This window comes from Vigna unguiculata, chromosome 4, assembly GCF_004118075.2.
Source record: "Vigna unguiculata cultivar IT97K-499-35 chromosome 4, ASM411807v1, whole genome shotgun sequence".
Taxonomy (NCBI): Eukaryota; Viridiplantae; Streptophyta; class Magnoliopsida; order Fabales; family Fabaceae; genus Vigna; species Vigna unguiculata.
Window position 1 is genome coordinate 1,697,470 of NC_040282.1, and position 122,956 is coordinate 1,820,425.

The 122,956-nt window shown below is 31.2% G+C and overlaps 15 protein-coding genes and 1 long non-coding RNA gene across 18 annotated transcripts; 7 read left to right on the forward strand and 9 right to left on the reverse strand.

Moving 5' to 3' along the window:
- Nucleotides 1-364: 364 nt before the first annotated feature.
- LOC114182529 lies at nt 365-3,559 on the reverse strand. 2 transcript variants are annotated; one of them, XM_028069415.1, is made up of 6 exons: nt 3,294-3,559; nt 2,772-3,208; nt 2,321-2,674; nt 1,715-2,092; nt 1,363-1,580; nt 365-1,152 (listed from the first exon to the last, which is right to left on the reverse strand). In XM_028069415.1, exons 1-6 carry the CDS (start codon nt 3,437-3,439, stop codon nt 907-909), a joined length of 1,779 nt encoding a protein of 592 aa, XP_027925216.1. In that variant the 5' UTR covers nt 3,440-3,559; the 3' UTR covers nt 365-906. The 2 variants fall into 2 exon arrangements, with proteins under 2 accessions (XP_027925216.1, XP_027925217.1); XM_028069416.1 differs by having other exon boundaries at nt 869-1,152; nt 2,321-2,671.
- Nucleotides 3,560-10,345: 6,786 nt separating this feature from the next.
- Nucleotides 10,346-12,360, forward strand: LOC114181473 (protein CUP-SHAPED COTYLEDON 1-like). Its single transcript, XM_028067941.1, has 3 exons — nt 10,346-10,738; nt 11,290-11,555; nt 11,663-12,360. Exons 1-3 carry the CDS (start codon nt 10,585-10,587, stop codon nt 12,215-12,217), a joined length of 975 nt encoding a protein of 324 aa, XP_027923742.1. The 5' UTR covers nt 10,346-10,584; the 3' UTR covers nt 12,218-12,360.
- Nucleotides 12,361-17,296: 4,936 nt separating this feature from the next.
- On the forward strand, nt 17,297-19,826 carry LOC114182519 (caffeoylshikimate esterase-like). Its single transcript, XM_028069401.1, has 8 exons — nt 17,297-17,580; nt 17,751-17,780; nt 18,067-18,193; nt 18,288-18,434; nt 18,730-18,860; nt 18,942-19,082; nt 19,188-19,286; nt 19,429-19,826. The coding sequence occupies exons 1-8, from the start codon at nt 17,320-17,322 to the stop codon at nt 19,663-19,665; spliced, it is 1,173 nt and encodes a 390-aa protein (XP_027925202.1). The 5' UTR covers nt 17,297-17,319; the 3' UTR covers nt 19,666-19,826.
- Nucleotides 19,827-20,288: 462 nt separating this feature from the next.
- On the reverse strand, nt 20,289-26,285 carry LOC114182117 (CRM-domain containing factor CFM3, chloroplastic/mitochondrial-like). 2 transcript variants are annotated; one of them, XM_028068892.1, is made up of 10 exons: nt 25,434-26,285; nt 24,237-24,702; nt 24,027-24,157; nt 23,121-23,465; nt 22,618-22,774; nt 22,248-22,540; nt 22,103-22,162; nt 21,464-21,553; nt 20,977-21,172; nt 20,289-20,728 (listed from the first exon to the last, which is right to left on the reverse strand). In XM_028068892.1, exons 1-9 carry the CDS (start codon nt 26,175-26,177, stop codon nt 21,059-21,061), a joined length of 2,400 nt encoding a protein of 799 aa, XP_027924693.1. In that variant the 5' UTR covers nt 26,178-26,285; the 3' UTR covers nt 20,289-20,728; nt 20,977-21,058. The 2 variants fall into 2 exon arrangements, with proteins under 2 accessions (XP_027924693.1, XP_027924694.1); XM_028068893.1 differs by having other exon boundaries at nt 20,289-20,760.
- Nucleotides 26,286-27,719: 1,434 nt separating this feature from the next.
- Nucleotides 27,720-34,839, reverse strand: LOC114182291 (synaptotagmin-5-like). Its single transcript, XM_028069132.1, has 14 exons — nt 34,308-34,839; nt 33,655-33,729; nt 33,460-33,567; nt 32,787-32,819; nt 32,592-32,681; nt 31,858-31,983; nt 31,450-31,593; nt 30,478-30,891; nt 30,183-30,317; nt 29,743-29,964; nt 29,355-29,624; nt 29,035-29,172; nt 28,433-28,735; nt 27,720-28,258 (listed from the first exon to the last, which is right to left on the reverse strand). The coding sequence occupies exons 1-14, from the start codon at nt 34,500-34,502 to the stop codon at nt 28,031-28,033; spliced, it is 2,481 nt and encodes an 826-aa protein (XP_027924933.1). The 5' UTR covers nt 34,503-34,839; the 3' UTR covers nt 27,720-28,030.
- An 8,388-nt stretch (nt 34,840-43,227) lies between these two features.
- On the forward strand, nt 43,228-44,552 carry LOC114182732 (VQ motif-containing protein 20-like). Its single transcript, XM_028069665.1, has one exon. The coding sequence runs from the start codon at nt 43,460-43,462 to the stop codon at nt 44,399-44,401; it is 942 nt and encodes a 313-aa protein (XP_027925466.1). The 5' UTR covers nt 43,228-43,459; the 3' UTR covers nt 44,402-44,552.
- A 688-nt stretch (nt 44,553-45,240) lies between these two features.
- Nucleotides 45,241-51,982, reverse strand: LOC114182374. Its single transcript, XM_028069243.1, has 10 exons — nt 51,669-51,982; nt 50,121-50,339; nt 49,720-49,954; nt 49,088-49,260; nt 47,884-48,026; nt 47,567-47,744; nt 46,915-47,494; nt 46,670-46,782; nt 45,839-46,082; nt 45,241-45,624 (listed from the first exon to the last, which is right to left on the reverse strand). Exons 2-10 carry the CDS (start codon nt 50,309-50,311, stop codon nt 45,397-45,399), a joined length of 2,085 nt encoding a protein of 694 aa, XP_027925044.1. The 5' UTR covers nt 50,312-50,339; nt 51,669-51,982; the 3' UTR covers nt 45,241-45,396.
- A 9,420-nt stretch (nt 51,983-61,402) lies between these two features.
- On the reverse strand, nt 61,403-63,510 carry LOC114182479 (transcription factor BEE 1-like). Its single transcript, XM_028069356.1, has 6 exons — nt 62,711-63,510; nt 62,483-62,602; nt 62,271-62,336; nt 62,110-62,178; nt 61,917-61,994; nt 61,403-61,699 (listed from the first exon to the last, which is right to left on the reverse strand). Exons 1-6 carry the CDS (start codon nt 63,104-63,106, stop codon nt 61,607-61,609), a joined length of 822 nt encoding a protein of 273 aa, XP_027925157.1. The 5' UTR covers nt 63,107-63,510; the 3' UTR covers nt 61,403-61,606.
- An 11,327-nt stretch (nt 63,511-74,837) lies between these two features.
- Nucleotides 74,838-77,252, reverse strand: LOC114181507. The gene is made up of 2 exons (XR_003603826.1): nt 77,116-77,252; nt 74,838-75,054 (listed from the first exon to the last, which is right to left on the reverse strand). It is a non-coding gene; the product is annotated as an uncharacterized LOC114181507 (long non-coding RNA).
- LOC114181506 (transcription factor MYB2-like) lies at nt 75,061-76,762 on the forward strand. Its single transcript, XM_028067980.1, has 3 exons — nt 75,061-75,625; nt 75,753-75,882; nt 76,044-76,762. Exons 1-3 carry the CDS (start codon nt 75,469-75,471, stop codon nt 76,681-76,683), a joined length of 927 nt encoding a protein of 308 aa, XP_027923781.1. The 5' UTR covers nt 75,061-75,468; the 3' UTR covers nt 76,684-76,762.
- Nucleotides 77,253-78,096: 844 nt separating the features above from the next.
- LOC114181122 (40S ribosomal protein S7-like) lies at nt 78,097-80,505 on the forward strand. Its single transcript, XM_028067477.1, has 6 exons — nt 78,097-78,327; nt 79,060-79,142; nt 79,248-79,321; nt 79,412-79,535; nt 79,879-80,061; nt 80,201-80,505. Exons 2-6 carry the CDS (start codon nt 79,068-79,070, stop codon nt 80,318-80,320), a joined length of 576 nt encoding a protein of 191 aa, XP_027923278.1. The 5' UTR covers nt 78,097-78,327; nt 79,060-79,067; the 3' UTR covers nt 80,321-80,505.
- A 681-nt stretch (nt 80,506-81,186) lies between these two features.
- Nucleotides 81,187-84,625, reverse strand: LOC114180971 (putative receptor-like protein kinase At4g00960). The gene is made up of 5 exons (XM_028067272.1): nt 84,295-84,625; nt 83,109-83,319; nt 82,773-83,010; nt 82,546-82,696; nt 81,187-81,646 (listed from the first exon to the last, which is right to left on the reverse strand). Exons 1-5 carry the CDS (start codon nt 84,499-84,501, stop codon nt 81,287-81,289), a joined length of 1,167 nt encoding a protein of 388 aa, XP_027923073.1. The 5' UTR covers nt 84,502-84,625; the 3' UTR covers nt 81,187-81,286.
- Nucleotides 84,626-88,950: 4,325 nt separating this feature from the next.
- On the forward strand, nt 88,951-95,400 carry LOC114182330 (AMSH-like ubiquitin thioesterase 1). Its single transcript, XM_028069188.1, has 14 exons — nt 88,951-89,345; nt 90,360-90,424; nt 90,570-90,645; nt 90,728-90,907; nt 91,051-91,148; nt 91,984-92,089; nt 92,170-92,216; nt 92,487-92,835; nt 93,018-93,107; nt 93,546-93,608; nt 93,699-93,773; nt 94,006-94,068; nt 94,455-94,507; nt 94,992-95,400. The coding sequence occupies exons 1-14, from the start codon at nt 89,229-89,231 to the stop codon at nt 95,164-95,166; spliced, it is 1,557 nt and encodes a 518-aa protein (XP_027924989.1). The 5' UTR covers nt 88,951-89,228; the 3' UTR covers nt 95,167-95,400.
- A 6,392-nt stretch (nt 95,401-101,792) lies between these two features.
- Nucleotides 101,793-103,213, forward strand: LOC114182487 (putative protein TPRXL). The gene has a single exon (XM_028069362.1). It carries the CDS (start codon nt 102,296-102,298, stop codon nt 103,079-103,081), a length of 786 nt encoding a protein of 261 aa, XP_027925163.1. The 5' UTR covers nt 101,793-102,295; the 3' UTR covers nt 103,082-103,213.
- Nucleotides 103,214-105,968: 2,755 nt separating this feature from the next.
- On the reverse strand, nt 105,969-107,969 carry LOC114181257. Its single transcript, XM_028067664.1, has 3 exons — nt 107,117-107,969; nt 106,299-106,371; nt 105,969-106,227 (listed from the first exon to the last, which is right to left on the reverse strand). The coding sequence occupies exons 1-2, from the start codon at nt 107,612-107,614 to the stop codon at nt 106,300-106,302; spliced, it is 570 nt and encodes a 189-aa protein (XP_027923465.1). The 5' UTR covers nt 107,615-107,969; the 3' UTR covers nt 105,969-106,227; nt 106,299.
- Nucleotides 107,970-111,757: 3,788 nt separating this feature from the next.
- LOC114181810 (zinc finger protein BRUTUS-like) lies at nt 111,758-121,829 on the reverse strand. The gene is made up of 14 exons (XM_028068378.1): nt 121,227-121,829; nt 120,099-120,308; nt 119,122-119,316; nt 118,642-118,997; nt 117,392-117,620; nt 116,860-117,028; nt 115,523-116,758; nt 115,268-115,439; nt 114,923-115,141; nt 114,713-114,850; nt 113,231-113,465; nt 113,010-113,069; nt 112,451-112,522; nt 111,758-112,321 (listed from the first exon to the last, which is right to left on the reverse strand). Exons 1-14 carry the CDS (start codon nt 121,530-121,532, stop codon nt 112,190-112,192), a joined length of 3,729 nt encoding a protein of 1,242 aa, XP_027924179.1. The 5' UTR covers nt 121,533-121,829; the 3' UTR covers nt 111,758-112,189.
- Between the last annotated feature and the right edge of the window lie 1,127 nt (nt 121,830-122,956).

Here is a 122,956-nt window from a genome sequence, read left to right on the forward strand (position 1 = left end):
AACATATTTTTTTATTTTTAAATTAGTCACTATTTGATAATTTTCTTGTAGTAAATATGGTGTGAGGTAAATTAAAAATAAATAAATGTTGCATGAAATAATAAAGTTTTAGATAACTATAATATTACATTTTCTAGTTTTTTTTTCTACCTTTTATGAGAAATCTGATTGATGATTTTTCAATGAATTTTTCTAATTACTATTAATATTTTTAACATTCACTAAACTTGAATGAAAGATTTTACTTAAAGATTTTAATCAGAAAGTAAAGTGACATGAAAAAAAAAAATTATATGGTATCAAACAACATGAATTTTTATGATTTTTATATAATTTTTTTTTGGATACCCTACATGCTACGTACTTTGATGCATGATTCATTGCTTTATTATCACCATTTTTTTTTCTCTTTAACAGAACTAAGTGGAACACTTTCTGTAATATTATTTTGAAGAAAATGAAAAAAGAATCACTAACCCTACCGTTCCTTAATCTTATGATATACTACTTTTTTTTTCCCCCAAGACTACTTTTTATTCTACTCATGCATGTGCTTGAGTCTTGTTCATTCTTCTTTTGATTCAGCTCAAGATAAACCCCAAGTAAAAAAGCTAAAGCACACTAAAGCTGTTCATTCTTGTCTCTATCTTCATTCCTTGCTTTGTCTCTGCTCTTTCACTTTCAACATTCATCAAAATGACATAAGCATTCATCTTTACCCTTCTTTTTCTCTCAGTTTCTGGCTCCAAAATCCATGCCACTTTGATTTGTAGGGTCCCTCATTCTCTTTAACCACACATATATTTTTTATTTACAAAACAAAGGGTGTGTTGTGGATATTCCTTTGGTGCAGCCATGCACATTCATGATCCAGTCACCAAGCAATTGCATAAACCTTTTTGTGGGTCAATGTGCAGGGAAAAAAAGTGGCGAGGAATCTCTTTCTAGTTTTCCTTCCACCACTCTTACTTTGCTCATCTTCTCTTCACACCAATGCAACTGCTCCTCACTTAACTCACTCATTCTCAAAACCCTTGACACCACTTTCAGGTCTATCAGTGCCATCAAAATCTCCATCTCTTCTTCTCCCTTCAACTTTCTCTTCCTCAAACATTTTCTTGAACGTCTAAGGTCCTTCACTTTCATCTTCTTCTGCACATAGACACAAAAATTTAGAATATATAAATGTCGTTAAGAAGTGAACTTTAAATCTAATTTAATCTTACTGATTTGTAAAATGTGAAACTTCGGTATAAGATATAAAGATATGCATATGAAGATGATATATATAAATATACAATATGAAATGAATAATGATGTGGAAGGCACTTAAGAAGATGATTAGTTTAGTTAATTAATTGCCTTTTGATTAACTTTCTTGATGAGGCGTAGAAGTGTTGGATCAACCAAGGGTCTTCGGTTTCTCCGAAAGTAAGCTGCGAATATCTGACATGGTTTCTCTTTATCAGCCTTCAGAAAACCCATGAACGTTCTGATCCCATCTTCCATTATCATAAGAAATGAAGCTGATGATATTTTTGACTGAACACCATTTTCTTCTCTCTCATCATCTTCTGATTCTATGTTACACCACACACACAAAAGGAAATCCATAATTAGTTAATCATGCATCACAATGCTATAGATAGTTATCTTGCATATGAACTTTTACTTTATTAATTCCCTACAACTCAAGAACCAGACAAAGATTTACCTCGATATTCTGGTACTAGGAGCAATTTTGGAGCCAAATGTCTCACTCTAGCATAGATCTCTGGTCTTCTACCATGCTCATAGGGCTCGTTCTCTATGTATCTCTGCAACAACACTTGAAATTGTTGTAATCTCTGTGCAACGGTGGCTGGACAACCCACATCAACATCATGGCCTCGTGAAGCTCGTTTGGATTGAAAATTCTTGTAGTTCCAATTGAGAGCTTCCCATGTTGAGCAAATTTGTGCAACATATGCAGCCTCAAGTTCATGATATGGGTTGTGACGTGTATCGTTTGGTTTCTTGTTCATACTTGAAAACTTGAACACAATGCGCTCTGAAATTGACCTCGGAGATACCTTGATAGACCTTAAAGATTCTGAAATTAATCAAGTTGTTAATCACATGCAATTGGTAAAATCAATCCTCCACCACAGTTGCAATCGCTAAACAAAAAATTCATATGACAATGAGAAAAAAGTAAGGTACTAAGATTACTTTCCACCAATATATAACCTTTGTTCACATATATATATAATTCATATTTCTATCAGTAATGATATTTTTGAAGAGTAAACAATGGACAGAAAAATGGGAAAAAATTTACCAATTTCTTGAAGTTTCTGTGCACTAATTCTATCTTGGAATGACATTTCTTCATCATACTTTTGGAAAACTGTGTATGATTCCCACTTGGGGCAACTTCTTCTGGATGAGGAAGAAAAAGGGTCATCAGTTCCAGAATCTCTGCAGTTAATGGAGCTTCTCCACTCAGAGGAACTCTTGGAAGTGGATCCAACAGTGCACGAGTCACCATATATTTCTTCATCATCCTTTTCCTGAACAATGAGCTTCTTGGCCTCCAATTGGGTAGGATCATAGACCAAGAATCTCTCATCTCGTGTGAGTCTTTCCTCTTGCAGCTTCTTGTTTTCAACAAGTCCAATTTCAGCAAGATCTTCTGCACAGAAAAATATAGAATCAGCAAAAGTTTCACTCTGTGTGTGTGATAATGTTGCATGTGAATAATGTAACAAACTTTGGTACGTAATAGATACCATCACAGTTTTTGTCACTGTCTGGTGAGTCACTTTTGTAGAGGTTCAGGGTGGGCCTGGTTTCATCAGGGACAGAATTTGGAACAGAATCAGCATCTTCAGCTGGAAATATTAATTCTTCTACCTCTTCTTCATTCTCCAAGTCTGAGAGCAAAGGTGACTTGTGAAAAGACAGGGTTTCTGTTGAATAGTTTTCTTCTAATAACTCTTCTTCAAGGCTATCACAAGGGCTTGTGAATTCATCAGAAGAAGAATGAGTGCTCCTGAGAGACCGGTTGTTGTGCACAAACAAAAGGGTTTCTCCACCACCAATGATGTCAGCTACAAGGTGATCTGACTCACCAGAATCATGCTCATAAGAGTATCTTTCTTGAATTTCTTCTTCTTCTTCTTCTTCTTCATCGTACTCAGAAGAGACATATTCATAGTGGTGATCTCTGCAACATGGAAAAAGAAAAGGTGTGAGTTAGGTGGTGGAGGGAAGAAAGATGAGGAAGAAGAGGAGCATATATATAAGAAGACCTTTGGAAGATGGTGAAGGTGGCAACGAAGTTCAAGAAGTTGATGAGCAAAAGGGAAGAAGAGAAGAGGAGGAGGAAGAGAAGGTGGAAGGAGGAAGAGACATTGTAGAAGAGTCTAACAAGAGCTTCTTCTTTGGAACATGGCATTTTCTTTGTGCTTCATCCAAAGGACTCCTCCACTAAGCAAAGCAACTCCTAAAAAAAAAGTGAACTTCTTTGCTTTCCTTAACATATTAACATATCTATCACTCTCTGTCAACATAGGTAAAAGAAAAAAAAAAACTACAGAAGTATCTAGTATATCCCCGCATGTGGTTTTTTATGTTCCAATTGTATGATGAAAGCACAGGGGCAAATGTGTCGTGTTGTTCTCAATGTTTAGAACATTGGACAATCATGCATTATTAAAAAAATTTATATTTTTTGTCAATTTTGTTTTGAAATTTTTTCGTAAAAAATATTTATAAATTTTGTTGTGAAAATTATTTTACAAGAAATTGATATCAATTTTTTTGTAAAATATTTTGTATAAAACATTTTTCGTAAAAATAATTGTAGAAAATACTTGCAAATTTTATAATTTTGTAGGAAATGATTATCCACAAAAGAATTACCTACCGATTAAGATTCATAGAAAAAATAGCAGAAAAAAATATTTTTTTTTTTGCAGTCATTTCAACAAATTAGTAAGAAAAATCTATGTAATATGAAAATTTCTAATAGTGACAGTTTATCTCTTACGTATGATTTGTTGGTCTTATGCAGCTGATATATTAGAACTTGGATGGGCTTTTTATATACAATTAAATTATGACAATTTCTTTATACATTTTAGGTGATATCTTTTAAATACTTTTTTATATTTTAAAATTATTTAAAAGATGTTATTTTATATATTAAAATAAAGTAGTCAAAATTTAATTATGAAAATATCATTATTATTTTTTTATATAAGGAAGGACGTTCACATGTACAATGGTAAATTTGAGAATTCCTTAGTGTGCTTTCGCTTGTAAGAAGTGTGGCTTGAATATTTCTCCTTTATAAAAGAAGTAAATTTTGCTAATGATATATGAAAAATGTTAGATGGGCACTCTTCGTTCTTTCTATACCTATACAACATCTAACAAACAAAAAAAAAGTAATAGTTTCCCTTTCTAAATTATTTTATATTTTAAAATAAAAATATTATACCAATGGGTAGGTGTATACTACAGACTCAAGTATATCATCACTTATAATATAAATAAGAAACAAAATAAGTAAATTAGTCTTTTTATTATAAATTGCAAGAGAATTATCTTGACGACATTATATGTTAGAATATTACAATTTATAATTTATTTTTCTATCTCAATTTTATTTTATTTTGGTAGAGTTGCAAAAACAAAATCTAATATTGCTATTTATATGAAATTTGTGTGTTTTTTTTGTTTGTTTTGCACTCAAATGAGAAAAGAGTAACATAAATATAAAGGTATCCAAATTCATATACAAAATGAATTTTCTTGCAAAACTTTTTACTGTCTCCACTCACAGTTATTCACTGCAAACAATTTTGTAATTCTGAATGGAAAAAAAATTATCAATAAAACATATTTTTATTAATGAATTTTACATACATATTTTAGATCCGTCAATAAAATTCGTTAACAAATTATGATTTTTTATTAGTGGTATCTATCATTAATAAATTCGTAATTAAATTCTGTATATAGAATTTGTTGTAATATTATTGATAGAATTAGTCAATAATAGAATGTTTTATTAATTTCTTCGTAAATTTCGTAGATAAAATGAGGGCTAAAATTCTTGTTTTGGCTTTTACCGTTTCATAGTAAAATTTATTAATAAAATGATTGTCATACCTGATAAGAATGATGAGACCTATATTTTTTTATTTTAAATTTAAGAATTAAATTATATCAAAGTTTAAAATTGTAATAAATTTTAATTTTACATTAACATTTAAAGACTAATAATATATAATGACTTGTGCAAGTCTTTTTCTTTTTTGTATTTTTAAACCATTTATTAGGAATTAGTTTGGAACACATTTTCCTTATTAGCAGGAAAAAAAAATTATTATTATTTTTTACTTATTTGTAATTTATCGTTTTAATCATTTTTAGATCATTATATTATATTAAAAAAAATAAAAAAATAAAAAAAATAAAAAAAATATTAAAATAAGAAATTAAAAGTAGATAAAAAAAATTAAAAACCAGAGGGAATCATTTGGACAACACTTTCCATAAAAAACGCGTAAATCTTGTTTTTAGTGCGTGTATATGCAACACACAAACCCAAGTTTGTAACAGTGCACTTTTATTTTTTCCTATATGAACATGTGCGAAGTCACGTACAGAAACAAATGCAGAAAGAAGAGACCAAAACCAAACCTTACACTAAGGTTGACAGGTATGAACTTCACTCTGTACAAAAGAATGATATGACCCCTTTTTTTTAATGAAAAAAGATGAGTATATGGCATTTTTTTTAATAAAATTATTGTATATTCGGCACGCTTGCATAAATATATTAAATGCTTTTTCAACAAATTAAAATATGTTAAAGTTTTTGTCTACCACATTAAAATGGATTAAAGGTTTTGTCTCTGTAGTTTTCTGTGGCCAATGGAGACTTTGAGTGTGTTCTGTACCTACCCAAGGAATAAAAGCCTTTTTAAAAAGATGATGTCAATGGCAAGTGCTTTTAGCATTATTTAAGAACCCCCTTAATTCATCTTTGTCTTATTTGTTGGAAGTCCTACGTTGATTAAAGATAAGGTCATTTTATACTATATAAGTGGAGTACAAATCTCACCTTACAAGAGTTTTGTAGGGTTGAGTTAAGCTTAAACTCATCTTTCTAACATGGTATCAAAGTCAAGTTAGAACTTATCCTAACGAGTTTTCTTGATGTATATACTTCAATGTGAAGAGGTGTGTTGGAAGTCTCACATCCACTAAAGAAGTGGAGTGCAAACTTCACCTTACAAATTAGCTTTACGAAATTAAATTAAGGTTAAACTCCGATTTCTAACATTCTTCAACTTAGTTACTAAGATTGTAGATACATGCTGCCCTCAAAATAATTTAATTTTATTAATTATTATTTTGAGATTTTATTGTATTTCATGAGGTTTTGCTGGCTTATTAGTTGTTCACACACACAACTTTTAAATGAAAAAGTTGGACAGAAAGCTAATCCACAATTTATCTGTTTTAAATGTTTATTATATGTATTCAACTGTTTTTTTTTATTATTCTAATTAAAAAAAAGTTTTTCATTAATCGCAATCCAATTCGTTTTGCTAGTAACTAATATTTGGAGTACGTGTATGCAATAAACAAAGCAATCGAACATCTAAAATAAGAATTACAGTGGAGTACCTATGATTGGGGTAGTTCATTGAATCATTGTTAGGTTTTTCTTTTTATTTTTTCAGTCCATTGTGTGATATTAATTTTAGGAGAAAGTGTGTAAACCGAAAGTTCAAATTTTTATAGACATATTCAATCAATTGGAAATTGCCTTTTACACTTCTATATTCAAAAATGACTTTTAACTATTTTAAAATTCACATTTTAAAACAACTATTACCATAGTCATCATCACAGTTCATAATTTATATGTTCATATATTATAACATCTCAAAATAGAGTAATCCATTGCATTATATTTATTCTTGCTTAAAATTCAAATCTTCTATCTTAAACTTGGTATAACATAAGAAATTGAAATATGCTTATAGAATTTTTTTTTCGCTAAAAAAGTATATAGTAAAAATATAGTATTTAAAGTGTTCCAAACCCATACACAAAAGTTATAAAAATATACAAAGAAATAAGCAAACAAACGATGTCATGCGTATCTCTATACAAACAGACACATTATAAAAATTTTCCTATAACAAGAACAAGCCTTCAATTAATTTTACATCATTCCTAATACTCTCACATAAAAGCTTAATAATCAAAATATCATCACAATCCTAAACTAGCATAACTTTTTTTTTTCTTTTTTCATAAAACTACATATTCAAACACATATTTGGACTATTTCCAACAGTCTCCCCTCAATTCAGAGGCCTCCTTTTTTATTATGGTTATGCGGTCAGTCACTCCGAACTATTACCTCTGATACCAGAGATGAGTTATGTTTCATATTTTTCATGAGGTTATAGTCATTGAAATATTACAAATATAAGGTATTTAACATAATTTTTAACCAAAAATCTAAAGATAATGATGTTATCAGTTTTTATTCTTATATAGTGTTTAACTTTGTCTATTATATCCAATATGAGACATTGACTCACAATTGCAATATTTCCAATACCTGAAAAAGAAAAAAATTCAAAGGATACAAAAAAAAACATATTTTTTGGAAAAATTATGCCTTTTACAAAATAGAATTTAAATAATTAATTTTTCTATTTATAATTCTTTTAACCTAATTAATACATTGTATTAAATTACCTATCTTACGTAAATTTATCTTGATTTTTATACTATGTCTATCTCTAACAGTGAACAAACCTAAAATGTGAAAAAAGACAAAGATAGATGAATGAAAATTATAAGATATTTTATTCAACAAAGAATATATATATATATATATATATATATATATATATATATATATATATAAGGTTTCATTTCAAATAATACAGTTATGTTCAAAGTAATTCATTATTTTAAACAATAATAGATGTTTGATATGACTACCCACTATCATATAGAGAAAAATAACAATGAAACTTATATTTAGTGGATGCTTACTTTGAAGCTTAAAATTATTTTGATTGGTGAATGTGCATAAATATTCAAACTTTGAACTTTGTAACATTTTTTGATATTATATATATCTGTACTGAAAACAAAAGGCGAATATAATATCACATATATGCATACATGTTTGTGAGCACTTAAACATGGGCCACAATCAAATTGAAATCAAAACATTAATATTATCCTCAATTTGGGAAATAAAATTATCTATAAAATAAAATGAAACACGTTTGACAAATTTTTCAGGTGAAAAAAAAGTACAACTATTAAGCTGATAGAAGGAAGATTTGTTGTAGTTTAATTTGATTTAAACTTCGAAAGAGATAGAGAGAGTGAAAGAGATCTTAGAGAGAGAAAGGGTGAATGTTTGAAAACTTGAATGAAGACAAAAAAAAAATAGAAGAATGTGACAAATTAGGAGGAAGAAATTAGAACTATGGCTCAATTTTAATTAGGTTTAAAATTTTGAAACATGATGATACTAAAGGACAGATGTATGATTAATTTCAGCTTGAACTACCAGCAAACATGTGCCAAATAGAACAATGCCTAATTTGATGTCTGGCTTTTTGACTTTGTGGTTTATACTTTTAGTTCCAATTGCGAAATTTATTAAATAAAGAGTAATGATATTTTGATTACTAAATTTTGACAATTTTTTCTTATAATATGAGGAGATATCTTTTAAGTGATTTTAGAATATTTACAATGAAAAAATGAAAAACAATTTAGAAGATGTCACCTAAGATCGTAAGAAAATTGTCAAAATTTAGTAGTCAAAAAATCATTTTACTTAAAAAAAAATAAAAGTATTATTGTTAGAGAGAGAAGAGTATGGATACATGTGTGTGCTTCTAGAAACCCTAATGTATGCATGATTACGTAGAACACTCCCAAATTTCTTGTTTAGGATTGACATTTTAGGATAGGTTGTATAGTTAAATATTAACACATGAAATCCTGGTCAAAGAGAAAGGGTTACCTTAAGAATATGAACACAGTGTCGCGGGTTGGTCACCGTTTTAACCACTCGGTAATATTAGTCACAACACGGACATAAACATTGGAAAAAAAAGCTTAGGTACATATGAACAGGAATTAAAATGAATATTCTCCTAGGTAATGCCGACATTTTTTCACATATTCTTTTTGCTTGATTTTACATTGTCTCCTTTTAATTACGATTTCTGTCTGTACATACTTCATATAATTACGATTTCTGTTTGTAGATGCTTGATATACACTTAGAAAATTAAAGTACAAATCTAAATTTTATATTGAATAAAAGTAAAAAAGTTGAACATCATATAAATACAAAAATTTATAAATTTATTATCTTAAAGTTTTTGGTTGAAATTAATGTCAATTTCTTATGTAATTGGATTCGATCTCATTAATATTGTATCTTTTCATGAACCTAGTCTCTCGAAAGACTCATATACATTAGCAGTTTTCCTTCACTAAATATATAAATTAAGAAAATTAAATAGCCTTTGGAAAAAATTACCGGTTAATTAAGGTGATATGTTGGAGAAGAAAAAATGATTTATTTTCTGAGAAAAATTTAGTAGTAGAAAATTGTTAAATATTGATAACTTTTGAAGTTTGTAGTAGCTTTTAATTAAAACTTTAAAAATGATTATGATCATATTACATATATTACTTCGATTTATCTCATCTTTCTAATTTATTTTTCTTCTATTTTTCAAACCAAACCACATATATTTCCCATTACTTATTTTTTCTTTTCTTTTCTTACACCATCGAACTAAATACAAGACTTGTAATTTGAATTTCCCTCATGACGGTGTGAGTGAGGACAACACAGAACATACAAAAATTCAATATTAAAAACACAATTAAAGAGAATATGGTTTAGATGAGTCGATGTTCCCATTGGGATTAGCGTGAAAGATTTTTGTGGTGGGTAGAAATGGGTGAAGGTGGTTGGACAGGATCATAGAAAATATATTTTTGTGGAAATTAATATAATCTCAAATATGGTGTAACAGAGACTCAACCCCCTCGTGCACAAACATTATCATATCCACTAGTCTTCCCAAAAATTTCTCAAAAATATAACATCTTTGAAAAGACACATAACACACGACATTGATAGAGTCAAGGTTGCACCTATGTTTAGGTTTGTTCAGTAAATACACCAAAATCTAAGCAACAATTTGGTAAATCTAAGCCCTTGTTGGACTATATTGTCAAAAAAGGAAAATAAATGTTTAAGAAGGATATGTGATACCATGTTTGTGATAGCTGTATATTTAACAAAGATATATGATGAAGAAGAGTGTGTGTGAAATGCTTCTGGTTGAAGGGTGAATATATAATAAAACCATAAAGTTGAAGAGGCCTTTAAAAACTCATCTTCATGGTGTTATTGAGCTTACTTTGAACTTTCTTTAAACCTTTAAACTAAGCTTCTTCAGTTGAAGGGTATCAGAATCTGCTACTGCTGCTGCTGCTGCTGGTTTCATCGATCTGATGGAGGAAAATCTGCCTCCTGGATTCAGGTTTCATCCTACGGACGAAGAACTCATCACATGTTATCTTACAAAGAAGGTTTCTGATTCTAGCTTCACATCCAGAGCTATAGCAGTCGTTGATCTCAACAAATCTGAACCATGGGACCTACCAGGTAATTCTTTTCTCAGCATATGCATGATTTCCTTGTTATCTAACTCTCCTTCAAATATACTAGCTTCTGTATTTTGTTGTATATATATATATGGCTACATGATTATCTATGTTGTTTCTTTTCAATTTAATTAATTAATCTGAGGATTTGGTTTTTCTGCACAAAATCTCTTTGTTTATTTATGATATATTGATGGAAAAATATCTATAAAGAGAAATTTGGAATTAATCAGAAGGAAAAAACAGAATGGATTGATTTCATAATAATTTTTCAGTTTCTTTCACCCCAGAAACTTGAATTTCTAACTGATACATATATACAAAACATTGTATTTCACTCTCTGCAACTGATAAATCTCACAAACTTTTCAGTTTCATCAACCAAATATTAATCAACACAGTCTTTGTTCTTTTACACAGAATAGAATGTTTGATCCATTCTATTTCTGCAGTGTGGCTTACAACTCATGCATACGATGATATAATGTGTAATATCCTTAACAATAATTTTTTTTCAAAAAAATACAAAAAATTGATGTTGTGATGGAACAGGTAAGGCTTCCATGGGGGAAAAGGAGTGGTACTTCTTTAGCTTAAGAGACAGAAAGTATCCAACTGGACTTCGGACAAACCGAGCCACAGAATCAGGTTACTGGAAAACAACAGGAAAAGACAAAGAAATTTTTCGTACTGGTGTTTTGGTCGGAATGAAGAAAACCCTAGTCTTCTATAGGGGTAGAGCTCCAAGGGGAGAGAAAAGTAATTGGGTCATGCACGAATATAGACTCGAAAACAAGCATCACCTGAGACCTTCCAAGGTTAGTAACTTCATGCATGCATCACATTAATTTCACCAACATTTCAACTCAATTAGGTTTTGTGGTTTGAGAAAATCAACTTTGTGTTACGATGTTTCCCTTTGTAGGATGAATGGGTGGTTTGCAGGGTTTTCCAGAAGAGCTTACTGGTGAAGAAACCACAGCAAGCAAACTCATCACAACCAGATTCTCCATGTGACACAGTCTCAATGGTGAATGAATTTGGTGATGTTGAGCTTCCTAATCTAAACAGCATTGCAAATTCTTCAGGGCACAGTTTTATGAATGCTGATCTGAGTAATAACAGTGTTAACACAAACATGAACTTGGCCATGAATTGGGCAGTTGCAAGTGAGGTTCAGGTTCAGGTTCCCTCTCTCACATCTCTGCCATGGCCTTCTGGGTTGCTGAGTCCAAGTATTTCTTCTGTAAATTCTTTGCTTCTCAAGGCATTGCAACTTAGAAATTATCAACAGAGAGAAGCAGCAGCAGTAGCTACAGATCATTTTGCACCATTTATGGGTGAAGGACTTTCCCAAGTTGGAACTGAACTAAGTTCAAATCTGACAGCATCATCTTCTTCAAAAGTTCAAGAGTGTTTGCCACAGCAGCAACTACAACAACAACAGGAGCAACCATTCAATTTGGACTCCATTTGGTGAATCTGTTCAAATCAGGAAACTAACATTGTGTAATTACATCAACCCTCCAACCCCCATAAATAAAACACCACCATTTCCAAACTCAACACAGTCACTGATGTTGTAAAACCTAGCTCTTTTATTGTGATTATTAGCGGCCAAAATAGATTGCTTTTTAAATCACTGTCAAACTCCTTCAGTGTTTTATCACGAAGAGGAACTATTTCAATTATCTTGAAATTTCATGTTTTAGTAATTTTAACATAAAAAATAGAGAAAAATAACCTTGTTCTTATTGTTTAAATAAGGGTTAAATATGTTTTGATCCCTTAACTTTCTCTAGATTTTAGAATTACTCCATTTCGAAACTTTAGACCAATTTAGTCATTTATCTTTCGAAATACGTGGATTTAGTCCTTTTAATGAAATTTTGTTAAGTTTATTTGATATTTCAAACGCGTTTCATAATAGTATTTGACTTAATATTAAAGTAAAAATATGTCAAATAGTATAAACAACTCAAATACAATCCTAAAATACATACGAAACATCAAATAAACCTAACAAAATTTGATTAAAATGACTAAATCCACGTATTTCAAAAGATAAAGGACTAAATTGGTCCAAAGTTTTTAAATAGACTAATTTCAAAATTCACTGAAAATTAAGGGAACAAAAACATATTTAACCCTTTAAAGTTTAAATAATGCATGAAAAGAAAAATGATGTTCTAACAATCATATAATCCATTTCTGTCTTGTAACCTCAGCATGGAGTTATGCATATGAAAATAAAGGATATGGATGAATAGACGTGTATGCAATTTAAAAACTAAAATAAATTTATATATATGTAAGTTAAAATCATTACATATAAATTAAAAAAAAGAAATTTAAAGAAGTTAAGATATAATCCTTATTTATAAATAGTTTTACTTTAATAAAAATTTATATTTTTTTAGAAAAAATTATTTAAAGTTATCTTAATTTAATGTGATGTAAATCAATATAAATCCTAAAGGGATGTTGAAAGAGAGAATAATTAGGTAAGTGAGATTTGGACTTAGAAATGTTTTGTTAATATTGTATACACTGGCAGATCTATCAACCCTTCAAAGTTTTGGACTGCTGGTTACAAGAGAATTAGTTTTAATCTATAATTAAGGAGGTTTAGGAGATGATACAACAAAAACAAAGATTACGACTTAAAAAGAAAAAATAAAAATAGTATAACTCTACTCTTTTTCATTAAATATTTTATAAAGTGTGGACTGCTTGTTATAGATATGAGTGAATTTGAGCGATGCCTTACCGTTTGGTCCAATTTATTAATTTTTTATATTAAATGCCATAAAATCATTAATGGAAACTTAAGACCGCAGCCAAATTATTTGATAAAGTCATGGCCCATAATCGTTAAATGTTTATAAAAATAAGCACAAGATCCTAAAAAAATTGTTTTAATTTTCTAAAAAAAAATGTCCAAGAGAAAAACTTTTACTTTCAAATAAAAAACATATGAAATCAATAAAAAAGAAAAGTTAAATAAATGTATAAGTCACAGTGTTCACAACTATTAAAAAATGACTAAAATAGTTATTAACTAGAAGTATGTGTACAATTGTGAACCAAATTAAAAGTTAAGTCAAATTTAATGAAGAGATATTTTTGTTTGCATAAATAAAGTGTGAAAAAACTCACAAATTAAACGATTAAGAATATGTTAAAATGACTCATTTTTAGAAACACATTGAAAGCTAGACAGATAAGGGCATTTTAAGAATGCCGGTGAGCTGAGTCAAATTGAAGAAAAGAAAAGGGTGTTGAAAAGAAGTTCAATTTTTTTTCTACTTAATTTTTTAATTTTTTTGTGCTGTTTATTATATTTTTAAAATATATGAAGTTAATATTTTAAAAATCGTTATAATATATTTTAAAATATAAGAGCAGAAAAATAATATAAGAAAAAATTGAGTAAAAGATTCAAATTTGTCAGTTGGAAAGAGTACAATAAATAGTAACCTTTGAAAATGGCATGAATGAGAAAAATTGATACATTGTCTTTTCTAAACACTGAATAAGGAAACTACAGTAATTGATTATGGATGGAAGCACATGCATGCTCAGACCAACTCAGAAAGTAGCAGACTTCAGACATCTTCATCTGAATGAAAGGGTCCATTGTCAAAGGATACCGGAAAATATTTGTTTAATTATTGTAATGGTATCCACTCTAATAGAGGTATATCGATCTGATATCCATTTTTAAAAAAGTGTTAATTATATCTCAATTTTTGAAAAAGTCTTTTAATTAGGTCTTTTTCAGACGGAGTTGATTAATGCCGTCAATGACGTGCCACATGTCAGTCTATGGTATGTCGTTAACGACGTTAGTCAACCTCGTCTGAAAAGAACCTAATTGAAGCATTTTTTCACAAGTAGAGATGCAACGTTTATTTTAGAAACAGATATCAGATTGACACACATCTATCAAAGTGGGTACTATACGAGTAATTAAATCGAAAATATTTTAATAATTTAAGTTAGTTATTAATTCTTTGATAATTTACAATTAGGGATGTCAAAAAAATCCGTACCCGCGGGTATCCGCGGATAAAACCCGCAATGGATAGGAAATGGATATTAAAAATGGATACCCGCTGCCCGTGGGTATGGGTATTTTTGATACCCGCATGTTAACGGGGCGGGTACGGATATCATAGTATCCGTACCCGTGGATACCCGTACCCGCTAAACTTTAATTCAGAAAAATTATTATCCCACAAATGAGTCAAAACATTATGAGTCTTCATTATATTAGTAAAAACTTTAATTCAGAATATATATATATATATATATATATATATTAGTAAAAACATTATGAGTCTTCATTCAATAATGGTGGTCAGATTCTTACCCCACAAATGAGTAAATTACTTCCATATACTGTGGAGGTATTGATGTGTCTGTGGAGGCATTGATGTGTCTCTAAGACTGGTTATGGACCAATATGGAAGGTAATGAAATTAACATTTTTACTTAGATATTTTAATTAAGTGATTGTTAGAAATTTTTACTGAACTCCTTATGTTTTAAGGCTCTTCTAGATTAAAATTGGACAACATGAAACTTTATACAATATTGCAAGAGGTGGATATTGATGAAGTTAGTAAATTCTTTAATATTTTATTCAAAAATAAACTACAATATAAATTGGTAGTGATTTTTTATTTGTTTGTTTTTTAAGAATCAATCGGAGAAAGGGAACTTGTTGATCCAAACAATAATTATGGTTAAATAATTATTTTTTTAAATATTTTTGTAAATACCCGTGGGTACCGTGGATACCCGCGGATATGAAAAAAATAGACGGGTACCCGCATAACGGATACCCGATGGATATGGGTACGGGTACGGGGCGGATATTTATTCAGCGGATAGGGTACGGGGGAACTACTACCCGTACCCTACCCGCCCCGTTGACATCCCTATTTACAATCGATATAAACATTTTTAGTTCTTAATTATGTTCTGATTTGAAGTTGAAAGTGTTTACTATTTTAAATTTTAATATACTTTAATTCTCGAATTTTAAAAATAAATAAAATATAATTTTCATAAATTAATTGTGTTAAATTTTTTTAGATGATAAACGATATTTTAGACGAATATTTAAAATAAACTCGATTCAAATGTTTAACGTGCATAAATAAAAGTTAATGAGTTCAGTGTTTGTGGTAATATTGTTTCGTTATTTACTTTTAATCATGAGTTAAGTGTAATGTAATTGTATGCCCAAAGTCTTATGAAATATTTGGGAAACAATAAAGAAAAGAGAAATAAAGTATGTGCTTGATTTGAAAAAAAAAATGAAAAATTTTCTAAAATCAAACTTTTAAATTAAATAAACGATTACAAAATAAAAAATTGTAAATACATATATTTGATGCAATGTATATGGTTAAATTAAAATGGATGGAGAGCTAGATGAACGAGAAGTGTCTATGATGCATTGTATATGGTTATTTATTATTAAATTCAGTCTTTATTCTAACACACTCACTCATACGTTAGATACTAAAATATTATAAAGTCAAACAAATAATACTTTATACTAGCTAAGTTTACTAAAAAAAGTATTACTCCAATATACTATTCTATTTCTTAAATCGCTAATGTTTTTAAATTTTAGCATTATATAAGGTTTTAGCATTAAAGTAAAGGGATTCTTGCATAAAATTTATTATACAGAAGTTACATTTAGCATTTTTTGTATAGTTAAATTCAAGAAAAAATTAATTACGTCAATAATATATTACTTATGCTTATTTAAATATTAAAGCATTTTCTTCTATTAGGATTTTCATTCCATCTTTTCATTCAAAATCTTCATCTCAAAAATAAAATTATTTATGTAATTATAATTATCTATTTTAGTAATTAATAATTTTTTTTTAAATTAGTATCTAAATTGATCACTAACTAACAACTTTTGATTATTTTTATTATCAGCAAAGAATGAAATTGAATTAAAGAGAACACTTAAGGAGTGTTCTAACCCTTATACAAAATAACCATAAATAAAAGAATGCTCTGGCTTAGTTTCACATTCTAGCAAACAAAAATTCTAACCAGAACTGAACTTACACGTAACAACTTTGTAATTGTCACTCCTAAACGGAAATAACAACTTTTGATTATTAAAATTGATTGTTAATGAAACATTTTCTTATATCGTTTAACTTTACTATTCCGATTCTATGTAACAAAATTTAAATTTCTAAAAGGTGGCTCAATTGTGATTCTCCTCCTTTTCATAAAATACTATCAACCACCACCTTGATACATGCACATCCAAATTTACATAAATAGTATGGTAATGATACATAGAGTGCATTTAACAAGTTTAGTGATTCGATAATTATACATATATAGTATATAGTACGTAAGGAACTAGGTAGCACATTAATTAAGCAAGAGTGGTGAAGAAAAGTGGATCCAATGTCATAAATGAATAAGGTGAGAAAATATTAACTCCCCAGCAGCTTGTAATTAAATTCTGAAACCAAACTCCTCTGATATATTGACCTAGCCTCTACCATCGAACCAAATGTAACTTAATGCATGTCACCCTTTTTCTCAGGAACCTCTCTTTCTCTCTCACTTTCTTCTAATAACTATTCTCACACTTCCCAGTTACTCATTCCTACTATAACTTTTCTTCTTCATCAAGCCATGGTTGGAAGAAAAAACGAAGAAATTAAATATATGAGTGATGAGTTGCAAACCATTTTTCTGGCCAACTTGGATGAGGCACCTGCTAGAAGACGTGCTCGTGAGGCTTTTAAGGATATTCAACTTGCCATTGATCATTGCTTGTTTAGGGTAAGTAATGTATCTTCTCTTTTATCACATTTCATTTCACTAAGATTCTCTAAAATCTGATCATGAAATGTTAGTTAACATATTCCATAGTAATATATAACTTCTTTTTTATCTTCATCATGAAAAACAATATTATTGTAGCTCATTTCTGTTTTTGAAATTTGCTGCAGTTACCATCAGATGGGGTGAACATGAAAGAGGTAAAGAACTCTCATTCTTATATTCTCTCATTCCATTTATGCTTAATCTTGATGGCTCTAGTTATAGTTGACTTTGATTTTAAACTTGGAGACTGAAGAATAAGTTAAGAAAGTGGGAGAAGGATGTGAAATTTTTCCAAAACAAAAAAGTGTGTTCATGTGTAATAAGCACTTATCCCAAGCATGATTAGTAATTAGTCATTAATTACATTTTATGAATTTCTAGGTATCACACAAGACTGATCATTGATTTGGTGAAATAATTTCAAATATTTTTTGTGTACAGGTTTATGAAGTGAACTCCAGAGGAATAAAAATATTCTCTAAAAGTTGGCTTCCAGAAAGTTCTCCTTTGAAAGCAATCATTTGTTACTGTCATGGATATGCAGACACTTGCACATTTTACTTTGAAGGCATGAAAAAGATCTATAATAAATGAGAGAATAGTTTAATATGTTTATGCAGAAAAGAGATAGATAATAGTATGTCATTTTGTCTTGGTTTTAGGAGTTGCAAGGAAGTTAGCATCATCTGGATATGGAGTATTTGCATTGGATTACCCTGGATTTGGCCTATCAGATGGTCTTCATGGTTATATTCCTAGCTTTGAAAATCTAGTGAATGATGTCATCGAACATTTCTCAAAAATTAAGGGTAAGAACTAATTTTCCATTATTTCTGATAATTCTTTATAGTGTCATTGTGGGTTTTCTCAAACGTTTGCATGAAGTTTTCTTCTTGAACAACTGCATGTGTGGTTTTACTAGTTATTCAGTTAGAACTTCCATTTGAAGAACAACACTGATAATATTTACAACACTTAGCACTATCACAACACTGGAAATTAAGAAATTGTACTTAAATTTTGTCCTTGCACAAATCCATGCAGTGGCTTGTCATTTTCATTTGAATAAAGTGTGAATAACTCTGTTGCATTTGGATGACACAGAACAAAAGAAGTATCAAGATGTGCCAAGCTTCTTGTTGGGTGAATCAATGGGAGGAGCCATTGCCTTGAATATTCACTTCAAACAACCTACTGCATGGAATGGTGCTGCACTTATTGCACCTTTGTGCAAGGTGTGTCTCCTTGAATTTAAATAACAACTGTAATTACTTCATTGCTCTTGTGTAAGTATACTAACCAGTTTTCTTGAGTAGTTTGCGGAGGATATGATTCCACATTGGTTAGTGAAGCAAATACTGATTGGTGTAGCCAAAGTTCTTCCCAAAACTAAGTTAGTTCCTCAAAAGGAAGAGGTGAAAGATAATATATTTAGAGATCTGAACAAGAGAAAACTGGTGGGTGCACCACATCATGTTTGAATTATGTGAAGTTAAATAGAGGAAATAACCCATGTTTGCTTTCTCTTCTGTTCATGATTTTTTATGTGTGATTTTCTCCAGGCACCCTATAATGTGTTACTCTACAAGGATAAACCAAGACTGGGAACTGCATTGGAGCTGTTGAAAGCCACACAGGAGCTGGAACAGCGTTTGGAAGAAGTATATGATATCTTTCCCCTTGACTTGCTTTTTAGTACTATTTCATAAGGAAAACAAACAACCAAATTCCTTAAAACAAAAGAAACAAGCAAACAACATATGAAGTTGGTCCTAATTTTCCTGATATTTTGGTAATTTCTAGGTTTCTCTGCCATTGTTAATCATGCATGGGGAGGCTGATATAATTACTGATCCATCAGCTAGCAAGGCTTTGTATGAGAAAGCTAAAGTGAAGGACAAGAAACTGTGCCTGTATAAGGATGCTTTTCATACTCTACTTGAAGGTGAACCTGATGAAACTATATTTCACGTGCTTGGTGATATTATATCTTGGCTTGACGAGCATAGCAGCAGAAAAAACACATATCAGACACCTTAGCTACTGGTTTGCCACAAAAGTAGCCGTTAAATTCAGTTTATGTAATGTTTTACTACGGGAATTAGAAGGTTAAATGGACTAGGATATAATCAATCAAATGTAGACCTTAATGTTCGAAGCTTGAATATCAATTTACACGTGTTTGGTTGCTTGAATGTCAATTTTCTCTCTTCTTTGGTTTCAATCCAATCAATTGACGTTGCATGATACCATGATAATGAGTACGTGCGTTTGGCTAACGTGCCTATGTTGTAACCAGTAGCTTTTACATTTAGCAAACACATGCTATACTACTTCTTTGAGGTTGATCACTTTCAATCAACCCTTTTTGCTTTTCACGTAATTAGAGCATGGAAATTCCTTTTTTGGTATGTGTAAGTGAAAGGAAAAATAGATAAAAAGAAGAAAAATAAAGAAAAGGATTGATAAGATATATTTTTGGTTCGTTTAAAATAAGTTCAGCTTTTGTTTTTCAAAAAATATTGTCTCTATTCTAAGATTATTGCATGAACCTATTTGCCAAATTCCTTTGTGCCTTCTTTCACATTCAAAATTTATCATTAAATTTCTCTTAAATACTTTTCACATAATACCACTATCAACAAAAAGTCAAGCAAAAATTGTAACAAAAAATGGACAGTAGAGCATGTTTAATAGCTATAACCAAAATTGTGCCTATTATCCCATTACATCAGCCTAGTACATTTATTGTCAACTTCACTGAATTGAAAGAACAAATAAAAAACTCAGGAAGGCATAATAATATCAATATAGTAAGTACAGGAGAAGAATTATCCTTTACCAAATAGCCTATTACAATGTGAAGATTTACAATAATCAGCTCAGCTACAATGTGGAGGCACAGACTCATGCCGCTCAAAAGATGGTAGTAGAAAAACCAGAGAGAAGTAGATAATGGATGATGAACTTTTGCTGCTGCAAGACCACGAATCTAGGCACATCTTTGTACAAGTTTGAATAAATGAACACCATCTCATCTCAAAAGAATGTGGTAATAGAGGAAGAACCATACAAGTTGCTTTTAGCCTGCCTCTTGATTATCCTACATGTGGAGAAAATTACTGCATTTAATCCCTATAAAGGGATAAAAAAAATGCCTCAACCGTTGAGCAAAATTGAGAATTACAACCAGCGCATGAGGTCAACTACTTCTAGTATTGGCGATGAAAGAATCACAGAGCTAAGGCATGGCATCCAAATTGCATAACTCGGGTTTATTATGCTTTCCTAAAATGAAGTATGTTGCAAATGCAAACTTATGAGCTACATGATCAGTATCAAAGGTAATACCTTTAAGCCACATGTAACGGAAGATGTGATCCAGGAAAATTCAATACAAATATGTCAACCGGTCTTCAAAAATGCTCATCACTTATGAATTTGGAAAACTTGGGTCTTCATCATCTTCCCAATCACTATCTTCCCCATCATCTAACCAGTCACCTTCTTCCTCATCATCAAAACCATCAGAATCTTCATTCTCACTCTGCATTCCAAATAACTGGACAAATTAATTGTCATTGTAGTTAAAAATTAATTTTGCTCTTATTTCTTTCTTTCAATCTTTCTCCCACTTACCCTCTTTCAGCTGATAATAAGTAAATATTATTATAAGCAGTACCGAATTCCATATTAATCATTTAATAAATTCCAAAACTTACCATTGAGTTATAAAGGAAATTATAAATGCCCGAGCTACCATTTAGAAATAGTATTAAATTGGCAAAAGCTATTTGATAGCCTTACCAAAATCAGGCAGACAAGAGAATAAACTTACTAGGGTCAATTCTGAGATGTTGTCTATTTGGTTATGATCCTCTTCCTCTGTGCTGGCCCCATCTTCATCATCCAAATCTTGAGGCTTATCCTGATTAAATTTAAAAGACTTAGCTAATATAGCCCTGGTTTATTTTAAAATTAGAAAATCAATTCTCAAATTTTCCAATGAAAAACATTCTAATCTGCATATTTGGTTCGGATTAATTTAGACACACGTCTAATCACATTCAACTATTCAAAGTTAATTCCATCAAAAATCAATTCTACCTAACTTAATATCAAAAGGGCGTTTATAAACCACAATTCTGATCTATTAATAGGCTGTCAAGTTCACATTTAATTAAGCAGAGTGAAATTCTAGAAAGATATAAATGCTACGATTGGACAAAGAAGAAGTAGGGGCTAAGAACAGAAGATTTTCAGATATAGACCATTCCAAACTAATTCTGGAGCCACTTGACGACTTCATAACATGACCAAGGGAGGGGGTAGTTGCTGTCTTGTCAAGTGGTGATAATGAAGAAACCCTTTTTAAGGACTGTGACCAATCAAGTCATTTCTGTCTAACTGTTAGCAGAAACCTCTCCACTACATCAAAATAATACTAAATAATTTCTGATAAGTCAACAGTACTTACAAGTTCTTTTTTCAATTGTTCTATAGTGTTTTCCAGTTCCGTAATATGCTGACTCAGAGCCTGCACAATTCACACAAGACCAAATGTAACATCATAGATACGAAGTCAGAAATAGATCAGTAATTGTCATATAGAAAACAGGAACCTCGTGTCGTTGCATGGCTACGTGTCTCTTTAGTGCCTTTCCCTTCGTTAGAAGGTTTCTTGGCCTCAGATTAATTGGCCGCTTGTAATTCTTTCCACGATAGTAAATAAGAGCAAATTCTTTGGAAACTTTTTCTATTGCAACCAGTATTCCGCCACTCTCATATTCAAGTAACCTAGCTGTGTCTTCCACAAAAGCAAGAGTCTTTTGTTTTGTCATCAATTTTACAAGTTCTCGGTGTTTCCAATGCAAATGCATATTCTCGACAACACCATCAAAAACACCACGTATACCTGGAGATTATCAAAGAAAGATGTCAGCTTTGCATTGCTAGAATAGAGCAACTTTTGTATAGTTCAAAATTACTCACCAAGTGGTAAGTATGGTTTCATTCTTAAACCAACTTTACGGAACATAACACGTTCTTCATCTGTAATTGTTTCCTGGTCATAATCAGGACCAGCTGGAACCATCGACGATTCTATTTTAGCTAAGAGCTTTTCTGCTCTATGCTTTTTGGTCTGGGCCTGTTCAGACAATAGAATGGTAAATATGATGAACAAAGAAAGTCCAGTTTTGTAAAGACAACCAGAAAAATAACTGTTATCATATTATGCTGCACTCCTATACACAAATATTGTAGAAATAAATTACAACCTACTGCAACCACACAATCACACTGAAGCCAAAATTAAAGGTGAAAAAAGCTGGCAGGATTTATATTCTAATCAATCAAAGAATTCCAATCTGAGGACTACTAAAATAAATAACGTGAATAAGTTATATCCACCAATGCACTATAAACCCAGTCTGACTTTCAGGTGAAATGAACCAAGTGCTATCACTGCCATATAGAAATATATAGATACTTACTAAAAATAGTTTATGTTCAATTTTTCTGACAAGCTTAGCAGTCTTGGCTTTGGCAGCTTCTTCCACCATCTTCTCCCGTTCTCCGGGAGATATTTCCCTTCCCCATCGAGCCTGGGCCTCGTAGAACTCTGCTAGAGTCCCAGCCTGTGCTGTAGCTTCACCTTGCCCTGTTGGAATTGCATCAACTGCTCTGCACCGGAACTTGTCTTCAACATCCTGTACTTGCTTTGTCATTTCCTCTCTTTCAGCTAAAACAGTAGCCACACTTGTCGGAACGAAGTCTTTCCCACGGTATATAACAATGAAATATTTATTCCTTAGCAGCAAGGTACCTCCTGTTAACATCTGTAGCAAAACAAGAAAAAAAATCACTCTTTTCAAACTGAAATTGACAGAGCTAGAAGCGCATCATTTCTAAGCAATAAAATGAACATGGAGAAAAAAAAATATCTAGCCACATTACACAGATTAAGCCCAGAGAATGTATTATATCTTTAATATAACATAATTGTTTTGCGATAACATTAAAACATAAAATAACTCTAGTGGTGAATGATGTTTTGGCAAAAAAATGTGAAGGCATATTAATTGTGAGCGTATAGTAACCTTTTAATTATTCCTAACTAGCTACATTTATTTCTGATAAAATTATAGGAAAAGGAAACCAATGGTTTCCTCAAATATACATGCAAAAACAAATTATAATTCTGATTAGTGACTCTAACTGAATTAAAGCAAAGCCAGCAGCTTCAAGGAATAATTAGATTAGATCCAAAAACTTAACATAAGTTTTACATCCAAGTGTGTATTAATTGAAAGGTCAAGACATCGATGGAATGAGATGTATTAGATATGACAAGAGCATGATTGCACAAGTCAAAATTTCCAAATTACAAATAACCAAACCTTCAGCTCATCAGACATCAGTTCATTGTTTGTGTTCTGGATGCCAGGTTTCACAGCAATCTTTGCAACTAAACTTTTCTCCCAAAGTTTAAGAATAGCACATGCTAGACCTTGGTGATTTCTATTTCTCCCTTCATAAAATTAAGAAAAGGATTTATACAAGCACAAAGGAAAAGAAATTCAATAAATATTGCAGTGGATGAATCTTACCTAAGGCAAAATGACAAGGAAGTGATTTTGCAAGTTTCCTTAAATTGGTCATCTCTGCATTTGTCAGTCGAGACCGCATTCCTGTAGGAAGAAGCCTAAACGGTGTTTTGTAACCTGGAACGGTTCTTGGAAGTAAATCAGCATCAACAGGAAGTATCCCCGTACCCCACCATCCAACAAAACGGGGACCTAAATCATCAAGAAGTGCATTGTACTCTGCTTCTGCCTCTGTCAAATTCTTAGACTGTTCTTGCTCCCTCTCTACCACCTCACTCTTTTCTAGAGATGACACTGCATTACTGACTTCACTTTTCGACAAACTTCCTGATGAGACATCAGGCACAAAAAATTCATTACCTTTCTTGTCATTAACTTCCTTCCTCGAGTCAGGTCCTTGGTAATCAATACCACGATACACCATCATAACACTCCCTGCCCTCCATGTAACCAATCCTCCAGTTCGACGCTGCACACTACAACTAATCAGTCCATTGTTCCTCAAACAAAACCCAAACGAAACATCAGCATTCAACATACACAGAATCACACAGCAAGTAGCAACTTTCTAAATTGACAGAAAAGGAAGAAAACAAATGCACACTTACAATGCAACTCAAAACTCAACACGACCCAAAATGGAGAAAAATCTCCATAAGCACATATAAGAGAGGTAAATGCTCAACTTATGCCTTTAAACTTTATAAAGGTAATCTCTTCTCTGACTTAAGTACAATAGCAATGTACATGAGCTCATTTAAACTTCTAGAAGAAGTTCAATTCATTGGTTTTTTAATTTTCTTCTCCAATGCATTATATCGTTTACTGAGAAATTTCTCCAAACAGAGCCTAAGACAAGAACAACGATGAAGTACTCGTAAATAATACTTTTGGACATCCCAACAATGCAAACACTCAATTGGCATCTCTATCTCATTTCCTGTCAAATTATACATGCATTTGGAAACCATTGAGAATGTGAAAGCTATAACTACTAGCCTTTTAGTAAACATGAAAAACCATATCTAGGAACCAAACACATTATACATCACTTTTTTCACATCTACACTTCACTCTCGTTCTCTCTCTCTCTCGGTAAAGATTGGCACTCGATGTCCATGAATCTTTTTGAAACAGTAATTGGTGTCTATGACATGCTATGTGTTTATGTTAAGTGTTGAGAAAGGGTAGGAATTGAACCTCAACAATCTCATGAGCCTTCCTCATATCCTTCGCAAGTTCCTCGTGAAACTTGAGCCTCACCAATTCCTCCTTCATCCACCTCTTATGAATCTTCTCCATCACCTCCTGAGTGAGTCCAGCCTTGGGAACACTCACCCTCTCCCTCACACGCATCCCCTCTCTCCTCAACCTCCTCAGCAACTCATCCTCAAGGGTCAAATCAGCCAAACTAGGAGCCGTAACCCTCCTCTTCTTCAACCCTTCTTCATCCCTTCCACCCCCAACCACCACCACCTTCTCCTCCTCCCTCTCCCACGGCAGCATCATCTCCTCCTCCCCATCCTCGCCCACCAGCCCGGCGTCCGGCCGCACCCACTCCCGCCGGAGCAACTCGCTCAGCCTCTCATCTCCGGTCGCCGGCGCCGGAGTACTTGCCGGAACTTCTTGCTGTCGTTCTTCTTGCTCTTCTTCTTCTGAAGGCAGACCCAAGTTGCGCAACCGAAGGACGATCCTCTCGACGGCGTTCTGCGGTTGTTTTGGGGTTGTCCGGTGAATTGGGTCGTCGGCAGTGAGGGGTTCGGTGACCCTTTTGGGAGAGGGCGATTTGGTGAGCCAGGGTGCAGACACGTTGGGTTTAGGGGTTGGGAGAGAAGCGAAGGTGAGTGTGCGAAATGGGAATTTGTGGAAAGAGCGATGAGGAGGAGGAGGGTTGAGTGTTGAGAAAGAAAATTCGGAGAGTTTACAAGTGTTAGAGAACGCCATTGCTGAGGTACTATGTTAGTGTTAGTTTTTGTGAAGCATTGTTTGAGTTTGGATGAAGAGAAAGTTGCAGAGGATGAGAGTGACGAGGAGGATCACAAGGTAACATGATAAGATGTTTTTGTTTGAGAAGTTTTTTTAACTTACATAAAATTAATTAATTTTAAACTATTACATAAAACATGTTTTTATTAATTAATTTTAAATGTTAATCTATATATTTTTTAGATTAAATATTAATCTCTAATTTTATTAATTAATTTTAATATTTATTTAAGATTTGTTTAAATTTAAAATATTATTTTAAATATTTAAATTTCTATTAAAGAATTTTAATTTATCAATTAAATATTTAAATGTAAAAAACAAAAAGAGAAATGGAAAGTTTTAAAATAAGAGTTAAGAAAACTTAAGAAATTTATTTTAAAGATTTTAATTATAATTGAAAGAATTCATTAAATATTAAAAAAATTCTAAAATAAGAAAGCAAAAATATAAGTGTGTAATTTTAATAATTACAAGAGATAACAAGGTAAAAGAATAAGATGAAGTAAAATAGATACAAAACAAATAATTTATTTTATATATTTATGTTTGTAAAAAATATTAAAAATTATCTTATTCCCTCTTATACTTCCTTACTTAGTTTATAAGGTTTAAATACTATTTTGGTCTACTTTGTTCAATTTTATTTTTTTTATGCATTTGATCTCTAATTTGTTAAATTATGTTCAATTTCATTTGTTTAAATTGAAAACGATAGAGTGTAAAAGTTGACATTATTCACATTATGAGTTGATTATGTTTTGTTCAAATAAATTCCTATTTTAGTTAAATTTATTTAATTTAACCTGTCGGCTCGCCAGTCCGTCCTAAGACGGAACGAGTTACAATATCCAACCCGTTTATTGGTGACGGGCCAGCCAGTCCGACCCGTTTTGCCAAACCTACTTTTATTAACACCTTTTACTATTTTTCAATTTTAAAACAATTTTTTTTATATCATTTTGACAACACCTTTCACTTCTTTTTTGTAAATAATAAAATTTGTTTTATGACTACTTTATCTCTAGATAAATGCTAAATGGTTCTTCAATAGTGTCACATATTTTTTTTTTTCAATTTGACACCATCTTTCACTGCTTCTCACAATTTCTTTTTCTTTAAAAATATAAAAATTTACTTTTTTATGACTATTTTGCGTTTACAATGTCAAATGGTGTCAGTATAACATCTTTCAAATTTGGGCAACGATATTGACCCCTTAAATAATTTTCCATCCATTTCACACGATCTTTTACTACTTTTCACTTTTTTTTTTTTTACAAATACAAAAATTTACTTTTTTTTATAACTTTACCCTTACATAATTGTCAAATGGAGTTGGATAACATTTTTCCATTCGGAATAATGGTATTTTGAAACTCAATTTATTTTACAACCATTTGAAAGTTAAAAGTAACATTTGATGAGTCCTAGTAGTTTAGATATTGAGTATTAGATGTAAAAACTGAAAACTAGAGACAACAGAGTAACAGATTCATCTTTGCAAAACATCATTCCTTTCAACCACGATAAAATAGTAATTAATTACAAAAATCCATAGCAGAACCTAGTTTCCTATGCAAGTGTGAAATAGGGTATCTCCTTCCATTTATTGTGCATCCCTGTACCCAGAAATGATCTTGAGAAACAAAAAAAGAAAATGATCAAATAACCATGTACAAGCTCTATATGTGTGGTATAAGAAGGCTATCTAGTTTAGGAAAACATGTACAAAATCTGTCCTTGATGATTCCCACAAACAATATTGTGCATGGGAAAAGTATAAACAATAAATACTATGCAGATGCAGATCAATTTCCAGCTGAAGAAGATCTTCTGCTGAGGGAAGGAGAAGAATTAATGATCTCTTTGCCAAGTTCCTTTATTTTGCTGAGAAGAAGCATTTGTTCAGTCTCCAGCTGAGCTATATAACCTTCCTGTGTATCCTCTAGAGTTTCTAGCTCACTCAATGTTGTAGAGAGTCCTTCAAGATTTCCATCCTCTATGAAGGACCTGAACTTGATCATCATCTGTTTTATCTGGTAAACCCCAATTCACACAATGTGTTAGAATAACAGCATGAAATGAAAATCATAATAAAGGTATGAGCTTTTTCGTTGAAAATAATCAAACACTTTATCCTTTGAGCTGAATTAGTTTATGTTACAAAAGGGTTCCTTTCACTTTTCAGTCATGGCGTATGAAGATCTCACCTGGTTAGGAATTTCGTGTAGTTTACTCAAGGAAGGTTCAGAGTCTAGACTTTGCCTCATCTGCAACTCTGGAACTTTTCTAGTGATTTGGACGTGAATTTCACCCCTTTTCACCCCTTGGAGAGGTATCCACTTGTCAGCCATCTGGTTTGGAGGCAACCTTTGATATTCTACAACACATTCACCTATACTTGATGTGGGTAATAATGCATTATGATCTTTGACATAAAGCATTAGGGGACTTCCATCATCAGGGAACTCTAAGGTCTGGTTCCACTGAGGATTAAGAGTTTTGTATATGACCTACACACAATGCCACTGCTGGTAAGTATTTTTAGTTTTGTAATTTACCAAGATGAAGTAAAAGAAAGATATGGAAATGAAAAGGAAACGTGTAATACTGTGAAAAATCAAGGGTATAACATCTGAACAAAAAGGCAAGAGATTTCTCTTCAGAACATGTAAAATATATCAAGGTTGAAAACATTGAGAAATTCTAAAGGAAAAAGAGAGGAATGAATTGGACTAAGTTAGATACCAAATTCTCTTACATCTTGACATTCAATTTCATGAAAAAGAAACCAAGGATGAAGTATTCCAACCTTTGTTCTTTTCTTAAAGCTTCCGTAGTGTACTCTCACATATGGATCACTTGTGCCTCTGAGATCGGCAGCAACAAGATCCCTTCCCTCTATCAGAACAAGTTCAATCCAACCATTGCCTGAGCCAAAACTCGAACCCTGTCCATTGCAAAATGTTAGCATGAATATCCAAGCAGTGAAAAAAAACCGTGAGTGAAATGACTGAAATAATCACTATTTACAGTGATGATAAGCAAATAATATGTTTAGGCTTTTGCATTCTATATTCATCTTGTAACTGAATGGTTGAAAGAATTACTAATTTCCATGTATAAGCACACCTTTGATCCTTCTTGGTCATCCACTCTAACCGATATTTGAAGTCTTAATTCTCCAGAACGCACTCTTTCAAGAGGGATCCATACATCCCTCACTGAGCCATCAACCAGTCCTTCCAAATTCACATGAGCACTACCAATGTTTTCATCTCCAAAAATTTCTTCAGAGAAGCCTTTTATTTTTAAGTATTCCCCACCACCAATCTCATCGAATTCAAATGTCTGATTCCAGACAGGATTTGGAGTATGACCAGTTCTTGATTTCTGGACAACCTAGAAAATTTGTTAAAAACAAAACTAGTTAAACCAACAACCTTAACTTACAACTTCAGTTAATCAAGTAATGAAAGAACTGGTACTGTCTCACAGACATGCAGTGCCTGCCACTCACCTTTCCATATTGCAATTTGATATAAGGGTCAAATTTTCCATTTTTGTCTTTTGCAGCAAGATCCCTTCCTTCTGCAACAGTTACACTAATTTTCCTTCCAGTTTTTAACTGAAAATTTGGTGATCCATTAATTGACTGCTGAGAGTTGCTACTCCGGATACTGTTCAAGCTATGCGAACCATCAGAAAATTGCCACTCTTTGACTACAATGCTCACCTTCAACTGAAAAAATTATGAGGTGAAATGAATAAAATCTTTGATTCAATCACAATTTCTTTTCCATTTAGAAAGGAAAATCAATTATCTACTTTTAAGTACATGTGACAAAAGGGCATTCTGAACTGAGCTCTAAGATTAGAAACCAGTAAGAGAAGAATAAAGAAAAGAGATATGATGCATACACACAGCTATTGGTTATAACAAGAAAGAAAATATTGTACCTCGGCAGAGTTGGGGCCCTCAAACGGTACAACCATTTCAATTTCTTCTCCACAGAACTGTGCCTGCTTTGCTATGACTCCAGAATCAGGTCCTATGGCCCACATTATTGTTGAATCATCTTCAACATGCCTCAACTGCAAAAAGGCATAAATATTAATTTATCACAATATTAGTATAGAAGACAAAGAAGCACTTCTTGAAAAGAAATAATGACTGAACAAATATAATACTTATAGGTAAATGTTATTCTCCTGTTGCTAGCTCAAAAAAGAGAACATTGACCAAAGGAAGTACCTTGATTTCACAACTTGCTAGATAGTCACACCTCACATTGTTGGGATGGCTCTGATAAAGATTGAAACGAAGAGTTCCTGTATTATCATGTAAAACCATATTAAATGGTGCATCCCATCTTGGGGTTGAACCAAATCTAACATCTGTTCTCCTGGTTAATTCCTCAACTTCTACTTCTACAAATGTCTCCAGATCCTTGTCATCAAAATTCTCCTCTGAATAACCATTGGTTGAACCATTTGGTTGCCTCCTAGATGTCTTAAAGCAACTACCAGAAAGTTTATTCGCTGAAATCACTCTAATATATATAATGCCTCCAACTGCTTTTTTCCTTAAATCAACTGCAGGCAAAGTGAAACAACGTCGCCGAGGTTCCACCATGGTTTTTACCAAGGTGTCAGCAAAAAGTTTTTCCTGCAAAAAGTGCAAACTTCCAATCAGTATGAAACATAACAAGCTGCTCTGGAGAAACAGAAAGTAATAAAAAAACATTGAGAGAATTTACGATATTGAGCATGTGATATCAAACATCTACTTGACATGTTGTTAACTGATGAAGCTATTTCAATATGATCAGTTATCAACTATTTCTCATGTTGGCTTAAATTTCTAATTAATTAACAGAGACTCAACCTGATTTATATTACAATTTCTCCAAAATAAATTTTGTGAAAATACTTCTTCATCTCCTCTTCTTTGATAGAGGTATCTGGGACTAGCAGTCCTTATATTAAGCCTATAACCATCTGGAAACAAATATCCATCAACTTAAGCATCAGATTGAAATCCATTATAGGATAAGGTTCGATATCTGCAGGGAAAATGAATTCCTAAACTCGCAGTTGAACCAAAGAGTGTGTATATCTTTCTACAATAGCACCATGAAATATAAGAGAGTTTAGGGAATTTAACTCAGAAAGACAACTTTGTAACTTTTCTACTAGCATGATATTAAACTTGATGGTAACGCACCAGCCAAGAAGAAACAACAGGCCATTCAGTGGCAGGAAGTGATTGGCTCCCACCGCTTCCAAAGGCAACTCCTATTCTCACCTCAGGAGTTGATACAAATGAGTACAGAAGTGCTTTTCCATCAAGAATTGGCGTAGCAAGAAGCTGCAAAATAAATATAACGAAAAAGAAAAATGATTAAACCAGTTTCTTAGCAATGCAGGAAAATCTGTGACCAGGACCAATAACTAAAGAAAGAAAATTTAACAGTAACTGCAATAAGCTGGTAATATAGGTTGACAATTCTTAAAGTATCAAGGGTTAACTACTTGCTTCAAATTCAAATCAAATTTGTCATATGTCTCTTACTTCAGTATACATATTTTCACATATTAAAGAAGAAAAAATGCAAAGGATAGCTTTACATACATCACCCTTGATATGAAGACTGTTAATCACAATTCTAGCAGTTCCAATCAACGGCTTTGCAAGCTTAGCAAGCAACAAAATGCTCATTTCACTTGTATCCCAATCAAAACCCAGTTGCAGAAATCGCTGCAAAAGGCCAACAAGAATGCTTGATCAAAAACTCGGATATCTAGTAATATATTGATACTTAAAGACAGAGCACAGAGTCATACACCTCAAGAAAAATAATGCTGAACAGGTAAACTAGCTTACAAGCAAATTAAGCAATGGTAATAGACGTAGGACAGTCAAATACAGTCATTTAGGTGGCATTCATAGATTCATTATTTACTATCTTCAATGTTTAATTTGCATGTAAAGCTTTAGTTTTTCCAAACTATGCATATTAGAAAATTTGCCAACCACTTGCTCATATAGATCACAAAAAGCAGTGGCAATAGAAGAAAAGAGGGCAACAAAAACAGTGAAAATACCAAAAAACCTGGTGATTGCATTATAGTGGTGGTGCAAAACACATCAAGGACAAATGAAAAATACAGATTCGGACAAGAATATGTTTCTCACGTTGCTCACAAAAACAGATGATGATATAAATGCTACTCCTATTCCCCCCTCCCCTATTTTTCCTTTTTTCTCTAACTACCAAAATCACTATAAAAGTACGATTTAAGGGAAGATTAAATATATAAGAATTATATTTACTAGTGACATTTGAAATAGAAGGAAACCAAAACCTGATCACCAATAGTTGACCAACGCATCCCTCTCAGAGCCAAGCTAGGAGGGCATGATCCTAGTGAAAACTCCTGTAGCTCAACTCTTTCCTGTATTTAGTACACATCACACAAATATCCAATCTCCATAAAGTGTTCAAGCTATTTTGATATACTAATTAAATTTCTATCATAGAACGAAACATGATTACTTACAAGAAGTCTCGGTTTCCGGAGCTTTATACGTTTCTAGAGACACAAAAATTAGAAATTAGATTAGTTCATATATCATCATACAAAATACATGTCTAAAGAGAGAATTGAACAGAACGAAGGATTGTGACCATAAAATGTAACATTAACAAATCATTAACTAGAAGTTTATCTGACAAAATCATGTAACATTATATGACCACTTTTAATTTATTATATGACGAAAGGTAAACAAGTAATTATTGGTCCTATCGGCCAAGACATAATCAGCATAGCATTCTGTTTCTTCATTCAATATATGAATTGAGAGCTAAAGTCTGAAGCAGGTAGCTTCTGTAGTTCAGAGTCTAACGTTTTCTGCTATGCACACTTAACAGAAGTTACATTCTTTTACTGTAATATAAGTTTGATAGTTCAATACTTCTACACACTTCCTCTGTATTTTGAAAGCATAAGTACAGTCTAGACAATCCATTTAAATCATAGATGAAAAAAGAATGTGTATGTAATATGTTGTACGTACATACATACTGTACATTCATACATACACGTATATATGTGTAGTGCAACCAAATAAGAAGAACCTATTTAACAACAATTTCTGTATTGTCTCTTGAATAAGGATGAAAAACTAATCGATGTATATAGCAAGTGAGAAAAGGTAGTGAAATTTCACCTCAACAATTGCAGATAGCCTTATTGAAAACTTGGCATTAAAATAGTTGGACCAGACTTCTGTCAACAACTTATTCAACCACTCACAATGCTCCAATGGTGTGATGGGCTATATGAACAGGAACTTGAGGTCAACTTCAAAAGTCACACTACAAGGTGAAAAGGTGGAAAGGTGGATAGGTAGGGAAAAAAGTACCGAGACATTCAGTATGATCCTCTTCCATTTCTTATCCAAGTCCTCCACGAGTAATTTGCGTTGGTATTTCCCATACTGAAAATGAAAAAGCAGCACCTCATATTAACTACTAGTATAGTACACCACTGAAAAAGCAGTCAATAACTCAACTCAGATGATAAATCAGGGAGATTTGCTTGCACAGAATTTGAAGTTACACAACATATTTTTTGGTAAGTTACAAAAAAAGAAGCTCACACCTCACAGGTAAGGATGCATCATGAAACTACCCCAATTCAACAAAGAACAAGAAATAACAAATGCTTAACATGATCCATAACAAAGAAACTATTTTGTGGAAACATAATTGGGAAAAAAAGCTTGGTAGGATTGGTTAACAATCTAAACGTGTCATTGACGCATTTGACACATGACCTGTGGTAAGGAATGACGCTCAGTTCTATCACTTTTATTCAAAAAAGAACTTAAATCTAACAAGTAAGCATGACTTGTGAAATTGCCCCGATTCAACAAAATCAAGAAATACTAAATGCATTTTAATATGCAATCAAATTGATTAATCAGGCAAGATGATCCATAACAAAATAACTTTTTTTCTGGAAACATATTTGCGCCAGAAGCATAAAGAGATGATAAAAGTGAGGATTGAGAACCTGTATGGTAGTCCACACAGCAAGAGCAAGAGGAACCCAAGAGGAGGCAGAGAAGAGCCATCTCTCAACAGCCCAAGCAATCAGAATCAGAGGAATGAAAACTGGAATTCTGGGCTTCTCCTGCAAGAGATGGTTGAAAAAGTCCACAGCAGCCTCTTCAATGTTAATTGAAAAGGCCTTTTTCTTCAAGCTCATTGTTTTGCTCTTGGTAAGCACCAAAACCAGAAAAGGGAAGTTTTTGGGTTCAAATTTTGGTGATTGACTCTTTTAATTCCCTGAAGTGTCAACTTTTCCTATCCATGTCAGTTCAAAGACCAAGGCCAAAGACTCATGGGGATGAAAAATAAACCATGAACGGAGGAATGTTTGGGAGTTGACAAATCTTGAAGGGTTGTTAGAATTCAGAAGATATTAGAAAGCGAGAAGATGAAAAGTCAGCTGAGAGAATGAAAAAAAAACAAACTTTGATGCAGCATAAGAGGACGTTTGCCTTGGACAGAAATGAAGTGCTCACAAGTTGGAAACTTTGAATCAAATCTAAAGTGTAACATTTTGTGTCCCTCAGCCACCTTTGCAAAGGTTCCTGTTCCAAATGGTGGGTCCCATTTTTCAACTTTTTTACATTGAACTTATTATTTTTAGTCACATCATTTGTTCTGCATACTAATCTAAGGATAATAATAGCCTGTTTAATTTGGATCTGTGTATCAATTCGGATACAGAATCAAACAAAAATGTTTCCACAAGGGAAATATCCTTGAAGATACCTTCTGTTTTCATCTTCTTCAATAGATTCTGTTAGAAATTAAACTTTATAGAAATTACAACATTTGACTTTTATTTTATATTTAACAGTTATTTTTCTAATTTATATTTTTAATCAATATTAATAAAGTGTGTTAAAAAAAAGTGTATTGTTAGTTCTCCTCTTGGCTTAAACATGTGAACAAAATACATTCTTTTTTAATTAAAATAGGGTTACATAATGAAAGTTTAAACATTATAAACAAAGGGTGTGATATATCTGTCTTATTAAAAGTCATTGACAAAATGTCTCATCTCGTATCTAGTGAGAAGAATAAATACAAAAAAAGTTAACATGAAAATGAGAAAATGCCAAAATATGTGAAAATCAATGTTTTTTAGTTTTATTTAAACATAGATCCTTTACACAAAATATAAAATTTTGTGAAATCATATTTTTTGTAGTTTTAAACAGATTATATATGTATGTGTAGTGCTCACGGCCTAATTTCTTTTTTTAGATTTCAGAGTCATCTATTAATTTAAATATTTTTTTAATTTTTATTTCAATATAATTGTTTAAAGAAACTTTTTTAAATATTTATTAATTAAAGAGATAGTTAAAAGAATTATTTTTCAATTTTTATAATTAAAATTTTTTTGTTTTATCAACAACTAAATATTTTTAAAACTAAGATGTAAGTGATTGTGTTTTTAAAACTTAGCATCGATTTGTTTTTACTTATTAAAATGAATGTTAGAAAAGGTTATTTATTTTTAATTTTTATATGAGAAAGTATATGTATATATCTTCATTTATCATCAAAATAGTTTATAGAAAAATGTTGATAAAATAGAAGAGGATAAAAACATAACCATTTTGAGAATAACTTATTATGAGATTTTATGAGATATTTTTGTCCAGAAAAAAGACATAAACAATGTTTTATACTTTTAACTCTCTTTTTTGTCTTTTTCTTATAAGCTACTAAATTACTTTAAAAAATTGATATTTTTATGTCTTATTATGGTACTTTTTAAATAAATTTGAGCAAACATATAAAATTAGTTAATAAATAAATTTTTATTACAAAATATTTTTCCTTACACTACTAAAAAACTTATATTACCTGTCAATTTTGTTTTAAAATTTATTTATGAAAGATACTTATAAATTTTGTTATAAAAAAAATTTGCAGAAAAATATTACCAATTTTTTTGCAAAATATTTTGTATAAAACACTTTTTACAATAAATTTTGTACAAAATATTTGTAAATTTTATAATTTTGTAAAAACTAATTACTCAATAAAATTACATATCAATTAAGACTTTTAAGAAAAATGATAGAAAAAAGTCTTTCATTTTTTATAAATTTACGAAAAAATGTTATGTAATATAAACTTTTTGTAGTAATGTTAATAAAATTAATCCAACATACATTCATCTGTTTGAAATAAATAGTCTCTAAATTTGTCTGTGGGGAAAAATAATTTGTTATCAAAAGTAAGTTATGCATTTATAGAAATCATGGTATTTGAAATAGACACTTACTAATTTTGTTTTTTTGGATAAGTTTAGAGAAAAACAAAAAGAAACAGAAAAAGAAAATTCAGGTAACACAGAAGATCAGATTATATAAGACAGTCACTAAGTGGGAAATGAAGCCAAGTCTGTCCACAAAAAGAGACACGGTTAGATGAATATCCAAAATAAAAAGTTACATTAAAATTAGTTTTATGTGTGTTAATTATAAAAATATTTGTATGAAAACGTTTATTTTTGTTTACAAAAGTTATTTAGACAGGCTTAGATTCTCATCACATGAAAAAAACTATCATATTTTTAAACCATGAAGATATATTAATGTAATGTATAAAATAAAAGGTTAATACTTAAATAAACAAATATAGGATAAACTTATGTAATTTGATAAGATTTTTAAGAAACATCTAATGCAACTTATTTAGTAAAAAATGATATTAACTCAATTGTAAAATAATAAATTTTAAAATTAATAAATCCTTTACAAATTTAGTCATCTTTTTTCTTAATTTACTCGCCATTTTTACAATTCCTTCATTTCTTACCTTTTCAGAATTTTTTAAATTTATATATTTTCTAATGTAAATAACATTATCTTTTTTCATCCATAAAATATATATATATATAAAGATTTCAATAATTCAAACCCACTATTCAATTTAACTGACCTAAGTATTTGATAACATAATTAATATTTTTTCGATTTCTATTAATATACGGAGATGTTAAAAAATATATCTTAAGAAACTAAAAGAATTATTATTTTCAAATGGAAATAAAAAGGTAATATTTTATAACAAAGGAGTGGGACCCAGCCACAATTTTATAGTGGTACTAGATCTTGGCCGGCTGAATCAAATTCAGTTGGAGCATCAACGGCTGCAATTAATTGGACCTGTTATGGGACCCACATGCATGTGGTGTAGCCGCATGCAAGTTGGTCAAAACTAATGGCCTCCATGAATATATATATATATATATATATATATATAAATAAGTACTACTTTTCAAACTATGTTGGAAAATAAAATAGTATTTTAAAAATTCACCCACTTATATTGACTCATTAATTGTACTTATTCTAGATTATAAGAAAAATATCAACAACCGTTTTCAAAATAATTTTAATATTTAAACATAATAATCTTTTTCTGAAAATGTATTTTTAATTTTTTTATCTCTGTGAAATATATGCTTTTAATGAAAAAAAACATTACTTTTAGACCTTTTATAAAACAACAATGAAGAGAGATCTTAATCTAATTGAAGTAACGCACTGGTTTAGCATTTAGGTAATGTATAAATATTGTATTTGTTTTATAGAAAAAGAAAATATTTTTTTACGATTTCTTTTTTAATTTCCCCCTCATAACTTTCACTTTCTTTCACTTATATAACTAGTATAATTTTATTCTAGTCAAAAAATTGAATAAGCAACGTTAAAATTAACTAATTAATTGAGTATTTTACAATAACTTAGTTTAAAGGGTCAAATTAACGTCTGAAATTAAATGTATCTCGTAACATGTCATATATATATATATATATATATATATATATATATATATATATATATATATATATTAAGAAGTTAAATAAATCCTCAAATTTTGAAGACTTCAATTAAATTTCTAAAATGATCATTTTGTCCAAAATTTTAAATGATAATGATGATGGTGGTCTGTTTTTGGTTTTATTCTTCAAACAAATAATAATTTGAAGTGAACCCAAAAAAAGTGATAAAAAATTATAGATAGAGACATTGTTAAAAGCCCACAGAATTCCTGAAAATGGAGAATTGTATAACAGAAGACATAGTCTCCCAACAGTACAAATGTGACAGAAAAGTATAACAGACAATGGGAAAAAGACAATTATTCATCGTTGAGAAAATTCATTTTCAACTATAAAAACTCCACTACAGATGTTAATGAATTAAAATGGGGTTAGAATGGCTTATAAAAGGTATTTAAAAAAGATAAAATTGAACTGTAAGTTATATTTTAAAAATATAATTTACAATAGTTATTTATTTTTTAATCATTTTTTGTTTTCTAAAAATGATATTCTAAATTTATTTATGTATTATTTAAATTTTTTAAGCAATATTTCATCATTTTTTTATCAGTAATTAGAAGTAATTGCATATAGAACATTTTCAACTAATTAAAATTTGGTTCTTATTTTGTTCCCTAATGTAAGTGTTAAGATTTAAAGTTTGAAAGAAAATTGTTATCTCAATTCATACGAATCTTGAAAAATTGATTTGGGTAATCAAATTAGATGTGTTTAGGTGTGTAGTGTAGGTCGAAATTTCAACTTTCTTTTTCTTCTCCTTTCATTTTAGAGTTGTTAACAAGCAACTACCTACTTAAGTTAAACTAAGATTCTTAAAATGTTTTGAAATAATATTTTTATTTGAAATGAGTTGTAAACACTAAAATGACTAAATTTAAGATTTGATGTAAATATCACCATTCAGGTCAATTACCATATTTGAATATTGTCCATTTGGAACTTAAAACTTTTTTAAGATTTTGTCCTTAAAAAGTCTCAATGGTTAGAGAAGAAAGGTATTTAAATTATCTTTAGTTCTTGATTTTTAGTTTTTATAAATAGTTTCTGATCCCGAGTTCATTGAAATATATTATATGCTTTAAAACTTGAAGCTCATGTCACGATTTTATTCTTAAAAGACATATTAGAAATTTGGAAGAGCAATATATATTTAAGTTGTCATTGACATCGAATCCTAAACGATGTACAATTATTAGATAGTCAAAACTCTAATCATGGTTTGAGAGTGTCAACACCCAATTTCGTCCGGATAAGAAATAAGATTTTGACTTTGATAACAATTAAGAGAAGAGAAAATAAAAGAAAAAAAGTGAACATAAAGTATAAACATTTTTTTATTTTTACTTTCTATCTTATTTTAGCTTTAGTTTTACTTTTATTTTTATTTATTTATTTATTTTACTTTTTTTATTTTTTCTATTGTTATACGTACACATATTTTTATTTTATTGTTTTTATTATATTTTATATATATTTTGTAATATTTTACAAAAATTAAGATGAATTGAAAAGGTGAAAATTGGAAGTCAAACGTAAATACTCTGCTGACGGTTCCCTCTTCATGCAAGGGAAACGTTGAAACCTTCAGATTTTACTCCATCTCTGTGTCTTTGCACAAAAATAGAAATGTTGGATATCTGTGTGTGTATTACTGTGGCACCATGGCAGTCGTAGAGCATAGGTATAGGGTGGCTGGTAACAGAGCCATAGAAAAGGAGACGCAACGTCCAAGCAGGGGTTTTTCTTTTTGAATACAGAGTATGAAAGAAAAGGGAGGTTTTGGTTGGGGGTATGAGGAGATCATAAGAAAATAACAAAGAGACATCACACACGGGGGGAGAACATAAGAGATAACGGAGGAGAGTTGGAAAAGGGGACGGAGGTGGAAGAAAAAAGCACTGGGACCGGTTGGAGGAGTAACACCTTTGAGAAGTAACGGCAAGAGGCATAAAAGAGATCTACAAGAGGTAAGCACCGATAGCTCTGATGAACATAAAATCATCTGACTTTTAAATGCTTGAATGTATATGGTGTTGTGTTGTGCTACATTTTCTATTGGTTGTTGATTCTTGATCCCATGGGAGTTGTCGTCACCTCCATTTGCATACGATTGTATCTTGCATCTAAATAAAATAAATCTATCAGAACCCCCGCAACCAGAATACACACGTTACCATTACCCTCTCCGCTTCACTATTGTTCACGAACAATCCACCGATAGTGCATATTCACACACAGTATGAACTTCGTTCTCGATCTCACCAACCTGTAACCCACACCCCCTTCGTATCCTATACACTCCTGGACACAAAAATCATCATCACTATCCCGCACTCTTCCATCAATCTCTAACCTTCACAAAAATAACCAAAATTGGGGAACCTCTATTCATCATCCTAGACCCACCGATACAATGAGACACCCAAATCCATTCATCCAACCTAGCACAAATCAGAAACAGAGAACAGTGAGGTGAGTGGGATAACGCCGCCGGCGAGTCAGAGTTTCGCCGATGCAGATTGCGTGCAAACTAGGGTTCAGCCACGCTGATGTGAGGAAAGGAAGAACTGAACTAGAATCTGCTCCCATTTCACGACGACGACGTTGTGATGGCGGTCTTGGTAGCGGTGGTGCGAAGAGTGAGCTAAGTTCGAGCATCCCTGGGTTCTCGACGCCGACGCCGCTAGTGTAGGCTTGTGTCTCCGGTGGTGCCTGTGGCCAGCTATGACGGAGGCGGCAAATCTTGGTTGGCCACGGAAGTGCGACGAAGGAGCCTCGCACGCGGAAGACGAGAACCAAGGAGCACTCGCGAAAAGAAAAGAATGAAGTCGAAACGGCGGCACGAGCCCCGGCAGCTCCGTCGACGGTGGCCGCGTCGCCGGCGTTTAAGGTCGTGCAGACGCGCGTCCCAGGGCCTGCGTCTGTGTTGGTGGTGTCGAGAAGAAGAGGCTGCGGGGAGAGCTTCGACCTTAGTTAGGTTTTTTTTGTTTTTTAGAGAATAAAGGAAAGTGACCTGGCTTTTCTTTTTCTTCCTACACCCCCACTGTTGTTTACCCACGCTCTATGTCTCATGTTAGTTTTGGGCCTGTTTTACGCTGCGTGTATTCCCATCATTAGGATCCCGTACCCCATGTTTCACTACTCACGCCATTAGTGACTACTTCCTGCACCACCAGTTTTCCTGATCATACAATCCATTGGGTTTGTTTGTTATCTTACTCATTGCAGCCCCTGTTTTACTATACATACACCTCCCAATATTTGCTGATGGCACCACCGCTTTTGCTGACTGCAGAACCCATTTGTGCTTTACATGTTTTGGGCTTGTTTTCCTTATTTTACTTGCTGCACTCCCATCTTTAATGCACACACCCTCACTAATTACTCACGTACCCCATGTTTTGTTTTCCACTTTCATCCTTCTTAAATAATTTGTTTATTTATTTATTTATTTACTTTTTCATTATTATTATTGATTTTCGTTTTTTTTATTATTTCTAAACAAAAACAAATATTTGAAAATTATTACAAAAATTACAAAAAATAGAATAAATCCAAAAAAATGAAAAATATTCTCTTCCACTTTATTGTGTCTGTCCGGTCGCTCGCACCGCGTGACACTCATTTTCAAAAATACCAAAAATAGTTCTTTCCCTTTTAGTGTCTGTCCGACCGCCCGCGTCGTGTGACACGTATTTTCAAGTAATTCAAAAAATACAAAAAAATATAAAATTTCCAAAATATAAAAACATCAACATTTTCAAAACAAAAGTCTTTTTAAGAACTACGTGATCCTTGATTCTCCACCGTGAGATACGTAGGAGCAAGGCCAGTCCTTGTCAGGTTCACATTCAAAAAATCAAATCATTTTCTCAATTGTTTTCCAAATCGTTTCTCTAAAGAACTACGTAACCCTGATTTCTCACTTTAAATGAGAATACGTAGGACCAAGGTCAATCCTTGTCGGGCCCAAAAAAATTAAAAAAATATTTTGTTTCTTTTAGCATTTTCGTCTTATTATTTTTGGGGAAAATTAACATTTTGAAAATCACAGCAACTTTGCATTCTTAATTAATGGTACCGCCCTTGGGCGGGCGCTGTAGGGTGCTAACACCTTCCCTACGCGTAACCGACTCCCGGATCCAAAATCTGGTTTTTCGCAGACTTGTCTTATTTTTATGGTTTTCCATAGTTTTCCAGAATAACTATGGTGGCGACTCCCAAATCTCTTTTCAAACCCGTTTTCTTTTTCGGTTCGCCTTCCCGTCGCGATTCCGGTTGCGACAGAGAGAAATAACAATTTATCTTTTAAAATCACTTCTCCTTTTCCAAATAAAAATTAAGGAAACTAATGTTCATATTTAAAACTACTTTTTCATTTTATCTTTAAAATCTCATTACAGTATCTTAAATGTATTTATTGACGTTATCTCAATAAATTTGAGGTCAAAAATATTTTTTTTTTTAAAATATTATATTTTCCATAAATTTGATGTATATATTATTTTCCGATTGGTTAGTGTTACAAAACACTAAGTTACAAATTACCGATCATAAAAATTAAAACTATAGTTTTAGTTTACAGGATGAAAAAGGCTATAAATCCTTTTTATTTAATTTTATAAAATATAACTTGACATGTTAAATATCTTATCAAAATTGTATATATATATATTAATGTTTAAAAAATATAATTAATTTAAAAAATATTAATAATCTAAGAAACTATCTCTTTGGTTAAGATATTCAACACAATTATATATATATATATATATATATATATATATATATATATATATATATATATATATATATATTCCTATATAATTTTTTACTAGCAATGCAAATTTTCTGTGGTTACTATTATTTTGACATTTAATAAATTTTTACACACTTTATATTCACTATTTTATCTTTCAAATTTTTTTTTATAAATACAAAAAAATTAACTCTTTTAAATACCAAAATGAGTTATAACTGGTGCATCTAATTTAATGTAAAAAAAAAAAAACATTTTCCATCTTCTTACTATTAAACATTATTCTCGGAATTTTTCATGTTTTGTGGAGGAACAACCTTAACTTTTTCCTTCGAATGCGCCGCCACACCACGACATGGAAAACACCGCTCGCAGAGTGACGCGTGGAGCCCACCCATCGACTCATTCGCGCCATTTCGCTTCTCCCGCCACCTCAGCACTTCTTCCATCTTAAGGAAAACCTCAAACTACCCTTCCCGAATTCTCACACTGCGTACGTGTCACGTTCCCACTGGCTAGCACTTGCATGGCTCATGCAAAACATAAATTCTATATATACAAACACACTCATCTCTCCAAATCTTTGCCTCCATCGTCTCCACACAGAACCATAACCTTCATTTTATTCGCTGTTTCAGATCCAATTAAAGCAAACTCAATCATCGATTCCATAACCATAACTGTTTCTCGTGTGAGCGATTGTCACCTTTCTTCAAAACCAAAAGCCATGAGCCCTTCACACTTCCATTCAAAGAGAGAAATCACCTCCACCAATAACAAAAACACCACCAATGGATTGCTACCACCACCTTTGAAAATCAGCAAGGAATCTCATTTCATAAAAAAATCGTCACCACAATCCTCATCTTCATCGTCATCATCAATATCATCCTCCCTGGTTAACACTGCAATGCCAGCATCATCGTACAGACCGCAGCAACAACGTCACCCTGTCATCATTTACACACATTCTCCAAAAGTTATCCACACTCAACCTAAGGATTTCATGTCATTGGTGCAAAAACTCACCGGCCTCTCTCGTTCGGATTCAGAGGACGAGGAGGAGGACGATGACAACCCACCGCCGCCGCAACAACAGTTGAAGCAGGAGTCCGGAGGTAGCCTTGCGGCGGTGATGGGAGACAAGGAAAGTGATAGAGAAAGTATGATTATTGTGAGAAACGAGGAAAATGAGGCATCGTCGGTGCTGACCGAAGAAAATAATTGTAGCAGCAGCATGGGAGAAAACCAAGTTAACTCGTGTTTCATGGCAGGGGAGGGACCGATTATAGAGCCTCCGATGACCCCTTACGTGACAATGATGGCGGCGCCGAGCTCCACAAAGTTCGTGTGTTCGAGTCCGCCATTGATGAATTACTCAGATTCTTTGTTTTTCTCACATAACTTGAGGACCTCTATTCCATCACCGGCCACGTTGGAAGGGACGAAAGACTTCCGTGACCACTGATTATAGTTTAACCTTTTTTTTGTTTGGGTCAATAAAGGTTCTAGTTTTTCAGGATAGAACTTCGTTTTTTTAAGAATTATAAAATGGTTTTTGTCTTTTGTAGAAAAGTTGTATCTACAGGTGTTTTTACAGTTGTTACTTTAATACCCAGTTTCATAGGTTTGTAATTCAGAATAATAAAGAAAGATATATAGCTTTCTATGTGAATCATGAAGCTGAAAAAGTTCTGTTCTCAAGTATTTAGGTGATAGTTTTATGCGGTTTCGACAAGTTATAAATATTTCAGAATCTCACCAAATAATTTTCTGTGAGGATGATCAAATATAAGAAAATTAGTTTTTTCTTTGTTTAATTTTGAAGTATTAAACATAAAAATTGACAGGCCACAGTTAAACTAAGTTGTCATTTTGTTTTTGGAAAATTGTAAAGATGATTTTGAGGTGAGAATTTTCCCGGAATGTTCTACTATTATGCTATCAACAAATCATTATTAAAATCAAACATAGTTTCAAATACTGGAAAAACATATATCTTAAAAATTATTTACTTTTTACAAATTATTCATGTCTACGAGAATGAATTCTGTCAAATGCTTTGGATACACACTACACTGTATAGATATCTCCTCCGAATATAGTTTATTCCATGACATCACCAAGATCTTAACTCTAGATTGCTTATTTAATAGACACTATACAAACCAAGATCTTGACCCTAAATTACTTTATCACTAGCCATACGTCAGCTAATATTGTTATTTGAGTTATTTAATTATGCATTTACGTGTGTGTGTGTGTGTGTTTTTTTATGTATTGACCAATTGGATGTTATGTTACGAGTTTTACGTAGGAAAGTGTAATTGCATTTTCTAATTAATTAATTTGCTTCCACTGTTGAGTTTACATCTTTAACATCTCTATATACAAGAGAAAAAGCAATATTAAACAAAAACATATACACAGAACACTTAACCATGCATGCATGCATGCATCAATCTATTTTTTCTTCTTTTCCTCTTTATCTCTTTCAATTGTAACAGGAGCTGCAGGTACGCTGCACCACCATTCCTTTAATCTCCTCGTCAATCTCTCAGTGCTAGTTTTCCTCAGAGGCGAATATCTTGTGAATGTCTCCAAGAAGAGTAGCATAACTATGTATTTATAGGGCACGAAAGCCAAAATCAAGCCTGCTGATAGAAGGCAAAAGGCCAACTTCTCTGTGGCCTGATAATCATATAAATGGAACCAGGTATCATTTCATGAAATACTCAAAAGTAACATTTTAACAAGTTTTTCACTCTCAACCAATCAGAGATATGACTTTTAAGACAGTTTTTTATGAAATTAAGGAACTTATCATAGAGGGAAATTATGGTTGGAATGTGTATTATTCAATAAGAATTAAATATTAGCAAAAAGGGAAAGAATGAGACAGCACCTGAGGAAAAATGGACAGCAACAAGCCGCGAAGCTTGAGCAAAATTACGTTGCCATCTTGGATGAGTTGTTCAGCTTGAGAGACAGCATTCTGAACGGCCAAAAGTTGTTCCATTGTATTCATTGGGGGAGGAGCAATTACTTTAACTTCTGGAACTGACCTACCTTGGCTAAACAATCGGGTAATTATCATAAAAACACCTAATAACATAAGCACCACTGATACTGCATAGCCAAGCCAATTCCTGCAATAATCCCATTATCTAAGTTAATGAAACAAGGCAAACCTGTCATCACAACAAGCACCAAAAAGCTGAAAAGGGCTTATTTTGTTTGAACACTTTCTGATTTCACCATTTCTTGAACAATGTTTTGAAAATATGAAACTAAAAGAAAAAAAAAGTGACATTGCGAAATTGTAAATGATAACAGAGAGAAGTAGTTTTTTTTAAAACCAAACAAGTTCTGAAGTATTCAGTACTTCTTTGTTTTTCCCTCACAAATTATTTGGTGTTTCTTATATGTTAAATTATCAAAACAATGAAACAGCAAATACAATTTTACATGGGTAAAATTATTCAATCTCTTGTATGTTAAATTGCATCAATCCAGATCAACAACAATTTCAAATTATTCAAACTCTATTACTCTTTCCCCCTCTACATTAAAGGCCTACAATTTTCAACAAACCAAACCTATAACTTCTGAATCTATGAATTTTACCAAGCTACATAAATGCTTATAACAATTTCATAAAAAATATATTTTCTATCTCCTGCCTCTTGACAAAAAACAGATCAACAGAATATTACTTGATTTAAAGAAGTTTTACCTGTAAATGATGTAACTGAAAAACAAACAAAACCCTGAGGACTTCCTCAGATCATCCCAATATGCCAAAGCTTGAAGAGACTTCCAAAGTTCATTTATAGGAAAAAGTAACTCCTGAAAGTAGATGAAATGATAGGTATCAGAATAGGATTATACTTAAGGTAGGTTAACTATTCTAAAGTTTATCATTCTACAATGTATAACAGTTTGACTAAAAGGGTTATAAAGAGCATACTAAAATAGTACCTTCATGACAGCTAAATTAGTGTCAATACCATCAACTTTAACACCATCAACTGTAGCTTGTGCAGATATAACCTTTTTATGATTGTTCTTAGATTCTTTAATAGCTATTTCCAATTCAGTCATTTCTCCAACAGATATTTCACCCACAGCAATCTTGCTCTCATTTGAGTTGTTTGAACTTGCTCCAAATACAAATCCTAAGTTAGAAACCATGTCCAAGGCTGAGATAGAACGCATTCCACCACCATCCTTGAAATCATTCTCACGATCTGACTCTCTTCTGTTTGGCATATTTGCAAGGGTTTCTAATATCAAGTCTCCACCTGGAAGCTGATCACATAAATTAAACATGAGAAGTGCATCATTCTGTATAGGAATCGTAGAACTAATATCCTGAATAGCTTGTAAACGCAAAATTCCTAAAACAGCCTTCCAAAGCACTTCATCCCGTGCAACCCCTTTAATTCCATATTTGCTTACGAATCTGTGAACATACAGAATCTCTTGGATGATAGCTAACCAATAATCACGACGTGCATGACCTTTAAGTTCTGGAAACTCTAGTACAACGGGTTCTGATCTACAAGAGAAGTACTTTTGAAAGTTAATAACAAGATAAATTTTCAGCAGTTATAATCGTTAAGTTACTTACAGGGACGATGAACTATAGAAGACTGCCTTGTCAAAAAGTCGAGTACCCCATGGTCCAGTCAACTCAGGTTTAACAACTTGTTTAAGATCTTCTGACAAGTCATATCTTTTTGGTTTATCATATGATACAACACGAAGTGCTTCGAAATGAAGTGCATGATCTGTCAGGATTAACCTTCCTGCATCATGCCACAAAGAGAAAAGTTAAGAATAATAAACAATGCATACTGCTACTTTATCACTAAGTATATATAATAAATTGGAGGGGCATGTGTTTAAGAAACATTGCTGATAAATGTATCTTTTTCCCACACTTACCAGGCCAGGTGGATATTCCTACATGCTCAAGGACTGGCTGTGTTGTGACTGTTCCATCAACCTCGAGAATCTTCTCTTCTCTAGAGGATCTTACAGCAGCCAAGAGAGACGACTCTGAATTGCTCTTCATTTTTCTTATAGCTCTGTTGAAATAAAAATAAAAATTAAATAACTTATGCAAAAAAAAAAAAAAATTGTGCATACCACTGATCACATACTAAATAATGCAAGAAAACAACTGACTGTTGCATCAGAGACGACGCAGATAAATACAGCAGCTGGTTCTTTGAAATTAAAAACTATTAAAATAAAAAATTAAACAGAAAATTTTATTAAATCATTTTGGCTTGTGATTAGAAGCAATGAACCTAGACGTCAGTCCAAAAGCCTGTATCAGAATAACCATCACATTTATGTGCATACACTAGCCTAAATTTTCACTACAAACTTAATAAGGTGTTCATGTGCTGATAGGGCAGAAAGGCTTTCTCAAATAATAAGCATGACTGTCTTGAGTCTTTAAACAACACCATCACCTTTTCCCGATGTTAAAGGATGCAATAAAACTGCACTAACCCTTTTCCTGTTGTTAAAGGAACCCAGAAGTGGCTTCTCAGTTTTCAGAAAGAGAAACATAAAGATGGGAAAAAAAACTGAGAATTTTCCCTTTCAAAAATAGAGCTAAAGCCCAGTTCTCAAATGACGACAAAACAGAATGCCCCCTACTCTATCCTCTCCTTCTATTTATGCATTTAACCTAATTCCCTGCCTCTACAACTTTAACCAACAACTATTTCTAACTACCAACTACTCTAACCTATCATCTTCCGAGTGTTGTTGGCACAAACATTAAATCTAAGGGTCCATAAATTTCTCCAAAACTACTTCTGAAAAACTGCACTTAATTTTAAGTGAAACTAAACAGTTTTAATGATTTTTTTTTTCAATGCTATCTATGCTATTAAAGTCGATAAGAACCAAGAAATAAGAATGGGAAAGAAATGTTAGATTTTATTAAATAGGATGAAAAAACCAAGAAATGGAAGGAGTAATTGCAAAGCAAAGATGCCTTACTAAAAAAAAATGCCCATACACCAAAAGCAGGAAAACTGGCTTAGTATAAATGAATCTTGGAAATCAAAGGAATACCAGACAAAAGAAAAAGATACATTATAATTTTAACTTTCAAGGTATAATTTCAAACCTTTCTAAGCCACTGAGGTACTTGTCATAGATGGGGAACTGAAGGCGACCATCAGTTGATGAACTCAGCGCCTCAAAAAGATTTTCACTAATGATGACATCGGCAATGATAGGAATTGAAGGGGCTATTCGACAGAAAGCTTCTAAACCAACAGATACCTCCTCGTCAACTTTCTAGAATGTTTGACACCCGTCAATATTCAGAAAGACCAAATTACTAAAGATAGCACAAACTAGCCTATAATATGCATATAAGACACAGATATAGATCAATAAGAGGACATAAACTTAATAATTATATCTATTTGTATGCATATAACAATTGAAACTCACAAACTATCAAGTTCAGAGAATACCAAAGAAGATATTTTGAGTATAATTTCTGTTCATCCACAGAAATGAACAGACATAACTAACAAAGAAAGAAATATATTAAGAATATTCTAGTTATTCATTTCTTTGAGACATAACTAACAAAGAAAGAAATATATTAAGAATATTCTAGTTATTCATTTCTTTGATCCATATTCCGCATTTTATTGTATAAGGCCCACCAGTATTAACAGCAAAAAGGGCATTACACAAGTTTCCTGATAAAATCATTCTCAGTATATTGAACTCTGAAAAACATACATTGGTTAAAGGTGGACTGTCAGCAGCAGGGACTTCCCAAGCCAGCATCATGTCGAATGTCAAACGCCGGAATGTTTTATCAAAGAGATGACCAGTCATTTGTGTAGTCAGGAAAAGTGCCTTGAAACAGCAATATTCCAATAAATTCCTCGCATATCGTGATGGATGCTTTACAGAATCAGAAGCCTCCTGATTGAAGCTCTCCTGAAGATCAATTGAAGAGGTCTTAAGGATTCTGCATTACAGTTGAATTTCCAATCAATTTGTGTCAAACAAAATACAGGGGAAGGTCCAATGCTACCTAATACTCATATAAAATCCAACATAACTGAATTTTGAAAAGTGACTATGAAGCAATAATTCCCGAGTAAACAAGCTAATTTGTACAGAACCGCACTTACTTTGAGCATCTACGAACAACTAGGTTGGCAACAGGAGACAGCTCTCGTATAAAATTCCTCCCAGCAGAAGGAGAATTTTCCATCTCTTCCAATTCTTCATCAAAGTAACTTTTCTTGCCAAGCAACCATTTAAATGACCCTTCTTTTACCAAACCTTCGAACATATTTCTGGTTTTGCTGCCTACAGCCATCTGTTTTCACCTCACGATCTTATCGGGACTGGAAAACAAGATATCCCATATCAATCGATCTTAAAGTTATTGTCTTTACTGAAACATAAAGGTTCCCAATAAAAAAGTCCCACCAAATTGAATCCTCAAAACTAAGAAACCAAACTACCAAGTACCAACCCAAAAACGCTCAACCTATCCAACCCCATCTGCATGACTTAAAGATATTTCAGTTGGAACAAAGTGGTCACACTTTCACACTACAAACAATTCTTACAACGGAGAACAAAATTCTAATAAACACTTATAGAAGAACAAAAAACGAACTGGACTACTTCCCTTAAAAAACTTAATTCCTCTCATCTCATCTTTTCGAGAAGTCGAATTAGAAAGTTGCCATAGAATTGAAGTTCATAAGTTAATCTGTGAAACATAACATTTCAAAGGTGCTATAAACTCTAAGATCAAGGTATCACTAACTAACATAATCAGATATGCAAACAGAGAATAAATAAAACACGAGGGCTGCATCACAAACATAGTGCTTAACTATTTCAATCTTGTGAGAAACTGTCAAGTTTATAAAGAGGGGGTTTCACTGGGGAGAACAACACCAATGAGATCTGAGCCTAACCACATAAGACACTGACACCACTCTCAACCCAAAACCTTAAGGCAATGGGTTTATGGGTCTTTATTCTTATATAGTGCTCTACTTTCTCATTTATGGTCAATGTGGGACTTAGACTCACACTTGGATTCCTAACAATCTCCCCCTCAAGGGTGAGTCCCTTCAACCACATTGGTACACTCCCCCTCCAGCGGAAGCATTCCCAACCACGAGTACTCCTTTTCTGCCCTTTTCTGTACCGCCGTTATTCTTAACGGGACACGCTTACCTGCAACCCTTACCTGGGACTCTTGCCAGGAAGACTTTCGATACTAGGACCATAATGATACTGCACTCGTCTGAGCCGGTATTAACCATCGGCTCTGATACCACTTGTCAAGTTTATAAAGAGGGGGTTTCACTGGGGAGAACAACACCAATGAGATCTGAGCCTAACCACATAAGACACTGACACCACTCTCAACCCAAAACCTTAAGGCAATGGGTTTATGGGTCTTTATTCTTATATAGTGCTCTACTTTCTCATTTATGGTCAATGTGGGACTTAGACTCACACTTGGATTCCTAACAGAAACCAAACACGCACAATTTCCATTTCACTTGAACAATCTCCTCTATTATCATCGCGCTCTAAATTCATACACTAAATTCATACAAACAAAAGAATTAGACAGACATTCAATCAGACCGACATTGAATCAGAGGCGACCCCAACAAGCTGCACCGAACAAAAACCAAGTGACCTACCTCTAACCGCATAAAAATCTCAACTTTGGCAGATGGGCTAGCTTGAAATCGTGAGATTTATTACGATCTCAGATAGCTAAGGGATTGAGAACCACCCCATTGCCACAAAACAATCATCGAAAAAGTGGATAACTTGGATCATTAGAAAGAAAAGAATCTTAAGTTGGATTGATTGAGACTGATGAAAGAAACAATGTTCAGTGATGGATAAGCAGAGAGAGAGAGAAAGAGAAAGGTTTTATCTTTCTGGAAGGGGAAGTATTGGAGCCCGTACCCTGTGTTGGGACATAATCAAGAGCTGCCAGATACAGGAAAAGAAAAAATTAGATATTCCATTTAAATTTATGTTAATTTAGATATTAACATTTTAATTTAATATATATACTAAAAAAACAGTTACCTCTTCGTTTCAAGATCGGAGATCGGAAGCTATTTTATTCTGAAAATAACTTAAAAGAAGATGATATTGTTATCTTTTAAGTAGACAATAATTTTATGAAATTAAATATTAAAATATTTGTTAATGGTTGTTATTATAATTAGATTAAATCTAATTTTGTAATGTTGTTATTGAAAATGATGTATTTCATCGGTTATAATCATTGAACTTGATTATATGACGTATTTCTTTTTACCCTTCATGGCTTCAATTGTGAACAAAAATTATGTGTGGTTCAAAATATAAACAATATAATTTCTGCAGTATGTTGAATATAAAACAATATAATAATAACTTTATAAAAAACTTTTATGTTCAATTGAACCATTCATGTAGCATTCTCATTCTTTTCTGGCTTGGTAACTCTAATTATATTTATCTAAGTTTAACATTGTATATATTCATTCACACTTCATTAAATATTTAAAATTAATAAATTAATAATAAAAGATTAATCTAAACTCTTTCTTACACATTTATAATTTATAATCAATAATAAAAATAAAAAAACTAGTTTCATATAATTAGAACTTGTTATGTATGTATTTTATTTTATTAATATTTTCACTAATTAATTTAAAAATCATACTATATAATTTGAGGTTAAATGGTAATAACTCTTTTTACATAATTATGATTGAGCTTTATTATTCTGTTTTAGAGTTTAGTTTTTCTATTTTCAAACTAATATGTTGTAAATAGAGTAGTCATAGTTATAAAAAAGTAGTTAATGTCAATAGTTATAAAAATGTATCCTTAAAATGTGATGTAAATATTAAGTTATAAGATTGATTAAGATATTTAAACTCTAATGAATATTATAAGCCTTAAGCTATTTATATTATTCAAATAATATAACTTTATTTAATATATTTTAAAAATTATTCAACAATATATATTAATCAAATAATTGAATAATGTGATATTGTTTATCTTTATATTATTGTTATAACAGTGAAACACACTTTTTATACTTTCCATGAGTAACTAATACTGTAACCGTAATTATTTTGCTTTATTTTCATATTAAAAATGCACTCCACTATCTTTTCCATCATTTAAATATTTTATATACATGATATAGCACAATTGTTTTAGGTATTAAATTTACAACGAGACTAAAAGTTATAAATCACCGATTTTTAGATTTTCTTAAAGATATAATAAAAGGAGTAACAAGAAAAAGGTACTTAGAAAAATAAAATAAGATAAGAAAAGAAAGTGGATATCTCTCGAATAAACAAATAATCCATACAAGATAAATAACAAGAAAAAGAAAATGTGAAAATGACAAAAGAAAGATTGATAACTTATAACACTTTAAGAGATTGAAAAAGAATTAAAGAGATGGAAAAAGAAGATGAGAATAGAACAACACGTGGATATGAAGTAGTTAAATAATTAGGTTTTATAGTTCTCTACCACCTCACATGAATGAGTTAGGTATACCTTTATCTCATCAAGTTCTAAAGTTAGGTAATGAAAAAAAATGGAGTTTTGGATAATTTTAAAGAATAATTTGGTGTTGGAAACTTTTTATTTCTAAGTATAAAAGTATCACCAATTTTGTTTCTCAAATTTCTAAGTACATTATAATTATACCAACTTAACCAAAAAAGAAAAATTGATAAAGAAAAACCTTATTCTTCCCCATTATTTATTGTCAATAAATGTACCTTCACCTTGTTATATGAGATTTTCTTTTCAAAAAACGGTGTTTGATTTTTAAGAAAAGGACAATGATACTTTAACCCATTTTTTTTTTACCCACTTTTAACCCATCACTTCAATCACCATTAGATCATCACATCACATCACTAAAAAAAATAAAAAAAGATGATCTAATGGTGATTAAAGCAATGGGTTAAAAGTGGGTCAAAAAAAGTGGGTTAAAATATCATTTTCCTTAAGAAAATTAGGAATGAGAATAACATTCAAATCAGATATAATTACTGTAAGTGATAAAATTTGTCTTTAAATATTCAATAGTTATATACTTAGGACTTAAATACCATACCATTAATTAAATAGTTAATAATATTTAATAAAGTACCCTCTTTTTTTGCAAACAAAAACTTAAATATTTGGTCAACAAAAAAGGAAATACCAAGAGCATTAATAATAGGCTTTTACTTTCTGCAACCCTACATTTTTTTTGACTATTTTATCTTCCTAAAATTGACTTTTGATTATGGAGGTGCAGGAAACAATAACATTAATAATTCAGGGGAGAATTGAGTGTGAAAGGAACAAATCATATGGGCTTTAATTGGTACATTGGGCTTTAACAAATTTTAGTTCATATTCCGTTGATTGTGTTTTTCTTCCTGCATTATAATAATCTATTTTTTCATCTTATAATATAAAAAAATATGTTCAACATGTATCTGTCTTTATATTTGATAATTAATTCAAAATCGTATTTTAAAATACATAATGTAGAACATTTCTGGATTATAATTCAACACTGTTCAAAATAATCATATTTTTTATTACGTAATTCGTAATTATATAGATGACTATGTAATATTAAGTGACTTGTTCAATTGAAATATAGGTTTAATTAGTCGGATAATACTTAGTTTTATTCGAATGTGTTGGTATTCATTTTTAAAAGGGTGTCAATTGAGTCTCAATTTTTGAAAAGATGAGTTAATTAGGTCTCTTTCAGAGCAAAATTATTAACAATGTTAACTATATTGATATTTAAAATAACTTATTGACATTTATATTAAAATTTAGTGGTAAAAGTCATAAATAAAGTTAACCGTGTTAATAATTTTTTGCTAAAAAAGATTTAATTGAGACACTTTTTTAAAAGTTGAGACTCGATTGACACATTTTTTAGAAAGATACCAAATTGACATGTATAAACGAAAATGGATATCATCGAACTCATTAAACCTAAAATATATTATAATAATGATAAATTAGTCTTCTTTTTATAATAAAGAAGAAAATATAAAAATGGAGGATGTAATAGTTCAGAATGGACTTTCTCGTTATGGGCCTTTTTGCTATGGTGTTAAAATTGTTGAAAATTTCGTTCCCCAAAACCTTTGTATGAAAACATGTTGGGGGCTTCTCCCTGCATCCCAAAGCATTTCTCCTGTACCCCCAAAACTTTTTTTGTTTCCAATTTTACCCTTAAATGAAGAAAGAGAAAACACAGTAAAAAAAATTAACTGCACTCTTACACCCAGTCAACACGAATCTGCTTTTGTTGTAGGCCTCTGCACCCCCAAAAAATGCCAAAACGGATGACAGAATCCGCTTCAAGATTTTAAATATATTTTTTAATTTTTGTTTTGTTTATTTATTATGTTTTCATATATTTTAATATATATCTAAAAATAAAGTAATATATATATATATATATATATATAATTTGATTTGTAAATAACTTTTTCAAAAATAAATGTAATTATAAAAATAAATAAAACTAAATGATAATTAAACTTTAAATTAGATAAAAGAACGAAATTCCAAATCCGTTTCTGTTTTTTTTTTAATGAAACGGAACGTGGAATCCGTTTCGTACAGAGCTGAAACGGAATTCCAAATCCGTTTTTATTTTTTTTTTAACGAAACGGATTGTGGAATCCGTTTCGTGTTTATGTTTTTCGTGCTGAAACGGAATATGTATTCCGTTTGGTGTTTTTTTTTTGTTTTTCTGAAACCCGTTTTAGCGTGTTTTAAACTGGTTGGAGAGGTGGAGCGTGTTTTAAAGTGGTTGGACAGGTGGAGAGAAGAGTATTAATGATTGAATTTGAATTGGTAAAGGAACATAGCCTAAGGGAAGAGTGGGGTGTGTGCATGATTGATGGGCCATGGGAGAGAGAGATTTGGGAGACGGAAGACACATTCCGTTTCATTTTTTTAATTTTTAGCAAAACAGATTGTGTAATCCGTGTCGGAGGAAGGTGAAATGGAATCCGTTTTGGGTGCGAAAATCATAATTTATAGGAAACGGAATACAGAAACCGTTTCAAAACGTTACGAAACGGATTCTGTATTCCGTTTCAGAAAAAAATTTGCAATTTTTTTTATGAAACGGAATACAGAATCTGTTTCATAACGTTTTGAAACGGATTCTGTATTCCGTTTCAAAAAAATTTGCAATTTTTTTTATAAAACAGAATACAGAATCCGTTTCAAAACGTTATGAAACGGATTCTGTATTCCGTTTCATAAAAAAAATTGCAAATTTTTTTGAAACGGAATACAGAATCCGTTTCAAAACAATTTTTTTTATGAAACGGAATACAGAATCGGTTTCATAACGTTTTGAAACGGATTCTGTATTCCGTTTCATAAAAAAAATTGCAAATTTTTTTGAAATGGAATACAGAATCCGTTTCAAAACAATTTTTTTTATGAAACGGAATACATAATCCGTTTCATAACGTTTTGAAACGGATTCTGTATTCCGTTTCATAAAAAAAATTGCAAATTTTTTTGAAACGGAATACAGAATCTGTTTCAAAACGTTATGAAACGAATTCTGTATTCCGTTTCCCATACAGCTCTCACGACCACGAACCACACAAACCACAATGAAACTGAGCAAAAATTTTAATGAAAGCTGGATGATGGAGAAGAAACGGAGTAGAAGAATACTAAATAGTAACGTATAATAACGTTTTGGGGGGTGCAGGGACGTTGACGCAGTAAATGAAATTTACTGCGTCCGTACCCACTTTCACCCATTCTCACAGTATATTAAATAAGGGCATAAACGTAAATTTTGGGGGTACAGGAGATTTCTTGGAGGTGCAGGGAGAAGGCGCCAAACATGTTTCTTATGTATTTTCACAAATTTCTCCCTGCATCTCTTATAAATTAATAATTTCGTTTTTCTCCTTTTTTTAATTGTATAACTAAAAGTAATTTACAAAAGTAAAAAATGACTTATAAATTGTGCAATTCAAAAGTCAAAAATAATTTTTAAATTATACAATTCATGTAAAATTGTAGAGTCATGATTCTGTAATTATGTAATTCGAAAACTAAATAACTTTAAAATTATGTAATTCGAAAACTTTTTTTTAACTATCTTCAAAAGTCAGTCTTGATTTTCAGTAATCCAAAACTCAAAATGACTCCTTAATTTTATAATCTAAAAAAAGAAGGCAAAAACAGATTTTTTTTTTTAGCAAGAGGAAATTTATGGAGGTGGAGGAAGAAGCTACCAACATCAAATCATAATCTTTGAGACCACTTCCTTTCAACACAAAACTTTCGTACAAGTACCATTAACAAGATTTCAACTTCTGACTTCTAAAAGCATTATTCAGTTACTATTGCAACCAATCTCTTCTTGTAGTATATAGAATTATGAATAACAGAGAAAGGTGTATTGAGTTATGAACAACAAAAAATGTTGAAAGGATAAACAGAATGGTGATGTTAAAGCCAAGAAAAAAATAGTAAACAATAACCAGTAATTGATGAGTTGGTAACAGGAATTGAAGAATTGTGTTCTAACTTATTGTTTTGGCTATATATGTGACTAGGAATAATGTATTATGTGAATAGCAGATAGAGAAAGTGTAGGTGCAAAAAGCTGTGGAAATGGGGGCTGATGTGAAGTGAATAATTAGCAGGAACTGAATGGCAGATTAGAAATTCAGAATCTCTGAGCAGTGTTGTGAAGAGACAGAAGTCTTGATTTTGGTCCAAACCCTATCTTGCCAAGTCAACACCACTTGACTTTAACAGAGGGAGATGAAGATGTTGGTTTTAAGAAGATAACAACAAAGTTGTGGTGAAAGTGTTTGTTGCAATTGTAGAGTCATGAACTTTGTTTTCAATGTTTAAATCAAGACCATACAAACAGATACTGATGCTTTTGCTTCCATTTTGCCAAAATTGGTGGGGTTATGGTATACCTCACCACCTAGCAACTTCCACTTTCATTTCAGAGCCTTGCTAGTGACTTCTGAGCCCACTGTACTTCTGCTTGGATCCTTGAACTTGCCCAACTTTTTTTGGTAGAATACTACTTTATTCTCTATAAAAGAAACAATTTTGTTTGAGCCAGATAAAGTAAAATCAGTGTAAACAGTGACATAAGCAAAACTTGTGATCATTGTAAGCCTAACTCAACTACATCGACTAGAGATAAGACAATCTCATATGTATATGAGTGAGGTGTAAATCTCACTTTACAAACCAGTTTTGTAGGATTGAGTTAGACTTAAAACTCACTTCTAACATGGTAACAAAGTCATTGTTTAAACAAAAACTAAAGTCTATCCTAACGGCGTGAAGGGTGTGTTGGAAGTCCTACATCGACTAAAGATAAGGCAATCTCATAATATATGAGGTTTACACCATCTATATACTATGAACTAACCTTATTTTTCTAGTTGATGTAGGACTTCTAACACACTGTTGATTAATTAAAAGAATTATATAGCAGATGGTGTATTCAACTTGTGATCATTGTTTTAAGTTTGCAAATGAGTTTATATTTAACTTAATTCTACAAAACTAATCTGTAAGGTGAGATTTACACCATCTCTATACCGTGAATTTACCTTATTTCTCTAGTTGATTTGATTAAGTTAAAAGAATTATATAAGAGATGGTGTATTCAACTTGTGATCATTGTGATAAGTTAACAAATAAGTTGAAGTTTAACTCAATTCTACAAAACCGACTTGTAAGATGAAGTTTGCATTACCTGTATATTATGAATTGGTTTTATCTGTAGTCGATATGAGACTTCTAACACAGTATTAATGGTTGATTCTTGAAGCATGCATAGAGTGATGAGGAAGTTAATTTGATGATTAATTAGTGTTCTCCCCCCAACTACTACCTCCAAACATGTGTCCCCAGATCTGAATCCATATAGGGAATATATGAAATAGATATATCTTTGAAGCATGAAGTTAGCTTTAAGACCCTTTAAGTCCATATTCCTCCTCCTTATTCATGCATGGTAGCTCTAAGAGACAAGGAAACAGCATGGTCAAAAGTGGGTCAAATAAGGAGATTGAGTTGGAGTGAAGAAGCAAAAGTGGGTTTAAAAGGTTCACAAGCTCTTATCATTTTGCTGAAGTTGGAGAACCCACATTGCCCATCCTCTTTTCAGCATGCTATGGCCCATTCAAGCTGTCCTCTTCTTCTACCAATTCCATGGATGCAATGCATCTAACCCCTCCTTCACCTTTCATTAAACAATAACAACAAATGTGCTACAACCTCATTAATGCTTTCTCTCCTCAATCATTCACTTAATGAATTGGCAACATCCACAAGATTTCATCAATTCATTGCTTCAAGTGGGTTCCATGCACACTGTTCCTCTTGGATTTGCCTTCTGCTTTCTCATCTTACTACATTTCTTGCACTTCCACTCCCCAAATGGATAAGCAATTTCCTTGTTTTACCGACAAACCAGATTTTTAAACTGCTTCTTGACAAAGCATCACCTCTGCCTCAATTCACACCACTGTTGTTATGTGAGCATAAAACATCAACTGAAAATTACTGCTCTCTTTTTTTCCCTCACACTCCCCCCTCTTAATTTACCTGCTCCATTCCCAAGAGACCAAAAGAGTTATGGAAGGAAATTCTTAGACAAATCACATAACACATACCACTAATGTTCCTTTCTTTTAAATAAGATTTATGTTTAATCGGTCATTTGGTCACTGTTTTCGTTTAAAAATGTCAAATTGGTTCTTTAGTTTTCTTGTTCTCAATTTAATCTGGATTTGTAAAAATTGATACAATTTAGTTCTGATTTGTAAAAAATTGATGCAATTTGGTATTTGGGTTAACTTTCTTTAAAAGGATAATGAATTTTTCATCAAAATTAAAGCTGTTAAGAAGGATGATTTGTTTTATTGGTATAATTAACATAATCATAATGTCAATGTCGATAAAAAAACATTGATCCATCTCAAAAGATTCAACAGAAAAGACCAAATTACATCAATTTTTTACAAATCAAAATCAAATTGCATCAATCTTCAGAAATCGTGACCAAATTGAAACTGAGAAAATTTGGAGGATCAACTTGATATCTTCTGACGAAAACAGACAAATGACTAATTAAACCTAAGATTTAAGTTTAAGTCTTACAAATGAAACAAAAAGAAAAGAAAAGAAAAACAATATAAAAAATGATCAACCAGATTTATGAACTGGTATGATGGAGTTAAATACTGCTGCATAATTTATGTAATGAACTTGTGAGATAATATAATATTATGATTGTGATAAGGGTTGACCACTAAGTTTGATGGTTCTAATTTCATTAACAACACCTTTATTAAGGTTCATCTTATTATAAAAAGGCTAAGTAGGGATGAGTCGACATAGCCAAGTGAAATAGCGACACCTCCTGAGAGAATTGGAAAGAAACACACTGTTGAATTTGCAACAAAAAAGAAACACTTGTTAATATTATTGTTGTTGCCGTAGGTCCTACAAGACATGGACCTCCTAGTTGATTCATTGTCACAACAATTCAATCTGGGTCCATGTGTGGAACTTGGTAGAACAAATGGAATCACGTGAATAGTTTTTCACAGTAGTTTTCGCAGGTAAAATATTTCCCAAGAATTTCAGCAAGATATGTGCCATTTATTTATGTACGATTAATATTCTCAACCACCAAAAAGAGACATATACGAATAACTTCAACTTAGAATCTCAACCAACTAATACACATCTTTGGCAACTCACACCAAACTGATACTGAAATTTTTAAGTCTTGGTTTGTTACATTTGAGGTTACCAAACTAATTACTTTTGCTACCATGATGATAAAATTTATTTCTTAAAGGAAATGGAGAAAGGGAATTCATAATAACATGATCCGAGAACAATTATATTCTCAAAATCATGAAAAGATATGCGCCTTTTCTACTCAGAACATGGAAGAATCCTTGTACTGTCATGAACTTTTAAACTTTGAGATGTAAATGTATCTAGCGAGATTATTGATCATGCATGAATGAATAACTATACTGTGTTATTCTTGCTGAATAATGATGCCCTTTTGTTACACAACACTTACTAAACATATCAAACAAAAAAAGTTTAGGTTCAAGATTTTGCATGCACAAGGGCTATTAATTCAAATTATTGTTGGATTAATTAATAACTAGCCTAGAATGCACATGCTTCGGTCGAAGGCAGAAATATATATTTTTTTTTTCCTTTTTGATTGTTGTTATTTGAGTTATGTATGATTATTGGTGTCTGTGTATTTGGCCATATATTGTCAAATCTGCAAGTACTGCAACCCACCACACCATTCCACAGATAAAAAATATATATGAAATGTGAGTTTTTTTTCTTCTTTTTATTAACTTCCATTTGATTTCTACACATGTCTGAAGGATTGTACAAGCAAGAATGTCCACAGAGTGGAAACAAATTGATCTTTGTAGAAAGTAAAAGTAAAATAGCAGATGAAGTGTGATCTCATGTCTTGTATGGCTGCTGAGTTAAAACATTAAAACTTCCAAAACTGAAGTCAAAGTGGCCAACTTGGTTGAAAGCAAGAAACTCCTCCATACCCTTCTCTCTTATACCTCCCTAACTCTTTTGCCTCTGATGCTCTTGCTCTCTGCCACAGATTCAAAAAATCAACATCAATATTATATAATATACTTTGAATTTCATCATTCACTCACACACACAACTACTCATCATACCCTTTTCCACTATCTAACAAATTCATGTTTAGATTCATTCTTATCCATCAAAAACAGTTTCCACATACATGAACTGAGAAAACATTATTTTACATTAAATAAGACCTTGAAAACTTCAGAAGTAGGTACCTGCATTGTTTCTAAAGCATCTGTCTCGGAATTGAAGTCATAAAAGGTACTTGCTGCAGTGAGTTTCAGAGAAAGGAACTGCAGAAAAGCCAAACGTGGATTGTTATTAATATCAGTAAGGCTATGTTGAAACATAGAATTGTCTTTTCTAACAACAAATGATTTTTTTTTTTGTTTAATTTTGATGACTTACCTCTACTTGATGCTGCAAGGACTGCACATAGTTTATGATTTCATCCAACATTACTGCCATGCCCATGGTCTGCAAACATTAATTTAAAAGTTGAAATATGAGAGCTTGGTTCATGAAGTTACACAAAAATCTGAGCTTTTGAAGGAAACATATGTCTCTACCTTGTAACATCCTGGAACAATGTTCTGTAAGCACCTTAATTTCTCATTGATTTTCCCTCTTCTAACCTGAACAACAAATATGCATCAGTCCATGTTCATCACAATCAAACAGACAAGAAAAATAGCCAAAGGGAGATTGAATTGAATATATTCATCTGTTTGATTGTTTCATTTTTTTCTAACTTTTAACAATTCGAAGAAAGTATACACACCCTTTCTGCTAAACTGTGGCTATCAGTAGCTTGACCTCTTCTGGCTCTTACATGAACCACTTCCTTTGCTTTCTCCTCTTCTGTCACATTGCTTTTTGCTCTCTTTCCTTTTCCAGAACCCTGAAATTATTCACCAAAAGACTCATTCTTGCTCTTGCATATACATTTTCAAACAAATATGCATGGGGAAGAGAAGTGAAAAAAGAGAAAAACAGAAGAAAAATTTACTTGTTTTATCTTGCTTCCACTCTCAGAAACTGCAGGAGTTGAGTTAGCTGAACTAGTCTCTGGAAGATCCAGTGATTTCCTCTTTTTACCTTCATGGATCTCATTTTCTGCTTGGAAAATGGGGAGAGAAACAGGAAGTGCATTGTGGTTGACATGATGAACAAGGGCAGGGAAATTTTCGTCCAAGTTTCCCGGAAACTCAGGTTCTTGAGGGCCCAAGAAGGTGTCACAGGAAAATGGCATCAAGTTGTGCATAGTCAAGTTTGAGTTGTCTATGACATGTTGGTTGATCCCAATGAATTGGTTTATGAGTTCCATGCTTGGATCAATGTCTAAGAATGGAAAAGAGGAGGGTCTAATGCTTTGAAGTTGCAAATTTTCTGTGAATTCAGCCATGTGATTATTATAAATCACAGAATGAGAGAGCGAGTGTGAGTGTTTATGAGGTGTTTAAGTGGTATTTGGATAATGTGGGTTACACTTGTTGTATTTATACTGTGGAATTGTGGCTACATTGGTGAATAGAAGCTATTCTTAGGTGGCCACGTGGCACCTCAAGCTTCTGTAGTTTTTGTTCCCTTAGTTGGCCCCTTGCACAGGGAAAAATGTCCAATATCAATAAGGACCCATGTTTTGTGAGAAAAGCACGCCTAGTTTTGGAGCTTTTAGACTTTTTAATTTCAATTTTTAGCTCTAGTGGGAATTAGAAAAGTGCACTTGTTTAGTGGGGAAGCATGGCCTTGGTGCAAAATCTTCCAAAATATATCACCTTTCTTCTTCCTTATTCTATGTCACCACCATAACTTCCATTTTCCTTTTTCTTCTTCCTCATCTTTTCTCATATTCACACTTTATTATAACATATTACAAACTCTCTTCAACCATTTCCTCTACTCTATCGATATTCATTCACTGCTTTCTTGGTTTTAACATTTAATTTTGTTCAAGTCAAATGGCAGATCTCTCTTTCAAATGTTTAACAAAGTAGTGTACTCAACATTCAAACTTAAGATCATTAAGAAGAGTTTGGTGCATTTAATGATTTTTTTTGAATGATTTTTTGTTGAAAATCCAAGTATGAATCTAAATCTCACCTTAAGTAAAAATGAGAAAATCATTGAATAAAAATGAGAAAGTTAAGTCTCATATGAAGATAAAAATTCATGAACTCATCGACTCAAGATTTTAGAATTAGAAGTGATATCAATCCTTTATACGTGAGTGTTTGATCATATCTTGTTAGTGTTATATCTCCGTATTAGCCCTCTTTACTCAACAATTTTTTATGTTAAAAGTTCAACGTAAATAATATTAAATTTATAATATATAAATAAATAAAAATTTTATTTTATAAATTAATTTTATTCATGAATTTAAATCTTTAGTTTTAATAATGTATTATTACTTTTTTTTAAAAATATATGTAATGAGAATAAATAAACGAATAATTATATTTGTTATCTAGTTGGTTGGACAAAAGTTATATAAATAAAGAAAAAAATTATACAAATGTGATTATTTCACTATATAGTACTGTCCCATTCCAAGAAAAATTGTACCAATCAAATCGATTGTACCTACGTCACTATTCACTACCTAGTATTTGTATGCGTACGAGAATTTCTTCCATCAAACTATTAATATAATTTGCTTATGATATTTTTTTCAAAATAACTACGTAATAACTTTTTTTTAATAATAAAGCATTATATTGAGATGATAATAATAAAATATAAATAAAATAATAATATATTTAGCTGAATAATAATTATATAAAATAGTAAATATGTCAAAACATCATTAATATGTAAATGAAGATTTATAGTACGTAAGAGGTGTTTGCCTCAGATAATAAGAGGAATAAATCCAAATCAAAGAAGTTGAGTTGCGTTTTCAATTGAGTAAAATTTAATAAAATCTTCTGGTTGCTGAGTTACCAGTTCTATATATTAAACCTGAGATCTAACTTAACTTAACTAAACTTATTAAATAATATTAACATTAATAATAATATCAATATAATTATTATTAATTATTTCATTATTATAATTATATTAACTAAACGTATTTTTTAAAATATTAAAATATTTAATTATTTAAATATAACCAATTCAATTAAATTCAGCTTGATTAAATATGAGTTAATTAAGATGAATTGAGTCATGTAAAATCTTATCCCATTAATACCACTTATATACTTTTTTATACTCTATTATCTTTCTCTATACAGGTGCTTTATAAAATAAAATAAAAATTATAACTCACATTCTAAAATAATGTCGAAGTCGATCTCAAATTCATTAAATGGTACATGTCATATTATTATAGTTATAAAAATAAAATAGAATATTAATAGAATTTGAAAGAAAATGAGTATTATTTCACTTTATTTTATGTGATTAACCATAACTATATTCATATTGTAACAATTTTATTGAATTCAACATCACCACACTAGATTACTTTTTTGGATTTTATTATTAGCTTCCTAATTTATTTCCAAAGAGTAAAATCAAAAGTTAATTTTACATATATAGTTAGAGTATAAATTAGATAAAATTAACAAAAGAAGGAAAAAAAAGATTGTCACTTAGTTTTGCACCCCATTAAAAGCATTAAAACTTTTCAAATGGTGTATGTTGTGATGCATACTGTGCACAGAAACTGTCATTGTTAGAGTGCGATCTTTTCTGCAACTTGTTCTTCTGCTTTGTCCATACTTGAGGCCACATAAGCATGGTGCTTTATATTCAGTACCATGAACCTTTGCTCCACCCCATTAAAAGTGTTCTTGTTACGTAATGGACCAGAGGGTATACACCCATTAACTCACCAACATCAATGTGTGAGAAAAGGACCAAACAATAGCTTTCTTAGTGAGCAAGTCACATTAACACACTGTGTTTGGTCAATATATCAACCAACCTAACCAAGACCCTAAAACATCAACTTCAAAATCAAAAACATGGCAAAATTTCTTAGTACCATGCAAACTGATACCACGCCTCCTAAACAGACATAGGTTCACAAAACTAACTGGTTTAACAAAAAGTTACAGAATGGTGCTGTTACATAAACATAAACAATCATCGTACATATAAAATATTGTTCGTTTTGAAACATGAATTCCGTCACAATTTTACCTTTAAAACATCAGATAAAAAGAGGAAGATTGTTTATTTATCTGAACATGGTTACAAGGAGGCTGCATAATCAATCATTTTTTTGTTCCAGACAAGAACTGTTCATATATAAACTTAACCTTAAATCTTGTGAATAGGTTAAAAAAATATGTAAACCATGTTTATGAATTTGGAAGAGTCTGTCCAAGTTGTGTTAAACCTTTCAATTTCTACTGTTTGGCCACAGAATTTGTTGTCCTATGTTTGCTCACACTGCCTCTGATTTGAACTGATATTTGAGAAATGAATGAACCAAACTTTGAAACAGGTTTCTGACATGTGGGGTGTGTGTTTGGCCTGTGGCAGTTCATTTAATTCTCATTAAGGGTTACATTCCTTGGTCTCACTCACACTCTAAAGGAACCATATGGGCATTGAAAACTTTGAGTTGCCCCTGTATATATATATATATGTATATATTTATATATATGTACACACACCCAATTGTAGCCTTGCCAAAAATGGACATCATTTTCATCATTTGCTTGTAGCCATTGACGGCTCACACAGAAAGACACAATAGAGTCACTTAGCTTTGGAAACAAACCTTTCCTACAGTAGAAACCCTTCATCATTCATCATCACCCTTTTGCAAACCTACAAGGTTAGAGTTTTGAAAACTGAATGCAAAGATCTTAGGACTATAAAGGATTTGGTTGTGATGTCACAGTCCCCTATGGGAGAATATCTTCCATATTCTAAACGTGCAATGGTGAACTTGCCCATGCATTTTCCTTTAAGTCTTAGTATGAATGCAAGGTGTGCATCAAAACTAGTTGCTTTGGAAGAGAATGCCATATCAAGATTGCCTAGTCTATTGCTACAGTAGGTGGTGTAGGCCGGATTTACCTAACATAACTGTAATTGTCTTGACTTTTGACGTTTGGGAGCTGAAAATATGTACTATGTTGCACTTGTTTTCAAATACCTCTCTTTATCTTGTCTTCAATTTTTTAAGGTAACATTTTCTCATGACCACTAATATTTTCTTTTAAAAATGTCAGATATGCATGTCAGTTTAGATGCTGAGAAAATGTGAGAGAAAGATAAGAATTTCCTATTTTGAGAAATTAATTTGGTGAAAGAATTACTTGCACTTAATGGATTGTACTACTCAGCAAGTTATCTTAATTAGCTGTGTTTTTCAAAATTACAAGTTAAATACCTTTTATATATATCTCTCATTTCAAACTTCTTTTCGTCACAAAAGATGAAAGTTATCAGTATCTTATTTGGTTTCGGTATCAGTTAAATACTGAAAAAATGTAACAGAAAGAGAGTGATGATTATGCAGATAAGTTTGAGAAGTTAATTTTTGTGAAAATATGACTTAATTTATATATTTTTTAGCAAGTTCTTCAATTCAAAAACGCAGATTTATAACCCCTTTAAAACTCTTGTTCAAGAAAAACTATCAATACAAAATAAATAGAACAACCAATACTTGAGAATGACATGATCTGGTTCAGAACTGACACAAAATTAACATACCCTCTTAATATTTTTTTCTGTTTTAGACACAAAAACTTGATAGTTATCCTTTTCCTTTTTCGTTGAAAGTATATTCTAAAATAACTTGAAACAGTTGAAAGAGATTATTGTTTATCCGAGGAATTTAAAACACCATGAAGAGGAATATTTTGGATCCTAAAACACTGTATCAGAAAGTTGTGTCATTTCCTGCAATGAGAAAGTGGGTTTTCTTTCAAAAGAAAAATAAAAAAAAATTGTAACCCCACTACACCATAACTACAACAGTATCACCACATATATATTAGGGTACATATATATTACGTGGTTCAATTTAAATCACCTCAAATCCCAATGTAGTCCAAATATAAATATAATATACTTAATAACCATATATTACCTTAAAATATTTATCTGAAAACTATGGTGCAATCATATAGTTGAACAACCTAGGAAAGATGGCAGATTTAAGTGACAAAATATGGTCTACTTTTTTTGACCTAAAAGATGATTTGATGATTGATAAGATGTCCACTTACTTATACTATGTCTAAATGCATTTGAAAGAAACATTTTCAAGCAGAAAAATTGTAAGTGGGTGCGAATGATGAAATCAACTATAAATGGAAAAGAAAGAAAGTTGCAATCTCTCAACAGTTCATTACTACATTAATTTTATTGTGGCTGAAGGATATCATTATTCTGATACTATTACCATATATTTGTAAAGAGGGTTCATTGAATCCTTGGGATTTATTATAGTGGCTTTACGAAGTGATTGATTTACAATATCCTTTGTAATACTATGTACACATCAAACAAATTGTTTTTCTATTATATAATCATCATTTAAATTTTTTTTAGGTTTAATTAGTCAGATGATACTCACTTTTGTTTGAATATATCAGTTTGATATCCGTTTTTAAAAAGAAGTCAATTGAGTTCCAACCTTTGAAAAGAGGCCAATTAGGTCCCAACTTTTATTAATATTTTTTTCTAAAAGGATCTAATCGAGATACTTTTTAAAAAATTGAGACTCAATTAACACAATTTTAAAAACGGATACCAAACTAATATAACTGAACAAAAATAGGTACCAACCGACTAATTAAACCTTTTTTTTTTTACATAAACTTCTACATTTTTATTACAATTCGAATCCACAAGCTATCCTACAAAATGTACAAATAATAATTTTTAATGTCGTGGTTATCTAAAAAAATGTCATGGTTATAAATATAATGATAAAAAAAATGACAAAACCACCTTTAAAATCAATAATAATAATATAATATATAGTTTATAAAGAAAATATGATTTGGAAATCTAAAGAGTATGCAATAGTATAAAACATAGTTTCTCCTAAATTTGATTTTTTTAATAAATTATAGCAACCTCTCTCATGGTTTGGTCTAATTATATATACATTCTCAATTTAATTAATTGATAATATTACATTAACACACAACTTGATTTTCAATCAAAATTTAAAGATGAATTGGTCTAATTACATATAAATTCTTTAAAGATGAATTTGTCTCATCATCTCCTTTATTAAGTAACATATTTCACATTTTTCGTTCATAATCTTATAGAAACGAGTTTTTCTTTTCGTTGGAATCACGAGTTGTTTTCTTCTCAAATTTAAGTATTTTTTTTATCGAACTTTTCCATATTTATTTTATAAACTAGCTCGAAAAATATTGAAATCAGATTTTATATTAAATAGGTCATATTTAATATTTTTTTCATATTTTAACATATTAATATGATATTATTATAATTTTTTATATTATATGAGATTTTCTTTGTATTGTTAAAAAAATTTACAAGAAAAGACTATTGTTTTATTTTTTCTAAGAATTTCAATTGATAAGTAATTCTTTCTTGAACAATTCTTTTTTACAAAATTATAAAATTTACAAGTATTTTTTACAAAATTTCTTGCACAAAATATTTTAAATAAAATATTTTACAACAAAATTTATAACAATTTTTTAATAAAAGAATTTGTAAGTATTTCATGTAAAAAAAATAAAAAAAATTGACTGAAAATATAAATTTTTATGTATTGATTATATTTCTTTTATATAAACTATTATGGAGGCATTGATTATATTTCTTTCTCTTTTTATAGGTTTTTTTATCACAATAATGTTGTGTTTTTATTATATTTTGAAAAAAAAAATTTCATGTTATTTAAAGAAAAAGGTAAATATAAGCATATACAATTCAGTAGATTGTGTGTTTGAAATTTGATGATTTCAATAGTTCACAAATCCTCTTCTAATTTGTCTTTTTCCTTCTCATGAAAAATGAGTTTTTCTGCTTAATCATCATTCTCCAATGCTTCTTACAACCATGTCAAATCACACAACCTCAACCACCATAACCCTACTACAACTTACAACTTTCACCTTAACTATGGAAGAGTAGTGTCTTGCACAAATTATAATTGTCACCAAATTAAATTGATAATGAGATTTTAATTCAATAAAGGAGATATATAAATATAATATAAACGATACAATTATCGAGGTCTCGAGGCATTGAAAGATGGCCAAATAATTATAAATTGACTTTGCAATATAAATATATATATATATATATATATATATATATATATATTTAAGTATAAATTATAGATACATAAAATATTAAGAGAGAGATATAATCCATAAGTCAACAAATCCAAAAAAGATTAGGTAGAGTGAAACTTCAAAAGATTAAGAGGTTCTTAACTTTTGTCCAAATAATGCTACCATATGCTTAGTTCCATAATGATAACAACATGTTTAATTAATTAATATAAAATATAACTCTTTTTATTTATGGTGGCATCATATATTAGTGTGATACTTATGTTAATCATGTTGAGCTGATAATTTTGCAAGTATATCATGTCAAAAAATAAAATAAGGATAGAAACACCTTTATATTGCTTGGAACTAAAGAGTTATGTACTTCTAAAATCAATTGGTAATGATAAATGTTTTAACATATATATTTAAAATGAATTATTTATGCTATAGGACTAACTTTAGTTATTAATATTTTTCTATAAAATATTAAAATGTAATAGTAGTGAGAGAAAGAAAAAATGAATGAAAAAGATAGTTAAAATAAAGTATATGTTTATATATATAAAAAAGTATTTTGAAATGGTTAAATGGATTTCTTTATTAGTCAAATGAACTAAAGTTCTTGTAAATTTTATGAATAAGCACCGTGTAAATTTTATGAATAACCACTTGTAAACTTATAATTTGTTTAAATTAAATTATTCAAAAATAATAATTTTAATTGATACCTTGTTAATCGTCACGAACGATTACATGTTCAAACGTCATGAGAATGTCCGTTAGAAAATTCAACAAAATTTTAGCAAATACAAACATTTTTTGAGGGAGGAAATTAATTTGGTTCAAAATTTTGAAGAATAATTATTTTTAATTTTTTATATAAGTTGAGAAACTAAAAATATATTTAATCTTTACAAAATAAACTGTTATTTTTATTTGGATTTTTTACCGTGTAATAATCATGACTAATTACATTATATTAGTGTTGTTATTTTTTTTCTATTTTTTTGTATTTTCACTAGTAATTAATAATGGTTATTCTTTTTCTAACTTCTATCATTATATCTTTTTAAAAAAATTGTTTTATTTTCATATTGGTTTTATTGTTCTGTAAATAAATAAGTAAACATAAAGTTGGATTATAGGTTTGAAATTTTCTTTAATCATTCGTCACGTAGCAACCACTACTAAAATCAATTACTTTCGTATTATTAACAATAAGAAATAATTTATTATTAGTTATATTATTAGCATAAAATATAATTTGATAAATAGCATAGTTTATTCTAATTTAAAAATATTATCTTTCTATATAAATTATCAAAATACTGATCTTTATTATGAACTCATGAACTTCTTGATAACGTATTAAATTGATGATTCATATCTTCTATATCTTTTAAAAGAGTATTATATCCGTCTGCCATTAAAAAACATTTTTATTATATTTTAAAGTTGGTTTAAGACATCTAATTGTGGAAAATTATTATAAAATTTGACATTTGTATATTCTTTAATCAACTTTAAATATTTAAAATACTCCCAAAGTATAATTTTTAAGGTAATTGTCGTAAAAAGGAAATATGTGATATATAATATTTTTAAATGAATAACAGAGTAAAAATTTATTCAATGATTTTCTTGACTTTAATTCATTAACAGTATAAAAACTTTTTACACCAGTGTGCATGATACTAAACTCAAATTTGATTGGCTTAACATATTAGTGGGAACCATTTTTGTTATTTTTGTTAAACTAAAGAACAATGGACGACGATGAGTTAATTTTCCCTAAATTGGTTGCTTAAACAACACAGAAACAAAGGCTAAAATCTAGAACAAATCTTCAGAAAAATAAAATCTGAATTTTGAACATATTTTTCGTAAAAAAAATATTTTAATCACGATAGTTTTTTTATAATCTGAATTGACTATTCGTCTTTTTAAAAAGAATTTTAAAATATTAAAAAATAAAGAAAATAAAAAACCACTAAAAAAATTAAGGTATAATTATTGATTTGGTCTCCCAATTTTTTAAGTTGGTTCAATTTGGTCCCTGAGTTTTTAAAAGGTTCAATTTAATCCCGAATTGTTGGAAAGTTCAATTTGGTAGCCTTATTTTTTAAAGTGGTTTAGTTTAGTACCTCCCGTTATATGTTAGTTAACGTCGTTTGTATATTGGTGGGTTGCCACCGTGTAATAGAAATTTGAGTGAAGTTGTTAATTGAATTTGTTTGTTTGTTTGTTGGATATAATTAACATCATTTTAGTATTTCTATTGATATTTCCTTGATCAAATATATTCGGTATGATATTAAAATTAGTTATTTGATTTGTTGCACAATGACAACTTATCACTATACAAACGACACGCATGAACTAGAAGATAAAAGAAGATACTAAATTGATTAACTTTAAAAAACCCTAAAAATTCGGGATCGAATCGAATAAACTAAAAAATAAATTAGAAGAACAAATAAATAATTATACCAAAAATTAAAATCGTAAAAAAAGAGTTATTAAATATATGTTCCTTTGTCAAAGCCTATCTGTTATCACGAAAGATGTCATATCAGTGAGTGTTTGCAATTATTATGAGCACAGTTGATAAATGATCAGCATTTAATCATATCATAATAATAGTAATCATCATTTTTATTATTATATTTGTGACCACAATTCAAACTCTGAATCACTCTCATCTATTATGTGCCCTTTCTTCTTGCTCCGACTTTTGCAAACAACCTTCTACTCCAATGGATCATGCCTGCTTACATGGCATTTTCATTTTCACTGTGCTAATTACATGCTTCCCTCATGTCACACTCACCAACACTTCAATTGCATTATTGCAACACAAATTCAACACTATTAAGGTTAATTAATCAATAATTAGCAGATTAACTTGAGCCTAAATGGACAATGGCCTGGGCTTTCAATTTTACATGTTTTAGAACAAACAGGAAATGGTTACTAACTGTAGAGAAGACCCAACAATTGCAATTAATTGTAGAGAAGATTTAGTTTCCTTCCCATGCATGCAAGCAAAATCCAATTTAATATTGAGTTATTTCACTTTTGTCCTGTTGATTCTTCAACCAAGTTGATTGAGACACGGTGATGAAGCAGCCACCATTTTGTTAGGTTTACAGGAGGTTTTTATCGGGAAAAATATAACATCAACAAGACCTGAATCCAATCATATAAGACATTGACAGCACTCTCAATCCAAAACCTTAAACAATAAGTTTATGGGTATTTATTCTTATATGGTACTCTATTTTCTCATTTTTAGTCAACATAGGACTTAGGCTCACACTTGAATTTTTAATACATTTATCGCCCTCTTGATTGTTTAAGTTTAATAGCATCAGCCAATGTTGAAGAAAGTTATAAACATGTGTGTTTGAAGACAGTTGTAGGAATAGTATGTAAAACATTATAGATGACTGTTCTCAGTGTTTGTGTCTTCTTCTCGTTGAATTTTCCGCCAGAAGAGAACCCAATAGAAGATTTGTAATTTGGACAAAGGAGAACCACATTGAATCTATTCTTATACCAGAGCAGACATCATGGGACTATTATCAACCAAGAAAAAAAATGTTAGTTGTAAGATTCGTAGCAGTGTTTCAATGTCGGCCAACACACTACAGCAGCAACAACATTAACATCAAAATTTTTATTAGGTAGTATTTGTGCTATAAGTTTAATTAATAATTTGTTGTTTAATTAGTTTAGTTTAGGTCATTATATTTGCTTTTAATTTATTTTTGTAAAAGGACTTTCATATGATATTTTTCATTAAGTTGTTATTAAGTTGGTGTTAATCATTTTCTATCTTATAAAACCCTTCTGAATTGATATGTGACAAATTTAAATTTTGATACGTGACAATTTCAAACAACATTATTACGGATTTAATGAAAATGATTATATTGAATAATCTTTTAAAAAATAGAAACTTAATTATTTTTTTTTAAATATAAAAACTTGATTCAATAATATATAAGAAATAAAATGAATTATAAGCTTAAACATAAATAATAAATTACTGATTAAGCTCGTGCTAGCTTCTGTTACTGTCCATTTTATGGAGGTAGCCATGGAAACTATATTACCTAAATTCATGGATTTAATACATAGTTGATAAAATAATAAAATGTATGCACTAAAGAAAACTATTCCTAAAATTCGTAAGTGGAGTAGAAATTTGAGTAGTCTCAATAAATATTAGGTTTTAACTTTATTGTTGCTATTCTATAACAAAAAGAAAATGAATGAGCTTAGTTACATCTTTGGTTTTCCATATATTATAAATAAATGTAAAATTTGTTTTCCAACTTCTAATTGGTGAATTAAATGGTATTGTTACTATCCTAATTTCTTCATTTTAAAAAAATCAAGTTATTCCATTAAAAATAGAACTAAAGCCACACTATTATAGTGCCAACAAAAATAAAATTACAACTAGGTCTTTAGAATATGGTATAAAGTAACAATTTCTTACACTTTAGAAACTGTTGGTTTTTATAATGCAATTTTTTCATTAAAAATTTATAATGGTCAAAATCACATTATTGTGGTTAGTGATACAAATACCCTAATTTATTTGGTTTAATACACCTGTGTTAACTTGATGCACAACCCTTAAAACAAACAAACAAACACTTGATCCTATACCAGAATACTTACAAATGCATAAAATAACTTAAAAATAAACTATTAACGATTAGTTTAATACTTACAAACAAATACATAAAACCAGTGCAGCAACACAGCAATGTACAGGGGAAAAGAACACTGCAATTCAAAGAACTAAAAAGATATTTCATTCATATAACTTTTATTTTCTACCATTGAAGAGAAAAAGGGAGATCTTTCTTGATGCTAGTATACATTTTTTTTTTTTGGTCCAAGATCCCTTCAGCATCTGTATTTGGAACTCACTTTTTAACTGCAGTTGTGATTGCAAAGAAAAAAAATTCTCTTTGACACCTATTATTTTCATTAGCAAGACTCGAATAAGTACCTTAACTAAGGGATGAAACTCCTTGTCCCTTGTGCAAAATGTTTAGTTATGGAGTGCGATTCAAGTGAATTTGTTCTTTGGCTGCAATAACATAGCCAAGTTCCAGTTATCAACTAATAACCTTTGTCTCTTACCATGGAAGAATAATTAATGTGAGTATGTGACTAATAACTTTGTAGAAATAAGCAGTAATTTTTTTTTATTCTTCTAGAAACGAGGTAAGATGCTGAACAATGAACCTGTCCAACTTTTAACGTTTCATGGGGAAGAGACCACGAAAAGTATATGGAATTTGCAACAGCAGTAGTAGTTTTTTTCCTGTCTTTAGAAAAAGCAACAAAGTTCATATTGTTCACGTTGACAAAATCCCCAAAATATATGTTACACTGTATAATAGATTCAAGCCATGTGTATTTATATATCTGGCGTAGGCTAATTTGCATACTTATAATGACTCTCCTCTGCATATATATCTGGTGTTTTTGGTTTTGATTAATGAGACTTGCCATGTCTACTACTCCTTCAAAGAGCATCAGTGAAGAAGATAATGAACTTAGAAGAGGACCATGGAGTGTTGAAGAGGATGATCTTCTTGGCAATTACATTGCCAATCATGGAGAAGGGAGATGGAATTTGCTTGCTACACGTTCAGGTAATCCAAGATAAGAATGAAAAGAAACCTTGTTGGTGGAACTCTATTTGGTATTTTTTATATGAATAATTTGCATGCTAATTCTGATTACTTTCTTTATCTTCTGTGATGACTAAATTTTCTCAAGGATTAAGGAGAACAGGAAAGAGTAGCAGATTAAGGTGGCTAAATTATCTAAAGCCAGATGTTAAACGAGGCAATTTAACCTCAGAGGAGCAGCTATTGATTTTTGAACTCCACTCAAAGTGGGGTAACAGGTGCATATCTCATATTTACTTGTCTTTGTGAAACTGTGCTTATTCAAACGCTTTTTATTGTTGAGAAAGAAGCAAAAGGGCCACCACTATCCATGTGCTAGTCAATTTCAGAATAATATCCTTTCTTTGGATTCTTATTCCCACTTATGTGATTGTTGTAGGTGGTCAAAAATTGCACAACAGCTGCCAGGCAGAACAGACAATGAAATAAAGAACTATTGGAGAACAAGGATTCAGAAACAAGCAAGATATATGAAATATGAGACACAGAGAACAACAGGATTTGTAGAATTTTTCAAGGGTCTACAGATGACAAGATGTGTTCTTAAAGCACAAGAATCATCTCCTTCAGCCATGTCACTCCAAGACCAAGAAATTCCTATGCCTTTTGATGGTGGTTCTCATTATTCATCATTTCGGATTGAGACAACACCAGAAACACAAATCACTTGCCAGCGAGGTCTCAATCATTTGAATCAGCATGAGCAGAACTCAGACTCTGAACACAACAATGGTTCAAGCATTTCCAATTCAGAATCAGTAAATATCCAATATATGACTCAGCCTTTGGGGTGGTGCACTACAAATCAATTCCAGGCCCTAGACACCTATGATTTTGGCACCTGTTCATATGATGGCTACAACATAGATAACAGTGCCTATGACATGGATTCATTCAACCTGGGAGCCACAATGGATGCTGAGAATCTGGAACTCCCAGTGATAACAGAAACCAACTCGCTAAATATGGAATCTGAATGCAGTACAAATGATGAATTATGGCAATTTATGAACATATAAAGAAGAAAATTTTAGATTTTAGAGCACTCTTTCAAAACCCCTCACAAACTTTCTTTCATATTTAGTGCTTGCTATTAGATAGATAATCAATTGTTGAATAACTTAGCTACCAATATAAATGTAAAGAGTAATTGCTTCATAATTTAAAGTACATCTGGATATATTTCTGTTTTGCAGATTTAACTTCTCTGAAGTGAATAGTGTAATGAGTGCATTTTCCTAATGAGTTGGAAAGTTGAAAGGGGTTGATATTCACAAACCCATAGTATAAAAAATGAAAAATTTGAGTGCAAAACCATAACACTATCAAAGATTTCATAAATTTCATAAATGTGCTTCAAGAGTCAAGACTTGAATTTGAATCTAGGGCTACAGCTGGAAGGGAATATATGCAAATTTTATGGACATTTCAAAGTAACCATTTTTTCAAACCTTGATCGGAAGATTCCTTTTTCAGTACAAGTCAGAGTGCAGCCACCGCCGACTTTGATGGAACAGATGATTCATCGAGAAGAAAGCGAAAAATTGCAAACAACTATGAATCATAAACTTTTGAGATCTAATTTCTAAAAAAAAAAATAAAAGGTTAAAATACTTCCTTGGTCCATGTTTTTCGTCTATGTTTTTATTGAAAAATTTCAAATAAATCTTAAGATTTTTTTTAATCTCAATTAGGTCCATATTTTATAAAATATGTAATAATTAGGTTCATTTCGTTAATATAAAGTTAACGATATTAAAAATATACTACGTGTTAACTTCTATTTTTTTTAATTTTTTATTTTTATTTTTTAAATTTTAACCAAATGAGTATTTTAACCAAAATAAAAACAACTGAAAGGTGTTTTCTCATATTCTTCTTTCTGTCCGGTCTTCTTAGGTTTCCTTGATCTCATATGGTGGTTGATGAATTTATTTTATTTAAATGTTTTTTACTTTTAGAAACAAGTCAATAATGAAATATTGATATAATTTTATTATTCAATACAAAGTTTCCTTGAAGTTTTTTCAATTTAAAATCTAGACACTCAATTAATACCATAATGTACAACCAAATATACTAATTTTTCAAAACTCTTCTAGATAAATCATCAAAAGTGTGTGGATTAATCGCTACGAAAATTTCCAGTTTAACCAATATTATTGAATTTAAATATTAAATATATAATTATATTAGATATTTTTAAAATATAATTATCTCTCTTAAAGAAATTTGTAATATACAAAGAAATACTTTACTAAAATTCAAACACTGCATATATTACAAAGAAAAAAAAAATCATATGATATCACTTTTGCCCTGGTTACCGTAGTTTTATAAAAGTGAATTTAAAACTCACACTAAATCCGCAAATATATTACTGGATTTACAGTGTTCCTGAAAAAACTAATTTTTTTTTTTACTTACATTAAAAAAATAGTAAAAAAAGAAAAATTAATTAATCGAACGGCTAGGATCCACTGTTTCTTTCACGGAATCGGAACCGTCCATGTGTGCTAAACACTCGATCTGAGTCGCTCATTAAATCTTTATATACTAAATTTAATCACTCACTTTAGGGTTTCACTGCAGCGAAAACAGAGCAGAAACTCACTCTTCTGCAGCGGCACTCGCACTCGGTGGCTTTCATCTTCTTGGCTGAGGTACGATTCTTACACCCTTTTAGAATTTGAGTCACTCTGCAAATTCTTCACCAAAATCGGCCGGAATAGAATACAAGTTCTCATTTTTACAATTTGTGTAATTTTTGTTCATTTGCGTAATTGCTGCTATGGAAATTCTATCGATGATTCTGTTTTGTATTGTTTGGATAATGGGGAACTGACTTTAAGAAAAAAAGGTCTTTTTTATATATTTTTTTATTTGTATTTCTTTTAGTAAGATTCTGCATGTTGCGCCTTCAGCATTACCTGGTGGTGATGATAATCGTTATATTTCTTTTATTTTGTATTTATCCAGTTGTTCATTGGTAGAGTTTTTCTCATCTTCATGATATATATTGTTTCAATGAGAGAAGTATACCACTGAACTTTCTGGCCAATGTTGAGTTTTAAAATCGGTTAATCGATGCGGAAAAGTGGACGATTGTTGTATCGCTGAGGTTGTTGTTATCTTCACAATGCCGAGAATATTTGGCTTATTCGTGCTGAATATGTTCTGTAATCTGGGCAGTGTGTTGATGAAAACTGATGAGATGTGAATGGGATTAATAACTTGTTCTTCATTATTTTAGACCAGTGTAGCATCTGATACAGTTTTAATTAATCTATTCGTTGATGATTAGACTGTGCTTGTTGTGAGATGTTTAAGTGTTAAACTTTCATTTTATGAAGCTTAATATACAACATTTATCTTATTCTGTTGTTTGTTTACAGTTGTCAAGATGTACACATCAAGGAAGAAAATCCACAAAGATAAGGATGCTGAGCCAACTGAATTTGAGGAATCAGTCGGACAGGTTTATTTTTGTTCTTTACACTGTGTTTGATGCTGTATGCTGGAGCTGATAATCAGTTTCAAGTGCAATGCTTAAATCTTCTTTGTTCAAAATTTGTGTTTGCAGGCCTTCTTTGACCTTGAGAATACTAACAATGAGCTGAAAAGTGACCTGAAAGATTTATACATAAATTCAGCTGTGTAAGAATGTGTTTTAATGGTTGTTCGTTGGCAGATAATGTATTTCTTGCTTGTCTATTATTATTGACTATAATTTTTCATATTCTACAGCCAAATAGATGTTTCTGGGAACCGCAAGGCTGTGGTTATTCATGTCCCCTACAGATTAAGGAAGGGATTCAGGAAGATCCATGTCAGGCTTGTGAGAGAACTTGAGAAAAAGTTTAGCGGGAAGGTAGGCAGATCCTTTTCCATTTATCATACATATGACTATGAATTCAATAGATTAAAAATTATTCTTGTTATCCATAATATCTGTTGTCAATTGTCTTCATTTTTTTGCAATATCTCTTAATTCTCCTGGTCCTCAGTTGCTTTTCTCTTTGTATTGAACTGTTTTAGTGACCTATATAGCTTAAATTAAGTTGCTGTGCAGTTAATGAGATAACATGATAAAATTAGCTATGAGAATCATCTACCCTTTAAAGGCATATCCTTTTAATAGGCATCTGTAGTTCGTGTTATTTGAAATGTGTGATACTTCATTTATTATATGTTAATGACTTTTAATCTTGTAGGATGTAGTCCTGATTGCCACCAGGAGGATATTGAGGCCACCAAAGAAAGGTTCTGCTGTTCAGCGTCCTCGCAGCCGCACACTCACTGCTGTGCATGAGGCAATGCTGGAGGATATTGTGTTACCTGCTGAGATTGTTGGAAAGCGTGTTAGGTATAGAATTGATGGTTCCAAGATTATGAAGGTAAAGTTTATACACAAAGAACTCTGAAGTTATTCTTTTTGTGTTTAATCATATATGTAGTTAACCATGTTATTGTGAGCATATGAATGTAATATCAGAAAATAAATACTAAATGCTTAAATTCTTCTCGTCTGGATAGGTGTTTTTGGACCCCAAGGAGAGAAACAACACTGAGTACAAGTTGGAGACTTTTGCTGCAGTATACAGGAAGTTTTCAGGCAAAGATGTTGTATTTGAATATCCTACAACCGAGGCTTAGGTTCTATTTGTAGGCTTTGAATTTGTTCCTCCTGAATTACATTACCCATGGTGGATGCTGGTTTTGTTGAGTTGGTTTTATTTCCGAATTTCCATTAGGGATTTTAGAAAATACTGTTTCCTGGTTTATCAATGTAGAATTTGATATATTTTCTAATTACATCCAAATGATTCCCTTATTTCTAAGATTTTGTCAATCGGTTTTCGTTTTGCTTGAAGCTTACTTATGATAAACAAGAAAAAAAAAAGTTTAATTTATTCCATTTATATACATTAATTAATAATAAGTTTTATATAATTAATTCCAATTGGCAGGTGTAGGATTTGAGTATATAGATCTCCGGCGTAAAAATTAATTTCTGTATGATTTTCAATTATACAATGTCTGTGCATGTTCTCTTATTTTCTCTTTAGTATGAGTTGTCTCTCGATTTAGTTAGCACTTCTATTTTCCCGTGACTTTAAAGGACTGAAACTCTAAGACCAAAAATGTTTCTAAAAAAAAAGGAGATTAATATTACGCTGCAATTACATTCTAAATTAGTTCAACAATCACATAAACCCTTTAATATTCCACAACTGAAGATACTCATGTTTGTTATCAAATTATTTTCTAGCCAGATAGAAACTCCGTACAAGAGTATCGTTGATGCAGCAAAGCATAAACGCCTCAATCCTTATATGTTCTCAAGTACCCCAAACTATTTCTCGTTTTTTTACACCACCAAGCATATCTCCTCCGAATAATAGTGTTCTAATCCTTTCGATATGTAATGATTATTGCTGATAATAAAAATATATGTAAAGATTATTGAAGTGATATTTATCTTTCTAAATAAAATACGGTGAAGAATCAACTATGTCGAATTTTGTTTGTCATCAAAGCATTCCTCTATTAAGATAACTACAGTAATACAAAAAGAATACCCTACATAGAGCTTGCACCCTATACATTATGGATGGAATGTCATCTGCCTTCATCAAAAGAAGAGGTAGATATAGAATTTCTAGAATAATCGTCTACAAAACTACCACTACCACCTGAGGCCCTAGTAGTGTTACTAGCATTGGTATTGGTCAAAGCAGATGTAGTTGTAGTCCAACGTCCTGTACGACCTTGAATTCCCGGTTTACCTGGTCTTGGCAAAGTGAAGGAATCACTTGAGAGCATGAGATGAACAGCATTCATGTCAGGTCTTTCAATTATGCTTGCTTGGCAGCACAACAAACCTAGCTGGATGCACATTGCTGCCTCATCACCATTGTATTTGCCGAGGGTTGGATCAATCAATTCCATTAGTCTCCCTCCTTGATAAAGCGACCATGCCTACAAAATTCAATGAAGAAAACGAACAAGTGTGAATGAAATCGTCACATTATTTTTCTTAATGATTGGTTTAAGTTTATGTTTTGAAATTCATGTTAATTCCCTTTGACCAGAAAGAGTTTCATGTTAGATGCTCTGATGCCATTTCAATACAAAAAATTTACAGTTTACCAGCAAAGACATAAACCATATCATACGATTGCAGATATCAACAACGTCTTTTTTGTGTGTACAGTAGTCACACTGAGGTTAGAACCCATAACAAGTGGTTCCCAATGACATGGGATTATAATACATGATCAAAAAATAGCAAAGCTGGCAAACAAATCAACGTCAAATGAAATATGATCATAATCACAATCACTTCCCCGACAAAAGTTGGTAAAAGGAAATATTGGCTTATCAAGAAAAAAAAGTCGGGATTACCGGCATTTGAAATGTGTACCTTGATCATTGAACAAGTTTTTGTGAAATAAATTTTAACACAAGAGTGTTCTAGTGCACATGACTAAACTTTCTGGATTCAAGGTAGAAAGGGTTAAATCTATGCTATCTCAATCCATGTTGGGGGAGAGCTTAATTTGTGACTAGAGTTGTGACCAACCCAGCTTACATTATCCCAAGTTTCACCCTTAAACAGCCATACATGGTAGCCGAGAAAGACATGTTATGGAAGCAGTTGTGTCACAGAATTAATTCAGAATATAAGTGAATATCAAGAACAAGCATCATTACTAATGTAATGACGCAGCAGTTTTCATTTTCTTAAAATCCTCAGCACAAGCTTAGAAAATATGCATTTTTCAATGTAAAAATATACTTAAGTTAATTTATAACAAGAATCTAAGTCCATGAGCATAAGTTGTCCATACTAAATTTGCATTAATGTCTCAACTTACATAGCTCAAGAGATCTGCTTTTTCTTGTCCAAGTCGCATATCTTGGTTTTTTCTCCCACTAACTATTTCCAACACCAGGACTCCATAACTGAAAACATCCGTCTTCACTGACAGATATCCTCGCAATGCATATTCAGGAGCCATGTAACCACTGCATTCATCAAATATAAAGTGTAAGGATACCAACTTCTGAATAACAAGCACCAAGCAGGGAAGAGTCTACTCACTGTGTACCGGAAATCTTAAATGTGTGCACGTGAGTGTCCTCCCCAGGAAACAGCCTTGCCAAACCGAAGTCTGAAATTTTCGGAATTAACTTGTCATCCAACAATATGTTACTAGCTTTAATGTCCCTGTGTATGATTCTTTCTGGTGCCTCTTCATGCAGGTAGAGAAGTCCTCTTGCCACACCAGTAACTATTCTGAATCGTTTTGCCCAGTCCAAAGATGAAGACTTCCTCTTATCTGAAAAAAATTGTCTTGCAACTTTTGTCAATCATTTTCCACAAACAACCACCAAACAAATGTAAATAAATAGATGAAGAAACATCTCTTTTCAATACCAAAGAGAAAGTGATCAAGACTTTTGTTAGGTAGATACTCATAGACAAGCATCTTTTCAGGCCCTTCTGCACAACAACCAAGTAATGTAACCAAGTTCTTGTGCTGAATTCTGAGTAATAGCATGACTTCGTTGGTGAATTCTTTAACTCCTTGTCTTGATTCCAGTGACAGCTTCTTAACCGCCACTTCTTGACCATTTGGCATCATTCCCTGCACACAGCATGCAAAATATAATTAATTACGTAAATCTTCCTTCTCCAAAAAAAATTGGAAAAAGGGTATAGTTAGAAATTGACTTGAAATAATACTTCAGTAATCTTACAGGTTAATTTGCTTCCTAATCAAGAAAAAAACGTCCTTTTAGTCTATAAACTTATCAAATGACCAGAGTCGTTTTAGCCCTGAAATTTCAACAATAAGGACTACTGTCTCATAACTGATATTTGGTCATTCAGTAACTACAATCTAAAACGACTATTTTATAGGAATTCATAATTTTTAAGAATTTCACCAGAACTAGAATGCAACCAAACTGAAAACATTCTTTATAATCATAAATTACCATAATAAAATCATTGCCTTGTGCAACTATTTTAAAATTATATATGTAGTTATATTTGATTGAAAACATGATTTATTCAGTACATTTTTCTTATATTTTAGTAGTACAGTGAGATTTTAATCGGTTTTTCATCCCACTATATGATTTGTGCATTGACTTTTTTTCTCCGAGGGACATAACCTGGTGAGAAAAATAATTAATGAATATTTTTAGAATTTATTTGAAGGTGAAATTTGGTAAATCACTTGTATTTTGGTTTGTGAATTGTATTTATATATTATTGAGATTTTACAAATTAGTAACTATTCTAGTTCCTTGGTCCCACGTGTGCCAACAAGATCTTCCTCCACAGTTAATAGAGATTTTAACATTGTAAGATCGCAATTATGTGAATTTAATTTTACACAGGTTGGAATTTGCTGATCAGCCACTGGCTTGTGATTGAGCTAACAAAATCCTAATTTGAGAATTGGAATCAGAGAACTAAAATCACAAATCTACTATACCAGCACGTATAATTGTTATTAAAATGTCAAGAATCTAGGACTCAATGGGCAAATTTTATTTTGGTGAAGCAACAAATTGAAGTTTTGAAATTTGTGGAGGAGAAAGTAGTTTGGTACCTTGAAGACAGGGCCAAAGCCTCCATGACCTAGCTGGTTGAGGTTGCTGAAGAAATTGGTAGCGAGTTGGAGAGTGTGGAGATCGAAAATCAGGTCCAAGGAGTCCCCCGGCCCGCTAGGATCGTCGGGGTGGTCGTCGCCGTCGCCGTCGCCGGAGGTTGCGCCACCCTTGCACAAACAGGGGCACAACCTGGAGAAAAAGGACATGAGAACAACGTTGTTAATCGCGATTTCCGAGGTGGCAGCACTGACTATACAGTTGACTATGCTCTTCGGTCATGAGTCCAACGTTTCATGCTCCTTCCGCAACCCATCTATCTCCCTCTGTTTTATTATTACATTATTTATATAACGAAAAATATTCTATATATACTTAAAGTAAAATAAATGTAAATGTAGACAATAATGGAATTTTCATTTATTTAATATAAAATGATAAGAAAAATATATATGGTAATTTCTTTGTACGTAAAAACAACTAGTCTGCGATGTTATGAATGCAGTTGTCCTAACTTGAATAAATAATATATTTTTAATGATGATAATGTTGAGTCAGTCAAACACGGCAATTTGCCTCAATTGTCTTCAAAGCCATTATTATATTATCGTTCATCTGTTCAACACTTTTATATAAATAGACAAAAAAAACCTCAAAAGCAAAATGAGTAAAATTTTTTCTTTTACTTTTTTTTTTAAATTAGTTTATTTTAAAATTTTACACCAATTTAATTTTTTATTTTTTAAAATACGTGTTATTGTAATCAAATTTTATTAAATTTATTTAATATTTTGTACGTATTTCAAGATTGTATTTAAATTAGGTATATTATTTAACATATTTTTATTTTAATGTTAAGTCAAATATTATTATAAAACATGTTTGAAATGTCAAATAAACTTAACACAATTTGATTAAAAAGATTAAATTTATATATTTTGAGATATGAAAGACTAAATTAATCCAAATTTCAAAATTAACTAATTCTAAAATTGACGAAAAAAAAATTAAAGGACTAAAAATATATTTAACTTTTCTTTTTCTTCTCACAATATCATGAGTATTTGAGGAGAAATTACTAAATTTTCTTTACAACTTTTCATGTAGATGGGAACATATTGGAAAAATACTAAATGTATTTAAAAAGTTAAGGAAATGGTACCGTATGTCAATTTGATATAAGAAAAACGTAAGTCAATGTGTTATGATATAATCAAGTTTTGTTTTTTTTTTTTTTTAAATTTGTCTATTTTGATAAAATTTGCATTATTTTATTGTATTGTCGAAAATATTAGGATGATAAGTATATAATATAATACTGAGATTTTTTTTTAACGGTGTGATTTTCTCATATTTTTTTAGAAAAAGACATCATTTGGTGGATAATATGGTTTAAAAATATGCAAATATAAATATAATTTAAGAAAACATTAAAGATTCCTGAAGGAAATATCAAATCAAATGAAATTGCTTGACTTTCACGATGTTGACCATGGAAGCTTCAACTTCCAAAGCTATGATTCTTGGTGCGATGGTTAAGATTATTGGTGGATGAAATAATGAAATAATGTTATTTTGGTTATGTTTCGACACTTAATCATATTTTGATTATTAATTTTTGGTATTTTTTTTATAATATGATATGTTATTTTTTAAGTAATTTTTGAATATTAAAAATAAAAAAAATATGAAAAATTATTTAAAAAATATATATATAAAATTATAAGAAAAAGTTGTCAAATAGTCAAAAAAATATTTTTCATTATTGTAATTTGAAAATATAATTAAATGATGATTACACTCGTTTGGTCAACAAGTTCGTGGGTACTTTTTTCTTATAAAGATATTATTGACACCAAGTTGTCATTCTTCTTCTTTCCCTCACGTCTTTGGTATTTCTTTATTGCTATACTCCATGGACCACATGATGAATAATAAAAACAAAGAATAAGAATTTTTCAGAGTCAATTATTGTTTTTTTTATGTTAAAAAGTGCTGGTTTTAGGATTAAAATAAGAATATTATACACCAAATCATGTAATGTTCAAAATACCCAAATCATCTAAACATTTTAATTAGGCTTTAAGACTTGTTCTCGTGTAACCAGAAAATGTCGCATACATCTTAGGAGAGCATCTTCGACTAACTATTGACAAGTTTTTTAGGACAAAATCATTCCTAAGTCAAGTCTAAGTCTAGACTTTAAAACAAAGTATATCTTAAATACCGTAACACTAATAATAATGTCTATTCAACTTATAGTTATTGGAACAAAATTATATTTAATGTAAATAGTTTTAAACTGTAAAATGTAGTAATTTGTTGGATTAATTATGTTTTTGGTCCATTAACTTTTAACGAATTTTAAAATTAGTCTATTCTAAAATTTTGGATCAATTAAGTCATTCATTTTTCGAAATATATGGATTTAACAATTTTTTAATTAAATTTTTTGTAAGTTTATTTGACATTTCAAGCACGTTTCATAATAGTATTTGAATTAACATTAAAGCAAAAATATGTCAAAAAAAAAACAATTCAAATACAATTTTGAAATGCGTATCAAACATCAAATAAACATAACAAAATTTAATTAAATTGACTAAATTTATGTATTTTGAAAAATGGAGTACTAAATTAGTCTAAATTTTGAAATAGACTAATTTCAAAATTCACTGAAAATTAAGGGATCAAAATCATATCTAACTCTAATTTGTTTTATATAAAACTCTTTAAAAAAATAAGAAAATATTGGGATGATGACGTAAAAAAAGGAAGAAAGAAAAGTGAGAGAATATATATATATATATATTATGTCTTAGTCATATTTTTTTTCAAATTAGTAGGATTTATGAATAACAATTAAAATAATGACATTCATTATGAATTTTATGCATGTAATTACCGAAAGTGGACTTTCAATCTTACTCCTCGTTATCAATTACTCTTCTCTCATTATTAATGAAAAGTAAAGATTACTTGTTTGAACAACTCATTTTTTCAACTAATATGAGCTTTGGTAATTTGACATAATAAAGTGAAAGAACAATTCATTTTAAGACTTCCCTTCTAATGAAGATAGGGATAAGTAGGTGAGGTTTATTAATTGCAAATACCACAAGATTTGAATTAACTTAACACAATGTTGAATTCGGTGATAAGATAGTTGTTTTGAATATTTGAATTTAAATTTGAATAATTAGTATAGTTTGTTAGTGATTATTAGTTAAGCACCCCCTTCGTAATACATTTTTAACGTAAGTAGATTATTTTTGTTAAACCCTGGTTTTCTTAACCAAAGATATTTGTATACAATATTTGTACTATTTTTAACATGAATTGTCTCCACTATTTGCTTCATTAAAACTAAAAAGAGATAATAACGACACATTCAATATTGAACTTGAATAATATGGAGGGATTAATAATTTTTAAATAGTTTACAAGTTCATACTTTTAATCTATATTTGATATATTTCATAACGTTTTACATCAATCATTTATAACAACATAATAATATATAAAGAGAATTTTTTTTGTCCATATTTCATAATATCAATTATACCATTTTATAATATAATTATTTATTAAATTTTTTAAAATTAATAGTTATTTTTATCTATTTCCTATAAAAATGTTTATCTTTTCTTCTTCTTCTTTCTTATTCATCAACAATTAATTTATCTATTCATTTCACTTTATTTTTAATAAATATAATTTATTTTATATATTAACTTAATAACATTAGATTATTATTTTCTACTAACATACTATCATTCATATTTAAAAATGCGTACACACAAGCACTATCACATCTGTGTAGGGTAGTATTTAGGAATAATAATAAGATGGATAGAATCACTCGATGCAAATATTTTCGTCAAAATAAAAATAAATTTATAAAACAGTCGTAAAGACCCGTTGATTTCTCATCCTTATATATTTATATTCATTTTTCTAAAATGTATTCAATTACTAACAAATTCTTGTTACTCGTTTTGTTTATGGTTACTTAAATGTTAAATATCATAAAAAAATTGTGAAATAGTAAGAAACCAAATTAAAATATATGTATTAAGTTTTACTAAATAAATATAGTCACACTTTTGATTTTAAAAAATAAAATGTACATAATATAAATCAATTTCAAATATGAATATAGACATCATAAATATAGATTAAAGTTACTTAAATTTTGCGTACATAAATAATGAATATGAAAAAGTGAAAGAATTTAATCTTTTAAGAATTTATCGCTAAAAGCTAATCTTTAATTTTCACATTATTAAACATTTATTTTACTAATCATATGTTAAATATTTAATTAAGAGTTCACAAAATGTGGAAAGTATTTTTATGGTGCAATATTTAAAAATTATTAAATTACTCTTTTTATCTCTATTTGTCATATCATTGTAATTCTAAAATTAAAAAAAATAAAAATAAATAAATAAATTCAAAAAAATTAAAAATTGATACATAATATTAAATTTAATGTCTGGTCAAAATTTACAACAAATACCAAATAAAATTATTTAAAAAAAATAAAAATTAAATTAAGATAAGAAAAACTTAAAAACTAAACTGATATTATTTCATATAGAGATTAAAAAAGTAATTTAATCTTAAAAATTCGATCATGAACAAAAGATGAACAGAAAATAAGGGTATGGCGACGCGGGAGCGGCCAAACAGATCCTGAAGCAAACCCGCGTTTCCATATTTACCCTCACAACAACCCCAAATTACAATTATCGCATTCATTCACCTCATCGCTTCAACCCGATCTAATTTCTACACCGCCGTCGATGATCGATCACCGTTAGCCTCGTCATCCTCGCTTTGCGAAGTTTCGGTGTCGTCGTTACGTTTGTAGGAATAAAACGACGGCGACGACGGTGACACGCTGCGTTGCGTGAAACGATAAGAGAAACCGATGAGGTCCTCTTCTTCGGATAGGATCAGCATCGCTGCCAGTGCTCAGAGACTCGATGTCGATAACCGAATCGCGCTCCGATTCTACTACCGCATCGCCGATAACATCCTCCGACAGGTCCTTTTCTTCGTCTTCCTGCTATTTCAATGTGGCGTCCGGGAATTGGGGCGGAGAATCCTAGGTTTAGATAGGCAGCGTCTAGTTGAGAACTTGGTTTTGTTTTCTTAGAAATATATAACAATTTTATTTTTCATAACTATATGCTTTCATTTCAATTCATAGATTTATTGTTCGCTGATCGGGGAGAGAGGATAATAGGTTTACTGAGAAGTGTAATTTATATTACTGAATGTGGTGCAATATTTTTTGGGATAGAGGTAGTGATTTTTATATTTGATAAAAAGGAGTAGCATTTTTTTTCGTTTGGGATTCTGTGTAAAATGTCGTTGTAATATTTTAGAAGTACCTATGAAAGAGATTCAATGCATCAGAATAATAGCAGGAGTTAAAAGGGGGTATTTTTTGTCGTCCCCTTACTCATGAGAGTATCATTTATATTTAAAACCATATAACATGGGTTTATTCCCTTGATTTATTTGACTCTACTAATTGCATACAAAGCTGGCAAATGGGCTATATTCTAGAGCGTACCACTTTTGTATGCACAAGAATTGAACTTAACTAGGGCTTGCACAAAAAGCTTTCAATTTTACAAAATATTTCTAATTATTTAAAGATCATTGTTTAATCATGAAATACATTGTTAGATTTGAATGTGTAATGCGGGCATATTAGGTTTGTTCATCAACTTTAGTTAGAATTTAGAATGTGCCACGGGATAGTGAATGCGGTAATGTTAGAGTGATATGAAAAGTGACGTGCATGAATTTAACTGTCTGGTTTCATCTTTGCCTTTTCCTTGCACTAATGTCGCTGGTGATTGACTTTTGCTTTGTCTCGGCGTAGAGTGTGCTTTTACTCATATAGCTTGTGTTAAAATATTTTTTTTCCATCCTGGATTTTACGGTCATGCTTTATATTTTTATTGATTTGTGTGTTCATGATGTGTTCTTGACTGTTTAGTTGCACTACCTAACCTTCAAGCTTAAACTATTGGTTTTAACTTTGCAGGCTGACATCTTCCGCGCTGAGAAGAATATTATTGACCTCTATGTGATGCTTTTAAGATTTTCTAGGTAAAGCATTTTGTATCAATATTTGCATGTAGTATTTTTCCGTTAGTTGAACTGTTTAAAACATCGGCATTTTATTGTATTTGTTACTTTGTTGTTGAATTGCATTGCGTTGAGGGATCTATCCTTTTGTTTCGTCTGGTTTTAGTTTGGTGTCTGAGACAATACCACGTCACCGAGATTATAGATCATCTCCACAAAGGCAGAAAGAATCATTGAAAAAGGTTAATTGTTGACACTCTTCTTCGAATGAAATTTGTTATATAAAATCCTGAGTTTAATCTGATTTACAATTTCTTGGCATAGAAATTGTTAATTTCTTTGAATGAACTGGAGAAATTGAAACCAGTGGTCCAACAGAAGATCAATGAGCTTAACAACAATCTCGCATACCAACAAAATGGGCGTGGAAATTTTAGTTCAAATAATTCACTGGATTTTTCTCCCATGAAAAAGCAAACATCAGCTAGTTATGGCCAAATAAAGGTAAAATTTGTTGGATAAGAATTCACTCAAACTAAGGTTGTCATTCATTAGTAATAATCTTTCCCTAAAATGAAATCTTTTATGTTTTTCTGCCCCTTCTGAAAAGAAGTCTAGCATCCATCTATTATTGTATATTTGACCAGGCAGCTAGACCTACTAGAACTGGGGAGCTTTTTTACCAAGGATCTAGGACCCAACAATTCTCTTATGCCAGGCCTGTGGAAGAGCATGTACGAAGACTGTAAGTATTGGAATAAACAATTATGTATAATGGACTTCTTAATGGTGGTGGTAATATTGTGACAAGTATTGCTTGTACATGTCAGTTTCTTTTTTCACAGGAATAAAGTTAAGTGAAAGGAAACTGTCCTTCATCTTTTGTTTGCTTTCTAGTATCATGAAAAAACTTGTTTGAAAGTCAAATGCTAGATGGTCTTCACTGTGCATTTTCAGTAGTGTGATTTTCTATTTATATAAAGTTTTGTTATGCAAGTAATTCAATTTTAGTTGTTTCTTTTACATTATTGTGTTACATTTTAATATAAAATTTGACCCAGTTAAGTGAGCAGGGATTACACAGTTATTACATTTCCTTTTCCTGGCTTATAACCTGCTGCTGGTTGAAATACAATTTATCTTTGTTGAAAACTGGACAGAGTATTGGAGTTGTATTGCAGATACATTACGAAATTTTAGGATGTTGCTGGATATGATTTCCTGTTTCTGAATCTCACTAGAAAACCTTGAGAAAAGTTGTTAATAAAAAACTTAAAAAAGTTAAAGAAGAGAATTTACTATATTTTTAATAAATTAAAAAAATCATATACCAAATGATTGTGGAAATGTTAAATAATAGGAAATGGAAACAAATTTAAATCTTCAAGAACTAGCTGCCGGATACAGCAAGGTTTGATGACAGTTTTTGGTTTAAAAACTTGCTTTATTATATTTGATCTAGTAGCACTGCTTGAAATAGAAGTTTTAGTCTGTTGGCTTTTTAAATTAGTTCACAGATTACTCTGTCCTGCATTTTTTCTATATAAGAGGTCCCTTACATTTTTACTGAACTTCTATAGATCTCTAACTCTTCCACCTCCAAAGGAGGAAACTCTCTCTAGACATTCTATCCTTGGTCCCAATGGGTTAAAGGGACAGTGGAGACCACCTTCCACTGATAAAAGGGTATGTTGTTTTGGATTTGTATGTTTTAATTCGATTTATTCGCTGATTGTCCTGACTTTTCTGTCTGGATGTGGATGTAGATTAGGTATCCAAGCAACATTGATCTGTCTCCTGTTGAATTGCCAAGGTTATTTCTTATTTTATGTTTCTATTGTGCTTTTCTTTATTGTTGGCTTTCCAAATTATTCTAAGAAAAGTGATTTGTATGTCATTGCTAACCTTTTTTGAAATGATGGAATTATATTTGAAGTCATCTTTTAAAAGGATTCATTTGGTTCATTAGAGTTCAATATTTTAAAATCCAAGATTGTTGTCCATGATGCTCCCAGAGCTGGTTTATCTATTTATTTTCATAATAATTATGTGATTATGTCCTTCCTACTTTTGGAACGTACAGCCTACAAAATCCTTCGGAACATGAATCTGTGAGTAAGAAAGATGATAGCATTGCGGAACACTATAAGTCAGATTTAGATTCACTTGTTACCCAAAGTGAGGACGTCCAACCCCAGCCTCAGCCTCAACTTCAGCATGATCAGGAACCTCCTTCTCTTATTTCGTTTGAAACAACAGAAATCACTCCTGAAATAGAGGTTATCAGGCAGCCTTCTCCTCCACCTGTACTTGCCGAGGTTGTAGATTTGGTCCCTGCAGCATCACCTTGTGTTCAGGAAGCAGGATGTAAGGCAGAGATTTCATCAACGGATAGTCGTGTTCATGCAGAGGCTCCTCTGCAACTGCACATTGTGAGTCAATAACACTTTCTTATTTATTTTTTTTGTCTTAATTTTAGGTTGATGTTTCTGGGGGGAGGCATAGTTAAGTCCGTGTTGAGTATTTTTGTTTCTTCCGGTATACGTACAATTTCTAAATTATTTATCATGGAATGAAGTTTGACGTCTCTTTCTAATAATGGGTTCTGTTTCAGTCAACTTCTTTGATGGAGAGTTTTATGAAGCTTGCCAAGTCAAATACAAAAAAGAATTTAGAGACTTGTGGAGTCCTTGCCGGTTTGCTTGTAAGTGCTGCTCAGTTTTTTCGTTTGTCTTCTTTAGATAGAGCTACATGCAAAGGTAGATTCGAAAGGGTCTCGGAATCTCAGAATTGGATTATGGATTAACTAACTTAGAAATAGTATACGTATATAACTATATGTGTGTGTTTGTATGCGTATATAACACATTGCCCTAATAATCCCTGCATCCATATGTGTGTGTATGCATATATAACTATTTAGTGTGCGCTCATGTTCTTGTGTGAATACAATAACACTTCTCTTTTTACCTTTTCTATTTGTTATGGATCAACCCGATACATGCATGGTATTATATGTACTTGTTTGTAAAAATTTTCATAGTGTACTTGCGCTGCAATGGCTTAGTCTCTCTAGCCTTCAATATTTTATGCTCAACAGTTAAGATATTGATTGGAATCTTGTATAACACCTGATATGCAGAAAAACAGAAAATTTTATATTACCGCCCTTATAATCCCAAAGCAGGAGTCAACATCAGATTCTGTAAGATTTTCTTTCACCATAAATATTTTGGAGAATATGTATTACTATTATTCTTTAAACATTACATCTGTCATTGTTCTTCCTGAGCAGTGTCAGACTACAAATGAAGAGGAAATATTTGAAGTGCAGGATAAACGATCTCTTTTTCCCCTTGGGTGGATCCATGTGAGTTTCTAAACTGTGTTGGTAGAAACTAATTCAGGTGCCGGAAGATTGTTTTTCTTCTTACTTCCAAAAGTAGATGATGAATGATTATATAGAATAAAATTTGTCATTTTGTAAGCACGTTTTCATCTGGTGTATTGAAGAAATACAATTCTTATCCGCATTTCTTATATTTTTACTTTATTATTCTTCCATTGCTGTAACACTAAACTATATTATTCTGAATTGCCAGACACATCCTACACAATCTTGTTTCATGTCGTCAATTGATCTGCACACCCACTACTCCTATCAGGTGAGTTCATCTTTCAATTAATCTCCATAAACATTCTTTGCTTTGTCTTTGGACGTCTACTTGCTCTATTTAGTGAGAAAATGGTTGAAGTGAAAACTGAAAAACTACTAGTGATAGGAATATTTTATACTCTAGTATCTCTGAATTCTTGTACTGTTTTGTATTATTGTAACTGGCCATCCTAGAGTCAGTTTTTTTTAACTTTATTTACCGACCATATTTATAATTCATGTGGAAAAGTTAAAATATATATGAAAAATGTTACTTCCAATCAATCTCATACATATGACATTGTTTCTTTCTTCTATTGTTTCTGTCAAAGATGGGCTATCCTTTCTGCATTTATTTATACTTTTATTAACATGTGCAAACTCTTGTTTCTTTAGATTATGCTGCCGGAATCTGTTGCAATAGTCATGGCGCCAAAAGATAGTACAAGGTAAGATCACATGTCAGACGCGTTTTTGAAGAATTGGATGATAGAAAACATTTCAGTAACAGCATTAATGCTTTGGTCAAATTCTAAAAATGATCACAAATTTGCTATATAGACTTGACCTTATAAATTTAGGAAACCCAGAAGACGTAATAGAATCTGGAAAGGAGTCAAAAGTATTTTTTGGAATAATGTAACGTGTAATGTTCAGCAGAACTCAAATTCTATGATAGTTCCTAAAAATAGTTAATAATCCATGTTTCAAAAAGGAGTAAAATATTTTTGCATAGAAAAAAAAATACTTGAAAAGGATATAGTGACTTCCCTCTTTTTTGGCCCCCCCTTTGCCCCATAAAATATTTACGCAAGGTATTGAATTTCGGGCATTATTTCATCATAATTTGAATTTTTCGGTGTCTGAATATTAATGTGTTACCTGTGGTTGAGATGTTTTTCCTACATAACTTTTTTGAATTTGAATGCACAGAAACCATGGCATTTTTCGGTTGACCAGCCCTGGTGGAATGTCTGTGATTAAACAATGTGATCAGCGTGGGTTTCATCCACACAGTCAACCTCCAGATGGTGGTCCTATTTACAAGACATGTACAGATGTATACATGAACCCAGATTTAAAATTTGATGTCATTGATCTTCGATAAGACTTATTTATGCCATCATTGTTTATACAAATAGGTTTTACTTTTACCATTAATTCACCAGCTGTGGCCATAAGGAATGTCCCGGCCGTGTTTGTAAAAAGAAATCTTGCTCGTTGGCTTTTTAATTTTTTGGGTAACACCTTTTTAACTTTGTATTGCTGTGCTGCATCCTACTACTGGTTGACTATGCTGTTTAATTAAAATGCATATACCGATTTGTATCAGTTATCATAAGACCTGTTATTCATGACTTCATTGCCCTGTCATAATCATTATAAAGTAACCTAAGAATGATGCATCTTCTGCCTCTAATGCTTGATGCAATCTAAAACATAACATTCTGATAAATTGGAATGATAATCTTTCCTTTGCATTTTTCAGATTAATGATACCTTCTATTCGCTCACTTCCTCCTCACTCAACTTCACGCACTTTTATCAGTTTATATCTTAGTTTATTATTATTTGTAACTAAATTATCTTGTTCTTCGTTATTTATGTCTGGTTCTTATTCTCTATGCTCAGGTATATATATACACTTTAGATTTTCTAGTTTTGCACTGCTCTGAAAATGCATAAATTCTAGGACGTGGTTAAAAAAATATCAGCAACATCTTTGAGATTCAATACTATTTACAATTTGTTTAATTATTCTAGGGTTATGAAGGAGAGCATGTGTTAAAGTGCAACCGTTTGAACTGATTGTTATTTGAAGCAGAAAGAAATAAAAAAGCCAATTTATTTTTAAAAGATTATTCGGCTAATTGGATGGGTTGCTTATTTTTATTTTTCATACGACTCCACTAATGAATATGAAGGGGTGTTAAATTAGATTTTTTTTTAATGATTCACTTTTATTTATTTTACTTTCTGAATATAAAGAAATATATTTCGATTTATTTAATTGGAAATATTAAATAAGGTAGTCAATTCGTGGGTAAAAATTGAATACTACGTCTAAAGGAATATTTATAAATTTCAATTTCTATAGGAATATCTATAAGACTTTGATTTCGGTACGGACATGTCGGTTTCGCTCTCTGTTCCAAATTCCAAGTCCTCAAAGTTTATAGCAGTTAGATTCACATACAGATCTTTCTATTCATTCCTGTCTAATCCGACCCAATTTGCTTTCTGAAAAGTATATTTTTTTAAATTTTTTATTTTTCATGTCTTGAAATTGTGTTTTTGTTTTTATTTTTGTTAAATTTTAATTATATTTTCTTAAAAAAATATAATTTGTAATTACAAGGTTTTGTGCTAAAAGTTTAAACGAGTATACGATATTTTTCTTAAATTGCTTAAAAAATAACAATAAAAAGGATAAAAAGTAATATTGTAGTAAATTGTCCAATTATAAAACAGAACTTGCACTTTCATCTCATTAATTTTCATTTTAATAAATATATTATAATTTTTTAGATAAAAATTTAAATTTATTTATAAAACAAGACTAATTATACGTAAAATAAGAAGTTTTATGACTATGGTCATTTTTCTTAGGCCTCAGTAAATAAAAGTAATATGAACATTATATATTCAACTAATCTAATAAGCTAAATAATAAGATATAAAAATTAAAACATTAAATTTAAGTTATATTGTATTGATTAAATTAGATTTCAACCTAATTCGATTTATGCTCATTCCTACTTTTGTTGATGCACACAATGAATGCATCCAAACAATAGAATATTGAATTCGTCTTTGCCACTTTCAACAAAAAGAAAAATATGGAGAAGGAAATTAAAGTGACAAAGGAAGAAAAGAAAAACAAATCAAAGACTATAGAGATTAAAAGAATTTGAGTGAAATTAGCAAAGAAAATATCAAGAAATCTGTTTTGGAGATTTTAAATTTTCCGGTTGCTAAAGATTGTCTTGAAAAAGACGGAAGCTATTTTTTAATAAGATTATCTGTACTTAAGTTTTTTCTTTTAATAAGATACCATTTTTTAAGTCGAGATTCTTTATTAATTGTTTTTTTCTTTCTGTTTTTTCTGCTTAACCTTTAAAATATACTGATATTAACACATTAAAAAGAAAGTTAATATATTTAAAAATATTAAAATAGACATCCATCTGCGTATTTTAAAATTCAACAGAAAAATATTATAAATTGAGAATTTTTTTTCTTCACACATGACAAGGCATATTAATGAGCACCACCATCGCCACCTACATAGGTGAATTATTATTCTACCCGAATGATCCATTTGCTATGATTTTGGGTGGAATAAAGCAATAAGAGCCAAGTGTGTATATAGATTTGTGAACTATGATGAGAATAGGTCTAAGTCTGAGTCCTAAAGTTGATGACATTTTTAGTTGATATCATACTTTTGGTTACATCCATTACATCTTTTGTTGCACCAAACAACTGTTTCTGGTTATGCCACTTCTTCACCAATTGATGCTTCTGGGGGTCCTTCAAATAGTGGTTGGGGTAGGGTCCCATGTTGTGGCTAGTATTTCACCATCCCAAATAAGGATTCAAGGACTATTTTGTCATCAACCTTATCACTTTATTCATTTTTCCAATTTGGGACATTACTCACATGCCAACTTCACAAACAAAATGGGGTATTTGTTTTGGTGAAATCAAGAATATGGTAATTGTGTGGTGGAGACTTTGCCTCCTCCATTCTCATATGTCACCCCCACAACCCATACCTTGTAGAGCATATGCGCCCATCAAGGACTCCAAAACCTATATTATTTTTAGGAGGGTCAAAGTGAACCAATTCAGCTCATTCCGGTGGATTTATCACGGATTTAATTAAAAATTGGTCAACTCAACTTAATTTATCTTTTAGTGAGTTATAAATTTTATAGGGTTAAATATTTTTGATCCCTTAACTTTTAGTGAATCTTGAAATTAGTCTATTCATCTTTCAAAATACGTGAATTTTTTCAACTTAGGTTGAACTCGTTTAACTTGTAGGTTAAGTGAGTCGGGTTTAGTTCAACCCACTTTTACAAAAAATAAAATTTTCTCAACTCAATCCATCTTGAATTTATAGTGAGCTAGATCGACTTACAAATTCGAACCCAATTTCACCTTATAAATTTATCATAAGAAAAAGTTGAAATGTTATCAATTAAAGTTACACAAATATACATTGATAATCAAGTGTGAGTGCAACTTTTATTTAAATAGAAATGAGGAAGTTAAACATTTTATAGAGAAAAAAATTTATTGATATGATCTCATATCCATTAAGATAATCATATTAGAATAAATTATCACATCAAAGGTATAATTTGTTTTGAAGCTTGAAACTTTCATTACTATATAATCTTTAAAAGATATTTCGAATAGTTGAAAGAAAATAGTGTATTTGAATTCTTCTCGATCTCAATTAATAAATCATGTAGGTAGGAACGACTCAAAGGTTTGAAACAAACTTAAAAATGAAACAAACCTAAAATAATTAATACTAAAACAAATATTTTTGAAGTCTATTTTGAGACCTAAACCAAGACTTTACCTGTTTGATTCTTTAGCCAACCCTACATGTGAAATTATTAATGTATTGAAATACCTATAAACTCATAATCTTTCTCGATGTATTTAACAACTTATACAAAATATAATTTTGAACAAACCACCTTTTGTCAAAAATTTATTAGGTAAACTTTCATTTGTGGATAGCATTTTATTTTATTTGCATGTTCAGAAATTGAATTTTAGGTATTTAATGAAAAGTACAATAGCGATTTATGTGAGTTTTTGGGTACTCATACCTACATTTTGCCATTGATAGAAAGAAGGTATGGATCTTTCCCAAATATAACATTGCCGGCCTTTTAATATTTACACTATAAACAATAATATAAAAGTCTCTCTCATTCATTTATCAAACCAATTCACACAACAATTACTCTTTAATATTCATCATTTATTGTCGACTCAATTGTCAAACTATTTATATATATATAATAAATACAGATCTCAAAAATGATCTTCTGTAAGTAAATTTTTTCTCAATTTCTACTTATAACTCGAAAATTAACTTTTGTGATTGGAGCTCAACTTTTTTGAAGACTCTTTCTAATAAAAGCAAATAAATATAACATTTTTGTTAGAACAACTTTTCTCAACTATTGTTGAATATTGCATATGGCAAGTTCTTTCTTTTCAATTCTTTTACTAGTTATAGAAAAGGACCCAAATTTCAAAGATTTTGAAGTAAGGAAAGTTTATTAATTAATTCGATTTGTTTATTTCCTTGAAACTCTAACTTGATCATGTTTCAACAAATCAAGCAGATTCTTCTTTACTTTTAAAGTTAACGATGATAATTGCTGCCTCAAAATTGATGATAAGAGGCAAGAGGATAAAAATTAGGATTATGTTGTTGGGGTTTGAGTTTCTTATTTTCTCACGTACTTGTTACAACTAATTTTTCCTTTACTTCTTGTTTGTCGTCCTTTTCTTTTTAATCGCATCATTATTTTTTTAATATATTTTTATCTTTTAATTTTTAATAAATTTTAAAATTAGTTTATTTAAAAATTTTAAACTAATTTAGTAACGTATTAATACGTTGATTTAGTCATTTTAATTAAATTTTGTTAAGTTTATTTGACATTTCAAACACGTTTCATAATAGTATTTGATTTAACATTAAAACGAAAATATATTAAATAATACAAACAACTTAAATACAATCTAAATATATTTAACCATTTTTTTCTATTTTTCTTTTCTTTTTATTTTATTTTTACTTTATCCTAGTTTCTTAAGTTATAAAGTGATGCGTGTCAAAAATTGTTGGATAGAAAAATATGAACTTAGGTTCGTTTTTTGAACGAGTGCATATCCTCTTCAATACCAATTTTCAGTAAAAAAAATTAGAATACACAAAATAACTAAATATCATAAAAAGTTAGCACGTTTCTTCTAGAAAAGGATCTATACACTCTTTTTGAAATATAAAAAATAAAATAAAATAAAAAAGTACGAGAAAGAAAAGGACAGCTGCTATAAATGTGATGTGAAATAAAAGAATAAATTACATTATGAGATGAAAATAATTTAGAAAAATAAGTGACAAAAAAGAAAGAACACATCTTAAAAATAAGCGCTACATATAATGAATGATGTATGTAAAATAAAAATAAAAACAAGAAAAATATGTTTCAAATTATGACTATATTTATTTTGAGTACTTAATTTTTTTTAAACAGGGTATTTAATAAATTACAAAATTGTGGTTTAGTTCTTGAAAATATGTTTATTGGCATTTTTCCGGTTTTGATTGTTTTTAATAATTTCTTAAATATTTTTAAACTGTTCTTTTGGTCAATTTATTTTGTATCATAAATGTTGACAAGCTTTTTTATTTATTTATGACATTGTATTTTGTTAGTATAATTAGTAATATATATATATATATATATATATATATATATATATATCATATAAAATAGAGTTTAAATGCACAATGATCTCATCCGATAATTGAAGTTGAGTTAACAATATTCCATCCTAAATCAACAAAAAAGAAGAAATATAAATTTGTGAAAAGAGAATATGAAAAGTTTTAAAACTTACCTTAAAATTTAAAACTATATTTTAAATAATTTCATTACTCTAACAAAATATAAAATGTCATTTTTTGTAAGTTATCGAAACAAAATATTCTATTATAAAATATTTATCCAAGAATAACAACAACAAGAACACAATTCTGAAAATTAAACAATTTAGATTTTCTGATTAATTTATTTTGTGCTATTAATTTTTTTCTTTTTAAGATAAATTAATAGATATCAATTTTAATATACATCAGCATATTATTAATTTTCATTAAAAGATGTTTAAAAAAAATGTGTCAATTAAGTGGATGGTATCCACTTTTGTTTAAGTATGTCAATTGAGTTCAAACTTTTGAAATGATACTTTAATTAGATCTTTTTCAGCAAAAAATTATTAACACTCTTGACTGTATTAATATTTAAAATGACTTACAAAATTAAGTATTGATATTTATATTAAAATTTAGTAGTAAAAGTCATGAATTTAGTGATAAAAATATTTTTTCAAAAGTTAGGATTAGATTGACACATTTTAAAAAACAGATATCAAAAAAACGGATATCAGACACATGTGAAAAAAATAGTTACTATCCAACTAATTGAACCTTAAAAAAAAAATCCAACTAATTGAACCTTAAAAAAAGAAATAGATGAGGACTCGAAACAAAGCATCACCGTACAATATACGTACAATCGTAACAGTATAATTCAACAGAGAAGATTGCAGTTCAATCTGCAAAATCATTTGATCATTTAATCCCTTTTTCATTTTGTTATGCAACATGCTAATGTACAAAAGTGTACTTTTTCAAAAGAAATCATCCTTATTTATAAGAAACAAAATCTGGTGAAACATGAACATTATCGTGATTTGGAATGTGTATTTGGCAGAACCTTTCTTTCTAATTGGTTTCTGATGGCAAGGTTGTTTAAATTAGAGACGAGACAAGGTCCCTTTATCTTATATATAATATGATATAATAAGGGAAAAAGAAGAAAAGGCTTAATCAGTGGTTAGAATGAGAACCCCCAAAGTCTATATCTTACACATCAAGTTTTTTAGGTTGCCTGTTTTATAGACAAACACTCCAAACATTGTTCCTTCAATTCAGCAGAATTACATTCTGATTGGAGTCACTTTCCTCTAATCAAGCTTCATCTTATCATCTTTTGTTTCAAAATAACACATCGATCCGATATAAAATCAATTTAAAATATATAACTGAATTCAAATTTTACCTTACAGATGGATTTTCTTGTGTTGAGTTAAGACCTAAAGTCGAATATTTTTATCAAACATCTTTTACAATTCCAATTTCTCAAAGATTTGTCTTTCTCCTTTGTTTCTATTCTCCAACAGTAATAGACAAAATCTTCTCTGATCTTTCCAACTTACACAGAATCTTTCTACTCCATCAAACTTGAATAAATGTTGATGACACTCCCTTTCTTTTTGTATCCCTCTAAATCTGAAACACTGAAAAAAAAGTGTTCTTTCTGAACTTCTGAATCAAAATCAACCACATATTTTCATTCCTTAAAGCCATTTTGTTTTTCTGTTCGCTCCGATTCTGTTTGTGTGTTGTCATGTGCTCAGAAACAAGTTCACCTCGTCTCTCTTTCTCTCATGATCTCTCTGAAGAACTACAAGTTTCACCAATGAAACAAGATGTTACATTGTTGCATGACTCAAATTCTGATTTTGAGTTCAACACCAGCAGCACCAGCCTCGGGTTTGAATCATCTTCAGCAGATGAACTTTTCTCCAATGGGGTGATCCTTCCAATTCAGATGCAAGACAAAACCACTGCAAGAAAACTAACTCATCATTTGGAACATCCTCAACAACATCCTCACACAACAAAACTCCCTCCTCGTCCATGTTCCTCAGGTGTTGACAAAGTGAAGAAAGAAACCATCAGAGAACTCCTGGATGTGACTCCTGAGCATGAGAAGAAGCCTCATTCAAAGTCTTTCTGGGGATTCAACAGAAGTAAGAGTCTGAATCGTGATACGAAGAAGAACATGACATGTTCTATATCTCTTTTGTCAAGAAGCAACTCAACAGGTTCAGTGCCAAATCCAAAGAGGGTGAGTTCAAACAAGCATGCTTCTGCAGCTAAATCATCATCATCATCATCATCATCATCATCATCATCATCATCATCATCATCGTATTCATATTCTTCCTTAAATATGCATCCTATGCAAAAATCTCCTTCAGGTAAGGGTTATGGAGGATATTATCCCAACGGGCTTAGGATTAACCCTGTGTTGAATGTACCAACTCCTTGTGTTTCAAAGGGAAGTGCAAATCTCTTCAGTTTGGGTTCATTTTTACGCGTTGGGAAGGTTAAGAAGAGTAAGAAGTGATTTGTTCTTGTGTTTTCATCCTAATCATCGTCATCATGTCTTGAAATCATCTTGGTTTATTTTATTATCATAGTCATTGTTTGCTATGATCAGACAAAGAAAGTGAGAGTTAATAAAAGGCTAATTACTGAATCGCATGATAATCAATGAAGTTGATTAAGCTATATGAAGATAATGATTAAACATCAGTATTAAAAACTGAAATAATATATTGTAACAGATCATGTATCAAATTTGGATTCTCTGCAGAATTGTTCATGTCTTCAAAATACACCCCTGAATGATGAAAGTTGATTTTAATATTTTAAAATATATTAACAAATTTTGAATATATCAACATTATTGTATTTTTAACGATTAGTAGTGGATAATATCAAAAAATCTAATAGATAATCTGGACTCAAATCAAATTTAGATTTTTAATTGAATTTTTATGTATTGTCTTTATATTAGAATTAAATTTGGATTTTCTACTGAATTTTTATGTGTTTTTATATATTGTTTTTAGACTCGAATCAAAATTTGAATTATGTGCTGAATTTTTATATGTGTTGTCGAGTTCGATTTGAGTCATAACCATGAAAATCCATCTCCAGTGTTTTGTCTTATTTTGTTTTCTGTGATTCCTCCCAACTCCTAAATATGAAACTTTTTTCCTTGGGGTGTTCATCGAGATAAGTACTGGTTTTCATTTGAGTAATATTTCCTGATCCATTTAACTACCATTTTGTCTTTAATTGCAAATGTATGACAACTGTGGTGACAGTTTCATGGGAAAACAAACAAATCATTGATGAAACATTGTGGAAAGTTTGGTTTCTGAATTGGCTTTTTCCTTCAACTCACCTAATCATCCTAATCCTTTTTGTTTATCTAACAAGACACATTTTTTTCTTCTCAGAGTTGATGTATTTAACATCCAAAAAATGAACCTTTCATGTTTTATGTACTATTGGGCAAAAAGAATTCTTGTCCAAAGTTCTCTGAGTCCACTTGGAGAGGTTTCATCAGTTTTCTGGTAGTTGAACTTCTAATGAACTTTGTTTCACATTAGAAAAAGCTTAAAGTAAATTAACTAATGATCAAGTTTCACAAATGCACCCTCATAATTCATGGTGGTTTAGAAATATTGTATATTGATTTACTTTTACAAGTAAAGAAACTTCTATTCATTTACTTTTCTTTTTCCATAATGTGCGGGGTTTGGATTCCCAGAATAATTACTAACATTCATCAATTTGGACCTTTGTAATGAATTTTTTTGGTGGGTGCATTTGAAAAGGAAATTGAAGTCAACGGATTGGGGCATTCATGATTATATTAGGTAATAACAAACAAAGTGAATTATTAGGGTATTAATTATATGTTGAGAATATATGATTTTAATTTGAATTAGTTAATTTGTAGAAACTTTTGTTATGTTACAAATTTTAGGATATTGTTACGATAAAAATGAAGATATGATGTCGTAGAATTTGTAGATTTTTTTTTTCTGTTTTATTATTGTTTCTTAATAATACATTGATTATTATTAACCGATTACAGGAAAAAAACCAATAAAAAATCTAAACTCGATGTTGTATTACTGAAAATGTTATTGTCCTAAAGAGTTTTCACATATTTTTATATAATTACTTGTACTAATAAACTTTCAATTCTTATATTAATTCAATTGGATAGATGTTGACGTTAAGTTCGAAAATCAAGAAGGATTGCTTTTATATATATATATATATATATATATATATATATATATTAGGAAATTCACGTAAGAGTCAAAGTTAGATAGAAAAACATTGATCACGAGATAATTCTAGGATTACTTCGAATTTCAAATTGGTCATCTCTATCATCCTAAACTTTTTAAAATTAATCTTAATTTAAAATTGGTAACTTTAATACCTGCTAAACTTCATGGCTCCAAATACGCATACTCGATCAAACTTTTTTTTAAAGACACTAAATGTTAAATTTAGTGATTTAATAATTGAATTGGAAGTTGTAATTCTTTATAATTAGGAATTAGAATACCCTTCAATATTTTCTTCAATTAAGTTGCATGGTTTGCTTTTAATCAATGCTCTTTCTTTTTTTTTGGTTTTCTTCAGTAATATTAGTATCAGTACAAGTATAATAATACAATTTATGTTTTATTAGTTTTAAAACGATAAACCATATTTAAGATCAATTAAATGCGGATCAAGAATTCAAGTTTGAATATATAATTACTGAATTGTTACAGACAAAGATGTTCAATAATCATTAGTGTTAATTAGATATAAGATCTGTCAGAATTCAGATGCTGCCTTATTCGGATGGTCACAAACTTCATAATTTCTCAACTCTTCAATTTCGCATGTTAAATACCAACTAGAACCATCCAATGCTTGCTGTTATTAACATGAAATCTATGGAATGAAAGAATCAAGAATGTCACAGAAGAACTCTGATTTAGACAGTGAAAAATGGTGTTTAAGTTACAACTATTTTTCAGTGAGTTCATTTATCTGTTCTGGAGTTGCATTTGGCTTCAATGGTCACAAACTTGTGTGCAAGGTTAAGTGAAAAGAATGGGAAATTTAGCAACAGAAGTGGATTAGTTTCGTCATATATTATAACTTATAAATCTTTCAATTGGCATATTTCTTCCAACAAAGTCACGCCATTACATTAATATCTACAGAAAGATTAACCATTCCAAATTCTGCTAAAGTGAATATCAAACTTGCTCTGGATGAACAAAAACTTCAACAGCTCCAACATTTGAGCAAAAATGAACTATTTACTACGAAAAACCAAAAGGACTTTTCACTATTGTAATGAGTAATGATGGATGATATAAACAACTGAGAAGTTAAAAACTGTTTTGTCCAGGATAACATAATTCTAAGAAGAAAATGGTCAATAGATTATGTTCAAATAACTGAAAACAAAGTTGATCCGTACAATCTGCAAGCTACAACATTCAGACAAGTACAACTGATAGCAAAATTCCAAAATTTCATGATTATTGAGTTAAACATTTCATTTACATAGATGATTTGGAATTTACCATTATTTATGTCACAACAGGAAGTCAGTGAGCAAAAATATTTGGGTCATCCATTCAGAATCAGAACCTGGTTTAGCCCTTCATTTTTCAGACCCTGCACAGCACAACCATTAACAGCACATGAGTTCCAGTTGAAGGCCAAATTGAACTATCACCAAAATTTACCTCATTCAGGAACATCAGCAACTTTATATGACTCTGCACTGACCTCAGCCAGCCATAAACCAGGAAAAAGTGTCTGCATTAAATTGAACCAGAAAAAACATCACAACACTGTAACAAAATAGAAAAACTCAACTAAAATACACTCTCATTCAATCAAACATTATAGTAAGTTTGCTGAATATTATATCTTGTGACTTCCTTAAAACTCAGGTTTTCTCCATTATCATTTAATCACAGATTGACATGAATGTGGTAAGTGTTTCTGACAAGACAAACATTTGTCCTGCAGAGGACCCCATTCTGACTTGGACATAGTCACACATAGTTTGTGCATGCTAACTATCTTGCCGCGTGGGCCCGTGATTTGCAGTAACTGTCAACTGTTTTTAACAGTTTTTCCTGCACATTCAGCTTGTATATAACATTCATTCTCACTCTTTTCTTGTAGTTTTTGATCTGTATTCAGCATTGTATATAAGGCATCACATACCCAAGTTCTTCTTTTCAACTTCTTTCACTCACATTCATAATACATAGCTAAATACCTTAAAAGTCAGGTTTTTTATACTATTATCCATTTGAATAGATCACCCAGTTTGGTAAATGTGTTCTCTTTAACATTATTACCTTAAAAGTCATGAACGATTTCTAATTGGTTCAACAGCAGCATGAAACTTCTTAAAATGAAAATGAATTACATGGCAATTGAGCTAAGAAAAACCAGAAAACCATGAGAACCTGAAAACAAGAAATTATTTCATAGATCACACAATCCAACCTCCAAATTGTTGCTAGTTAGTTTACTTGAATCAACTCACATTCAATTGCCTCTGCACAATCCTGGGCCTCTTCTTGGGCCTTCTGGGGGGCCTAGTTCCAACCAAGGCCCAGAAATCCTGCTCCACCTCCTCCTTGGAGAGGGAAACAGAAAACTTAACTCTCTCATTCCCCGTCACCACCATCTTCTTCTTCTCCTTCACCGGCGGCATAGAACACCCCATGTCGAAAAACCTTCGCTCCTCTTCGTTCTGCGGAGCCTTGCACGCAGCTCTTCTCGTCCTCAAATTCCAAGGCATCATGGCATGGTTGTCGACGCCACTAGCTTCTTCTCTGAGTCCTCCCAAGAAAACGGCGTCGCCGTCGTTCATTTTGCGCTTGTTGGGGACTCGAACGACGCCGTTCTGCGGCGCGTCGAATCTCGAGGATCGGCGATCGAGGTCGGCGTTGACGCAGCGAAGTAACCGTTGGGTGCCCCATTTCAAACAGGGCAACGAGAAGTTGTGCAGTGGCTTCGATCTTTCGGGTCCCGTCGCCATCGACGAAACGATGATCACACTAAAGAAAAAACTGAACTTTTTTATTCTTCGTTGAGTTTTTCTTCTTCGTGTGTACCTGTGTGTCTGTGAAGTTTTATGGGTTCTTTTTTGTGTGTGTGGTGTGTTTTAAGCTGATTTTTTTGGGGGGTTGGGGAAGGAATGAATGGTAAGGTTGAATTTGAATTGAATTGAATTTGCAGAGAGAATGAAGGTTTGAATGATTTGAGAATTGAGAATCGAAGATGGAGAAAGAGTTGGTTTGTTTGTTGTGTTATGTATGCATTATTATGATTATGAATAAGGGTGAACGAATGACAGAGACAGACACAACACAGACATAAGAGAGAGAAGAGAGGCTCAGAACAGATTAAGATTATCCCTGCCTAAACTAAATATTTTATTTCCTGTTTCTATTTAATCCAACTTGCCATTTATTTCATCTTCGAATTTTTTTTATGGTCTTGGTTGGGACTGAATGTGTCAAGGATATGGATTAATAAATATAAATGAATGGATTTCATTATAATTTATGGAGAAGGCATAATTAGGGATGGCAACGGGGCGGGGCGGGTACGGGTATCATGATCCCATCCCCATCCCCATAATAAAAATTCATCCTCATCCCCATCCCCATCCCCAAACTCAACGGGTATACAATTTTTGACCCATTCCCATCCCCACCGGGTAACGGGTATTTTCTTATACCCATACCCATACCCATTTTTTTGTTGTTCCATATATCAATTAAATATTTTTTATAAAAAAAATTTAAAAATCACACCAACGGAATCATGATACTATCAAAATATTCAATATTAAAATAACATACTCTTTTTGATTTTCATGATGTCAAATATTAAGAAAAATATTATAATAGTATAAATCTCAAATTAAAGTATCAAATAACAACTAAATAAAATTCAAATAATTATATAAAAGCTAAAAAATTACACATTACTAAAATTTTATAATAACCAAAATATTTATTAACTTTACAAATGATCAGTGGTTTCATTTGCATTCGATCCACCTACACATAGAAAAAAAATGAAAAATTAGATATGATATAATAATTGAAATTGAAAATTTTAATTACTAGAATATAATGTACCTTCTTCATCAGATTCATTTTCACTCATGAGAACATCTTTTCCTTTTAATTTTTTAACACCTACAAACACCAAATGTAGAATATTAGATGAGAATTCACAAAAAATACTAACAAAAAATATTAATAAATTTGAGTAACTTACCTAGATGGTTTGAGTTCCATATCCAACTTCTTGTACACATCAAAGCCTCTATAGTAAATAATTAAACATTATCATGAAACAAAAAATAAATAATAAATAAAATTATCATAAAGGAGTAAAGATAATTAAATGTGTGACCCAAATTTGAGAATATCCATTTGAACATAACATAACGGAAAAAAATGTATAATTAAGATTATGATAAAAGGAAAAGTACCTTGAAGATCTGCTTAAACCTTAAAGAACAAGCCAAACAATTAAAAGAGAGTAAAAAAATGTATAACCAAAGTAACAAAAAGAAGAGCTACAAAATAAGAGTCAAACATTTTCATGAAAATAAATAAATAAATAAAGATAATCAAATGTGTAACCTAAAAATTATTTCATAGAATGAAATTGAGGAACACCTATTTGAACATAACCATGTACAGAGAGTAAAAATTATGTAATAAGAAGAAGAAAAATTACATTCAAAATTAAATCTTGAAAAACAAACCAGACAATTGAGAGAGTAAACAAACAAAGAGAATGAGAAATATGTTATATATATATATATATATATATATTATATTATATTATATTATATTATATATTATATTACTATGTATATATATATATTATATGTGTGGATATCTTATGTTTATATATATATATATATATATATATATATAATTATTTATATATATTATATTATATTATATATTATATTATTATTATTATGTATATATATTATATGTGTGGATATCTTATGTTTATATATATATATATATATATATATATATATATATATATTTATAGATATATATTTATTTTAAGTATATATTATATTATATTATATAATAATATAAATATAATAATATATATTATATTATTATGTATATATATTATATGTATATGCGTAGATATTTTATGCTTTTATATATATATATATATATATATATATATATATATATATATATATATATATATATTTCTTTTAAATTTTTAAAAATTTGTCATATTATAAATTTGTTTATAAAATATCTCACTAGTTAAATGATTAATTTGTTTTATACGTATATATTATATATATTATATTATATTATTATGTATATATATTATATGTATATTATATTATATTATATTATATTATATTATATTACATGTATATGTGTAAATATATATATATATATATATATATATATATATATATATATAAAAGTATATTTTATTTATATGTATATATACTATATTATATTATATTATATTATATTATATTATATTTTATGTGTAAATATATTATTTATTTATATATATTTTTTAGATTATTTAATAAATTATAAATAGTTTAGTAATTTAAGCGGGGACGGGTATTTGGGCGGGTATATATATATCCCCATCCCCATCCCCAGTTGAAAATTTCGGGTATTACCCATACCCATACCCATATCCAGTCAAAGCGGGGATTCCCCGTCAAAACGGGGACGGGTTCGGGTGATACCCACGGGCACGGGTTTATTTGTCATCTCTAGGCATAATAATGATATTGAACTTGTGTTTTTTATAAATATTTTGTTTGTTCAATCAACACAAACTATTACTATAAAGGTTTTGTATATTCAGGTGATGAGAAATTGCTTTTTTTAGTCTTTTATGATGATTGAATTTTATTATGTAGATTAGAATTTGTGATGAATGATGGAATAAAAAAAATTAAATGGAAATGCATATATTATTCATTTTGATTACTCTTAATATGCAATTCGTATCTCAAGAATATTAGCTATCATTTTGATTTCTTTACAACTTTCTTTGGCTGTGTGAAGAAGGTAAAATTTTAGGCAGCTTTAGTAAAGAGTAATTGAAATGTTAGCAAAAAGTTATTAAACTAACTTATTAAGTAATAAATGTCTAGAAAAATAATCTATTGAAGTGAATGATAAAAATAAAATAATGTGATGAATACGCTTTAATAATATATGTTTTATATTAGTGTTATTTTTATTTTACATATTTAATTTTTGAGATACTGCGTTTTTCATTTAAACAGTAATGACTTTGATTATGTTTTTTAGTTTCAATTATTATATATATTTTTATAACATGCACTCTACAATTAATGATATATAGATAAAAATATGTCTATTTCAGCTTAAAACAAAATAGAAATAAAGATAACGTGATAATACATTTCTATGTAGTGCAAAAAAAAACGTAAAGTGATAACTATTTCAGAAGAAAAAATAAATAAAATATGAAAAGTGATCAATTAAAAGAATGCATGTTTTGAATTAACAGAATTAGACTTTTATTTTCCATGGTCATTTTAGACAGAGAAAACGCAGAAGATAAATTGAAAAGAAAAAAAAAACAAAAAAGTTCTTTCCATTTTTAAGCATGATGCAGAGTTGATGCTAAGGTTTCGTCAGCTTTATATCTCCTTTGGTCAATGAAAAGTTAAGATATACATTTCATGGCCCGAAGCAATCAGCCAGGAAATGTAACTTTATTTCTGATGAACAGTTACCATTATTCAAATCTTAATCAAGCTATAAAAAAAGACGGATGAGTTTGACCAAACTCGAGATAAAGCAGTTACAAAAGCAAACCAAACGAAACCTTTCATCTGATAACTATTTTTTATCTGAAGGCAACAGTTTACGTACGTTCTCTGTTTAGTATGATCAGAATACATGTGTTCCGTTTAGTATATTTTATTCACACTAAAGAAGTTTAGTATATTTTATCATTAGGTGCTTTTGAAAAGGATATGTAAACTGCTATTCAAAAAAATGCCCGTTACAAGTGTTTGAAAGTATTAATATAACACCTAACACGTGATGGCTATACTGAGATTTCAATTCGCTCTTTGGTTCGTCTATCACTATCTAAATTGACAGAGTCACCACAGTTGTGCTAAAAATTATATGCTGTTGTTTATTAAGCTCCACAAAATCATTTGGTATATATATATCCTCACATTAAAAAAAAATCTAACAGAATCTGACATGACTCAATTAGTCTCCCTTCACCCAGGATTGTGTAAGAAAAGCTAGTGTGCACTTAAATGAACTTTACCTAGAACTAGAAGAAGCAGAGAAGTGGAAAAGGTAAATAATCCAGAGCAAAAAGTATGGATTTGAGCTTATCTATACATGACAACTATGGAATTCATTTGGTGTTTCTATCTCCGGCTTACGAGAAGATGAGTGAACTCATGAGAGGCATCCGTGCAAGTGACTTGCATTGGTAGAAAAGTAACCATTTTTCTGGTTGGGGGAAAATTGGATAGGCTATACAAATATTTACACATTCTGTACTTCCACTGCAAAAGATAATAAAGCTAATGGCAGCTAGAATTTGTTGCCTCACTCTTGATTACCCGGGTATTGTATGAGCCACAAGAACCACATTTGTGATATAGCCAGTGGAAGCGTGAAGTGCCCTTTTGGTCACAGTCATGGCAGAGTATATCCTGCGTCGGAATTATGAAAATGAGTACAAAAATAAGTTGGCAAATAACCATACAAAAGCTTTTGAAAGGAAATTATGGGGCAGTAATATAGCATGGACCAAATAAATACGTAAGAGACAGAAGTCCTACCTGATAGCGGTCCCTGTACTCTTCAGGAAGCTCCTCAGCAGCCAATAAAGCATCAAGCATACCGAAGTAAACCTGGGTAGGTAAGAAACAGTTTAAGTATTGCATGCCATGAAATTTTAAGCAATTCACTTTACACTTGAAAGTTCAATAATACACAAGGCTTTTTACTTAATATTCATATCTTAATACCCAACCGAGAGTAGAAGTGAACCCACAAGAAATGGTTCCCAAAGCGCTCGCTCACTCACACCTTAAACACTGAGATCAGACAAAAAATAACTTTCTAGTTATCTCTTTAGTTAATCATACCGCAAAGACTATAAGGTACTGAGATTTAACATGTGCACTATAATTCTAATATCTTTTTAAAAAATCTTTTAATCAAAAGACAAAGGGATATTATTTATGTTTACACTCTTCAGTCATCTTAAATTCCTAATTGTGTGCCAACACATTCATAAAATGAAATTGTTCAGGATCAATGTATAGAACTATATGTCTAAAAAACAAGTTTGCAGTATTCGACTTCATAGTAAATATATAAAAAGAATATTCTTACCGCCATATCTCCCAATGATTTGCTGCAGATTGGACACGTGTAGTGGCTGCAAGTGTATGCCTAACATTTTACAACAAAGTATAAGATTGAATCCAAAGCCGTCTTTCAGATTACTTCATTCGATGAAGAGACAAGACAAATGATTCAAATGTAGATTTTCTCAGTTTTCTTTTTTCCTTTCAAGTCTGCCATTACTTAATCCTCAAATGAACACAACATACCTGAAAGCAAGATGAATGCATGTAATGCCCACACGGTAAAGCTCTCACTGTTGCGCTTGATGTGAACAAGTCATCACAGCAAATTGGACAGTTCATTTCTAAACCTTTCTCCAGGCACTTATGAGAGGCAGATTTTATCCCCAGGCAACAATTGCACTTCATACAATGAAAATAATCAATTCCAAGCCCTTGTCCAACACGGCATATATTGCAAAAAGGGCAGTGATAAACATTCCTGAAAAAGGATGATGCAAGGTTTATAACCAAAAAGGTACAACAAAAGTTAAAATTAACAAACTACCAAAGTTGACAGATTATCAATTCATTGGATCGTATATGACATGTTTCCAAATGTGTCTTGCTAAGATAATCATATAACATTAAACATACCAATAAAATAGAGAATTATCAACAGAAAAGAAAACGAATGTAACAACTTCTCTATCTCCCACTGTATATTGTAAAGAATACATATTTTTCGTTCGATATCATATCTCTATCTTTATCTTCAGTTTCTTTGTTATTATTGTTTACGTGTATTTTGGGCTTAGCCCATATTTCCTTTATGATAAATAAAGTATCATATGTGTATTTTCTACACAAGGGAGATTAATCCCAAAAGTATTTTCACTATATTTAATAAGTACATTCTCCATATCTTTCCAAAAGAGATGATTTTGCTACCCCTAAGAGTACGGATCCTTGCATTTAGTTCAACCATTTAATAAGTCCTCAATGTTTTGTATATCTTCTTTGTAACGTGCATGACTTTTTGAGATGTAGCTATTATAGAATGGAGGATTGGAACTACAGATTGCCCGTAAGTACAAGGTTGTTATTCTGTGTCCTAATTAACTGTGATACTAAAGGTATTTGACTCATGTCATAGATCCCAAACACATTCACTGCAATAACTGCGACAAATAAGGGCATATCATTGGGATACTTTCCATTCAGGTCTCCCTTGGCATATTTCTTTACAGAGGATTTATGACTGGTGTAAATCAATCAAAAACAGAAGGTACCCATGGGGCTTATGACAGTTATGGATGCAAGTTAAGACACTGAAGCTCTGGAGCATAACTTTTTTAGATAGGCAAATGTTGTTACATGATAGTTATTGTTAGTGAGAAACATAAATAAGAAAAAAGTACGTTGTGAAATAATATAAGTTCAATCAAGAGAAGGATTAACGATTAACTAAGATTGTGTCAACTTCAGAAAGTAAGTTCCAACTACTAGCCTATTAATACGCAAGTATATAAAGACAGTAAGAAGGAAATAGCAGGCAAGGAGCTCATAGTTCACATGACAGCTAGAATGATAATTACAGAGGTGTGCTTTGGATATCATGGATTCTGTCTTGGCCCCGACCCCCTTTGTTAGGCCTATAACTAGGGCCTCTTTCTGTAACCAAACAACAAAAGAAGGAAACAACAGTTTTCTACTAAATCTATCGATTTATAAAGAACCAAAAAGTACCTTTCATCATCAAAGAATTTGCAAATGTTGCAATAGTACTTTGCCATTGTAAGTCCATTACATTGAGGAGACATGCATACAGACCCAACAGGCTGTATAGTCAGGCACTGCATACACATCATTTCCATTGTTGCTTTTCTGCAATTATCAAACAGATATTAAGAAATACATCCCATTACTAAATGTCTAGAAGTCCTGTGAAAAATGTACCTATCCATTGAGTGATCGCTTGCATTATCATGACAAAATCTGCAAGTAAATAACTTGCCGCAACAAGCAGCTCGAAGCTTGCAATTTCGCTTATAGTGCTCACAACCAAATATATGTTTCTCTGGGTCCCGAAAAGAAGGTGAGCATCCTTCTATTTGTTTACTGGATGATTCCCCAGATGGAGCCTTGGGTAACTTCTGTTGGGCAGCTATCCAGCGACTACAGTAAATAAATAGCTAATCAGCAAAAAACTTGAAGACAATATGTAAATTGCTATGAAATGAACATGCAATTTATTATGGTGTAACTATATAAAACAAGGGACTTAGCATAATTGGAACAAACCTAGTCATTAGATTCTGCACAAGATACGCCTTTCTCCTTGGATCAAGAGTAGAATCACGATAGACCTTCCGGATCTCTGACTCAAGTTCATTCTGATTCATCCTGAAAATGTCTTTCCAACCTGGCTTGAACATCTGGTCATTCAGGTTCAAGCTTTCTTGATAATCACCACCTAGTACAAAAGCATAACAAGTTATACTTTAGATATTCATTCTGCAATTTCCATGATAGATAAACGAAACTCAGAATAAAAACCTCTTTGAGAAGTGCTACGCTCTGAAGCTTCTGCCTGTGTTGTAGATACAGGACTTTCTTTCAAGCATTCATTTAGCCATTCATTGAACATGGTGTTTTTGGTTGCCTGTTTCCATGTGTCCATCATTTTGCTCTGTTCATCCTCTGTAAGTGCAGAAGTTACCCATGGTAACATTGATTGGAGAACTTCAGCACCTGTAGTTCCAATTATCCGGCCAACTATCTTGTCTTGTTCTTCCACAGTGAAATGTTTTCCGAACAGTGGCCAAAGCTCAAGCTCTTCTCTAAAAATATGTTGATCTAGGGTTACTCTAATAGATTTGCACATCCCTTGCAGCTTAGTAGCAAGCTCATTGTACTTTTTCACATTATCCCTATCATTGGCATCAGGAATTCCAAAACTATTTTCACTTAAATCTGCTGACATGTGGGTCCTCTGCAAGACTTCATGAAGGACAGAAAGCTCAGAAAGAACACAGGAAATATCTTCAAATAATTTTTCCTCCTGCTTATGATCCAATGTGTAGGAATGGCTCACATTATGAAGTGTCTCTTTGGATTCAAGTGCAGGAAATACTATATCATCTTCAGCATTACTATGAGCTCTATATAAACCCCACAAAAGCCGAAACCTTCCACTAAATTGCCGAATGATTGTTTCATCACCATCACAAAGCTTTCCAGATTCAATGTCCAAATACTCCAGGTCTTTGCGTATGGCTTTATGGAATTTAAATATGGTATCTATTGGTCTTTCTGTAGAGCCAACATCACATGAGCTGTTGTCAGTTTCCCATACAAAAAGACTAGAATTAATGGACGGAGCAGAAGCAGTGAAAGACAAAGAGCGTAAGGACTTGGTCGTAGTGAGTGAACCCAGCCCCAAATTGTTCCTGCTGACTCCTAATGCTGGTACACAACAAGACCGCGAACTGCAACATCGTTTGTGAATACTTTCACTTTCTGAAACTTCAGAGACATCTTCATTGTGCACCTCCAGTATGTTTTGCTCCACTGATCTTTGCTGGGTCCCATCTGATTCGGCAAATACTGAGCAATCTCTACCTGAATATGCAGAAGCAGGACACGAAGATTGAACAATATTTTCTTCAATATCAGTAATTCTCTGGGCAGGACAGCAGCCTGACACACTAGAAGACAAACACAGACCATCTTTACGAGCCTTGCAAGCCCAACCACAGAACAGTGTGACTAAAGCAGAATCTATTGTTGGAGCTGGAATAAAATTGAAATATTTGTCAAATATAGAAGACAACTAAATTTCTTAAAAATATACTTTCTTTCAGCAAGAAGCAAAATAAAAATAGACAGATAACCTGCCAATTGCATGTTTTTCAAAAACATCTGTGCTTCATCTTCAGTTAACGAACTAGTCAACCATGGCAGGACACGCTCAATCAACTTTAATGGCATCATGCATAAGCTTTGATAGAGAAGTTCACGTTGCCTTTTGAAGCTAAAGTGCTTCCGTGCAAGAGGAAGAACCTACAGAAATGAGGAATTAGGTACATTGAAAAAATACATTAACAAGTAGCTTGAAAAAGTTATTATTTTGGGAAATTCTTGCTATATATGCCCAACTTTGGATTAAGAAGTACAGAACTCCCTTTCCTCTGTCATACTTTTCCATAAAAATAACAATAATAATAATTATTAGGTAATACATTGAACGCTCATAGTTATCAACCTTTGATGAGCTATGGTGTAACTTCTGCACATAGGACAAAAATTCCCTCCCCCCCAAACCAATTTATTAATCATCCTATTGTAATATCAACATTTAACAATGCATTGGCTAACACACAGGAGCTCTTGAGAAAAATTATTTCATGACAAATGAAGAATCACCTGAACTTCTTCATTATGGAAATGCCTCTGTATTGTTTCCAGTATATGATCAGCATGTGAACACAATGTTGAATAAAATTCAGTTTCTGAACTAGATGTTGCTCCTTCACTTTGAATACTTTCAATTAAAGAACGGAAGTCATTAAATTGGCTTTCTTCTTCAGCATGCTCTTTGCGGAAAGAAAATTTTCCATCTACTGCTGGAAAAATAACCTTGTCCTCAGCAATACTGCATCCATATAAAGAATCAATCAGCATTCCTTGCTGTACATTCTAAGTCTACATAAATAATGAAGCATAGAGGATATCATTTAAAAATGTAGCTGACCTTTGGTTTGACAGTCATTCTGTTACTATATACTATAGTATCACAAGCTCCTCTCCTAAGTATTACTACAACCACATTCCATGACACCTTATTTCTTACCCATTCATTATAGTGGTCACAGACTTCTAACACTACATAAATAATGTAGTACAGAGGATAGCATTAAGATAGCACCACACATTAATCTTTTATGATAATTGTTTTACCAATCACAATAAAAATCACTCCAACCACATTCTATGATACCTTATTTCTTACCCATTCATTGTGGTTGTCATGTACTTCTAACACTACATAAGGAATGTAGTACAGAAAATGCTTTTAAGATAGTTAGGACAGATTAATCTTTTATTATAATTGTTTTATCAATCAACATGCTTTCTGATGTTAAAATAAAATGGTCACAAGAAGTTCCTCTGATAGAAAAATACTACACTGCATTCCATGAAAGTGTGTTGACAACTGTTATTTTACTCCTTTAAGATGGATGTTTTCCTTTTCTTATTCATTTAGTATTACTGATCTTATAAAAAGCCAGCCAGATATTCTTTAAGTGAAGAGGTTGTTCACACAATTTGAACCTGGAACCTCAAGGTCACAAAGTTGAAGGAAGTGAGATGCAACAAATGAATTCTTGTATTAGCATCCCTAAAGGTTGCACTTTTAACATATTAGTTGGAGAATTGAGGAGCAATAATTGATTTGTCTCTTATTTATTCTTCTTTTCCTCCATGAGAAGTGAAAACAAAAGTTCAAAGCATAGGAATCCAAGATAGTATAAAACTGAACAGGGTACTTGTAAACACTAAATTCAGTTGAAAAACAAAAGATATAGGCCCTAAATCGAAATCATATAAGAAAATTTTAATTGAAGTGAAGATGCTTCCGAGAGACAAAAGTGTAAAAAATATTAAAATGATACCTGTGAAATATGCAAACTTCTGCGATGAATTGCAACCTTTCATTGAAAGCTGACAAGTTAGTAAAATCTCCAGAGAGTTGTATCTTTCTGGTCTGTACTGCTATCTCATTTAACTCTTTTTTTATCGCATTATGCCAGAACAATATTTCATCTATAGGATGTGTTGTGATGGTATCAGAAACATCTGTGATACATGTAGAATATTTCCTTTTCCCAGTTGTTGTGGACTCACATGCACATTTTATTTTTCCATTCTGATGGCTAAGAGGATTACGACTACATCGCACCTGAGAATGATCTACACGATTTTCAACTGTGTTACCACGACTTCTCCCTTCCATCCAGGTGAAAATAACCTTCAATAAGCAAGAATATAGTCAGATACATTACCATGAAAATCAAATATACAAAATCTTGTTTAATGCATAAAGTAGCATTGAAAGAAAGAACAAAGATGTAAAACAGCACACAAAACTACACCTTTTGAAGAAGTTTTTCCTCTGGAACTATCTTGCTTAAGCACTTCCGCAAATCCTGAGATCCATCGGGTGATATAGATGTTGAGAGCCACGGAAGAAATTCAGTCATCATATTCACAGGAATACTACAGAGAAACTGCCAAACTAAAGATGCCTGTTCCTCAAGGGAGAACTTCTCAAGAAGCAGTGGAAATACCTGATATCATCCAATGAACAAAAATATCATACACATCACTAATGAAACAAGATGTTTAGTCATTTAACATGAAGGGTGTGATTGTAAACCATTTATGATATTGGTTTGTAAACTTCCGTAAGATCAACAGTCAGACATGAACATAATTAAGCATGCTAGTTGGAATCTTCTAGTTGACAACCTAATAAAACATGCACAATTTTTAAAACTTTACCATAGACATTCACCAATCTGCATGCATGTTTTTCTCCCAAATGGTATTTCCATGTAACAAAAAAAAACAAAATAATGAAAAATAGTCTGAATTCTGTCAAATGACAGGCCCTTTCTTTCTAGACAGAAGATATGAAGTTATTAAAGTACTGAACTATGTAATGTAATCACAGAAATGAACGTTACAGAAGCAAAATCTGTTATTGCTAACATTAGAGACAGCATCTGATCAGTCTATTGTTGCCAATTAATTTTATACCAACGATTACCATTTTTAAATTATTATTAACTAGTTGAAGACCTCATGTTAGGGTTAAGAGTAATAGCCAGAGCATCTAACCCATCAAGTAAGCAAAAGCATGCATAAAATAGGGAAAATATAATGTTTATAGCTATAGCAAGGAGGATTCGGCACCTACCTTGAAATAACCAAATAGTAAATAATAGGCCTTTTAGTTTGTATGGAGGAAAATACAAAGTCCACCTTTGTGTTATCTTAAACATTGCATTTATCTCTTAATAAGAGTTCAAGTGGAAATCATTGAAAGAATTATACATCAAACTTATACCTGCTCCTCTTCCTTAGCCATGTGTTGACTAACTGATGTCTGCAGAGCTCCTGTGCAGGATGCTAATTCCTTTGGAAAACTTTCAACATTATGGACGGAAGAGTTTAACAGCTCAAATAGATGTTCAAAAATTTCACTTTCACCCTGGTGTTCGAGTGAATATGTCTGTGCTACATTCTTTACCCGTATATCTAGAGCTGGGAAAATCACCTACATTCGAGAACAGATTTTCCTCAGAATGTTTGAACACAGCAGAGCAGCAGAGATAAATCAATATTAATAGAAAAACGGTATTGGTTTGAGCAAAGGATCCTCGTGAGAAACATATAGCATACAGCCTTAAAATCACAAAAAGGCAGCCTTGGACTCTATCGAGAAGTCTATAGGATGGTTCTCAAAAAGATAAATCAAACACAGTTCACAGCATCTACGTCCAAATTTAATATATATATATATATAGTAAATCCGTGCGACAGATGTGGCCAAACCTTTTAGTCACCTAGCCCAGTCATTTAACTTGCAACACACTAGAATGGAATTAATGTATGTGACGCTAGCTGATGGCCACTGGGTAACGACAATTATTAACCGTTACATAAAAGCTCAATTCAGTCACGAATCGGAATACATTCTCTTAAATAATAACAGCTATTTAGTGACAGCGCATAGTTCAACCCCCACAGCCGTTAACTGCATAATCATTATACATAGCTCAGCAACCGTAGCGACATGGATGATTTAACACTATTTGTAATGGTAATTAATTAACGTTCTTCGTAGAGGAGGATAAAGAAAAAAGCAAGGGCATTAGGAATCACATTCGGATTTCATAATCTACATACAATACACGTCTAGTTCATGTTATTAAAATCAAAATGCGGGAAAAAAAAAGTAACGAGAATAACAAAAAGATTATATATATAATTATACACTAGAACAACACATGATGGTTCAATTTTAAAATACCTTTGCACTGAAACTTAAATAAAGCAATCAAACATCAACCATCATTTTCATCACCATTCATTCCTCACGGTAACAAACTCGATTATTCAACCGAACAAGAACCGAAGAACAATCAAATTAAGAACAACAAATAAGGAATAATAACGGTTCCGAAACTTGCACCTCATCTTCAGCATTGGAGTGGTGTCTGTACATCGATCTGAGGAAACGATAGCGTTGGAAGAGGGGCTGGATGTCTGAGCAATTTCCGGTGGCGAACGCCATCGCTAACCGGTGCAGCGCGTCGAGCTCGTTCCGAATCGCCTTGTGGAAGAACGAGAATATCAGAATTGGCGATTCCGACAGCGACAGGCCGAAACCGCCGCCGCCATTGGCGGAGGAATCCACCTTACTCACCGGATTCGGTAGCACCGCCACTCCGCCGCCGCCGCCGTCCATATGCTGCAGCCCCGTCAGCGGCGTCGCCATGCGCTTCTAATTTTTTCTCCTCCGTCGGGAAATTTTCTCGCGGCTCAATTTTCCAGGAAAGTTCCCTCTCCCTAGGTTTGCGAGGCGCGTCGGTTTGGCGATATTGGTTAGTTAGAAATGGAGTGCGCGCGTGAGGGAGAGAGAGAGAGAAACGAGGGTGGGTTATTTTGATTGCAGGAGTTAACAGTAACGTTTTTTTCTCGTTGCGTCGTTGCTGTTTCCTTCCATTCTAACTTCTCAGCGAGGAAGAAGGGGTTGTTTGGTTAGTGCGATAAGATTAAGAAACCTGCGAGCGAGGTGGTGTATTCTGACTGACTGAGGTATATCATGATGTTTATATACCTGTGTCATTGCCACGTGTCCATAATTCGCCACGTAGGATGCTGATGTCAAACGAGGGTTACGAGTCACGACGAGAGTATTTTGGAATTCTTCCCCGTTGCATTTTCTTCTTACTACGTCCCTGTTTCTATATTTTATTATTTCTTTTAGGTTTGATGTCATCTATGTTTTTCTATCCTTTTTTAAAAAAAAATTAAATACTCCCAGTAATTTTTTCTTAAAAAAACTTCATCTTTCTCCATTTTAAAATAAAATATTTTTATTTTACTTCTCTTTTAAAAATACACTTTATATATTATTTAAAACATAGAAGTAGTAGCAATAGAAAACAAAATTGAATGAAATGAAGTGGTGTATACGTGGCTCCACAGCATGCATAATCAGTGGTATAAGTTAAAGAGTTGGAATATTTTTTGTTTTATTATTATATTATGTGTAAAATAAAAATAAAAAATGAAGAAAAAACTATGGAAATAATTAAAATAAAAAGAGTTGGCATAGGATAAGAAAGGCAGAAGGAGGCACGAGGAGAGTGTGTGGAGAGGATTAGTTGGCACTTGACAGCCCCATGCCTGTGCAAGCCTAAGCCTGTCTTGGCTTTGCACAACACATTCCACCACCATCCAACCCTTCTTCGTTCCTTTCACCGTCTCCATTTATTATTAACCATTTTTTCTTATCCCTTTCTATTAATTTGTCAAACCAATCCTACCTATAAATTCAAATACCACCGTTTACACTTCATACAGAAATTAATAGTATTATCTTAACCTTTAAAACAATAATAAATAAAGGTATTTAAAAATCAAATTTAATGAATAATAAAAAATATCGATGGTCATATATTAATAAAAAATCTTGAACTTACATCAACCGAAAATTAAATAAATATATAATATACAAGTGTGTTCAAATTTCATCAATCAATTTTATAAAATTGTATTAAACTAAAATTTAATTCTTAAAGTGATATTAGAGTTCTGAATTGATATTATTGTGTCATTTGTTATAGAATTAATATTATCAATTTTAATATTTATTTCTAGAATCAAAACACACGTGAGGAGGTATGTTAGAGATAT

What these genes read in the sequence shown, in the direction of transcription:
- LOC114182479 (XM_028069356.1), bottom strand. Translation starts at nt 63,106, where the DNA reads ATGGCTGAATTCACAGAAAATTTGCAACTTCAAAGCATTAGACCCTCC. An exon ending in CCTTGCAGCATCAAGTAGAG is followed by an intron (nt 61,995 to 62,109) that starts GTAAGTCATCAA and finishes GCTTTTCTGCAG; the next exon opens with TTCCTTTCTCTGAAACTCAC. An exon ending in ATGCTTTAGAAACAATGCAG is followed by an intron (nt 61,700 to 61,916) that starts GTACCTACTTCT and finishes AATCTGTGGCAG; the next exon opens with AGAGCAAGAGCATCAGAGGC.
- LOC114180971 (XM_028067272.1), bottom strand. Translation starts at nt 84,501, where the DNA reads ATGTCCTTTTTCTCCAGGTTGTGCCCCTGTTTGTGCAAGGGTGGCGCA. An exon ending in GCTTTGGCCCTGTCTTCAAG is followed by an intron (nt 83,320 to 84,294) that starts GTACCAAACTAC and finishes TGCTGTGTGCAG; the next exon opens with GGAATGATGCCAAATGGTCA. An exon ending in AAGCAGATCTCTTGAGCTAT is followed by an intron (nt 81,647 to 82,545) that starts GTAAGTTGAGAC and finishes TGAATTTTGTAG; the next exon opens with GCATGGTCGCTTTATCAAGG.
- LOC114181257 (XM_028067664.1), bottom strand. Translation starts at nt 107,614, where the DNA reads ATGGCGACGGGACCCGAAAGATCGAAGCCACTGCACAACTTCTCGTTG. An exon ending in TTGTGCAGAGGCAATTGAAT is followed by an intron (nt 106,372 to 107,116) that starts GTGAGTTGATTC and finishes AATTTAATGCAG; the next exon opens with ACACTTTTTCCTGGTTTATG.
- LOC114181810 (XM_028068378.1), bottom strand. Translation starts at nt 121,532, where the DNA reads ATGGCGACGCCGCTGACGGGGCTGCAGCATATGGACGGCGGCGGCGGC. An exon ending in AGGAAAAACTTCTTCAAAAG is followed by an intron (nt 118,998 to 119,121) that starts GTGTAGTTTTGT and finishes TGCTTATTGAAG; the next exon opens with GTTATTTTCACCTGGATGGA. An exon ending in GAAGTTTGCATATTTCACAG is followed by an intron (nt 117,621 to 118,641) that starts GTATCATTTTAA and finishes ATATGGATGCAG; the next exon opens with TATTGCTGAGGACAAGGTTA.
- LOC114182519 (XM_028069401.1), top strand. Translation starts at nt 17,320, where the DNA reads ATGTCACCCTTTTTCTCAGGAACCTCTCTTTCTCTCTCACTTTCTTCT. An exon ending in TTGATCATTGCTTGTTTAGG is followed by an intron (nt 17,581 to 17,750) that starts GTAAGTAATGTA and finishes AATTTGCTGCAG; the next exon opens with TTACCATCAGATGGGGTGAA. An exon ending in TTATTGCACCTTTGTGCAAG is followed by an intron (nt 18,861 to 18,941) that starts GTGTGTCTCCTT and finishes TTTCTTGAGTAG; the next exon opens with TTTGCGGAGGATATGATTCC.
- LOC114182487 (XM_028069362.1), top strand. Translation starts at nt 102,296, where the DNA reads ATGTGCTCAGAAACAAGTTCACCTCGTCTCTCTTTCTCTCATGATCTC.
- LOC114181473 (XM_028067941.1), top strand. Translation starts at nt 10,585, where the DNA reads ATGGAGGAAAATCTGCCTCCTGGATTCAGGTTTCATCCTACGGACGAA. An exon ending in TGAACCATGGGACCTACCAG is followed by an intron (nt 10,739 to 11,289) that starts GTAATTCTTTTC and finishes GTGATGGAACAG; the next exon opens with GTAAGGCTTCCATGGGGGAA. An exon ending in ATCACCTGAGACCTTCCAAG is followed by an intron (nt 11,556 to 11,662) that starts GTTAGTAACTTC and finishes TTCCCTTTGTAG; the next exon opens with GATGAATGGGTGGTTTGCAG.
- LOC114182374 (XM_028069243.1), bottom strand. Translation starts at nt 50,311, where the DNA reads ATGGCTGTAGGCAGCAAAACCAGAAATATGTTCGAAGGTTTGGTAAAA. An exon ending in GTTGTTCGTAGATGCTCAAA is followed by an intron (nt 49,955 to 50,120) that starts GTAAGTGCGGTT and finishes ACTGTAATGCAG; the next exon opens with AATCCTTAAGACCTCTTCAA. An exon ending in TACCTCAGTGGCTTAGAAAG is followed by an intron (nt 48,027 to 49,087) that starts GTTTGAAATTAT and finishes TTATTTCAACAG; the next exon opens with AGCTATAAGAAAAATGAAGA.
- LOC114182330 (XM_028069188.1), top strand. Translation starts at nt 89,229, where the DNA reads ATGAGGTCCTCTTCTTCGGATAGGATCAGCATCGCTGCCAGTGCTCAG. An exon ending in ATGCTTTTAAGATTTTCTAG is followed by an intron (nt 90,425 to 90,569) that starts GTAAAGCATTTT and finishes GTCTGGTTTTAG; the next exon opens with TTTGGTGTCTGAGACAATAC. An exon ending in GCGCCAAAAGATAGTACAAG is followed by an intron (nt 94,508 to 94,991) that starts GTAAGATCACAT and finishes TTGAATGCACAG; the next exon opens with AAACCATGGCATTTTTCGGT.
- LOC114182117 (XM_028068892.1), bottom strand. Translation starts at nt 26,177, where the DNA reads ATGGCGTTCTCTAACACTTGTAAACTCTCCGAATTTTCTTTCTCAACA. An exon ending in TCCTTGTCATTTTGCCTTAG is followed by an intron (nt 24,158 to 24,236) that starts GTAAGATTCATC and finishes AATTTTATGAAG; the next exon opens with GGAGAAATAGAAATCACCAA. An exon ending in AACAATTGAAAAAAGAACTT is followed by an intron (nt 21,554 to 22,102) that starts GTAAGTACTGTT and finishes AAATTTAATCAG; the next exon opens with GATAAGCCTCAAGATTTGGA.
- LOC114181122 (XM_028067477.1), top strand. Translation starts at nt 79,068, where the DNA reads ATGTACACATCAAGGAAGAAAATCCACAAAGATAAGGATGCTGAGCCA. An exon ending in TTGAGGAATCAGTCGGACAG is followed by an intron (nt 79,143 to 79,247) that starts GTTTATTTTTGT and finishes TTGTGTTTGCAG; the next exon opens with GCCTTCTTTGACCTTGAGAA. An exon ending in ATGGTTCCAAGATTATGAAG is followed by an intron (nt 80,062 to 80,200) that starts GTAAAGTTTATA and finishes TCGTCTGGATAG; the next exon opens with GTGTTTTTGGACCCCAAGGA.
- LOC114182291 (XM_028069132.1), bottom strand. Translation starts at nt 34,502, where the DNA reads ATGAGCTTGAAGAAAAAGGCCTTTTCAATTAACATTGAAGAGGCTGCT. An exon ending in GGCTATCTGCAATTGTTGAG is followed by an intron (nt 32,820 to 33,459) that starts GTGAAATTTCAC and finishes TTGTGTCTCTAG; the next exon opens with AAACGTATAAAGCTCCGGAA. An exon ending in ATGACCAAGAAGGATCAAAG is followed by an intron (nt 29,173 to 29,354) that starts GTGTGCTTATAC and finishes TGCAATGGACAG; the next exon opens with GGTTCGAGTTTTGGCTCAGG.
- LOC114182732 (XM_028069665.1), top strand. Translation starts at nt 43,460, where the DNA reads ATGGCTCATGCAAAACATAAATTCTATATATACAAACACACTCATCTC.
- LOC114181506 (XM_028067980.1), top strand. Translation starts at nt 75,469, where the DNA reads ATGAGACTTGCCATGTCTACTACTCCTTCAAAGAGCATCAGTGAAGAA. An exon ending in TTTGCTTGCTACACGTTCAG is followed by an intron (nt 75,626 to 75,752) that starts GTAATCCAAGAT and finishes AATTTTCTCAAG; the next exon opens with GATTAAGGAGAACAGGAAAG. An exon ending in CACTCAAAGTGGGGTAACAG is followed by an intron (nt 75,883 to 76,043) that starts GTGCATATCTCA and finishes TGATTGTTGTAG; the next exon opens with GTGGTCAAAAATTGCACAAC.
- LOC114182529 (XM_028069415.1), bottom strand. Translation starts at nt 3,439, where the DNA reads ATGCCATGTTCCAAAGAAGAAGCTCTTGTTAGACTCTTCTACAATGTC. An exon ending in ACCTTCACCATCTTCCAAAG is followed by an intron (nt 3,209 to 3,293) that starts GTCTTCTTATAT and finishes TCCATGTTGCAG; the next exon opens with AGATCACCACTATGAATATG. An exon ending in TCAAGAAAGTTAATCAAAAG is followed by an intron (nt 1,153 to 1,362) that starts GCAATTAATTAA and finishes GTCTATGTGCAG; the next exon opens with AAGAAGATGAAAGTGAAGGA.